At 42.0% G+C, this 144,179-nt stretch overlaps 1 protein-coding gene, 1 long non-coding RNA gene and 1 pseudogene across 4 annotated transcripts in view; 2 read left to right on the top strand and 1 right to left on the bottom strand.

Annotated features, from left to right (window-relative positions):
- The first annotated feature begins 54,116 nt into the window (after window positions 1-54,116).
- LOC113884688 lies at window positions 54,117-101,782 on the top strand. Its single transcript, XR_003508970.1, has 5 exons — window positions 54,117-54,306; window positions 54,922-55,106; window positions 82,477-82,591; window positions 92,483-92,771; window positions 101,468-101,782. It is a non-coding gene; the product is annotated as an uncharacterized LOC113884688 (long non-coding RNA).
- On the bottom strand, window positions 72,955-75,152 carry LOC113884685 (annotated as a pseudogene).
- A 34,397-nt stretch (window positions 101,783-136,179) lies between the features above and the next one.
- The window catches only part of LOC113884678 (T-lymphocyte surface antigen Ly-9-like), a 19,117-nt gene continuing 11,117 nt past the window's right edge, over window positions 136,180-144,179 (top strand). For 2 of the 3 annotated variants that reach the window (XR_003508969.1, XM_027529494.1), the window contains exons 1-3: window positions 136,180-136,391; window positions 138,750-138,862; window positions 142,634-143,011. Coding sequence is in view for 2 of the 3 variants with exons in the window: in XM_027529494.1 (XP_027385295.1) it covers window positions 138,790-138,862; window positions 142,634-143,011 (451 nt within the window). In the remaining variant the exon portion in view is untranslated. Of the gene's footprint in view, window positions 136,392-138,749; window positions 138,863-138,885; window positions 139,111-142,633; window positions 143,012-144,179 lie in introns of those variants that run through there. The other variant, XM_027529510.1, reaches the window with a different exon arrangement.

Below are 144,179 nucleotides of genomic sequence, written 5' to 3'. Positions count from 1 at the left end.
TGATACCACCCTTATGGCAGAAAGTGAAGAGGAACTAAAAAGCCTTTTTTTTTTTTTGTATTTTATTCATTTATTTAATTATCTGCTAGGCTCTGAGCTGGGGTTGGGGATACAAGGGTTTTCTAAGTTCATACAAAGTCAATTTAAAGGATATTTAAGAAATCCATTTTTCAGTATGGTAGCCACTATATACGTGTCGCTACTAATCAATTGAAATGTGGCTGGTCTGAATTGAGATGTGCTATAAGTATAAAAGTACATAACAGATTTTGAAGATTTAGTTAAGAAATGTCAAATATTTCATTACTAACTTTATATACTGATGACATGTCAAAATAATAATTTGGACACAATTTAACAAATTTTACCTGTTTACCTGTTTCTTTTTATTTTTTTTTACATAAATATAAATTTATTTATTTTAATTGGAGGTTAATTACTTTACAATATTGTATTGGTTTTGCCATACATCAACATGAATCTGCCACAGGTATACACGTGTTCCCCATCCTGAACCTCCCACCCTCCTCCCTCCCTGTACCATCCCTCTGGGTCATACCAATGCACCATCCCCAAGCATCCAGTATCATGCATCTAACCTGGACTGGCGATTCGTTTCATTTGATGAAAGTCAAAGAAGAGAGTGAAAAAGTTGGCTTAAAGCTCAACATTCAGAAAACTAAGATCATGGCATCTGGTCCCTTCACTTCATGGGAAATAGATGGGGAAACAGTGGAAACAGTGTCAGACTTTATTTTGGGGGGCTCCAAATCACTGCAGATGGTGATTGCAGCCATGAAATTAAAAGATGCTTACTCCTTGGAAGGAAAGTTATGACCAACCTAGATAGCATATTCAAAAGCAGAGACATTACTTTGCCAACAAAGGTCCGTCTAGTCAAGGCTATGGTTTTTCCACTAGTCATGTATGGATGTGAGAGTTGGACTGTGAAAAAAGCTGAGCCCCGAAGAATTGATGCTTTCGAACTGTGGTATTGGAGAAGACTCTTGAGGGTCCCTTGGACTGCAAGGAGATCCAACCAGTCCATCCTCAAGGAGATCAGTCCTGGGTGTTCATTGGAAGGAATGATGCTAAAGCTGAAACTCCAGTACTTTGGCCACCTCATGCAAAGAATTGACTCATTGGAAAAGATCTTGATGCTGGGAGGGATTGGGGGCAGAAGGAGAAGGGGAGGACAGAGGATGAGATGGCTGGATGGCATCACTGACTCGATGGACATGAGTTTGAGTGAACTCCAGGAGTTGGTGATGGACAGGGAGGCCTGGAGTGCTGTGATTCATGGGTTTGCAAAGAGTCGGACATGACTGAGTGACTGAACTGAACCGAAAGTAAGATTGATCTAAATTTGTCTCCCAATTTCCAAAATGTTATATGAGAAAAACACTGTGTGGGGAGTTCTCGATAGGCAGAATATCACCACTTCCCTCCCTTGAAACCCACACCACACCTGACTTGACAGCAACCTCCTTCCCTATCTTCTCACTGTGTCTTAGTTCAAGCTCCGTCCCTTTGGAGGTTCCGATGGAAGCTCAGGAATATCTTCCTAGAAAAATACACATACTTTCCCAATAACACAAGAAAAAATAATCTGAAAATGAAATTGTTCTCAGAAATGTGGATAAGAAAACAAAGCAAGAATTAAAAATTACTACAAGGTCTTACCTCAGGCAGACGATCAAGGTCAAAATCAACAATGATATCAGGTTGGTAATATATACCCCTGAGATGATGAAAATGGCACATTCCCTCTGTGGTCTTCCTTCAAAAAACTCTTAACTGCAGTCAAATCATGAAAGAACCATCAGACAAATTCATATGAGGGACATTCCACAAAATATCAATACTGTACTAGCAAGGGCACAAATTTTAGTTGCAAGATATTTGAAATATGCTATGAGAGAAAATTTAAAGTGTTCTCACAAAAAAACAAAAAAAAAATTTAAGGTGAGGGATATGTTAGTTAGATAAAACAAACCACCAAATTATGGTGAAGAAGAAATAGAGAAGAAATCATAAAGATCAGAGTAGAAATAAACAAAATAGAGACTAAAATAGTAGGTCAGTGAAACTAAGAGTGGGTACCCATGGGGGTCAATTCCCAGCATACCTCACCCCCCCAAAATTCTCTTTCCCCTTACTGTCAAATTCTATTCTTGTACAACTATAGTATATAGGTGAGAGATGAAGAGTCTCAACACCAGTTTTCAGAATCTCTTTGCAAACTCTGCATCTAGAAGAATTTGTCTCAAAAGGTTTGGTTATACTCTCCAAGTGTTCGAGGGTTTGTGAAGGATCTGATGATGTACATGAAGGATGATTGGTATGAATTAAGCTGTGTGATGGACTTCCTTAGTAGCTCAGCTGGTAAAATATTGGCCTGCAATGCAGGAGACCCCAGTTTGGTTCCTGGATAGGGAAGATCCCTTGCAGAAGGGATAGGCCACCCACTCCAGTATTCTTGGTCTTCCCTGGTGATAGTAAAGAATCTACCTGCAATGTGGGAGACCTGGGTTCGATCCCTGGGTTGGGAAGATCTCCTGGAGGAAGGCATTCTGGCCTGGAGAATCCCCACTGACAGAGGAGCCTGGTGGGCTACAACCCATGGCGTAGCAAAGAGTCGGACACGATGGAGTGACTAAGCTCAGGACAGCAAACGGTGTGGTGCAGGCAGGAACTATGGGGGATGGAATAAGCTGAGAGGCTCTGGATGCCTTTTATTCTCTGGGATTTTGTATCATTTTGGCAAACAATTTTACCTTACTTTTTTTGGTTGTGAAGTTCAGTTTTTTCTCACATGGTTTCTCTGAAACTACATGATAATGAATGAGTAACATGCTCTGCAAATATACTAATACCTTTGTTCCCTCCTATCCCAGATCCTGTGTCCCTTCCCCAGATATTGGCCAACTAACAACGATCCATGATATCAAAGTGGTACAATATTACCCTGGAGTTCAGGGCCACAGGGGCCACGGAAGACCTGAAGGTGATCTGGGTGAAGTGCCTCTGCAGGGAACTGGAGCAGAGACTGACACTGGGACCAGCCCCCAACACTTGATACCTGACTGTGAGCCTGCCCCTGAGACAGCCCAACTCCAGCATCACCTGTGTGGTCAGCAACTAGCTAGATAACAAAACTGTCACCTGAGATATTGGATTCTGGATCCCACCTGGATTCTGTTGGGATCAAGAGAGTGCTCAATGAACTGAATGTTCTTAGATCCTAGGATACTTTCTCCCTGGGAGATTGGGAGTGGGGTGTGTTGGTGCTCTCCACCTCAGGAAATGTGATTCCCATATTTGTTGCTGGAAGACTCAGAGACAATTGCAGTAGGCACGTCACCCGGGAAACTATGGAAAGGTAGATACATGATGCTCAGTTTGCTCAATGGGTCTGGGAATCTTTGTTTTTGCAAGCTCTATAGGTGATCTTCTAAGCACCCAGATTTGTGAACAGTTTAAAGGGATTGTCTATTTGGGGTTATCTGACCAAATTTTCACTTTGCCTGTATAGTCTAATCAGGTCCAGAGATGTTTAGGTTGATTCCATTAAAGGTAATGGAGGTTGAAATGAGTGAAGATATTTCAATAAAGATACTGGTATTGAACATAATAGAAAATAAAATGGGGAATCAGAGAAAAGAATACTGTAACTAGATTCCAAGATGATGAGTATCTTGTTAACATATACATATGTTCCTATCTATCTTTGAGACCTGACTAGTGTGTTTGTCTTTAAAGAACAGCCAAGGCTATATGCACTCTGTCTCATATCCTTGTGATGAGTACTATGGATACAGTAAAGCAAGGAGGAGGGTGACAGATGCCAGGAGGAGGGCACAGTATTAAATAAGATGGTAGGGAAGATGAAATATGTGCAAACACCCTAAGAAAGTGAGGTAATGACATATGCAGATACACAGAAGAAGAGAACTCCAGGTAGAAGAAAAGGGTTTGAGGGAGGATCATGCTTGTTTTGCTGAAGACACAACAAAAAGCCCAGTATCCCAGAGTGGATTAAGGAAAGGATGGAGTGTGGGAGATGAGATCAGATGGTGCAGGGCCTTGCAGGGAAGGTGGGGGTATGGAAGAGTACTGAATTAAAGAGTGATTTAATACAACTTTGAAAGCATCACTCTGGACACAGATTTGCAAATAGTCTGTAAGGTGCCAAAGACAGAAATCAAGAGACTGTGAGGGTATTTCAGTAGCCACACAAGAGATGATGGTCATATTGGATCAGGTAGGTGATGACAAGTAGTTAGTTATATTGTGTGTATGTATATGTGTGTATATCTATATCTATCTATCTATATATACATATAAAGACAGTGAAAGTGTTAGCTGTTCAGTAGTCTCTGTCTCTTTGCCACATCATGGACTGAAGACCACCAAGCTCCTCTGTCCATGGGGTTTCCCAGGCAAGAATATTGGAGTGGGTTGCCATTTCCTTCTCCAGGGGATTTTCCCAACCAAGGGATCAAACCTGGGTTTCCTGCATTTAAGTTATATTCTTTACTATCTGAGCCACCAGGGAAATCCATATGTGTGTGTGTGTGTGTGTGTGTGCATAATGTATACTAGACACTCTTCCTAATACACAGACATGTACACACACACATACAGCCTGACACATTATCCTTGGCTCTATACAAGGTGCAAAGGAAGCCTGAGGCTAGTTATTTTGTGCACTCTCATCCATTCATGCTACCTCTATGGACTCCCAGCTCAGAATCCAATACCTCTTCTAGCTCTTTTCTCCATGATGTGGTCAATACTTCTACACAAACCACCCCACCCCCTGACCCAACCTGGTCTCCTTTTCTCAGAGAGTTACAGTCCAGCCACAGAGCAGAGGCTGTGAGGATTAACATGTGCACAGTTAGTAGTGTCCTTCATGAAGTTTCAGGAGGAGAGGGGTTAGGAGCAGAGTCAGTGACAGGAAGAATTCTTGTCCTGCAGAGGTGAAGGTCCTGAGAGGGAGGCAGTTTGAAGAGGAAGTGATAAGACCATGAATGTCTACAGCGCTGTGCCCATGATGGTCAAGGTAGAGCAGACCAAAAACATCTGGAGCTGGAGCAGAGCTGGAAGAGGCAGGTGTCTAAATGATCAGGCTCACAGCAGAGGTGTACCAGGAATGCGAGTTCTGCTCACTCCAAATAAATTATCTTCATGGCAAGATTTGGGTCATGGACTTCACTGTGGACACTAGTAAGCAGCTCCTTTTCTTCTAGGTGTTGTTCACCAAAACCCTAGGGATGCGAGACAATATGGTCCTAGTTCAACTGAGGGATAGAGTAGCCCAGAGGGACCCACATGGAAGCAATGCTCATTGACATGCATTGCTTACTAATTCCCCATAGAAATCTAACACTACACTGTGCCAGTTATACCTTTTCTTAGCTAATACTACATTGTCTGAAAAGAGGTAAAGAGGCAATAAGACTAGATTCAGCAGTGACTGAGTTGGACATGCCAAGTCATGGGCACTGAGGGACCTGGGAGAGTGCAGTCTTGCCTCTGCTGTAGGCTGCCACCTTTCCCCTGCCCTCTCATGAGTCTTGCTGACCCTGCTCTAAACAGCAGATGCCACCAGCATGGTCCCTGTTGTCCTCCCACAATCCTGCTCCTGAGTGATACACAGAGTGGATCTTGAGTCCTCTTCCATTGCTATGACCTCTAAAGCCAGGACCATACCAACCACTCTCTGCAGAAGGATTCCCTGTGCAGCAAAATGCAAGAGAGAGGAACCCTGGGTCCAGTGGGAAAAGGCAGGTATCTGGAACCAGAGCAAGAAGTGCAACCTGCCTCCACATTCCAGTTTCTGAATTCTTTTTCTTACCACATGTCTTCCAAAGGTATAGTCCACCTCTAAGGATCAACAGCATGACCATGACAGCACCTAGGATGCCTCTCAGGGGCACAGCACTGGTCTCTCTATGTGAACCTGTTTCTCTCACAGAGAGAATGAAGAATGATAAGACAAGAGAGAACTTGAGATACCTGTTGTTGAGGGGAGATATAGAGCAGGTGGAGAGATCAAAGGACCTGGTTCATAAGCTGAGTGGGAGAACATGGCATTCACTCAAGCAGGTCCTGAGCTGCTGCTTGATGCCAGAGACACTGAGATGAACAAGATGTGGTCACCCACGGGGAAGACTGAGAAGATACCAGCCAAAGTCTGCCAGCCAGAGAAACTGCAGTGCAGCAGAGCTTTATACTTTGTACACAGGACTTTCTGGAGATCTTCTCAGACAAAGTAATGTGTAACAAGAGACTTGAGGGAGGAGTAGGAGTTTACCATCCTGGTAGGCCATTGCATTCCAGATAGGAGGAGTACCACATTCAGAAAATGTGTCGAAAGGTCAGACCCTCGGAGTTGCCAGCACCCCACAGAGGCAGGCAGGATGATAGAGCAGGGATGAGATGTGATCAAGGTGGGTTAGAGGGCTAGTGCTGGTCATGCGGGGTGTTGAAATTTATCTGATACTTCTGCCTTTATTTAGCAGTGACTCTAAGTAATAGACATTTTAAGTGAGGCTGACACATCAGAATTTCTTGAGACATTAGATCATGGAGGATGGTTTAAAGAGGATGAGGCTGCATGCAGGATTACCAGATCACTCATTAATTCAATAAAATGCTTATTACAAGCAAAATTTGGCCAGAAATTGTACTTAGCCCATGGATTCCAAGAAGGAAAAATGTGGCTCTTGTCATCAAGGTATTCCTGTCTATGGAGGAGATAAATCTACAACAGAACATTACCACTCATTATTGTGGGGGTGGCTAAGGACAGCTCCTTAAAGAAGGTGATGCTGGAGGGGAGGGTGAATACATCAGTGTAGGGCTCTGTGCAGAAATTAAAAATAGACTGCTTGTTGAAAATGTATTAAAGTTTCAAGACAACAGCACAGATTTTAAACCAATCATTGGACTCCTCTAAGGGCAAAGTCATGTATGTGTATGTACATTCACATGCCCCTGAACCTGGCAGTGACTGAGGAGCATTCTTCATAGAGAATAAGACAAGAAGTCAAGAACAGAGGTGAAGAAGGTCTAGTGATGGGGAAGCAGCATATACAGAGATGCGGTAGCTTATAATAGCAGGACACATTCTGGAACTACAAGCAGGGAATTTAGGATACATAAGTGAGACAAGAAACATGTGCAGAGGAGAATCTGAACACCAAATCATATAGGGAATCATGGAAGTCAGACTCAGAGAAAGAGCACAGAGAGATGACCCAATATGATTTAGTTTCCTAAAGATCATGCATGAGCAACAATGTGGGCAGGGAGAGTTATTAGAAGATTACTACCTGGACTTCAGGGACAAAGGATTTAGAGGTAAGCTTGTATTCAAAGACATTTAAAGGCAAAAATAAATTGGTTGTGTGTTCTAGATTCCTATGTAAAGTGACTAGATGGAAGGTAGTGCTAATAATATGGTGGGAAGTAAAGCTCTGATCTTCCAGACCTCAGTGGTAACTGAGCTCTGAAAGTGCTCCTCTCCTCAGGCAGGTTGCACTCACCATAGGCACAGATTTCCCCAAGATCTAAGGAGACAATTTTCTTGTCCATGTGGTTGCTGACCACACAGATGAGGTTATCATGGGGGCAGCTTAGGGGCAGGCTCACAGCCAAGATGCAAGAGTTGGAGACTGGTTCCAATGTCCTTCTCTGCTCCCACTCCTTGGGGAGGCCTTTGGTCTCCCAGATCACATTCACTTCTTCTGTGGCTCCAGAGCTCTGCACTCCAGGGTGACATTGCACCAGTCTGGTGTAATGAATAATGACTCCACCAGGATCTGGGGAAGGGGCACAGTCTCTGGGATCAGAAGCAACAAAAGAATTGAACATTACATATGTGGGAAACATTACATGTCACAGTTTAGTATCTATTACCTTATTGAAGCCCAGACTTATAAGGGAGCCTATAAGAGAAGTGGATGCATTTTATAAATAAACACAATTTTTCTAAAGATAAATATTCACCAAGAAATAATAAAGAAAGGAGTCACTGAGTTAAGCTGTAAATGATTTTATTTCTTGAACAAAAGTCATCCAGAAGAAAATAAAAACTGGACTCTATTTTCTTAGCATCTACTATTTCTAAAAAACTGGAGTTTATCCTAGAAGGGATAGAAGCCTGGGACAGAAGGTCTTTTCCTGGTCCATGGACTTGCTTTGTGTTTCCAGTTGAGATGATGTCTGAGGCAGTACAGCCCTCAGGGCAAGGGTATCTGGAGAGCTCTGTGAGGCCAGAGAAAGGTCCTATGCTTCCAAAAGTAGAGACATTTGTGAGAAATGCAATGGTAGTGACTAGGAATGACAACTCCAAGTGTGGTTAGAACATATCAGTGACTCTGTGGTATAAACTGTCAGAGAAGTGACAGATGTACAAGCTGGCCTTGGAAATCCTATGGGGACCAAAAAGCTAATTACCCATAGATGGGTATTTCTCAGTGTAGGGAGGAAATTTATGGGAGGAAAGAATACACTAAAGGGATTTCTTAATAAGTGTTGCAGTATAAATTTTCTCCTATACCAATACAGTTTTTAGTAGCTTGGTATTTGGTTTCTTTTCTGAGTAAGACTGGCAGTTGGTTAGTTCTGGGTGAGAGGACAGGGAACAAGAAGGGCTAACTACACTTGGATTTCCAAAGATGTCCATATTTTAATCTTGAAAGTGATAGACTTGTTAGGCTGCATGAAAAGAGGAATTATGATAGCAGAGAGAATTAAATTAGCTAATCATTTGACCTTAAAGTAGGGAAGATTTTTCTGAATATACATATGGGTGAGATATAGTCACAAGGGTCCTTAAAAATGAAAAAAAGCAATGATGCCAGCAAGATGACAAGACATGACATTTAAAAACTGTAACAGTCAATAATACCTTTACAAGAGTTCTAGAGCCCTGTTGGAGCATTCCAGCATAGCAATAGATGACAAAATCCTGTCAGCTTCAGTGAAAGCATAAGAATAGTTTCTTCTTACCTCAACACCTTAACTACATGTCAGCATGGTTCAGTGCTGCAAAAATACCTTGATCTATGACTTCTCCCACAGGTGAAAGAAAGAGTGAAGTGAGAAACCAGCTTCCCCTTACTTTTGGGAAACTTCTGCTCAGGAGGTTTGCTTCTATCTCACTGCCCAGAACAGTGAGTAAATCAACAAGGATGGATTGTTTGTGCGTAGGCATGAACAGAGATATGTGACAAGAGCTCACTGCAACTGATGCACATGCTTCTGCAAATCATGCCTTCCACATTGCCACGGATGTTAGTCAATTCTACCCTATAGTAAGCACCCTACATGCTCCTGAAGCCACTGTCCTAAATGCTCCTAAAGCTAGAGCCCTAGGAAGTCTTTTTGAACTTTCTGATCAATATCTTTGCTACCAAAGCCAGTTCTTAAAGAATGGAAGAGATTTTGCTTATTTACTTGCACAGAAATCAATGAAAATCTTCAAGGATCATGAAAAATCAGGGAGATGTGAGATTGATTTATCAAAGGAAAAAGAAATAAAGCTCAGATAACCAACTTCAAAGAAACAAAGATCTGCAAGTTGCCTAACAAAGAGCTCAATATAATTATCTTAAAGGAGCTCAGTGAGCTACAAGAGAACACAGACAAAGAAATGAAACCTGGAAAACAGTACATGAGCAAAATGAGATGTTCAATTCAAAGACAGAAAACATAAAGTTTAAAAACAAAATAAAATTTAAAATTAAAAAAAAAATAGAAAAAAAAAAACAAAGACAGAAAACATCAAAAAGAATCAAGCAGAAATTCTAGAGCTGAAGTATACAAAGACTGCACTGAACAATTCAACAGAGGACCTGAATAGTAGACTTTATCAAGCAGAAGAAAAAAGTCAGCCAACTCAAAGATGGTCATTTAAAATTATACAGTCAGAAAAACAAAAAGGAAAAAGAGTGAAGAAAGTCTATGGGACACTATAAGAAATCAATATACACATTATGAGAGTTCCAGAAAGAGAAGAGCAAGAGAAAGGAGCAGAAAGCTTATTTAAAGAAATAATGGCTGAAAATTACCCAAGTCTGTGGAAGTAAATGAGTATCCAAATTCATGAATCCCACAGGACCCGAAAAAGGTAGACTCTTAAATAAATCTAAACCAAGACAGATCATAATTATATATTTAAAACTCAAAAAGAAAGAGAATTTTGAAAACAGCAAAATGAAAACTACTCATCACATACAAGGAATCCTCCTAAGGCTATAATCAAATTATGCAGCAGAAATCTTGCAGGCCAGGAGAGAGTGGCACGATATACACAAAATATTAGGAAAAAAACCTTTGTAACATAGAATTATATACCTGGCAAGAATGTCCTTTAAAATGGAGAGGGAGGTAGGCGGGGGGGCTCAGGAGGGAGGGGACACATGTTTGCCTATGGCCAATTCATGTTGATGTATGGCAGAGGCCATCACAATATTGTAATTATCCTTTAATTAAAATAAATACATACATTTTAAAAAATTAAAAAATGACATTTCCAAAAAAGGATACTTTCCCTGACAAACAAAAGTTGAAGGAGTATGCCAACTCTAAGCTTATCTTCCAAGAAATACTAGAGGGAGTTCTTCAAGTTGAAATGAAAGGATACTAAACATGTGCAAAAATATATGAAATTATAAGCCTAACAAAAAGAGATAAATACAAAATGTAATACTGTAATGGTATTATTGTAATCATGGTGCATAAATTATTTTTAACTCTGGTATAAAAGACAAAAATATTAAGAATAGCTATAAGAAAAAATTGTTAATGGGTGTGAGATGGTAACAGGCAGGAAGGCCAGGGGTCTCCAAATGGAAGAAATAGGCTGCAAGTGTCAGACATTTTTATCTCTCTCTTTTTTTTTACATTATTTTAAAATTTAAATTTATTTATTTTAATTGGAGGCTAATTACTTTACAATATTATATTGGTTTTGCCATACATCAACATGAATCTGCCACGGGTGTACATGTGCTCCCCATCCTGAACCCCCCTCCCACCTCCCTCCCCGTAGTACCATCCCTCTGGGTCATCCCAGTGGCAGCAGGAAACAAACTAGTGGTATTTTTTTCCTTCTCTATAGAAATTTAAAAGGTTTCTCTTAAAATACTGTGTTGTCATAATGACACCTAGTCTCACCTGAAGTTAACTATTCTCAAACCTTGAGTTAACCAATGCATTTTTCTTATGGAAATGTTTGTCTTAAGCTATGTTAATGTGCTATGCATTTACCCCAGACTCTGTCTTCAAGTCGGTTCTGCCTAATGGCTCAGAAATTACTTGACAAACGATTATGTTATACTCAGATATTGTTCCTGTGCTGCTGCTAAGTCGCTTCAGTCATGTCTGACTCTGTGCGACCCCATAGATGGCAGCCCACCAGGCTCCCCCGTCCCTGGAATTCTCCAAGCAAGAACACTGGAGTGGATTGCCATTTCCTTCTCCAATGCATGAAAGTGAAAAGTGAAAGTGAAATCGTTCAGTCTTGTCCAACTCTTAGTGATCCCATGGACTGCAGCCCACCAGGCTCCTCCATCCAGGGGATGTTCCAGCAAGAGTACTGAAGTGGGTTGCCACTGCCTTCTCCTATTGTTCCCCTAATCTATGTAAATGAAACTATTTGTATGGTAATCTACCCTTCTACAAGATTCAAGTCAATCATTTTATGGCCCGGGGATGAATCCTTTCCTGCCGAGATTATCCCAAAATACATTTTATGGATGAGGGGCCTGGTGCCACTCTGAGTTTTAAGACATTCCTTTCTTTCATTGGGCTTCCCTGGTGGCTCAGAGGGTAAACCGTCTGCCTTCAATGCAGGAGACCTGGGTTTGATCCGTGGGTCAGGAAGATCCCCTGGAGAAGGAAATGGCAACCCACTCCAGTACTCTTGCCTGGAAGATCCCATGGACAGAGAAGCCTGGTAGATTACAGTCCATGGGATCGCAAAGAGTCGGACACGACTGAGCGACTTCACTTTCACTTTTCACTTTCATGTATTGGAGAAGGAAATGGCAACTCCAGTGTTCTTGCCTGGAGAATCCCAGGGATGGGGGAGCCTGGTGGGCTGCCATCTATGGGGTCGCACAGAGTCGGACACGACTTAAGCGACTTAGCAATAGTAGCAGCAACAGTGACTATATAACATCCAGCTGAAGACTAGCAGTGGGTACTCTTTCTGCCCCTTTCAATGCTTATGTCAGAAGCTTTCTCTATCTTCTTTATACTTTAATAAAACTTTATTACACAAAAGCTCTGAGCGATCAAGCCTCGTCTCTGGCCCCGGATTGAATTCTTCTCCTCTGGAAGCCAAGAATCCTGGTGTCTTTTCGTCGGTCAGCAACAACCTTTCAGGTGTACAATATAAAAGATGTAAATTGTGATATCAATAACATAAAGCTTGTGTGTGGGGGATAAATATAGAAGTGTAGAGTTTTTGTATGTAGTTGAAATTAAGTTCTTTGGTTAAAATGGGCTTTATAAGATGTTTCATGTGTGTCTTCGTAACCACAAAGTTTACACCTAAAAAAGACACACATGAGGAAAAGAGAAAGGAATTCAAGCATGTCAATATAAAAAAAATCACCAAATTACAATGAAAGACAGTAAGGGAAAAAGGAAGTAACAAAGAACTTCAACAAAATAGAAAACAATTAGCAATATGATAATTGTAAGCCTTTACCTATCAGTGATTACTTTAAATGTAAATGATTTAAATTCCTTAATCAAAATACAGAGTGGCTGAATGGATAAAAGAACAAGATTCAACTATATAGTGTCTAAAAGAGGCTTGCTTTAGATCTAAGGGTACACGTAGGCTGAAGGTGAGGGGATGAAAAAAGACATTTCATGAAAATGCGAGTGAAAAGTATCAGAGGTAGCTGTACTTATATCAGACAAAGTAGACGTTAAGGCAAAAACTGTCGCAAAAGACAAAAAAGATAATGACATAATAGTAAAATGGTTGATTCAACAGGATAATATAGCAATTATAAATATTTATGCATCCACTATTAAAGCACCTGAAAATATAAAGTGAACATTGAAAAAAGGAAGGAATAGCAATTCAATGATAGTATCCACCTGTTTTCAATACTGGATAGAACATGTAGACAGAAAATCAAGAAGGAAACAGCAGACTTGAACAACACTATAGACCAAATGAACCTAACAAACATATTTAGAATACATACTCAACAAAGCAGATTACATTGTCTTCTTAAGTGTACACAGAATATTTTTCAGGATACATCATATATTAGGTCACAAAACAAGTCTTAACAGTTAAGAAGATTGAAATTATATCAAGTGTCTTTTCCAAACATGGTGTTACAAAACTAGAAAAATGAATGAAATAAAATGTCAAAATTTACTGCTGCTGCTAAGTCACTTCAGTTGTGTCTGACTCTGTACAACCCCATAGATGGCAGCCCACCAGGCTCCCCCATCCCTGGGATTCTCCAGGCAAGAACACTGGAGTGGGTTGCCATTTTCTTCTCCAATGCATGAAAGTGAATAGTGAAAGTGAAGTCGCTCAGTCGTGTCCGACTCCTAGCGACCCCATGGACTGCCGCCTACCAGGCTCCTCCATCCATGGGATTTGCCAGGCAAAAGTACTGGAGTGGGTTGCCATTTGAACAATCATTGGATTGAAGAAGAAATAAAATAAGGAAATACCTTGAGTCAAAAGAAAAGGAAAAAAATCCATAAAACTTATGAAGGGTAGAAGAAACAGTAGTAAGAGGAAATATACGGTGATAAACATATCAAAAATTAGAAATATCTCTAATAAACTATATCTCAAGGAACTTAGGAAACAACAAATCAAAAGTTAGCAGAAAGAAGGAAGTAATGAGGACTATAGCTGACTTAACTAAAATAGAAACCAGAAAGATAATAGAAAAATTCAATGAAACAAAAGGGTTTCTTGTTTTTTTTTTTTTTAAGATAAAATTGAGAAGCCCTTAGCAAGACTAAGAGAAAAAGAAAGAAGACTCAAAGAAAATCAGAAAAGAAAGAGGAGATATTACAGCTGATGCTATAGAAATACAGAAGATCATAAAGTGTTATTATGAACAACTATATACAATTACTGGACAACTTGGAAAAAAAGATACATTCCTAGAAACATGCATTCCATGGCTAAATCAAAAAGAAATAGAAAGTTTTAGCAGATAATAGCAAATAAGGTGATTGAATCAGCAGTCAAAAACCTCCTAGCAAAAAAAGACCTAAAACCAGATAAAGTCAGAGGTGAATTCTAACAAACAGTTAAAGAAGAATTAATACTAATTTTTGTTGAACTCTCCTACAAAATAAGAGAGAGAATACTACCAAATTCATTTAATGATGTTGTCATATTTTAATACCAAAACCAGATAAAGTTAGTCCTGATGCCCTAACACACACACACACACACACACACACACACACACACACATGAGTTATAGGCCAATATGGCTGATGAACATGGATGTAAAAATCTTCAACAAAGTACTAGCAAACTGAATTCAGCAATACATTAAAAGTATCATAAACCATGACCAAATGGGATTTAACACAGGGATGAAATGATGGTTCAACATGTGCAAATCACATCAGCAAAAAAATACCCAATAATAATAGTAAATAAATGAAGTGGGAGAAAAATTTTGGAGGGGATATTATTATGGAATAGATTATGGTGATAGTTTCATGATTGTATATTAAATCCAGTTAAATTGTATACAGTAAATATGTATAGTTCTTTGTAAGCCAATCATACCTCAATAAAGTGTTTTTTTTAAAAATAGCTTATCATTTCCAGTATCTCAGCTGTTTGTTTCTGTCACCATTGCTTAATGGCATGAATGTTTGATGTCTTGTTTTTCTTTCTAGATCCCTTATTTTATCCCTATGAATTTTGGTGCTCCAAATAGTCAAGGGCTTTCTTAATTTGCTATTGCTGTTATTGTGCTGTTATTGTCATTGTTAACTACAACATTCAGTATGATTATTTATCACAGAACTATAGTAAAAGGCATACTCAAAAAAATTATCTTCTCATCTTAAAGTGGAAGACAGAGGCAGATGAGCAGGTCAGATGGATCCAAAGTGAGAAGGACTTGACATACTCTTGCTGATTTGAAGATGGAGGAAGGGGGATTGCAGTGAAAGAAATGGCAGCCACTTGCATGTAGAAAGGACAAGAAATAGAGTCTCCCCTGTAGCCACTAGAAAGGAACATAGCCCTGCCAACACCTTGATTTGGCCCTCTGAGGACTGTGCCCATCTTAAACATACAGAATGGTGAAAAATAAATTTGAGTGTTTTATGGCACTGTGTTTGTGCTAAATAGTTACAGTAGTGATTAAAAATCAATAATGTAATGTTATAATATTATTTATTAACAGCAATGCAATTTTTATTAATTAATTATTTTATTAATTATTTGTTAATTATTATTTACTTATTAATGATGTATTGGTGATGCAATTCTATCCTATTATTATTTATTAATAATAAAATAACCTTAGCTCTAGAAAGAATAATTAATACTATTATAAAAACTCAAATTTTGCCCAAATTTCCATTTTTCTCTCCCAAAATACTGCAGTGATTTCTCCCCATTGTAAATTTCAGCTCTGCTCTCCTTTTGCAGCTAACATACTTACCTTTTCCTCAGAGGAGAGAAGAGAGTCTGAAGGTTGGAGTATAAGTGGAATTCTGTAAAATGGGACCGATTGACACTCCCAGGACAAACCAAGGAGATGAGCGATGGAAAGGGGTAAAGGGGTGTCACTCACCATAGACAGTGAGGTAGAAAACCTGGTGAAGTTCCATCCCTCCAGTGAAGCTGGCTCGAGCCTGGCACTGCCCACCGTCCTCTGGGGTCAGGTTCTGAATCCTCAGGGATGTCATACTGGGTACATGGACCCTTTGCTGGTATGTGTTCTGGAGGCTGACCCAGGTTGGAGCCTTTGCCCCAGGATGGACCATTAGCAGAACTGTGTAGTTTGACTCAGGGCCAAATCCCCAGGAGACCCTCTCCAGCTCAGCTTCTTGCTTTTTGATCATACAAAACAACACAGAACCTCCATGAATCCCCTCCATAGAAACATGGGCTCCAAAATTCTGAACTTGAGAACTATGCATTCCAGAACTCCTGATACCAGTGCTGTAGCCACCTAGAAGACTGGACGCAGAGAAATGTGGCTTTGCATTGAGAATAAAGGAGAAAGACAGAACCATAGAATCTTTTTAAAAAGAAATTCACGCAACATGATCCTTTGATTCTAGTAAGATAGCCTAGTACAATGAATTTGAAACCATTTCTGGAATCAAGTTCTGGTTCTGGGATATGTGACCTTGAACAGATACTAAGCTTGCTAACCTGCAGTTTCCTTATCTGACTGATAATGATAGTGTGAATTAAAGGTAATCATGGATCAAAATCATATTTTCAGGCACAATCATGGGAGGAGCTTCCAAAGTGTCTCCTAAGTCCCTCCCTCCTTCTGTTCACACCCTTGTGTAACCCTCTCCCCCTGGACTGTTGGCTTCACCTAATGACTAGCTTCTAAGGAATAGAACACAGCAGATATGATGATGTCACTCAGTGATACTAGACTGACTGCCATCTTGCCCGCACTCTCTCTCCTTCACTCTCTGGCTTGCTTTGAAAAACCCAGATTCCTTGTTGTGAACTGACCAGTGGGGTGGCCAACATGACAAGGAACTGAGGGAGCCTCTGGCCAAAATCCAGGGAGGAGCTGAGGTCCTTAGTCCAGCAGCCATGGGAAATGCCTCCTGTCAGCAACCACAGGAGTGAGCTTGGATGCATATTCTACACAGAAGATCCTGAGGTGACACAGCCCCAGCCAAGACCTTGATCTAAGTCTGGGAGCCCCTGAGCCAGAGGACCCAGCTAAACCACTCCTGGGCCCTGAGCTAAAGAAACTGTGAGACCATGTCTAGTGGTGTTTAAGGCATTAAGTTTTGGGGTTGCAGGAAACACAGCAATAGATGCTATTCTGTGCTCAGTTGCTCAGTCATGTCTGACACTTTGGAACCCTATGGGCTTTAACCTAACAGGCTCCTCTATCGGATTTCCCAGGCAATAATACTGGAGTGGGTTGCCATTTCCTCTCCAGGGGATCTTCTGGACCCAAGGATCAAACCCACATCTCCTATGTCTTCTGCCTTGGTAGGTGAATCCTTTACCACTGCACCACTTGGAAAGCCCATAGATACCTAACACAAATATAAGGGCTGCTATCCTTCCTGCTCCTAGGCAGTGCAGTAGTCAGGACAACCTAGGCTGTGCTGTGTGACAAACAGTTACAATAGCTCAGGGTCCTAGAACAAGGGGAGTTTATATCCCCCACCCCAAATCCCATGAGAGAGTGAGGAGGGGTCCTATCATACAGGATGGAGGTGCCACCTCCTTGTAGCTGCACCCATGGAGCCCACAGCACCCTCACAGGCTCCCAGCCCCACAGCAGGGATAGGAGACAGGAGAATCACACAAGGAATTTCACTGCTTCTATACAGAAAGAACATTATCTCTGCTCATGCTTTTGGGCCAGCTCTTGTCACAAGGCCCTACCTAACTGCTAGGGAATAGAATATGTGGGAAGCAAGTGATCATTTAGTGAGCTCTGCTGTCTCTGCTACCAAGTCAGCACTTCCCTAGCCAGTCCCTGAGAGGTGAAATGGGCCTCAGTCACTACGCTGCAGAGCCATGATCAGTGGACAGAGCCCCATCAGGGCCACACACTCTAGAGTCCATGCTCCCCCATCAGGCCCAGCCCTCACGGAATTAATGGGTGTGTGTGTGTGTGTGTGTGTGTTAGCCACTCAGTCGTGTCTGACTCTTTGTGACTCCATGGACTGTCGTCCACCAGGCTCTTCTGTCCATGGTATTTCCCAGGCAAGAATACTGGAGTGGGTTGTCATTTCCTTCTCCAGGGGTCTTCCCAACCCATGGATGGAACCCCAGTCTCCTGTACTGCAGGCAGAAGCTTTACTGTCTGAGCTACTAGGGAAGCCCATCGTGGTATTAATACACTCATAATTTCTGGGAACCAGGGTAGCACAGAACAGGACCAGGGAAAGTGCCACAGAATGACCTTATCATGGAAGGAAGAATAATTTGCTTTAAGAGCCTGCTAGGGACCCAGTGTTCTCTCCAAATCAGTGAATTCTCATATCCAGCCTGCCTCCTTCCTGATGTACTTATACCCATTCCTGGTCTCACTAGAAGCAGAGAATAGCTCATGGTAGTATTCATATATACAAGTATTTCAGACATTTCTTTGTATTCCGTTCATTATTAACTCACTTAATCAGGCATATCCTCAGACTCAGGCTTTCACCCCAGTCCTTTCAGGTCCCCTCACAGGTCTACAGCCCTCAAATTGAGCTTAATGCCACCTTGGTTTCAAGGCCACAACCTTCATTCCCCACTGTATCAGTGGGGAATGTCCAGAAGGGTAACAGATATTCACTCATCCTCCTCTCTGGCTCCTAAGAGCTCTTCCTCTGTTCCTTCCTTCCACACCTCACTCCTCTCTGATTCCCTGGAAGAGGTCTGGTGCAGACATCATGCTGTCTTCCAGAGCACACACCATACAGACAGGATGGACTCCCCAACAGAACCCACAGAAGGTTGACTGAGAAGAGCTGGGTGAGGCTGTGCTGCCAGGTCTCTCTAAACAAGTCACAACACAAATTCCATAGCCAGTACGTCCATTGGAAAAGTGCTCAATTTTAAGGAGGGATCAGAGGGGTACTCTACTTCCTTCCAAGCTCCAAAATCCCACCTCCTTTTATGCACACAGGATCATGGACATTTGGGGATAGTAGTGTCTCAGTTCAGCCTGTCCTAGTGTGATGCACTGGGAGGAGGGGAGGGTGGCACCCACTGCTGAGTAGATGCTGCTCCTGGTGGGTCTTCTCCCCGGAACAGAAGGCACATGAATTCCCTTGATTCTCTAGTTGTGATGAGGAAGAGTACACAGCACTCTTTGGTAACTGCCACACACTGAGGCTGTCTCCTGCTCCCCAAATTCACCCTACATGAAGGGACCTCCCCAACAAAATGACCTGGGATCCCTAAATGAATGTCATGCAAGGGGCGTGGGACTTCCCCATGGTAGAGGTGATGGAACAGAGGTTAGTGTGAAGCAGCAACACTTAAGGCAGCCATTGTCACTGGGTGACATTGTCCCTGAGCTCTGAAATCCTGTTTATGGGGTAGAGGTGCCTTGGTTTCAGGGCACAGGCAGAGGAAGGCAATAAGGCATCACAGGTGAGCTGAGCTTACTCAGGACCTTCTTTAAGTTTCTCTTGTGGAGACCAAAAGAGAGACTCAAGGACCACACAATGGTCATGGTATCCCTGAAAGCTCAGTCCTGGATATGTTGCTGGAGGCTATGGAGAAAAAACCACCCATCCTCTAGGGTCTCATCCAAATGGCAGACTAAGCCCCAAATAGGCTGAAGCCTCAGTGACTGGGGACCTTCTTTAAGTCTTTCTTGTGGAGACCAAAAGAGAGACTTAAAGACCACACAAGGGTCATAGTATCCCTGAAAGGAGGGTCCTGGACATGTTGGTAAAGGCTATGGACAAAAAGCCATCCATCTTCTAGGGTCTCATACAAATAGTGGTCTCAGTTCCAAATAGGCTGAAGCCTCAGTGACTGTGGGTGAGATCCCCCTTTCAGGTCACACTTGGCCTCTTCAATGGGTACCTGCCTCATAGACCCAGATCCTTGGGTCACCTTGTCTTCCACAACAGTGAACCTTCCACATACACTCTGATACCTAACATGCCTCCCCCAGTACACACTCAACACTCTCCACAGAAAGGCACTTTCATTCAAAACCCTAAGATTCTGTTTCTACATCCTCCCCCCCGAATGAGACCTTCCCATATTACATTTTCATAGCCAAGGGACAGCCACTGGCAATGGAATTTGGCAGTTTTCTTTGGCGATTTCTTTCAAGGTGATTTTTGTGTTTCTTTATTTTAAGATATATCTGATAACATTTATTAATAAAGAGGAAAAAATACAAATTGTCTTCAGTAGGATTCCCTACCGTGCGTGTGAAGTGAGGTTGTAGAATAAATTACCAGTGTCCCCCAGTCAGGAGGGTGTATTCTTGAGAATGAGGTAAGGGAGAATTTTCCTGGGTCAAGTCATGTCCCCTCAAAAAGACATGTTGACACCCTAATCCTTAGTACCTAAGGATGTCATTTTATGTGGAAATAGAGTTTGTTCATATGTAGTTAACATGAGGTAATTAGGTTGGGCCCTAATGTGATATGATTGGTGTCCTTACAAAAAGAGGAAATCTTGACACAGACATAGACATACAAAGAGGGAAGATGATGTGAGTAGAGAGAGAGAGAGAGAGAATGCCATATGCAGATACTGAGATGATGAGCCTAAAGTCAAGGAACACCAAAGATTGCAGCAAACACTAGAAGCAAGACCAAGGGAAGGGTGATTCCTCTGTTATGGATTGAATGAGTGATCCCCCACCTTCATATGCTGAGGTCTTAACCTCCAGTGTAGCTGTGTTTGGAGATGGGGTCTCTTAGGAAGAAATTAAGGTTAAATGAGGTCTTAGGCCTGACCTGATAAGATTAGTGTCCTTATAAGATGAGATATCAGAGAGCCTTCTCTCTACCTTCTCCCTTTCTCTCCCCTCCCCCTCCACAGGCTCGTTCTGAGAAAGGCCATGTGAGAATACAGCTAGAAGGTGGCCTCTTACCAGAAACCGATTCAACGGGCACCTTGACCTGGAACTTCTCAGCCACCAGAAGAGTGAGAAAATAAATTTCTGTTAATTAACACCCACCACCCAGTCTATGCCATCTAGTTATGGTAGCCCAAGCTAATACACCGTTACAGGTTTCTGAGGGAGCCTGACTCTGAGAAACCCTTGATTTCTGACTCCTAGTTAATAGAATTATAAAATAGTAAAGTTCTGCTGTTTCTAGGTCACCCAAAGTCTGGTATTTTGGTATGACAACCCAAGCAAGTTATACAGGACCCTAAGAAATGTGGAACCCAGGGTCCACACAGAGAGGGTAATAGATATTAAGGCCAGAGGTCTCCAAGCGGCAAGAGGAAATAAACTGCAAGTGGCAGACTTTCTTTTTTTTTCTTTCTCTACACAAAATTAAAAGAGGCTTCTTTTAATCCTGCGTTGATGACACCTGGTTCTGCCTTGAACTAATGTGTTTTTCTGATGGAAATGTTTTTCTTAAACAATGTTAATGAAATTATGTATTTGCTTTTCAATCTGCCTTTCTTCAAAATGGTTCTGCCTAAGTCTAACTTTTTTTCTTTTCTCAAACATTGGGCTGAACAAACCGGTATTCATGTCAATTGTTTTATGGCCAGAGGGGTGATGTACTTTGTGCCATCCTATCTCAAAAAGGCATATTGTGGAAAAGGAGGCTGGTGAAACTGCTTCAGCCTTGAGGTTTCTCTCTTATCTGGTTAGCAGCTCTCTAACAGACATAAAATACCTTGCTAAAAATTAGCAAGCAGGCACTCTTTCTGTCCCCTTCGGATGTCTATGTCAGAAGCTTTCCCTATCTCTATTATACTTGAATAAAACTTTGCTATACAAAAGCTCCAAGTGGTCAAGCCTCGTCTCTGGCCCCAGATCGAATTCTTCTACTCTGGAGGTCACGAATCCCAGCATAGCACACAGCTCGCAGCACCAACCTGTCAACACTTTGAACCTTTGAAGCCTGCTAACCCCTGAGGTGTAGGCTCTGGACTGAAACATACCTGCACCGTGTCCTAAAACCACCCTTTCCTGCCGATGGAATATTTAGCAAGTTCCTACACTGTCTAATCCTTGAGTTCCTGCGTATGAACAACAGGACAATAATTGCAAACATTCATGGGGCTCCAGTGAGGATTCAGTATGAAGATACATAAAGGGACTCAGCAATGCATGTTCAGTTCCCATTACTGTATTACTGTTATTAGGACCTACTAACTGTGGAATTTCCACAGTCAGCTGGATTTCACCTGATGCTTGCACCACCAGGGGAAGAGGTAGCCCAGCCCCTGAACATGATTTTGGTCATTTCAGCAGCTCCATCAAACGCTGAATGTCTCATAATCCTCAGGACATCCCATCAAAGGTGGCAGTTTGACATTGTTATCCCCACTCAAGGAAGAGCAGATAATATTTTAATTATACTGTGTGGCTTTCTAATTTTAAAAATGTAGGTGGATTATGCTTTCATATGGTTAAATAAAAGGAAATAGAGACTGAAAATGGAATCTGCCTATCTCTGACTCCCACTGTCCGTTTCCCTTCCCAGGGGCAGGCACTATCACCAGTTTCCTATGCATCCATCCAGAGATAATGATGGTTTTACAAGCACATACTACAGATACTTGTATCTTCACATATGTGAGCATGTTTCCCATGGGCTGTTCTACTCTTACCTATTCTATTAACACACAAGGAGCCTACTCTAGGTCTGTACACAAAGAAGTGACTCATTTAATGTCTGTATACCATTCTACATGTGATTCTACTTCTGGACTACTTATTGTGGATTGTTAAGTTGCCATCTTTTTCATTTCTCTAGTCGGTTGTTCTTTAATTATAAAGGTATTATGTGTTTATGGGAAACGATGTGATTCACGGAGTCATTTCAAGAAAAATGTGTCGTTTCGAAATGTGTTGTCTCCAAAGGTAAGCACTGTTACTGATGTGTGCCCTTCCAGTCCTTCATCTGTGTAGCCACAAATACTATAAATGCACCTGAATTCAGGAGATTAGTATAAATCATTTCAGCACTCCTGATGGCCTATTTAGGTGACTTTTTTTTCCTCCTTTGAATTGGTGGTAATGTTACTGCTTGTTTTTTCATTAATTAATGGGGAAGATAAAAGCATTTCTTAATGTCTCAGTCAACATCACATTCAGATTTAATCTAACATTAAATATAGAATATTTTGGAAAACAAAGAACACCAAAGTGCTATATTAAATCTGGGGCTCAAAGCACAGGTTTTTATTTCAACAGGGGGAACTCTCCATCTGGATCTCTTGAAGGACTGTATTTCAGTCTTCAATGTAATACCTTCCTAAGGGACTTTCACTGGGCAACTGTGATCTAAAGAATTCTTTAGTTACTCCCCAAGTGCAGAGGCAAGTGGGGGTCATTCTGTGGGGGACAGGGAGAAGAAGCTGGTATTTTCTGCTAAAGAGACAGGAACTACAAACCTCTGGCTGAGGCTATCAGTTAGTGATTTCTAAAGCACAGCTGAGGGTGGTTTGCAGACCAAGTTTCCACACACTGTGAGGAGTGAGGTTATGTCCTTCACCAGGAGGCATGGGGACACTGGGGTCTTAGGACCTAAGGACCTAAGGTCCTAAGACCCCTCCCTGGAGCAGAGGCAGAGAAAACAGAGGGCCAGACTGGATTTCCAAAGAGAGGTTTGAAGAGGAGCATCCTTCCCTGCTTGTAGGGCGAAAAAGTGACCACAGCATGGCCAAGTGTTCTATTTGAAGGTGTCCTAAACAGGCTCACCAACTGTGAATCCCTAGCAGGACCCAGAATAGGATAGGACCAGGTGAGGAGACAGAGTACAGGCCATGAAGGACCACAAGAAAGGCCTGCCAGGGTGGGGCCACCAAATCCCACAATGTCACAGCTTGGAGGAGTCTTGGGGAATATTCTCTGGTCCGTCTTGTCACAGAGGAGGAAACTCCCCAGCAGGTGAACCTGTCCTGGGTCACACAGGGCAGAGCCACATCTGGCACCAGGGCTCCCCTCTCCCAGCCCAGGGCTTCTCCCCTGCAGGAGCTCCCATCAACTCCCCCATCTTGTCCCTGTCTTCCCCAGGGGCTCCCCTCCCAGCACTGCTGTCCCATCATCAGGATCTGAGTAGCTCCTGGAGTCTCATCCTCCAACTTCCCACTCCTGGGAAAAGGGGAAGCAAGTAATTAGAGGGGATTAGCAGAGCAGGAACTTCTGGCCAGCTGAGGGTTAAACAGCAGTCCAGCCAGACTCCCCGCTTTCTGTAAAGGTGGGAACCAGGGACAGAGGAAGCTCAGCTCTCAGGTTAAAGGGAGGATCCACCCCAAAGGGATGGTGAGCCCAGCTGTGAGGAAGATGGAAGAAGATGTAGAAAGAGAAGCATGGAAGCAAAGCTTTGTGATCTACCAAATATCTAATCTCGAAGAAAAATATGAGAAAAAAAAAATGAGAGAAGTTGGTAAGCAAGATAGAGCAAAAATTTATTTTAATAATATAAAATTAAGAACTCAATAATCAAGATAAAATTTTGTCCACATTTCTGATCGTTCCCCCATCATCACACTAGGAAACCTACAATAATTCCCTCTCAACTGCATTTTTGTGTTGTCTCTCTCTGTTTAGAGCCCACGAAGGCAGGGACTCTTTCTCCTCCTGGTCCTACCAGCAGATACAGTGATACATTGAGTAAATGCTATGATTGCTATGGTTAGGGTCCCCACAGGACAAGAACTGTCCTCACTAGCAGCTTTTGTTTCTCTGAGAAATTGCAGTGTGAATTGCTGGCTTCCTTTCCCTCTTCTCCTTGCAAGCTAATGTCCTGGAAAGTGTTGAAGATTTTAAGAATGATAAGGCAAATACTTCAGCACCATGACAGAATCATTTCTTCAAACACCCTCCTGCCCTGATATGTAGAGGAATTTAGGGTTGAAACTCCTTCTCCTGATGCCTCTTCTAGATCACCAAAATTCTACTGAAAAGTGTCCACTTCATTTGGTACCAAGGGGGCTAGGGTTAAGGGTGCAACCAATGCAACTCCTTCCCAGTTCCTGTGTGACCTTGAGAAAGCTGCTTTCCTTTTCTGGGTGAGATGGCCTTAGTCTCAATTGAAAATTTTTAACAAGTTTTTTTCCCTCTCTCTGTCTCATTGTGTAGCCCTTTTACCTCACGTTCTGACTCTTTCTCTTTTTATTTTTTAATTGTGAATTTCTAGTCCCAGGGCCTATAGAGGAAACTATAATATCAAACATATTTTTCCAGTTAAACAACACTGGAGAAGTGAAGACAGCCAACATATTACTATAAATAAAAGTGACAAGACAAAAACCGAGGAGCATACACTCGTGACAGACATTAAAGCCCCCTCAGTGTGTCAAAAGTAACCTAGCCAATGAAATATAGTCCTTACTACAATGCTCATTGCTAATTCCAGTTATCCTCTTTTACAAATGCTCTGCAATTTATTAAATTTCATTCATTGCAAGATAATTGAGTGTCTAGGATATTAACACAAAAATGTATAATAATAAAACTTCCAAGCTTTTGCCAGAATTCATAAATTTTCTTTTGTATTACTTTTTACTTAATTTATACATGCAATGATATAATCTTTCATAAATTTGTAGATACACACATCCTTCTTTATGTGATTCTTTTTTTCTTTTAGTTTCCGTTTTTGCTCATCTACTTATTCTGTCTGCTTTTTCTTAACCTCCCACCCAGTAAACTTTTCCCCCATGAAATACCCCAGTTAGCTAATTATTATGATTTCTCCTGCATTTTCTCCACACTCTTATAAACATGTGGAAATGCAGATATTTACAAATATCAACAGCTACTGTTTCTTTAAAAGATCAGAGTTTCAATATGTAGAGATTTTTGCATCTTGCTGATGGAAAGTCATGCATCTGACCTTATGGAAATTGGAAATTCTTCTGAGCCAACTGATATACATGCATTTTTAAAGGTTTTATAATATTCCATGGTACAGATACTTCCCATATTGTTCAATCATTCCTGAATGATAGACATGTCCCTTGTTTTCAGGGTTTTGCCCTAAGAGAGTGCTTTGAATCTATAGAGGGCATCCTCCTCGGGTACTCTTTTACCTGAAGGGAATCTTTTAAAACTTTTTCAGAAGAGGAATGCAAAATTCATAAGCTCTTTTGAGATAAATGGAAGACTTTAAGGGGCCCTCTCCTCTGTGATGATCTGCTTGGAGCTAAACCCCCATCTCCAGTCCCTCCTACCCAGGCAGCTCCCTATTACTAGCCTCCCTGTTACTGCAGCTGAAGCCAACTCACCTCCTTGGAAATGTTTCCTTTACTGCAGCCAAAGCTGTTCTAGCTAAGGGTCCCAGCCTCACTATAGCCCAAGGCCACTTTGCTTTTTCATTCACCCCAGGGCTCTAAAGCAAATGCACTCTCCTTGTTAAATTATAACAGAGCTGTTTTGATCTTCTGTTCACTAAAGATGTCAGACAAGGAAAGGATACCCTGCCTAACACTCCCTCCAATATCCCTCCCTCCCAGGAGCCAAGGTCACTTACTGAGGAGAAGGCTGGTGAATCCCAGGAGCCAGAAGGCCCAGCAGAGGTGGCGGTTGTCTGAGCAGAACCCAATTGCAGGCTGCTTGCCAGCCTGTTCAGGTGCAGAGGAAACTGATGGAGGTAGATGCAAGAGGAAATAGCCGTCTAGAAGAGGCTCCCCAATCCTCACGTCTCTCTGGCCTCTGACCAGTGGAGATGCTCCTCTTATATCCTCCACACTTTCTCATCACAGTCTATATTAGCATTCCTGTTTCCTCTTGGTATTGTATTTAACTTAGTGAAAAAGAAGATAGATTCTTCTCCCCAAGCAAATAATGGAGAAGTGTATTTATCACATGTTTAGGTAGGCAACGTACATGCTCTTTGTTTTCTGGTGGAGATTAAAGTAGTATCAGCTGTTTTACGTGGGTCTAAGAACAAATACTGAAAGTTGTCTTCTACTACAAAACAAACTCTTCCTTTCTCCCACACCAGTATTACCACCCCAATACAAATAAAGCAGCCTGGTATTTGCTCAATGTTTAAATGCAAAGAAGTCAAAGTGTGTCTCTTTAGTCTTTTCATTTCTTTAGTCCTTTCATTCTCTCTAGCCTGACTCTCTAGTTTGTGAGAATTATTACTAAGGCCAACCCCCACACACCCAGATTACAAGTTAAAAGGAGGATTCGAAGGACTTGAAAGGACTGTAATCTTCCTGAGGCCTGAAGAATAGAATTTTTCTCTGAATTGTGCAGGAAACATATGAAACTGAGTTCTTCCCCCTATAGATTTCTAGAAGCTGAGCTAGTGGACAGTGAAAAAGAAGGAACCATTTCACAGGAAATAAGATGCATTAACTATTTTGTTGTTGTTTAGTCGCTCAGTCGTGTCCGACTCTTTGCAAACCCATGGACTGTAGCCCGCCAGGCTCCTCTATCCAAAGGATTTCCCAGGCAAGAATACTGAAGTGGGCTGCCATTTCCTTCTCCAGGGGGTCTTCCCCACTCAGGAATCGAACCCTCATCTCCTGCATCTCCTGCATTAGCAGGCAGATTCTTTACTGCTGAGCCACTAGGGAAGGCCTAACTAAAGTACATGGTGATATTATTAAATACTCTGAAATGTTTGGAAGAAGTGCTATGACTTTAATTAAAAACATGATTCATATTTTTAATATGTTGATTGAAAGATAATAGAGATGGATCAGGGGGGACTGGAGGTGAGTACATGAGGCCAGGATAAACCCTCAAAACCTAATGAGCTCTGTTCCACCAGTGCCTGGCTGTACCCTCTTGTCAACTATGCAGAATTTGCTAGATGAATCTCCATCTCCGTAGACTTCTTCAAGAACCACAGACTCCCTCAACATTGCATTAAAACTTTTAAAATTTTTGTTCATGTCTCTCACTAGTATATAAAAGCATGTTTTTCCTCCATTGACCTTTCCTTTTGTAGTATTACTAACCTTACTAGTTCAAGAAAGTTTTATACATGGACAAGCATGCTGTCTACCAATAATGATTGGTTCCTCCTCCCCTTTCCAATCTTTGTAGCTTTTTTTTTTTTTTAACCTAGATAGATAGACAGAAAATCCAGCACAATGTAGAATAGAAGTGGCTTAATTGGAGATCTTTTTTGTTTCCAAACTAAGTAAAAACTTTCCATTTTCACAATGAAGTATGATTTTAAATTATATTTAAAAATATATATGGAAACCGCTGATAGCTCAGCAATAAAGAATCCGCCTGTAATGTAGGAGATGTGGGTTCAATCCCTGGGTTGGGAAGATTCCCCAGAGAAGGAAACGGCAACCCACTCCAGTGTTCTTGCTTGAGAAATCTCATGGACAGGGAAACCTGATGTGCTACAGTCCATGGGGTTGCAGCAGTCAGACATGACTTACCAACTAAATCAACACCACCACAAAACTGCACATACCTGTTTTTAGATTTATTAGTTTTATTGTTTTCTGATCTTGTATTTATTCTTTTCATTTTTCTGCTTGCTCTGTGTTTTTTTCTTTTGTTTTTATTTTTTGATGGTTTCTAAAGTTTAAAGTATTAATCATATGTATTTTTCTTTCCTAATATAAACCTTCAATTCTATAAATATCTAAGTACTGCTTTAAATTAAGCCCATGATTTTGGGCTGAATTTATATTTCAATTATACATTACATAATGTATATACAGAATATACATTATATTTCCATTTTCACTAAATGCAAATATTTTCTAATTTCATTTGAGACTTTCTCTTTGGTCCACTGATTATTTATAAGAGTCTTCTTTAACTTTCCTGATAGCTCAGTTAGTAAAGAATCCACCTGCAATGCAGGAGACAACTCCTGCCTGCATCGGGATTTGATGGAGACGGGATAGGCTACCCACTCCAGTACTCTTGGGCTTCCCTTGTGGCTCAGCTGGTAAAGAATCTGCCTGCAATGTTGGAGACCTGAGATCTCCCCAGGGTTGGGAAGATCCCCTGAAAAAGGGAAAGGCTCCCCAATCCAGTATTCTGGCCTAGAGAATTCCATAGACTGTATAGTCCATGACATCGCAAAGAGTCTCTCGCAAACAGTTGGACATGACTGAGAGACTTTCACTTTCTTTAATTTCTAAGATTTTGGCTATTTTGTTTTGTTTTCATTATTGTTTACAGTCAAATTCCTTTATGACAAGAGAATAAGCTTTATCATTTCAGTTGTTTTCCTTTGTCAAGGTTTGCTTATGATTCAATACATATCTTAGTGAACTCTCCACAGGCACTTAAGAAGTGTAGTCTGTTGTTGGGTGGGGTGTTCTATTAGTGCCAGTTAGATCAAAGTCATTGATGGTGGTGTTTACATCTTTTCCAGTTTTGCTTGTTTCCCATCTCCTAGTTCCATTACTGAGATAGGAGTGTTAAAGTGCCTGACTGTAACTGTGGATTGGTCTGTGTTCCATTCCATTTCTGTGAGCTTTCCCTTGCTGTACTGTGAAGCTCTTCTGTTAGATGTACATACATTTAGGATTGTTATTACTTGTTGGTGAGCTTACCACTTCATCATATGACATGCATCACTAATGTTGATAACTTCCCTGTTCTGAAGTCTACATTCCCTGATTTTTAACCATTCTAGATTTCTTTGAATTAGTGTTTGCATAGTGTATCTGTTTCTCTTCTCTTATTTTAGCCTCAGTTCAGTTCTGTCGCTCAGTCGTGTCCAACTCTTTGTGACCTCATGAATCGCAGCACACAAGGCCTCCCTCTCTATCACCAACTCCCAGAGTTCACCCAGACTCATGTCCATCAAGTCAGTGATGCCATCCAGCCATCTCATCCTCTGTCGTCCTCTTCTCCTCCTGCCCCCAATCCCTCCCAGCATCAGAGTCTTTTCCAATGAGTCAACACTTTGCATGAGGTGGCCAAAGTACTGGAGTTTCAGCTTTAGCATCATTCCTTCCAAAGAAATCCCAGGGTTGATCTCCTTCAGAATGGACTGGTTGGATCTCCTTGCAGTCCAAGGGACTCTCAAGAGTCTTCTCCAACACCACAGTTCAAAAGCATCAATTCTTCGGCGCTCAGCCTTCTTCACAGTCCAACTCTCACATCCATACATGACCACTGGAAAAACCATAGCCTTGACTAGACCAACCTTTGTTGGCAAAGTAATGTCTCTGCTTTTGAATATGCTATCTCGGTTGGTCATAACTTTCCTTCCAAGGAGTAAGCGTCTTTTCATTTCATGGCTGCAATCACCATCCGCAGTAATTTTGGAGCTCAAAAAAATAAAGTCTGACACTGTTTCCACTGTTTCCGCATCTATTTCCCATGAAGTGATGGGACCAGATGCCATGATCTTCGTTTTCTGAATGTTGAGCTTTAAGCCAACTTTTTCACTCTCCACTTTCACCTCCATCAAGAGGCTTTTTAGTTCCTCTTCACTTTCTGCCATAAGGGTGGTGTCATCTGCATATCTGAGGTTATTGATATTTCTCCTGGCAATCTTCATTCCAGTTTGTGTTTCTTCCAGTCCAGCGTTTCTCATGATGTACTCTGCATAGAAGTTAAATAAGCAGGGTGACAATATACAGCCTTGATGTACTCCTTTTCCTATTTGGAACCAGTCTGTTGTTCCATGTCCAGTTCTAACTGTTGCTTCCTGACCTGCATACAAATTTCTCAAGAGGCAGGTCAGGTGGTCTGGTATTCCCATCTCTTTCAGAATTTTCCACAGTTTATTGTGATCCACACAGTCAAAGGCTTTGGCATAGTCAATAAAGCAAAAATAGATGCTTTTCTGGAACTCTCTTGCTTTTTCCATGATCCAGCAGGTGTTGCCAATTTGATCTCTGGTTCCTCTGCTTTTTCTCAAACCAGCTTTAACATCAGGAAGTTCACAGTTCACATATTGCTGAAGCCTGGCTTGGAGAATTTTGAGCATTACTTTACGAGCGTGTGAGATGAGTGCAATTGTGTGGTAGTTTGAGCCTTCTTTGGCATGGCCTTTCTTTGGGATTGGAATGAAAACTGACCTTTTCCAGTCCTGTGGCCACTGCTGAGTTTTCCAAATTTGCTGGCGTATTGAGTGCAGCACTTTCACAGCATCATCTTTCAGGATTTGAAAGAGCTCAACTGGAATTCCATCACCTCCACTAGCTTTGTTCATAGTGATGCTTTCTAAGGCCCACTTGACTTCACATTCCAGGATGTCTGGCTCTAGGTCAGTGACCACACCATTGTGATTATGTGCATCGTGAAGATCTTTTTTGTACAGTTCTTTTGTGTATTCTTGACATCTCTTCTTAATATCTTCTGCTTCTGTTAGATCCATACCATTTCTGTCCTTTATCGAGCCCATCTTTGCATGAAATATTCCCTTTGTATCTCTAATTTTCTTGAAGAGATCTCTAGTCTTTCCCATTCTGTTGTTTTTCTCTATTTCTTTGCATTGATTGCTGAAGAAGGCTTTCTTATCTCTGCTATTCTTTGAAACTCTGCATTCAGATGCTTATATTTTAGCCTACCTATATAATTAATACTGAAACCATGCGGATGAAAAAATGTGGATGCTGGGTTAAAAGGGTCTTTTATCCCTGTATCTGGTTGCCTATCTGCTCCCCCAGCTGAGGTGCTCCCTCAGACAGCTGTTGTCTTCTTGCTTTTATCCCCATCCCAGGATGTATGTTGAAAAGTCCTATACAAATCTCACCACTATGTTATACATAAAAAGGCCTTTGGTTTTCCTGACTGCTAATTTTTCTGAGATCCTCTCTCTCAAACCTCATTTTTAGTTTTTCTTTTTCTCCTATACTATCTCTTCCCTGATAGTTCAGTTGGTAAAGAATCTGCCTTCAATGCAGGAGACCTTGGTTCAATTCCTGGGTGGGGAAGACCCCCTGGATAACAGATAGGCTACCCAGTTCAGTATTCTGGCCTGGAGAATTCCATGGACTGTATAGTCCATGGGGTCACAAAGAGTTGGACAGGGCTGTAGAGGCAAAGAGCAGGTGATGCAGGCCTCAGGACACCAGAAGAAAATCTCTTGTCATTTTAAAGACTCTTGTCATTTTAAGTATTCATTTTTGTATTTAGCTTTATGCTTCTAGACATGAAATATTTAATATGTTTATGCCCCACAGGCCTCTCTATATTCTTGCTTCTTACTCCCTCAGACACATTGTTTTATCAATTATTCCCATTAGTATCATGTTTTGAACTTCTCCCTCTCACCTGTCTTTTCTTTTGAAAACACGACTGAACCTCTTCCATGAAAGAGAGCAAAAACTTACTAATTTATGACTTTCCCCTAATACATCTCTTTCTTCCTCATCACAGGCAGACTTCTTGGAAGAAATACCTACACTCTTTTTGTTTCTACTTATTCAGTTCTCACTCACATTTACCCTTGGATCTCACTGTGCTCATGATCACTATAAGTTAGGACAGTTTCACCCAGGAAGGGTGCTGATGAGGGCTAAATATCTGTTGGGGTGGTTCTTTCACAGAACTAATTAAAATAAGGGATAAGTGAAACTTACAGTAATGTCAGCAAACAAGCCCATTCTTGACTCAACTCAATTTTTTTCATGGAAACCAGGAAAGAACTGAACCAACAGCACAGGTGTGAACGCAAGTGTGGAGGATTAATGAAGGATGGAGAAGAAGTAGGGGGAGTATGAGACAGTAAAGTGGGATAATTACAGAAGGTTTCGGGTAACTCGCATTCTGAAAAAACCAAGAGAGAGGTAAAAAAGTATAAAATAGATCTCTGAGGACAAAATTTGTAGTTGGAACTGGTTAATCCAAAACCCAAGGCATTCCTGAGCTTGTACACCTTTTTACACTGCAGTGATGAAAAGTTCAAATCACATTTTCCAAACATTATGGATACGGTTCCACCACTGTTTCTATGCTCACAGACTTTTATTTGAGACAGAGCTATATTTGGGTCTAGGCTGGATGCAGGGCATCTATTTTGATGGCACAGAATGCTGAGAGAGAGCATGATTACAGCAGGCATCTTGTGGGTTTCTGTTCACAGCAAAGGCAGCAGCTCTTTCAGCAACGCTATTCTGCGGTGTGACTCCAGATGTCATTTCTGGAATCTCGGGCTTGAATTTGTTTCCTCAGTTCAATTTGGTCACTCAGTCATGTCTGACTCTTTGTGGACTGCAGCATGCCAGGCTTCCCTGTCCATCACCAACTCCCAGAGTTTGCTCAAACTCATGTCCATAGAGTCGATAATGAAATCCAATCATCTCATCCTTTGTCGTCCCCTTCTGCCTTCAATCTTTCCCAGCAGCAGGGTCTTTTCAAATGAGTCAGTTCTTCGCATCAGGTGGCCAAAGTATTGGAGTTTCAGCTTCAGCATCAGTCCTTCCAATGAATATTCAGGACTAATTTCCTTTAGGATTGACTGGTTTAATCTTGTAGTCCAAGAGAAGGTCCAAGGAAAGTCCAAACTGTTTCTTCAGCTCTACCCAAAAAATCCTTGACCTAAAATACACAGTTTAGTGTATCTTTTTCCCCTAAATTCTGCTAAAGAGTATGAGTAGTCTGCAGCTAAAGAATTTAAGATAAAATAAATCACATCAAAGACAGTTGAAGGCAAGAGAATCTAAAGAAAGAATATGAAATCTCTGATTCAAGTAGATTTTAAAGCCATTAGGATCTGAACAGGCTGTTAGCTTATTTCCCATAGTAGGAAAAGACACATAAAACAGCTACATTGTTCTCTATGACAACTGGAAATATCTCCACTTTGTGAGGCTGAGTCTCAGAGAGACCATGAGTGATGACAGGTCCTGTGCTCAGGTTAAGGAAATGCTCTTCTGTGTCTATGATAATCGGAGAAGGCAATGGTACCCCACTCCAGTACTCTTGCCTGGAAAATCCCATGGATGGAGGAGCCTGGTGGGCTGTGGTCCATGGGGTCGCTAAGAGTCAGACACGACTGAGCGACTTCACTTTCACTTTTCACTTTCATGCATTGGAGAAGGAAATGGCAACCCATTCCAGTGTTCTTGCCTGGAGAGTCCCGGGGACAGTGGAGCCAGGTGGGCTGCCATCTATGGGGTCGCACAGAGTCGGACACGACTGAAGTGACTTAGCAGTAGCAGTCCATGACAATGAAATAGGAGCTCTGCTAGGGTTTAGTTCTAAAGGGTTAAGGAGGGGAGAAGTTTGATATGGATAAATGAGGACATTGCTTAATCTATTCCTGCTAAATCAACATAACAAGTGTTTCCTATGATCTATAGTCAGTCAGTGAAATCACCATCAATGCCTCCTACATATCTAAAGTATGAAATTCTTTCACCTGTGAGATACAGATGGGTAAAAATATGATTACCTTCCATTTTACAGATGGGGAAACTGAGGCTCCAAAGGTATTAATGGATAAGCCCAGGGTCTGGAAAGTCAGTACCTGACAAAATCAGGAATAGGACCAGGCCTCCGATGCCCTCCCCACCCCCGACCTGCTGCCAGTTTTCTTTTTGGATCCAGGTTCCTCTCAGTGCAGTGACTGTCCCACACTAAGATGGTTTCAGACCCTGAGAAGCCACAAGAAGGGAGGACCAGGCCTTTCCCAGGGCTGCCCCTCACCTCTCTCACATCAGCCCCTGCAAAGCAACACAGGTCTTGTAGCTGTATCTCTGCAGCATCTGAGTAGCCCTTGGTAAACCACAGTCACCTCCCTTGCTCTCAGTGAGTCATGAACAGGCCTGAATCTCCAGCTACAACCCAGACCTGCAAAGGCTGTTGGCCTGAGAAGCCTCAACTGGTCTCCGAGCAGGGCCCTGGGACTCTCACTGTCTGTGAGCTGGAGGATGTTGGACCTTGCCCTCATCCTCGGGTCAGTGAACTGTCCTCCTAGGGAATCTTCTAGTTTTCACAGGGTCTTTTAATCTTAGTCTTAACATCCATCCCATCAGTCATGCCAACTACATCGCCTCTTAAACCTGAGATGCTCCCCTGGTGGAGTGACTGCTCTCAGCCCTTGTTTGTGCTCACCTACTGTGAGAGCTCCTGCCCCGCCTCAGTTTATGGGTGAGCCCCTTGCACTGCAAGGAGACCCAACCAGTCCATCCTAAAGGAGATCGGTCCTGGGTGTTCATTGGAAGGACTGATGTTGAAGCTGAAACTCCAATACTTTGGCCACCTGATGAGAAGAGCTAACTCATTTGAACAGACCCTGATGATGGGAAAGATTGAGGGCAGGAGGAGAAGGGGACAGCAGAGGATGAGATGGTTGGATGGCATCACTGACTCGATGAACATGAGTTTGGGTAAACTCCGGGAGTTGGTGATGGACAGGGAGGCCTGGCATGCTGCGGTTCATGGCGTCACAAAGAGTTGGACATGACTGAGTGACTGAACTGAACTGAACCCTGACTTCAACAGGGTTCCCAGGTGGCTCAGTTGTAAAGAATCTGTCTGCCAATGCAGGAGATGCAAGAGATGTGAGTTCATTCCCTAGTTTGGGGAATTCCCCTGGAGGAAGGCATAGCAACTGACTCCAGTTTTCTTGCCTGGAAAATTCCATGGTCAGAGAAGACTGGCAGGTAACAGTTCATGGGGTTGCAACGAGCTGGACATGACTGAGCAACTAAGCACAGCACCTTCAGTGATTCAAGTCTGAAAACTCTCTTCTTACAATATTCAAAACTTTTAGACTCTTGATGCACATTGATGTTGAAAAAATTATGTCAACAATGATATACAATGTAGAGATATACAATGATATACAATGCAAGCTTTCATTAATAATAAAAGACTCCCTGTCTGGGGACAGGTGGCTAATCATGGACCTGAGCATCACCTTCTCATGAACAAAGTCCTTCCCTAAAAGCACGGGTGCTCACTCAGCATAAACTGTGTGATGGTCAGGAAGCAGCTATTTTCCCTGTATCTGGAAACTTCGTACCAGATTAGACACACTTCCCTGGAGGTCAGATTGCTGATAACCCTTATCCTGAGGACACATACTAACCTGCTTCTGTGCTGACCAATGCCTTTCATGTTATCAATATAAACCTTCCTTAGATGTGCTGGTACCATAGTTTCCTGTCCTGGAAGAGCCAAGTATTTAAGATTTGAGAGTTATGTCTGAGTTTCATCTTCTTTACTTATTATCTAAATAACACCAGAAATAGCTGCACTTATATATACCTGCAAGCTTTTTACAATGGGGGATATTTATCTATTTTAGGAGTCTCTAGATTTAAAAAGACTTGTTCATGCCACTAGTGAAATCCCCAATAGATATTTGACAAAAATACCTATTTTAATTTGAACTCCTTAAATATGAACTATTTCTTTCATTATGAATATGTTGGTTTTTCTAGCAGACCAGAATTCCAGGGACACTCCTGCATGACATTATATTTTCAATAAAAAGTAAAATGGTCCTGGGGATGGTAAATACTGAAGATAAGCACCTACTAAGTCCTCCACCCATCTCACTTTTATATTTTAAAATGTGAGCCACTGTTTCAGTGTTTACGATGAACGAAAAATGTGAATGTGTTTCCATAACATATTTGCCCACAAAAAGTAGTTGTTTCACCCACCAGAAAGAAATGTTGTAAATTTAAGAATATGGATAAACAGAGTAGATTATATAATTGAGACCAAAGGACAAGAAGGATTAGGTCACAAAACAAGAAATGCAATTACTTCAGATTTGCAGAGGAAAACATGGGGAACTGAACGAATGTTTCCCCAGGTTTACAGCCTCTGGGTGAAGTTTTGAGTGCATGGCATGCTCCTATGTGGCCTCTCTAACCAAAATAGGAATAAAATACAAGAAGAGATGGGGCTTCCCCAGTGGCTAAGCTGTAAAGAATTTGCCTGCAATGCAGGAGACTAAGGAGACACAGGTTCAATCCCTGGGTTGAGAAGATCCCCTGGAGGAGGAAATGGTAGCCCACTCCAGTGTTCTTGCCTGGAGAATCCCATGGGCAGAGGAGTCTGGCCAGCTACAGTCCGTGGGGTTGCAAGGATGATGTCTGACTTACCAACTAAACCACCACCGCTCAATATAAACACCATGGGTCATGAGATGGAACACCCCTGCATCCCAGGAGTCTCCAAGCATCCCTTACAAATCACAAGTCCCCCTTCCCCAGAGAAAAGTACTTCCTTGTTTTTCTCCATTATTTGACCACCTCTGTAGACATCTACAAGCATGGTTATTTACTTTGCCATTTGAAGGGATTCACACAAGAGAAGCCACATAGTTTCTGTTCTTACCTCTCTGGCTTCTTTCACTCAACATTACAGTAGCCTTTCTCTTGTGTGCCCTGGAGACAGGTGCATGCATTTCTGTAGACCAGGTAGTAAGGAGTAGAACTGCTGAGTTGCAGGGATTGTTTGGGAAAACATAAATAAGCTCCTAGCATAGTGCTCTGCACACGGTGGGCACTTAATACAGTGTCATTCTCTACTGCGCTGTATGACATGAGCCCTGCTCCATTTCTGAAACAGGATTCTCCCAACTCCCATCTCTAGTACTGATCTGCTTCCCTTTCTGCTACCACCCCTCTTACCAGCATCCTGAATCCAGATTCTCTCCCACTGGCCACCAAGGACAGAGCAGTCTCAGCGCCAGTGTTTTATTCTCTCTGTCTCACATAGAGAGAATGAGGGTTCCTTAGGATTTTCCTCCAGGAACAAGATGAAGTCAATCCAGGAGGAGCCCACCCCTCTGTCTGCCATCCCTCCTTCTTCAAAAAGACCCTTCTTTGACAAGATGGTGCTGCTTCACATTTCAGAAGGTGGATCTTTAAATAACAAATGGGGATGGTTCAATCTGTATTCCAGAGGAAGTGATTATTCAGGCTTGGGGACATTTTTTCAAAGAAGTTGAGGCAAGAGAAAAAAATCTGAAAAGTGGAACCAGATGAATATGTCAGGGTGGGAAGCAGGGGTGGTGGGGAAGCAGAGAAGCTGCCTGGCTGAGGAGGGGCAGTGGTGGGTGGGGTAGGGTCTGAAGAAATAGCCCTGGTGCCTTTGATTTTCTGGCTTTAAGAAAATCACTGTTGTGTCTCCACTACTCAGTTCTGTAATCTTATGCCATTTTTCAAAGAGGGTTTTTGTTTTTTTTTGTTTTTGTCATTGCCACTACTGTAAGTCAGGTCTCAGAGTTCCTGAAAATTCATATGATTATGGAATAGAGTTTATCAAAAAAACTTACCTAGAGAAGTTGTCAAAGGGAGGATACGAAGTGAACCCAGTTCTCTCATCATCCCATGAAAAGGAGTGGCTGGGCCTCAGTGACTTGCTGGATGCACAGATTGGAGCCATGCTCCAGAGCAAAGACCTTGCTTCCAGGTCATTCTCCCTTTTTACAGAGCAATGGGTGAGGGCAGCCTTGATGGCGAGGGGACAGGTATATCAGTGACCTCAAGAGTCCGAGTTAGGTACAAGCAAATTATAATAGTCTTCTGGGAGTGCAGGCAGCCCAGTGCCAGGAAGTTGAGATGTGGGACATTTGTAAGCCTCTGCCCTGGGATAGATGGAACTCATGAGGGTGGGTGCAGACTCTCCCAAGAGGAGAAGAAACCCACAATACCAGTTCGGATAATGTCCCAGAAAGCCAGAATGAGCTCCAGAGGGTTCAGTTCTGCTTCTGGCTTTCTAGGAGACCTGGGCAATGCTCAGCTGATGCTCAGTGAATCTGTGGATGAAGTCCTGTGTGCAGGTGTGAGAGGCACACCTGGCACTTCGCCAGCAGTTGCTGTCTCCTGTCCTGAGCCTGCACAGGTCCTTGATCTTGGCCTTGCTGGCACAGGCATGAAGTAGGTTTCATGGGGTTAGGTCAGGGGTGGTGGGAGGAGGCAGCCTTGGCAATAAGAACCTCTGGGAACTGGGTGGCTGTCAGGCTGTCAGACCTAAGTCCATCCTCTTAGGGCCTGTCCCTGTGACCCACCCTCCCCCCCATTCACACCAGCCCTCCACACACTGAGTTGTACAGTTGGAAGGGGCTGTGAAGAGAGTCAGTTCTCCACTCCTCAGTCCTCTTTGATGCTATTCTCTATCCTGAGACCCCCAACCTTACTTGAACACCTGGAGACATGTGAGGAGGGATCTGGAGAACACCTAGGCAGATAATGGGCTGACTTACTCCCCCTTCATCCTTCTCTCTCAGACTCTTGTATTCCTGGTAAATTTTGATGTCTAAGAAGCTGACTTTTTTTCTTCTTAAATTAACTCCAAGTTCATTGCTTTGGCCATTTCTCACATCCCTAGAGTACTCACATGCAGACTCAGAAAACTGAAGCTCACAGCATGTTGGACCAATTGCCTCCAGTTCACACCTGTCTTGGCCTCTGTCAGGAAGGGAGACACAGCCACAGACTTTGGAGCTATATCTCTTCTCATTCCTGCAGCCCCTTCTCCTCCTGGTGGCCAGGTCCACCTGATCTTTGCAGGTCCTCCTGCACTCCTCCTCTGAAAGGCTTTTCTGTATTCTTTCAGTCCTCAAATACTTTATTTTGTTCTTCTTGTTGAAAGAAAATGCTTAAGAGCCTCTACTATAGCACATACAATCGGCACTAAATTGGTTTGTGCTTCCAGCTCACCCACTAGACTTTGGACTCCTCTAGTACATTGACTTTGCCACCTGTCTTTGCATCCCAGTGGTGCTTCACACATCTGACACTCATTACATGTTTGTGGGCTACCTGATGTTGGAAGGCATCCTTTCAGGAACTATCTAGGACAGTTTGATCATCTTCCGCCAGGTGGTACTGACACCCAGGTGCTGCAGGTGGGCAGGGAGGCAGATGCTTTGGAGGTTTAGATGCTGCTTGCAGGTCACGCCAATGGGCCATGGAGATTTTGCTTTGTTTCTTCCAGACTGTCTTGGTTTTCTCAGAGTTTTATTACAAGGTACCATAGATTATATGACTTAAACAATACAAATTCGATTCCTTATAATTCTAGAACCTGTGAAGTTCAAGATCATGGTGCTGCTTGATGTCCTTGCTGGCAAAGGACTTCTTCCTGCCTTGCTGTCTCCTTAAGGACAGGTCTGATATCTCTCTCTCTCCTTATAAGGACACTAACTCCATCCTGGGAGTTCTACCCTCATGACCTCATTTTAAAGTAACTGTCTTTCCAAGACCCACTTCCTAGCACATTCCAACTGGGGTTAGGATTTCCACATATGAATTTTGGGGGGACACAATATTCATCCTTCATGGGAACCTCAGGGTGATATAGTAGTGATTAGAACTATGGAGAGGGGCACACTGATTTGTGGAGCATCAATTCAAATGTAAAAATGTGGCTGAGGATTCAGCAATTAGGGGTCAGGTCCCTGGATAATATGAACCCAGGTGAGAAGTCATAGTGGGATACCTACATAGGAGGGTTGATATTTATGATTATGGTGGTGAGAATTACTTGGAGTGGGATTTAGATCCTTGTGAGAGACAGTATAGTCCTGGGGCAGGGGTTCAGTTCAGTTTAGTTCAGTTCAGTGGTTCAATCGTGTCCAACTTTTTGCAACCCCATGGACTGCAGCACGCCAGGCCTCCTTGTCTATCACCAACTCAAACTCATGTCCATTGAGTCGGAGATGCCATCCAACCATCTCATCCTCTGTCATCCCCTTCTCCTGTCCTCAATCTCTCCCAACATCAGGGTTTTTGCCAATGAGTCAGTTCTTCGTATTAGGTGGCCAAAGTATTGGAGTTTCAGCTTCAACTTCAATCCTTCCAATGAATATTCAGGACTGATTTCCTTCAATATGGACTGGCTGGATCTCCTTGCAGTCCAAGGAACTCTCAAGAGTCTTCTCCAACACCACAGTTCAAAAACATCAATCCTTCAATGCTCAGCTTTAAAAAAAATTAATTTATTTTAATTGGAGGCTAATTACTTTATAATATTATAGTGGGTTTTGCCATACATTGGCATGAATGAGCCATGGGTGTACATGTGTTCCCCTTTTTGAACCCCCCCTCCCACCTCCCTCCCCATCCCTTCCCTCAGAGTCATCCCAGTGCACCAGCCCTGAGCACCCTGTCTCATGCATGGAACCTGGACTGGCGATCTATTTCACATATGGTAATATACATGTTTCAGTGTTATTCTCTCAAATCATCCCACCCTCACCTTCTCCCACAGAGTCCAAAAGTCTGTTCTTTACACCTATGTCTCTTGCTGTCTCACATATAGGGTCATCATTACCATCTTTCTAAATTCCATGATGCTGCTGCTGCTGCTAAGTCGCTTTAGTCATGTCTGACTCTGTGCGACCCCATAGACGGCAGCCCACCAGGCTTCCCCATTCCTGGGATTCTCCAGGCAAGAACACTGGAGTGGGTTGCCATTTCCTTCTCGAAGGCATGAAAGTGAAAAGTGAAAATGAAGTCGCTCAGTCGTGTCCAACTCTTAGCGACCCCATGGACTGCAGCCTACCAGGCTCCCCCATTCATGGGATTGTCCAGGCAAGAGTACTGGAGTGGGTTGCCATTGCTTCCTCTGCTACATTCCATATATGTGTGTTCATATACTGTATTGGTGTTTTTCTTTCTGATTTACTTGACTCTGTATAATAGGCTCCAGTTTCATCCACTTCATTAGAACTGATTCAAATGCATTCTTTTTAATAGCTGGTACTCAGCTTTCTTTATAGTCCAACTCTCACATCCATACATAACTACTGGAAAAACCATAGCCTTGACTAGATGGACCTTGTTGGCAAAGTAATGTCTCTGCTTTTTAATGCTGTTTAGGTAGATCAGGAGCCTGGTGGGCTGCCGTCTATGGGGTCCCACAGAGTTGGACACGACTGAAGCAACTTAGCAGCAGCAGGTTGGTATTGGAGAAGGAAATGGCAGCACAGTCCAGTATTCTTGCCTGGAGAATCCTATGGACAGAGGAGCCTGGTAGGCTACAGTCCACGGGGTCAAAAGGAGTCGGATACAACTCATAACTTTTCTTCCAAGGAGTAAGCATCTTTTAATTTCATGGCTGCAATCACCATCTGCAGTGATTTTGGAGCCCCCCAAAATAAAGTCTGTCACTGTTTCCACTGTTACTCCATCTATTTGCAATGAAATGATGGGACCAGATGCCATGATCTTACTTTTCTGAATATTGAGTTTTAAGCCAACATTTTCATTCTCCTGTTTCACTTTCATCAAGAAGCTCTTTAGTTCTTCTTTGCTTTCTGCCATAAGGGTGGTGTCATCTGCATATCTGAGGTTATTAATATTTTTGCTGGCAATCTTGATTCCAGCTTGGGCTTCATCCACGCATGGTTCCTCATAATATATTCTGCATGTAAGTTAAATAAGCAGGGTGACAATATACAGCCTTGATGTACTCCTTTCCCTATTTGGAACCACTCTGTTCTTCCATGTCCAGTTCTACTGCTGCTTCCTAACCTGCACACAGATTTCTCAAGAGGCAGGTGAAGTGGTGTGGGTATTGCCATCACTTTCAGAATTTTCCACCATTTGTTGTGATCCACACAGTCAAAGGCTTTGACATATTCAATAAAGCAGAAATAGATGTTTTCCTGGAACTCTCTTGCTTTTTCCATGATGCAGCGGGTGTTGGCAATTTGATCTCTGGTTCCTCTGCCTTTTCTAAAACAAGCTTGAACATCTGGAAGTTCATAGTTCACTTATTGCTGAAGACTGGCTTGGAGAATCTGAGCATTACTAGCTTGAGAGATGAGTGCAGTTGTGCGGTAGTTTGAGGACTCTTTGGCATTGCCTTTCTTTGGGATTGGACTGAAAACTGACCATTTCCAGTGCTGGGACAGGGGTGGTACTAGAGAAATTAAATGGCAGTAGTCTTATACAGGTTTCAGAGACAAGAAAGCAGAACAGGCCTTCTGACTTTGCTTCTGACTTGTCTGGACAGTGCCCTGATTACGTGCCTACTTGCGAGTACAAGCCGTGGCACAATAAATAAGTTCTTGGAATTCTTGGAATTCTTGAGCCTCTGGAGGTGGTTTGGCCAACCATGCCTGGGACTTAACAAAATCCTTTGACTTGAAAGATAAAACAAATAGAATTATAAAAAGATTAACTTGAAACTAGAGCAGGAATTTGTCACAAACCGATGATGCTGTCAGTTTGTGGCCTGGTTTTGTAAGCAGGAACTCTCAGAATGGCAATTTGAATTCTCACTCAGGGAGTGGATGCTCTGCCCAGGACTTTTGCCCAACTGGGACTCCAGATTGCTGTTACACGGGACTTCCCAGCAATGCTTGAGTCTGGAAGTGTCTACCCAGTTAGGTGATGTATGTGCTGTTACTCTCCTCTACTGTTTCTATTTCTCTATTCTTTTAGTGACTGTATTTTGGAAGTGAGTTAGATAATTCTCTATCAAATATCAAAATTGCTTATTTGTAAAAAGCATTTTACTTTGTTAATGAATCCTTTGAACTTGAAAAGAAAGTTAAAATATTTAGAAAAATAGCTGGGTACCAAGGGGTATGAGGGACCCTTGAGAATTCTGTGCCTCACATCTGAGCTCTTGATCCAGATAAGAGACTTATGAGGTGAGTCAGTCTCAGAGAGGAGGTGGAGGCTCTGATTCGCCTCTTGAGACAGATTCTGAGAAGTGAAGGCAGGTTGCCTGAGGCAGGGCAGATGAGGCCCAGGGGCCTTTCTGGGGCTGGGGCTCATTCAGGGGGAAATATCCAGCTCTAGAGAGACTATTTTGATCCTTGGAAGTGGATCTATTTTGAAGAATTGAGCAAAGACCCCAAGTCAACAGTGACAACAACTGGCTTTCCCCATTACATCTCTGTCTATCCCTGTCATCCTCACTTCATTACCACTAGGAGCAGGTTTTGCTTTGCTTTATTGGTTTTTTTCTGTAGAATGAGAGTCATCTCATTCCTGCCTCTCAGGTCAGTTTGGAGACAGCCTGAGGTGAAGGACGCACAGCACTTTGGAACTTGTAGGGCACCTCCTACCTTGTTCTTGCCCTCCACACTCACAGCTGGGCTCCTGTCTTCCCTGCTGTGTGACCCTGGCTTCTGGTCTCTCACGAGTCCAACGTGGATACGAACAGGACAGAGCTCATCAAGCTATGGTAAGGATCAAATGAAATACTGTATCACTCAGTGCCTAACACAAATATTCATCAAATAATACCTATTTGAAAACAATCTAACATTTATGGGTTTAATTTTCAATAAAACTGTGACACAAAGAGAACACTTTGTGTTATATTCTCTGTGGAAGACAGTCCTGATGACAAAGCTCATATAATATACCTATGTTGTTAAAAATCCAAACAAATGTTTAAAGAGAAAGTCAATACCCTTTCCACCTTTGTTTCCCGCAGCCACTCTCATCAAGGGTAACCTCTCTTGTTTTCTTACAATTAATAGTAATAGTAGCTACCGTATATTATTAAATCTACATCTGTTGGATGTTTGTAAACATGAACATTTTTATACTAGTAAGTATAAAATTGATTCAAAGATGTATCCCAATTTCAGAAGTGTTAAATGTAAAAATCGTATGTAGGGGATTCTTGACACACAAGACACCATCACTCTTCTCCCCTGAACCCCGCATATCAGCAGATTCGACTTCCTTCCCAGTCTTCTCTCTGGGTCTTAGTTCAAGCTCCTTCATCCCCCAAGAGCGGTCTTTCCCCATTCCTAAGTCAGCCTATTGAAATACTGGCCCTGGCTTGAGATCTAACTCAAGGCCTCACTTGTCTCTGAGGTTTTCGAGACTGTTCCTTTGACCACTCTGTGCTCCCAAAGTTAATGATGTTGAATCCCCTCAAGAGTACCTTGTTCCTCACAGATATAAAGAACAGATTTTTGGATTCTGTGGTAGAAGGTGAGAGTGGGATGATTTAAGAGAATACCATTGAAACATGTATATTATGATATGTGAAATAGATCACTAGTCCAAGTTTGATGCATGAAACAGGACACTCAAAGCTGGTGCACTGGGACAACCCAGAGGGATGGGATGGGGGACACGTGTACACCTGTGGCTGATTCATGTCACTATAGGGGAGAAAACCACCACAATATTGCGAAGTAACTAGCCTCCAATTAAAATATTTTTTTAAAAGGAAAAGGATAAAATATTTCATTGATAATTTTGCTGTGTTGATTACATGTTAAAATATTACTTTATATATACATGGCTATATAAAATATAATATTCAGTTCATTTCAGTCACTCAGTTGTGTCCAACTCTTGGCAACCCCATGAATCGCAGCACGCCAGGCCTCCCTGTCCATCACAAACTCCTGGAGTTCACTCAGACTCATGACCATCGAGTCAGTGATACCATCCAGCCATCTCACCCTCTGTCATCCCCTTCTCTTCCTGCCCCCAATCCCTCCCAGCATCAGAGTCTTTTCCAATGAGTCAACTCTTTGCAACAGGTGGCCAAAGTGCTGGAGTTTCAGCTTCAGCCTCATTCCCTCCAAAGAAATCCCAGGGCTGATCTCCTTCAGAATGGACTGGTTTGATGTCCTTGCAGTCCGACTCTCAAGAGTTTTCTCCAACAGCACAGTTCAAAAGCATCAGTTCTTCGGCGCTCAGGCTTCTTCACAGTCCAACTCTCACATCCATACATGACCACGGGAAAAACCATAGCCTTGACTAGACAGACCTTTTTTGGCAAAGTAATGTCTCTGCTTTTGAATATGCTATCTAGGTTTGTCATAACTTTCCTTCTGAGGAGTAAGCGTCTTTTAATTTCATGGCTGCCGTCATCATCTGCAGTGATTTTGGAGCTCAAAAAAATAAAATCTGACACTGTTTCCACTGTTTCCCCATTTATTTCCTATGAAGTGATGGGACCGGACGCCATACTCTTCGTTTTCTGAATGCTGAGCTTTAAGCCAACTTTTTCACTCTCCTCTTTGACTTTCATCAAGAGGCTTTTTAGTTCCTCTTCACTTTCTGCCATAAGGGTGGTGTCATCTGCATATCTAAGGTTATTGATATTTCTCCTGGCAATCTTGATTCCAGCTTGTGCTTCTTCCATTCCAGCATTTCTCATGATGTACTCTGCAGAGAAGTTAAATAAACAGGGTGACAATATACAGCCTTGACGTACTCCTTTTCCTATTTGGAACCAGTCTATTGTTCCATGTCCAGTTCTAACTGTTGCTTCCTGACCTGCACACAGATTTCTCAAGAGGCAGGTCAGGTGGTCTGGTATTCCCATCTCTTTCAGAATTTTCCACCGTTTGTTGTGATCCACACAGTCAAAGGCTTTGACATATTCAATAAAGCAGAAATAGATGTTTTCCTGGAACTCTCTTGCTTTTTCCATGATGCAGCGGGTGTTGGCAATTTGATCTCTGGTTCCTCTGCCTTTTCTAAAACAAGCTTGAACATCTGGAAGTTCATAGTTCACTTATTGCTGAAGACTGGCTTAGAGAATTTTGAGCATTACTAACTTGAGAGATGAGTGCAGTTGTGCGGTAGTTTGAGGACTCTTTGGCATTGCCTTTCTTTGGGATTGGACTGAAAACTGACCATTTCCAGTGCTGGGACAGGGGTGGTACTAGAGAAATTAAATGGCAGTAGTCTTATACAGGTTTCAGAGACAAGAAAGCAGAACAGGCCTTCTGACTTTGCTTCTGACTTGTCTGGACAGTGCCCTGATTACGTGCCTACTTGCGAGTACAAGCCGTGGCACAATAAATAAGTTCTTGGAATTCTTGGAATTCTTGAGCCTCTGGAGGTGGTTTGGCCAACCATGCCTGGGACTTAACAAAATCCTTTGACTTGAAAGATAAAACAAATAGAATTATAAAAAGATTAACTTGAAACTAGAGCAGGAATTTGTCACAAACCGATGATGCTGTCAGTTTGTGGCCTGGTTTTGTAAGCAGGAACTCTCAGAATGGCAATTTGAATTCTCACTCAGGGAGTGGATGCTCTGCCCAGGACTTTTGCCCAACTGGGACTCCAGATTGCTGTTACACGGGACTTCCCAGCAATGCTTGAGTCTGGAAGTGTCTACCCAGTTAGGTGATGTATGTGCTGTTACTCTCCTCTACTGTTTCTATTTCTCTATTCTTTTAGTGACTGTATTTTGGAAGTGAGTTAGATAATTCTCTATCAAATATCAAAATTGCTTATTTGTAATAAGCATTTTACTTTGTTAATGAATCCTTTGAACTTGAAAAGAAAGTTAAAATATTTAGAAAAATAGCTGGGTACCAAGGGGTATGAGGGACCCTTGAGAATTCTGTGCCTCACATCTGAGCTCTTGATCCAGATAAGAGACTTATGCGGTGAGTCAGTCTCAGAGAGGAGGTGGAGGCTCTGATTCGCCTCTTGAGACAGATTCTGAGAAGTGAAGGCAGGTTGCCTGAGGCAGGGCAGATGAGGCCCAGGGACCTTTCTGGGGCTGAGGCTCATTCAGGGGGAAATATCCAACTCTAGAGAGACTATTTTGATCCTTGGAAGTGGATCTATTTTGAAGAATTGAGCAAAGACCCCAAGTCAACAGTGACAACAACTGGCTTTCCCCATTACATCTCTGTCTATCCCTGTCATCCTCACTTCATTACCACTAGGAGCAGGTTTTGCTTTGCTTTATTGGTTTTTTTCTGTAGAATGAGAGTCATCTCATTCCTGCCTCTCAGGTCAGTTTGGAGACAGCCTGAGGTGAAGGACGCACAGCACTTTGGAACTTGTAGGGCACCTCCTACCTTGTTCTTGCCCTCCACACTCACAGCTGGGCTCCTGTCTTCCCTGCTGTGTGACCCTGGCTTCTGATCTCTCACGAGTCCAACGTGGATACGAACAGGACAGAGCTCATCAAGCTATGGTAAGGATCAAATGAAATACTGTATCACCAGTGCCTAACACAAATATTCATCAAATAATACCTATTTGAAAACAATCTAACATTTATTGGTTTAATTTTCAATAAAACTGTGACACAAAGAGAACACTTTGTGTTATATTCTCTGTGGAAGACAGTCCTGATGACAAAGCTCATATAATATACCTATGTTGTTAAAAATCCAAACAAATGTTTAAAGAGAAAGTCAATACCCTTTCCACCTTTGTTTCCCGCAGCCACTCTCATCAAGGGTAACCTCTCTTGTTTTCTTACAATTAATAGTAATAGTAGCTACCATATATTATTAAATCTACATCTGTTGGATGTTTGTAAACATGAACATTTTTATACTAGTAAGTATAAAATTGATTCAAAGATGTATCCCAATTTCAGAAGTGTTAAATGTGAAAATCGTATGTAGGTGATTCTTGACACACAAGACACCATCACTCTTCTCCCCTGAACCCCGCATAGCAGCAGATTTGACTTCCTTCCCAGTCTTCTCTCTGGGTCTTAGTTCAAGCTCCTTCATCCCCCAAGAGCGGTCTTTCCCCATTCCTAAGTCAGCCTATTGAAATACTGGCCCTGGCTTGAGATCTAACTCAAGGCCTCACTTGTCTCTGAGGTTTTCGAGACTGTTCCTTTGACCACTCTGTGCTCCCAAAGTTAATGATGTTGAATCCCCTCAAGAGTACCTTGTTCCTCACAGATATAAAGAACAGATATTTGGATTCTGTGGTAGAAGGTGAGAGTGGGATGATTTAAGAGAATACCATTGAAACATGTATATTATGATATGTGAAATAGATCACCAGTCCAAGTTTGATGCATGAAACAGGACACTCAAAGCTGGTGCGCTGGGACAACCCAGAGGGAAGGGATGGGGGACACGTGTACACCTGTGGCTGATTCACGTCAATATAGGGGAGAAAACCACCACAATATTGCCAAGTAACTAGCCTCCAATTAAAATATTTTTTTTAAAGGAAAAGGATAAAATATTTCATTGATAATCTTGCTGTGTTGATTACATGTTAAAATATTACTTTATATATACATGGCTATATAAAATATAATATTCAGTTCATTTCAGTCACTCAGTTGTGTCCAACTCTTGGCAACCCCATGAATCGCAGCACGCCAGGCCTCCCTGTCCATCACAAACTCCTGGAGTTCACCCAGACTCATGACCATTGAGTCAGTGATACCATCCAGCCATCTCACCCTCTGTCATCCCCTTCTCTTCCTGCCCCCAATCCCTCCCAGCATCAGAGTCTTTTCCAATGAGTCAACTCTTTGCAACAGGTGGCCAAAGTACTGGAGTTTCAGCTTCAGCCTCATTCCCTCCAAAGAAATCCCAGGGCTGATCTCCTTCAGAATGGACTGGTTTGATGTCCTTGCAGTCCGACTCTCAAGAGTTTTCTCCAACAGCACAGTTTAAAAGCATCAATTCTTTGGCGCTCAGCCTTCCTCACAGTCCAACTCTCACATCCATACATGACCATGGGAAAAACCATAGCCTTGACTAGACAGACCTTTCTTGGCAAAGTAATGTCTCTGCTTTTGAATATGCTATCTAGGTTGGTCATAACTTTCCTTCCAAGGAGTAAGCGTCTTTTAATTTCATGGCTGCAGTCATCATCTGCAGTGATTTTGGAGCTCAAAAAAATAAAGTCTGACACTGTTTCCACTGTTTCCCCATTTATTTCCCATGAAGTGATGGGATCGGACGCCATAATCTTCATTTTCTGAATGTTGAGCTTTAAGCCAACTTTTTCACTCTCCTCTTTGACTTTCATCAAGAGGCTTTTTAGTTCCTCTTCACTTTCTGCCATAAGGGTGGTGTCATCTGCATATCTAAGGTTATTGATATTTCTCCTGGCAATCTTGATTCCAGCTTGTGCTTCTTCCATTCCAGCATTTCTCATGATGTACTCTGCAGAGAAGTTAAATAAACAGGGTGACAATATACAGCCTTGACGTACTCCTTTTCCTATTTGGAACCAGTCTGTTGTTCCATGTCCAGTTCTAACTGTTGCTTCCTGACCTGCACACAGATTTCTCAAGAGGCAGGTCAGGTGGTCTGGTATTCCCATCTCTTTCAGAATTTTCCACCGTTTGTTGTGATCCACACAGTCAAAGGCTTTGACATATTCAATAAAGCAGAAATAGATGTTTTCCTGGAACTCTCTTGCTTTTTCCATGATCCAGCGCGTGTTGGCAATTTGGTCTCTGGTTCCTCTGCCTTTTCTAAAACAAGCTTGAACATCTGGGAGTTCGTAGTTCACTTATTGCTGAAGACTGGCTTGGAGAGTTTTGAGCATTACTAGCTTGAGAGATGAGTGCAGTTGTGCGGTAGTTTGAGCACTTTTTGGCATTGCCTTTCTTTGGGATTGGACTGAAAACTGACCATTTCCAGTGCTGGGACAGGGGTGGTACTAGAGAAATTAAATGGCAGTAGTCTTATACAGGTTTCAGAGACAAGAAAGCAGAACAGGCCTTCTGACTTTGCTTCTGACTTGCCTGGACAGTGCCCTGATTATGTGCCTACTTGTGAGTACAAGCCATGGCACAATAAATAAGTTCTTGGAATTCTTGGAATTCTTGAGCCTCTGGAGGTGGTTTGGCCAACCATGCCTGGGACTTAACAAAATCCTTTGACTTGAAAGATAAAACAAATAGAATTATAAAAAGATTAACTTGAAACTAGAGCAGGAATTTGTCACAAACCGATGATGCTGTCAGTTTGTGGCCTGGTTTTGTAAGCAGGAACTCTCAGAATGGCAATTTGAATTCTCACTCAGGGAGTGGATGCTCTGCCCAGGACTTTTCCCCAACTGGGATTCCAGATTGCTGTTACACGGGACTTCCCAGCAATGCTTGAGTCTGGAAGTGTCTACCCAGTTAGGTGATGTATGTGCTGTTACTCTCCTCTACTGTTTCTATTTCTCTATTCTTTTAGTGACTGCATTTTGGAAGTGAGTTAGATAATTCTCTATCAAATATCAAAATTGCTTATTTGTAATAAGCATTTTACTTTGTTAATGAATCCTTTGAACTTGAAAAGAAAGTTAAAATATTTAGAAAAATAGCTGGGTACCAAGGGGTATGAGGGACCCTTGAGAATTCTGTGCCTCACATCTGAGCTCTTGATCCAGATAAGAGACTTATGCGGTGAGTCAGTCTCAGAGAGGAGGTGGAGGCTCTGATTCGCCTCTTGAGACAGATTCTGAGAAGTGAAGGCAGGTTGCCTGAGGCAGGGCAGATGAGGCCCAGGGACCTTTCTGGGGCTGGGGCTCATTCAGGGGGAAATATCCAACTCTAGAGAGACTATTTTGATCCTTGGAAGTGGATCTATTTTGAAGAATTGAGCAAAGACCCCAAGTCAACAGTGACAACAACTGGCTTTCCCAGTTACATCTCTGTCTATCCCTGTCATCCTCACTTCATTACCACTAGGAGCAGGTTTTGCTTTGCTTTATTGGTTTTTTTCTGTAGAATGTGAGTCATCTCATTCCTGCCTCTCAGGTCAGTTTGGAGACAGCCTGAGGTGAAGGACGCACAGCACTTTGGAACTTGTAGGGCACCTCCTACCTTGTTCTTGCCCTCCACACTCACAGCTGGGCTCCTGTCTTCCCTGCTGTGTGACCCTGGCTTCTGATCTCTCACGAGTCCAACGTGGATACGAACAGGACAGAGCTCATCAAGCTATGGTAAGGATCAAATGAAATACTGTATCACCAGTGCCTAACACAAATATTCATCAAATAATACCTATTTGAAAACAATCTAACATTTATTGGTTTAATTTTCAATAAAACTGTGACACAAAGAGAACACTTTGTGTTATATTCTCTGTGGAAGACAGTCCTGATGACAAAGCTCATATAATATACCTATGTTGTTAAAAATCCAAACAAATGTTTAAAGAGAAAGTCAATACCCTTTCCACCTTTGTTTCCCGCAGCCACTCTCATCAAGGGTAACCTCTCTTGTTTTCTTACAATTAATAGTAATAGTAGCTACCGTATATTATTAAATCTACATCTGTTGGATGTTTGTAAACATGAACATTTTTATACTAGTAAGTATAAAATTGATTCAAAGATGTATGCCAATTTCAGAAGTGTTAAATGTGAAAATCGTATGTAGGTGATTCTTGACACACAAGACACCATCACTCTTCTCCCCTGAACCCCGCATAGCAGCAGATTCGACTTCCTTCCCAATCTTCTCTCTGGGTCTTAGTTCAAGCTCCTTCATCCCCCAGGAGTGGTCTTTCCCCATTCCTAAGTCAGCCTATTGAAATACTGGCCCTGGCTTGAGATCTAACTCAAGGCCTCACTTGTCTCTGAGGTTTTCGAGACTGTTCCTTTGACCACTCTGTGCTCCCATGGTTAATGATGTTGACTCCCCTCAAGAGTACCTTGTTCCTCACAGATATAAAGAACAGATTTTTGGATTCTGTGGTAGAAGGTGAGAGTGGGATGATTTGAGAGAATAGCCTTGAAACATGTATATTATGATATATGAAATAGATCACCAGTCCAAGGTTGATGCATGAAACAGGACACTCAAAGCTGGTGCGCTGGGACAACCCAAAGGGATGGGATGGGGGACACGTGTACACCTGTGGCTGATTCATGTCAATATAGGGGAGAAAACCACCACAATATTGCCAAGTAACTAGCCTCCAATTAAAATATTTTTTAAAAGGAAATGGATAAAATATTTCATTGATAATCTTGCTGTGTTGATTACATGTTAAAATATTACTTTATATATACATGGCTCTATAAAATATAATATTCAGTTCATTTCAGTCACTCAGTTGTGTCCAACTCTTGGCAACCCCATGAATCGCAGCACGCCAGGCCTCCCTGTCCATCACAAACTCCTGGAGTTCACCCAGACTCATGACCATTGAGTCAGTGATACCATCCAGCCATCTCACCCTCTGTCATCCCCTTCTCTTCCTGCCCCCAATCCCTCCCAGCATCAGAGTCTTTTCCAATGAGTCAACTCTTTGCAACAGGTGGCCAAAGTACTGGAGTTTCAGCTTCAGCCTCATTCCCTCCAAAGAAATCCCAGGGCTGATCTCCTTCAGAATGGACTGGTTTGATGTCCTTGCAGTCCGACTCTCAAGAGTTTTCTCCAACAGCACAGTTTAAAAGCATCAATTCTTTGGTGCTCAGCCTTCCTCACAGTCCAACTCTCACATCCATACATGACCATGGGAAAAACCATAGCCTTGACTAGACAGACCTTTCTTGGCAAAGTAATGTCTCTGCTTTTGAATATGCTATCTAGGTTGGTCATAACTTTCCTTCCAAGGAGTAAGCATCTTTTAATTTCATGGCTGCAGTCATCATCTGCAGTGATTTTGGAGCTCAAAAAAATAAAGTCTGACACTGTTTCCCCTGTTTCCCCATTTATTTCCCATGAAGTGATGGGATCGGACGCCATAATCTTCATTTTCTGAATGCTGAGCTTTAAGCCAACTTTTTCACTCTCCTCTTTGACTTTCATCAAGAGGCTTTTTAGTTCCTCTTCACTTTCTGCCATAAGGGTGGTGTCATCTGCATATCTAAGGTTATTGATATTTCTCCTGGCAATCTTGATTCCAGCTTGTGCTTCTTCCATTCCAGCATTTCTCATGATGTACTCTGCAGAGAAGTTAAATAAACAGGGTGACAATATACAGCCTTGACGTACTCCTTTTCCTATTTGGAACCAGTCTGTTGTTCCATGTCCAGTTCTAACTGTTGCTTCCTGACCTGCACACAGATTTCTCAAGAGGCAGGTCAGGTGGTCTGGTATTCCCATCTCTTTCAGAATTTTCCACCGTTTGTTGTGATCCACACAGTCAAAGGCTTTGACATATTCAATAAAGCAGAAATAGATGTTTTCCTGGAACTCTCTTGCTTTTTCCATGATCCAGCGCGTGTTGGCAATTTGATCTCTGGTTCCTCTGCCTTTTCTAAAACAAGCTTGAACATCTGGGAGTTCGTAGTTCACTTATTGCTGAAGACTGGCTTGGAGAGTTTTGAGCATTACTAGCTTGAGAGATGAGTGCAGTTGTGCGGTAGTTTGAGCACTTTTTGGCATTGCCTTTCTTTGGGATTGGACTGAAAACTGACCATTTCCAGTGCTGGGACAGGGGTGGTACTAGAGAAATTAAATGGCAGTAGTCTTATACAGGTTTCAGAGACAAGAAAGCAGAACAGGCCTTCTGACTTTGCTTCTGACTTGCCTGGACAGTGCCCTGATTATGTGCCTACTTGTGAGTACAAGCCATGGCACAATAAATAAGTTCTTGGAATTCTTGGAATTCTTGAGCCTCTGGAGGTGGTTTGGCCAACCCTGCCTGGGACTTAACAAAATCCTTTGACTTGAAAGATAAAACAAATAGAATTATAAAAAGATTAACTTGAAACTAGAGCAGGAATTTGTCACAAACCGATGATGCTGTCAGTTTGTGGCCTGGTTTTGTAAGCAGGAACTCTCAGAATGGCAATTTGAATTCTCACTCAGGGAGTGGATGCTCTGCCCAGGACTTTTCCCCAACTGGGATTCCAGATTGCTGTTACACGGGACTTCCCAGCAATGCTTGAGTCTGGAAGTGTCTACCCAGTTAGGTGATGTATGTGCTGTTACTCTCCTCTACTGTTTCTATTTCTCTATTCTTTTAGTGACTGCATTTTGGAAGTGAGTTAGATAATTCTCTATCAAATATCAAAATTGCTTATTTGTAATAAGCATTTTACTTTGTTAATGAATCCTTTGAACTTGAAAAGAAAGTTAAAATATTTAGAAAAATAGCTGGGTACCAAGGGGTATGAGGGACCCTTGAGAATTCTGTGCCTCACATCTGAGTTCTTGATCCAGATAAGAGACTTATGCGGTGAGTCAGTCTCAGAGAGGAGGTGGAGGCTCTGATTCGCCTCTTGAGACAGATTCTGAGAAGTGAAGGCAGGTTGCCTGAGGCAGGGCAGATGAGGCCCAGGGACCTTTCTGGGGCTGGGGCTCATTCAGGGGGAAATATCCAGCTCTAGAGAGACTATTTTGATCCTTGGAAGTGGATCTATTTTGAAGAATTGAGCAAAGACCCCAAGTCAACAGTGACAACAACTGGCTTTCCCAGTTACATCTCTGTCTATCCCTGTCATCCCCACTTCATTACCACTAGGAGCAGGTTTTGCTTTGCTTTATTGGTTTTTTTCTGTAGAATGTGAGTCATCTCATTCCTGCCTCTCAGGTCAGTTTGGAGACAGCCTGAGGTGAAGGACGCACAGCACTTTGGAACTTGTAGGGCACCTCCTACCTTGTTCTTGCCCTCCACACTCACAGCTGGGCTCCTGTCTTCCCTGCTGTGTGACCCTGGCTTCTGATCTCTCACGAGTCCAACGTGGATACGAACAGGACAGAGCTCATCAAGCTATGGTAAGGATCAAATGAAATACTGTATCACCAGTGCCTAACACAAATATTCATCAAATAATACCTATTTGAAAACAATCTAACATTTATTGGTTTAATTTTCAATAAAACTGTGACACAAAGAGAACACTTTGTGTTATATTCTCTGTGGAAGACAGTCCTGATGACAAAGCTCATATAATATACCTATGTTGTTAAAAATCCAAACAAATGTTTAAAGAGAAAGTCAATACCCTTTCCACCTTTGTTTCCCGCAGCCACTCTCATCAAGGGTAACCTCTCTTGTTTTCTTACAATTAATAGTAATAGTAGCTACCGTATATTATTAAATCTACATCTGTTGGATGTTTGTAAACATGAACATTTTTATACTAGTAAGTATAAAATTGATTCAAAGATGTATCCCAATTTCAGAAGTGTTAAATGTGAAAATCGTATGTAGGGAATTCTTGACACACAAGACACCATCACTCTTCTCCCCTGAACCCCGCATATCAGCAGATTCGACTTCCTTCCCAGTCTTCTCTCTGGGTCTTAGTTCAAGCTCCTTCATCCCCCAAGAGCGGTCTTTCCCCATTCCTAAGTCAGCCTATTGAAATACTGGCCCTGGCTTGAGATCTAACTCAAGGCCTCACTTGTCTCTGAGGTTTTCGAGACTGTTCCTTTGACCACTCTGTGCTCCCAAAGTTAATGATGTTGAATCCCCTCAAGAGTACCTTGTTCCTCACAGATATAAAGAACAGATTTTTGGATTCTGTGGTAGAAGGTGAGAGTGGGATGATTTGAGAGAATACCATTGAAACATGTATATTATGATATGTGAAATAGATCACCAGTCCAAGTTTGATGCATGAAACAGGACACTCAAAGCTGGTGCGCTGGGACAACCCAGAGGGATGGGATGGGGGACACGTGTACACCTGCGGCTGATTCATGTCACTATAGGGGAGAAAACCACCACAATATTGCCAAGTAACTAGCCTCCAATTAAAATATTTTTTTAAAAGGAAAAGGATAAAATATATCATTGATAATCTTGCTGTGTTGATTACATGTTAAAATATTACTTTATATATACATGGCTATATAAAATATAATATTCAGTTCATTTCAGTCGCTCAGTTGTGTCCAACTCTTGGCAACGCCATGAATCGCAGCACGCCAGGCCTCCCTGTCCATCACAAACTCCTGGAGTTCACTCAGACTCATGTCCATCGAGTCAGTGATGCCATTCAGCCATCTCATCCTCTGTCGTCCCCTTCTCCTCTTGTCCCCAATCCCTCCCAGCATCAGAGTCTTTTGCAATGAGTCAACTCTTTGCAACAGGTGGCCAAAGTGCTGGAGTTTCAGCTTCAGCCTCATTCCCTCCAAAGAAATCCCAGGGCTGATCTCCTTCAGAATGGACTGGTTTGATGTCCTTGCAGTCCGACTCTCAAGAGTTTTCTCCAACAGCACAGTTCAAAAGCATCAATTCTTTGGTGCTCAGCCTTCTTCACAGTCCAACTCTCACATCCATACATGACCACGGGAAAAACCATAGCCTTGACTAGACAGACCTTTCTTGGCAAAGTAATGTCTCTGCTTTTGAATATGCTATCCAGGTTGGTCATAACTTTCCTTCCAAGGAGTAAGCATCTTTTAATTTCATGGCTGCAGTCATCATCTGCAGTGATTTTGGAGCTCAAAAAAATAAAGTCTGACACTGTTTCCACTGTTTCCCCATTTATTTCCCATGAAGTGATGGGACTGGACGCCATAAAAAAATCTTTGTTTTCTGAATGCTGAGCTTTAAGCCAACTTTTTCACTCTCCTCTTTGACTTTCATCAAGAGGCTTTTTAGTTCCTCTTCACTTTCTGCCATAAGGGTAGTGTCATCTGCATATCTAAGGTTATTGATATTTCTCCTGGCAATCTTGATTCCAGCTTGTGTTTCTTCCAGTCCAGCATTTCTCATGATGTACTCTGCATAGAAGTTAAATAAACAGGGTGACAATATACAGCCTTGACGTACTCCTTTTCCTATTTGGAACCAGTCTGTTGTTCCAAGTCCAGTTCTAACTGTTGCTTCCTGACCTGCACACAGATTTCTCAAGAGGCAGGTCAGGTGGTCTGGTATTCCCATCTCTTTCAGAATTTTCCACTGTTCATTGTGAGCCACACAGTCAAAGGCTTAGGCATAGTCAACAAAGCAGAAATAGATGTTTTTCTGGAACTCTCTTGCTTTTTCCATGATCCAGTGGATGTTGGCAATTTGGTCTCTGGTTCCTTTGCCTTTTGTAAAACCAGCTTGAACATCAGGAAGTTCACAGTTCACATATTGCTGAAGACTGGCTTGGAGAAATTTGAGCATTACTTTACTAGCATGTGACATGAGTGCAATTGTGTGGTAGTTTGTGCCTTCTTTGGCATTGCCTTTCTTTGGGTTTCAAATTGAAACTGACCTTTTCCAGTCCTGTGGCCACTGCTGAGTTTTCCAAATTTGCTGGCATATTGAGTGCAGCACTTTCACAGCATCATCTTTCAGAGTTTGAAATAGCTCAACTGGAATTACATCATCTCCACTAGCTTTGTTCATAGTGATGCTTCCTAAGGCCCACTTGACTTCACATTCCAGGATGTCTGGCTCTAGGTCAGTGATCACACCATCATGATTATCTGGGTCCTGAAGATCTTTTTTGTACAGTTCTTCTGTGTATTCTTGCCACCTCTTCTTAATATCTTCTGCTTCTGTTAGGTCCATACCATTTCTGTCCTTTATCGAGCCCATCTTTGCATGAAATGTTCTCTTGGTATCTCTACTTTTCTTGAAGAGATCTCTAGTCTTTCCCATTTTGTTGTTTTCCTCTATTTCTTTGTATTGATCGCTGAGGAAGGCTTTCTTATCTCTCCTTGCTATTCTTTGGAACTCTGCATTCAGATGCTTATATCTTTCCTTTTCTCCTTTGCTTTTCACTTCTCTTCTTTTCACAGCTATTTGTAAGGCCTCCCCAGACAGCCATTTTGGTTTTTTGCACTTCTTTTCCATGGGGATGGTCTTGATACCTGTCTCCTGTACAATGTCACGATCCTCATTCCATGGTTCATCAGGCCCTCTATCTATCAGATCTAGGCCCTTAAATCTATTTCTAACTTCCACTTTATGAATGAATGAAAGAAAGAATGAAGGGATGGACTCAAAGCAAAAAGAATACCCAGCTGTGAGTGTGACTGGTGATAGAAGCAAGATCCAATGCTGTAAAGAGCAATATTGCATAGGAACCTGGAATGTCAGGTCCATGAATCAAGGCAAATTGGAAGTGGTCAAACAAGAGATGGCAAGAGTGAATGTCGACATTCTAGGATTCAGCGAACTGAAATGAACTGGAATCGGTGAATTTAACTCAGATGACCATTATATCTACTACTGCGGGCAGGAATCCCTCAGAGGAAATGGAGTAGACATCATGGTCAACAAAAGAGTCCGAAATGCATACTTGGATGCAATCTCAAAAACGACAGAATGATCTCTGTTCATTTCCAAGCAAACCATTCAATATCACAGTAATCCAAGTCTATGCCCCAACCAGTAATGCTGAAGAAGCTGAAGTTGAACGGTTCTATGAAGACCTACAAGACCTTTTAGAACTAATACCCAAAAAAGATGTGCTTTTCATTATAGGGGACTGGAATGCAAAAGTAGGAAGTCAAGAAATACCTGGAGTAACAGGCAAATTTGGCCTTGGAATATGGAATGAAGCAGGGCAAAGACTAATAGAGTTTTGCCAAGAAAAGGCACTGGTCATAGCAAACACCCTCTTCCAACAACACAAGAGAAGACTCTATACATGGACATCACTAGATGGTCAACACTGAAATCAGATTGATTATATTCTTTGCAGCCAAAGATGGAGAAGCTCTATACAGTCAACAAAAACAAGACCAGGGGCTGACTGTGGCTCAGATCATGAACTCCTTATTACCAAATTCAGACTTAAATTGAAGAAAGTAGGGAAAACCACTAAACCATTCAGGTATGACTTAAATCAAATCCCTTAAAATACAATATTAAAATTCCCCAAAATAAAAAGAGTACCTTGTCCCAATATTCCTTCTGCTGGAAGATTACAGCTTGAGGGCAGCACTTGTATCTCCATCACCTGTAACCCCCATGAGGCCTTATTCCAAGTTCAGTAAATAGTTCCCCCCCCTCCAAATTTTAATGCCACCATATTTATTTACATGTTGAAAGGCAATACAACTAAGGAAGGGATACCTTGAGAGTTAGGAATGCAGACAAAGGTATGGTCTAACAAACTGATGGGCTCACAATATTCCCAACAATTTCACAAGGTAGGTCTTGGGTGATTCAGTTACACATTGTTTTAATTTAATGAAATTATTTAAAAAGGCAAGGAGAAAAGATTTGATAGACTTGTCATTGTCCAGAATTTGATGGAGTAATCATTGAACCCAACTAATAGGATATAAGTGGAGCATTTGGTTCACATTTAATTAAGGGTGTAAGGGTGTGTGTGTGTGTGTGTGTGTGTGTGTGTGTGTGTGTGTGTGTATAAAAGCAAATACTTAAATAATTTAAGTTCCTTTTAGATAGTTTGTTATCCATGAGCCTCCTGCAGCCTACAACTTAAAGAGGGCATTGAAGAAACCCAGGAAGAGATATGTCTTAGGACTCACAATTAACCTATTAGGATTTAGAACATTAACTAGGTTGGAAAGCCTTTCCCAAAGTTTTGGCATACATTTTCTCCCTTATTTTTTGTACATTGAAGCCATATCATGCAGTTAACAGTTTACTTGTACATTAAGTTACAAATACTCTTAAACTTTAATTTTGAACTCTTAAATGCATCAATTGGTCTGTGCAAAAATCACTTTCTAGTGATTTGCTTTTCATCATTTGAGTTGCATAATACATCTAAATGAAGACCTCTCTCCAATGTCTCACAATCCCTCCCTGCATAATTATTTCTGGCAACACTGAACACATCCATCACAGAAGGAACAGCGCACTGCAGCCAGCATCTGCCCCTGGGTAAGTCAAAATTCTGACTGCTGATGAGCACTTTCAAACTCATCAGGTACAAAGGCAGGAAATGAATGCACACAAGTTGCAAACTGCTGTACCTTGTTTGCACAGCTCCTTTGTTCTGGAGAAACCTCAATTATTTGTCTCAGATTTTAAGAAAAGATTGCTTAATGCTACAAGAGAAAAGAGGAGAAAGGAGCACAGAGTTAAAGGTAAATTTTTCTTTTATCTTTATTGAAGTATAATTGAAGTATAATATTATGTTAGTTTTAGATGTACAACACAGTGATTTGATATTTTTACAGACTATACTCCAAAGCTATTAAAAATACTGACCATATTTACTGTGATATGCATCATATGCTTCCAAATTATTAAATAATATGCCCAGTAGTTTATGCTTTTTAATCTCCTTCCCCACCGTGTCCTTCCCCTTACCCTCTTCTCTCTCATAACCACTAGTCTGTTCTCTATATCTGTGAGTCTGCTTCTGTTCTGTTGAATTTGTTCATTTGTTTTTTTAAAGGGTGAATAGATAGTCACATCTTCCAGATCCTTCAATTTCCTTAAAAATACAATCCTTGTATGTTAATAGGTTCTGCTGGCAGGAAGACTGACTGAAATGGCCAAAACCCTAGAGTTAATATTCTTTTGGCCAGAAAATGGAATTATTATTTTTCTAGCTATAAATTGAAGCAAACAGAGCTGTCTGTCAGGCAAAGCCAATGCATACACCTAAATTACAGAAACTACAATCGAACCATTCAGGTGTGACCTAAATCAAATCCCTTATGATTATACAGTGGAAGTGAGAAATGGATTTAAGGGCCTAGATCTGATAGATAGAGTGCCTGATGAACTATGGAATGAGGTTCGTGACATTGTACAGGAGACAGGGATCAAGACCATCCCCATGGAAAAGAAATGCAAAAAACCAAAATGGCTGTCTGGGGAGGACTTACAAATAGCTGTGAAAAGAAGTGAAAAGCAAAGGAGAAAAGGAAAGATATAAGCATCTGAATGTAGAGTTCCAAAGAATAGCAAGGAGAGATAAGAAAGCCTTCCTCAGTGATCAATACAAAGAAATAGAGGAAAACAACAAAATGGGAAAGACTAGATATCTCTTCAAGAAAAGTAGACATACCAAGGGAACATTTCATGCAAAGATGGGCTCGATAAAGGACAGAAATGGTATGGACCTAACAGAAGCAGAAGATATTAAGAAGAGGTGGCAAGAATACACAGAAGAACTGTACAAAAAAGATCTTCAGGACCCAGATAATCATGATGGTGTGATCACTCACTTAGAGCTAGACATCCTGGAATGTGAAGTCAAGTGGGCCTTAGGAAACATCACTATGAACAAAGCTAGTGGAGGTGATGGAATTCCAGTTGAGCTATTTCAAATCCTGAAAGATGATGCTGTGAAAGTGCTGCACTCAATATGCCAGCAAATTTGGAAAACTCAGCAGTGGCCACAGGACTGGAAAAGGTCAGTTTTCATTCCAATCCCAAAGAAAGGCAATGCCAAAGAAGGCTCAAACTACCACACAATTGCACTCATGTCACATGCTAGTAAAGTAATGCTCAAAATTGTCCAAGCCAGGCTTCAGCAATATGTGAACCATGAACTTCCTGATGTTCAAGCTGATTTTAGAAAAGGCAGAGGAACCAGAGACCAAATTGCCAACATCCACTGGATCATGGAAAAAGCAAGAGAGTTCCAGAAAAACATCTATTTCTGCTTTGTTGATTATGCCTAAGCCTTTGACTGTGTGGCTCACAATAAACTGTGGAAAATTCTGAAAGAGATGGGAATACCAGACCACCTGACTTGCCTCTTGAGAAATCTGTGTGCAGGTCAGGAAGCAACAGTTAGAACTGGACATGGAACAACAGACTGGTTCCAAATAGGAAAAGGAGTACGTCAAGGCTGTATATTGTCACCCTGCTTATTTAACTTATGTGCAGAGTACATCATGAGAAACACTGGATTGGAAGAAGCACAAGCTGGAATGAAGATTGCCGGGAGAAATATCAATAACCTTAGATATGCAGATGACACCACCCTTATGGCAGAAAGTGAAGAGGAACTAAAAAGCCTCTTGATGAAAGTGAAAGTGGAGAGTGAAAGAGTTGGCTTAAAGCTCAACGTTCAGAAAATGAAGATCATGGCATCCGGTCCCATCACTTCATGGGAAATAGATGGGGAAACAGTGGAAACAGTGTCAGACTTTATTTTTTTGAGCTCCAAAATCACTGCAGATGGTGATTGCAGCCATGAAATTAAAAGACGCTTACTCCTTGGAAGGAAAGTTATGACCAACCTAGACAGCATATTCAAAAGCAGAGACATTACTTTGCCAACAAAGGTCCGTCTGGTAAAGGCTATGGTTTTTTCTGTGGTCATATATGGATGTGAGAGTTGGACTGTGAAGAAGGCTGAGTGCTGAAGAATTGATGCTTTTGAACTGTGGTGTTGTAGAAGACTCTTGAGAGTCCCTTGGACTGCAAGATCCAACCAGTCCATTCTGAAGGAGATCAGCCCTGGGATTTCTTTGGAAGGAATGATTCTAAAGCTGAAACTCCAGTACTTTGGCCACCTCATGCGAAGAGTTGACTCACTGGAAAAACTCTGATGCTGGGAGGGATTGGGGGCAAGAGGAGAAGGGGATGACAGAGGATGAGATGGCTGGATCGCATCACTGACTCGATGGCCGTGAGTCTGAGTGAACTCTGGGAGTTGGTGATGCACAGGGAGGCCTGGCATGCTGCGATTCATGGGGTCGCAGAGAATCAGACACGACTGAGTGACTGAACTGAACTGAACAGTTGCCCTGATAGGATTTGGATTATACTACTAACTAGGGTTGTAAAATGTGGCTTGAATTTGTATATAATGGAGGCTTTTGAATAACTTACTAATTAGCATTTACTGTCTAATTACTCATATTTCTTCTTCACTAGCTAATTAAACTTTAATTAATAGGATTAATTAAATTAAATTAATACCCAGATGCTGGGTATTAATAGGATATTCTGCACAAACCGGATGAATGTTGGTGTTGCAGAACAGCAAACAATGATGTTTCCTGCTCGATACAATATTACAGAGTGACACATCAGTTTTAGAATTGGATATTCTTAACACTAGGTTCCAAACAGATTAAGACAAAGATTAAACTCTATTAAAGGCTATTAGAATATGTCTCTATTTCATATGGACAGAGGTTTTTAACATAGTACAGGAGACAGTGACCAAAACCATCCCAAAGAAAAAGAAATACAAGAAGGCAAAGTAGTTGTCTGAGGAGGCTTTCTAAATAGTTGAGGAAAGAAGAGACGTGAAAGGCAAGGGAATAAAGGAAAGATATATCCTACTGAATGCAGAGATCCAGAGAATACCAAGGAGAGATGAGAAGGCCTTCTTAAATGAACAGTGCAAAGAAAGAGAGGAAAACAATGGAGTGGGAAAGACTAGTGATCTCTTCAAGAAAATAGGGATACATCAAGAGAACATTGCTTGCAAGAATGGGCATGATTAAGGACTGAAATCCTGCTTGGAGAGTCCATGCAGGAATACTGGAGTGAGTCTCCATGCCCTCCTTCAGGGGCTTTTTCTGACTCAGGGATCGAATCTGCTTCTCCTGTGGCTCCTGGATTACAGGCAGATTCTTTATTACTGAGCCACCAGCGAAGCCCTATATGCAGAGTTCATCATGCAAAATGTTTGGCTGAATGAATCACAAGCTGGAATCAAAATTGTCATATGAAATATCAACAGAATATCTAACAGAAGCAGAAGATATTAAGGAGAGGTGGCAAGAATACAAAGAAGAACTATACAAAAATTGTCGTAATGACTGAGATAACCATGGTGGTGTGGTCACTCACCTAGAGACAGACATCCTGGAGTGGGCCTTAGGAAGAATTTCTATGAACAAAATTAGTAAATGTGATTAAATTCCAGCTGAGCTATTTAAAATCCTAAAAGATGATACTGTTAAATTACTGCATTCAATATGTCAGCAAATTTAGAAAACTCAGCAGTCCCCACAGGACTATAAAAGTTCAGTTTGCATTCCAATCCCAAAGAAAGACAATACCAAAGAATGTTGAAACTACTGTACTATTGCTCTCATTTCACATGCTAGCAAACTTATGCTCAAAATCCTTCAAGCTAGGCTTCAGCAGTACATGCACTGAAGACTTTCAGATATACAAGCTGGGTTTTGAAGAGGCAGAGGAAACAGAGATCAAATTTCCAACCTTCGTTGGATCATAGAGAAAGGAAGAGAATTCCAGAAAAACAGCTATTTCTGCTTCACTGACTACACTAAATCCTATGACTGTGTGGCTCTCAACAAACTCTTAAAGAGATGGGAATATCAGATTACCTTGCCAGTTTCCTGAGAAACCTATATGCAGGTCAAGAACCAGTAGTTAGAATTGCAGATGGAACAACTGACTGATTCAAAATTGGGAAAGGAGTGCAAGGCTGTACATTGTCACTCTACATATTTAACTTATTTGTAGAGTGCACACATGCTAAGTCGCTTCAGTCATGTTTGACTCTTTTCAACCCTATGGTAGGCTCCTGTGTCCATGGGATTCTCCAGGCAGAAATACTGGAGTGGGTTTCCATGCCCTTCTCCAGGGGATCTTCCTGACTCAGGGATAGAATCTGCATCTCCTGTGGCTCCTGCATTACAGGAAGATTTTTTACCGCTGAGCCACCAATGGAGCCCTATATGCAGAGTACACCATGCAAAATGTTTGGCTGAATGAATCAAGCTGGAATAAAAATTGCCACAAGAAATATCAACAACCTCATATATACAGATGATTCCACTCCAATGACAGGAAATGAAGAGGAACTAAAGAGCTTCTTAATGAAGATGAAAGATGAGAGTGAAAAATATGGCTTGAAACTCAACATTCAAAAAGCGAAGATCATGACATCCAGTCCCATCACTTCCTGGCAAATACAAGGGGAAAAACTGAAAGCAGTGGCAAATTTTATTTTCATGGGCTCCAAAATCACTGAGGACAGTGACTGTAGCCATGAAATTAAACAACTCTTGCTCCTTGGAAGGAAAGCTGTGACAAACCTAGATAGCATATTAAAAAGCAAAGATATCCACCTGTTGGTGGGAATGCAAACTAGTACAGCCACTATGGAGAACAGTGTGGAGATTCCTTAAAAAACTGCAAATAGAACTGCCATATCACCCAGCAGTGGGATTTCACACCAAGGAAAACAGAATTGAAAGAGACACGTGTACCCCAATGTTCATCGCAGCAGCCTAGATGTCCATCAGCAGATGAATGGATAAGAAAGTTGTGGTAGATATACAGAATGAAATATTACTCAGCTATTAAAAAGAACACAATTGAGTCAATTCTAATGAGATGGATGAAACTGGAGCCTACTATACAGAGTGAAGTAAGTCAGAAAGAAAAACACCAATACAGTATATTAACACATATATATGGAATTTAGAAAGATGGTAATGATGACTCTATATGCGAGATAGCAAAAGAGACACAGATGTAAAGAACAGTTTTGGACTCTGTGGGAAAAGGAGAGAGTGGGATGATTTGAGAGAATAGCATTGAAACATGTATATTACCATATGTGAAACAGATCACCAGTCCAAGTTTGATGCAGGAAACAGGGCACTCAAAGCCAGTGAACTGGGACAACTCAGAGGAATGGGATAGGGAGGGAGGTGAGAGGGGGTTTCAGGTCCATGGGACACATGTACACCCATGGCTGACTCATGTCAATGTATGGCAAAAACTACCTCAGTATTGTAAATAATTAGCCTCCAATTAAAATAAAGTAACTAATTAAACAAACAAACAAATCAGAGCTATCACTTTGTTGATAAAGATCCATATAGTTAGCGCTGTGGTTTTTCAAGTAGTTATGTATGGATGTGAGAGTTGGACCATAAAGAAGGCTGAGTGCTGAAGAATTGATGCTTTCGAATTGTGGAGCTGGGGAAGACTCTTGAGAGTCCCTTGAAATGCTAGGAGATCAAACCAGTTAATCCTAAAGGAAATCAACCCTGACTATTCATTAGAAGGACTGATGCTGAAACTGAAGTGCTAATACTGTGGCTATCTGATGCAAAGAGCTGACTCATTGGAAAAGACCTTGATGCTGGGAAAGATTGAAGGCAAAATGAGAAGGTGGCGGCAGAAGATGAGATATTTGATAGCATTACCGACTCAGTTCAGTTCAGTTCACTCACTCAGTTGTGTCCGACTCTTTGCGATCCCATGAACCGCAGCACGCCAGGCCTGCCTGTCCATTACCAACTCCTGGAGTCCACCCAAACCCATGTCCATAGAGTCGGTGATGCCATCCAACCATCTCATCCTCTGTCGTCTCCTTCTCCTCCTGCCCTCAATCTTTCCCAGCTTCAGGGTCTTTTCCAGTGAGTCAGCTCTTTACATCAGATGGCCAAAGTATTGGAGTTTCAGCTTCAGCATCAGTCCTTCCAATGAACACCCAGGACTGATCTCCTTTAGAATGGACTGGGTGGATCTCCTTGCAGTCCAAGGGACTCTCAAGAGTCTTCTCCAACACCACAGTTCAAAAGCATCAATTCTTCAATGCTCAGCTTTTCTTTATAGTCCAACTCTCCAATCCACACATGACCACTGGAAACCCATAGCCTTGACTAGATGGAACTTTGCTGAGAAAATAATGTCTCTGCTTTTTAATATGCTGTCTAGGTTGGTCATAACTTTCCTTCCAAGGAGTAAGCATCTTTTAATTTCATGGCTGAAATCACCATCTGCAGAGATTTTGGAGCCCAGAAAAATAAAAGCCATTGTTTCCCCATCTATTTGCCATGAAGTGATAGGACCAGATGCCATGATCTTAGTTTTCTGAATGTTGAGCTTTAAGCCAGCTTTTCCACTCTCCTCTTTCACTTTCACCAAGAGGCTCTTTAGTTCCTCTTCACTTTCTGCCATAAGGATGGTGTCATCTGCATATCTGAGGTTATTGATATTTCTCCCGGCTATCTTCATTCCAGCTTGTGTTTCTTCAAGTCCAGTGTTTCTCATGATGTACTCTGCATAGAAGTTAAATAAGCAGGGTGACAATATACAGCCTTGATGTACTCCTTTTTCTATTTGGAACCAGTCTGTTGTTCCATGTCCAGTTCTAACTGTTGCTTCCTGACCTGCATACAGATTTCTCAAGAGGCAGGTCAGGTGGTCTGGTATTCCCATCTCTTTCAGAATTTTCCACAGTTTCTCGTGATCCACAAAGTCAAAGGCTTTGGCATAGTCAACAAAGCAGAAATAGATGTTTTTCTGGAACTCTCTTGCTTTTTCCATGATCCAGCAGATGTTGGCAATTTGATCTCTGGTTCCTCTGTCTTTTCTAAAACCAGCTTGAACATCTGGAAGTTCACGGTTCACATACTGCTGAAGCCTGGCTTGGAGAATTTTAAGCATTCCTTTACTAGCATGTGAGATGAGTGCAATTGTGTGGTAGTTTGAGCCTTTCTTTGGGATTGGAATGAAAACTGACTTTTTCCAGTCCTGTGGCCACTGATGAGTTTTCCAAATTTGCTATACTTCAATATAAAATAAAATGTTTAAAGATAAAAATAAAGAACAAGCTAAAGCTGCATCTTTATAAAACAATAATCTGCTTTGGAGAGAGACCTTTTCTCATTCAAATTTTTAACTCTCAAACATCCAGTACATGTCCAATAAATGTTGATTAAATTGAAAAAAGTTAATTGAAGTTTTAATTTTTAGTTTTTTAAAATCTATATTTTGTATTGAAGTATAGACAATTAACAATATTGCAATAATTTCAGGTGGACAGCAAAGGGAATCTGCCGTATATACATGTAACCATTCTCCCCCAAACTCTCCTCCTATCCATCTGCCATGTAACTTTGAGCAGAGTTCCCTGTGCTACAACAGGTCCTTATTGGTTATCCCTTTTTAGTGTTTACAGGTTAATTCCAAACTCTTTAACTATCCCTTCTTCCCTTTGCCCCTGGTAACCATATCATTCTCTAAGTCTATGAATCTGTTTCTATTTTATAAATAAACCCATTTGCATCATTTTTTAGATTCCACATATAAGCAATATCATATATTTGTCTTTCTCTGTCTGACTTACTTTAATCAGTATGACGATAGCTCCATCCATGTTGCTGCAAATACCATTATTTCATCCTTTATAATAGTTGCTGCTACTGCTGCTAAGTTGCTTCAGTTGTGTCCGACTCTGTGCAGCCTCATAGATGGCAGCCCACCAGGCTCCACCGTCCCTGGGATTCTCCAGGTAAGAACACTTGAGTGGGTTGCCATTTCTTTCTCCATTGCATGAAAGTGAAAAGTGAAAGTGAAATTGCTCAGTCATGTCCGACTCTTAGCGACCCCATGGACTGCAGCCTACCAGGGTCCTCTGCCCATGAGATTTTCCAGGCAAGAGTACTGGAGTGGGTTGCCATTGCCTTCTCCATTATAATAGCTGAGTGATACCCCAATGTTCATTGCAGCACTGTTCACAATAGCCAGGACATGAAAACTACCTAAATGTTCATCAACAGATAAATGGATAAAAAGGATGCAGTTCATACAATGAAATATTACTCATGCAATTTCATTACTTTGTATGTGTCTGGTGTTGGAGAAGACTCTTGAGAGTCCCTTGGACTGCAAGGAGATCCAACCAGTCCATTCTGAAGGAGATCAGCCCTGGGATTTCTTTGGAAGGAATGATGCTAAAGCTGAAACTCCAGTACTTTGGCCACCTCATGCGAAGAGTTGACTCATTGGAAAAGACTCTGATGCTGGGAGGGATTAGGGGCAGGAGGAGAAGGGGACGACAGAGGATGAGATGGCTGGATGGCATCACTGACTCGATGGATGTGAGTCTGAGTGAACTCCGGGAGTTGGTGATGGACAGGGAGGCCTGGCATGCTGCAATTCATGGGGTCTCAAAGAGTCGGACACGACTGAGCGACTGATCTGATCTGATTCAGTTTTCCCAACATCATTTACTGAAGAGACTGTTCTTTCCCCATTGACCCCTTTGTCATAAAATAGTTGACTATATATGTGTTGGTTTATTTCTGTGCTCTTTATTTTGTTCCATTGACTTATGTACTTGTTTCTACTATGATAGCATACTGTTTTGACCACTATAGCTTTGTAATATTATTTGAAATCAGAGGGCATGATGGTCCCAGCTTTTTTCTTCTTTCTCAAAGTTGCTTTAGTTATTTGAGGTCTTTTGTGATTCCATACAAATTTGAGGATTATTTTATTTCTGAAAAAAGCTATTAGAAGGTTGGTAAAGATTGCATTGAATCTGTAGGTTGCTTTGAATAGTATGAACATTTTAGCACTATTAATTCTTCCAATCAATAAAAGTGGAATACTTTTAAGTTTATTTGTATCTTCAGTTTATATCATCAGTATCTTACAGCTTTCAGTGTACAGGTGTTCCCATTCCTTAGCTGAATTTATTCGTAGGTATTTTATTCTTTTGATGCAATAGTAAATGGGATTTCTTTCTTAATTTCTCTTTCTGATATATACAGAAACACAACAGATTTTTGTACATCGATTTCCTATCTGATAACTTTAATAAGTTTGTTTATTAGTTCTAACTATATATTTTTTGGTGGAATCTTTAGGGTTTTCTATATGTAACATCATGTCATCTTCAAGTAATGACTGTTTTACTTCTTAGTTTCTGATCTGGTTGCCTTTTCTTTATGTTCATTGCCTAATTGCAAGTCTTTGGCTTTTCACTATTGAGTGTGATGTTAGCTGTGGGCTTGGTATCTATGGCTTTTATTAATAATACATTGAGGTACTTTTCCTCCATACCCATCCTGTTGAGATATTTTCATAAATAAATATTGAATTTTGCCACTTTTCCTGTATCTAGTGAAATGATCATACAATTTTTATCCTGCATTTTATTCATGTGCTATATCACACTGATTGATTTGTGGACACTGAAACATTCTTGCATTCCTGGGATAAATGCCGCCTGATCATGATATGTAATCCTTTTGTTGTATTGCTGAGTATAGCATGGTAGTATTTATTCTGTTAAGGAGTTTCACATCTATGTTTATCAGGGATATTGGTCCATAACTTTTTTCTTGTGGTGTCCATAACTAGTTTTTGTATCACAGTAATGTTGGCCTCATAAAATTAGTTTTAGAAGTGTTCCCTTCTCTTCTATTTTTTGGTAATGTAAGTGAATGAGGGTGTTAGTTCTTTAAATATTTGGTAGAAGTTACCAGTGAAACCATCTGGTCCTGGACTTTTGTTTTTGGAAGTAGCTTGGATATTGATCCAATTTCATAACTCATTATTGGTCTATTCAGAATTTTTATTTCTTCATGATTCAGTCTTGGTAGGGTATATATTTCATGGGTTGGGAGGGAAGGAGGAAGGTTTTCCAATAAAGGGAGTGTAGTAGAGCCAAGATGCAGAAGTTAGTGTGGGCATCGTGTACTTGGACTGATAAAGGCCATTTTCCAGAGCCTGGAACTGGATTGGGGACTTTGCTGCTGCTGGAGATTGAGTCAGGAAGGATGATGATAGAAGCAGTCTGGACCTCAATAAAGAACTAGAGGATTTGTTCCTCTGAAAATTGATGAGAACCGAAAATAACAAGAGACTGATGGAGAATCAGACACACGTGTCTACAACTTAACAAAGGTGCCTGAGGCTCAGCAATGGCTCCAAACAACCAACAAATGCTCTTCTGACAAGTGAAACATTTTAGCTGAAGCCATGATTGTGATGTAATGCCTCACACTACATGGAAGAAGGCAGTGAGGGGTGGTGGTAGGGATCTAGGAAAGTGAGGCATGAGCCTGTTGGACTAGCTGTGTGAGGGCAGTGGTAGTGAAGTCTATTGGTAGGTTCTTTTTTTTTAATTTTATTTTATTTTTAAACTTTACAATATTGTATTGGTTTTGCCAAATATCGAAATGAATCTGCCACAGGTATACATGTGTTCCCCATCCTGAGCCCTCCACCCTCCTCCCTCCCCATACCATCCCTCTGGGTTATCCCAGTGCACCAGCCCCAAGCATCCAGTATCATGCATCGAACCTGGTAGGTTCTGAGTGACCACCAAGCTATTGGCAATGACTCTCAATATTAGTAGCGAGGCACTAAGAGCACTGTGCTGACATTTCTCTAAAATGTGGTCAAGGCTGTGGTCAGAGACAGGTGCTGGGTAAATAAAACTACTTACAAACTCATCTTTGTAAATACAGAGGCATTGTCAAGGGCTAAGAAGGGTCAGTAATAGAAGACTTTATAAATGTACATATATGCTGGCAGTTTGCTTTTTTTTCATGGAACATTATTCTAGAAATCTTTTCAACTAGTGTCTATAGTGCTTCCTGATATTTATATAGAAGTACAGTATCCCACCATGGGAACATTCCATGGAACAATTAAGCTGACCCTACTCAGAAAACTCAGAGAAGGCAATGGCACCCCACTCTAGTACTCTTGCCTGGAAAATCCCATGGATGGAGGAGGCTGGTAGGCTGCAGTCCATGGGGTCACTAAGAGTCAGACACGACTGGATGACCTCACTTTCACTTTTCACTTTCCTGCATTGGAGAAGGAAATGGCAACCCACTCCAGTGTTCCTGCCTGGAGAATCCCAGGAATGGGGGAGCCTGGTGGGCTGCCATCTCTGGGGTTGCACAGAGTCAGACATGACTGAAGCGACTTAGCAGCAGCAGCAGCACTGAGAAAACCTTGGATTTCCCTGGTGAAGCAGCAGTAAAGAATCCACCTACAATGCAGGAGACACAGGTTCAATCCCTGGATCAGGAAGATCACCTGGAGAATGAAATGGCAACCCACTTCAGTATTCTTCTTGTCTGGGAAATCCCAGGGACAGAAGAGCCTGGAAAGCTATAGTCAATGGGGTCTCAAAAGAGTCAGACATCACTTAGCAACTAAACAAGAACAATAACAACTTACAAATCTTTAGATTAGTTTCTATCATTTGTTCTCAGAAATAATTCAGCAATCAATACGGGACAAAGTTTTATAGATAGGAAATGCAAAGCAGAGGAAGTAGGATTTTGACTCTGCTGTTGTTTTTGCTCAGTCACTAAGTCATGTCTGACTCTATGCAACCCAGTGGACTGTAGCAGGCCAGGCTTCCCTGACCTTCATTATCTGCTGGAGTTTACTCAAATTCATGTCCATTAGTTTGGTGATGCCATCCAACCGTCTTATTCTCTGCCACTCCATTCTTTTCTTGCCCTCAGTCTTCCCCAGCATCATGGTCTTTTCCAATGAGTTGGTGTTTGCATCAGGTGGCCAAAGAATTAGAGTTTCAGTTTCAGTGTTAGTCCTTCCAATGAATATTCAGGGTTGATTTCCTTTAATTGAGTGGTTTGATCTCTTTGCTGTCCAACAGACTCTGGAGTCTTCCCTAGTACCCCACTTTGAAAGCATTATTTCTTCAGTACTCAACCTTTTAATGGTCCAACAGTCACATCCATACATGGCTACTGGAAAAGCCATAGCTTTGACTATAAGGATGTTTGTCAGCAAAGTGATGTCTCTGCTTTTTAATACACTGCCTAGGTTTGTCGTAGCTTTTTTTCAAGGAGCAAACATCTTTTAATTACATGGCTGCAGTCACAGTCTGCACTGATTTTGGAGCTCAAGAAAATAAAACTTGCCAGTTTCCATTTTTTCCCCATCTGTATGCCATGAAGTGATGGGACTGCATGCCATGATCCTAGTTTATTGAGTGATGAATTTCTTTTTTTTCCCACTAATTAAATACTTTATTGAATAAATATAATACCAAACAAAATGCATTCAAATGCTAAAAAAAAAATCAATTTTAAAGGCCTTTCTATTCAGGCTAATGACAAACACAATAAAGGCAGATATGCTAGTTTAACATAATTGGCTGATTATATACAGCAGTTATATCTTTTAGCCCACAAGTATATTATTAAATGATAGAGAACGTCTAATACAACCATTTCTACAGAACTAGGAAATAAATTTCTAAGAAAGAAAGATTTTACAGACCCCATCTTTTATACCCACCCCAACAGTCTAACTCTAAAAAGGATAAAGCCAATGACTTTCCTCACAAGAGCTCATGACTAATGTTGCTTTGCTATCAAAATCTGTATTTCTGATCCATTATGAGCATTGAGACAAGATTCAAATATTCCCAACGAAAGAAGCACAATGCACATTGTGATCGCCTATTCAGCAACAGCGAGCACTGCCTTGAAAACTATCTTATCCCAGGAATTAAATAAGGTCGGCCACATTCATTGGCATTTCCTCCACTGTAGTATTGTAGAAACTCTCAATGTCATGAAAAATCTTGTCTTCTTCAGTAACAAAGTTTATAGCCACACCTTTCCTCCCAAATCGATCCCCTTTGCCAATTCTGTGAATATAATCTTCACGATTGGTAGGTCAGATCAGATCAGATCAGGTCAATCGCTCAGTCGCGTCCGACTCTTTGCGACCCCATGAATTGCGGCATGCCAGGCCTCCCTGTCCATCACCAACTCCCAGAGTTCCCTCAGACTCACATCCATTGAGTCAGTGATGCCATCCGGCCATCTCATCCTCTGTCGTCCCCTTCTCCTCCTGCCCCCAATCCCTCCCAGCATCAGAGTCTTTTCCAGTGAGTCAACTCTTCGCATGAGGTTTCCAAAGTACTGTAGTTTCAGCTTCAGCATCATCCCTTCCAAAGAAATCCCAGGGCTGATCTCCTTTAGAGTGGACTGGTTGGATCTCCTTGCAGTCCAAGGGACTCTCAAGAGTCTTCTCCAACACCACAGTTCAAAAGCATCAATTCTTCGGCGCTCAGCCTTCTTCACAGTCCAACTCTCACATCCATACCTGACCACAGATAAAACCATGGCCTTGACTAGATGAACCTTTGTTGTCAGGTAGATCATAGTTTATAACCAATGACACTTGTTGCACATCAATTCCACAAGCCAACAAGTCAGTAGTGATCAGAACATGGCTTGACCCTGGTCGAAATTCCCTCATGATAACATCTCTTTCTTTCTGGCCCATGTCACCACGCAGGGCAGAAACTGTGAAGTACCTGGCATGCATTTTCTCTGTGAGCCAGTCCACCTTGCACCTTGTATTGAGAAAAATAACAGCCTGTGTAATTGTCAGTGTCTCGTACAAGTCATAAAGTGTATCCAACTTCCATTCCCTTCTTTCAACATTAATATAAAACTGTTTGATTCCTTCAAAGGTCAATTCTTCTTTTTTCACCAAAATTCGAATTGGATCTTTCATGAATTTTTTGGTCACTTCCAACACATCCGTTGGCATTGTGGCAGAAAGCAACACCACCCAAATACTAGTATTTAATTTTCAGAAAATCTCATAGATTTGATCCTTAAACCCTCAGCTCAGCATTTCATCTGCTTCATGCAAAATGAACATTTTGATCTATTTTGGAGAGAGATATCTTCTGTTTAACATATCAAACACTCTCCCTGGTGTTCCAACAACAATATGTGGTGCTTCAGCCTGCAGTTTTTGCATTTCATTTTGGACATTTGTTCCACCAATGCAGGCATGACAAGTTGCTCTCATATAATCTCCAAGTGCCAGAATTACCTTTTGGATCTGTTGATCCAAAAGTGGAGGCCAATACTAGTGCTTGGGTCTCCTTGAACTCAATATCCAACTGTTGCAGGATGGAAATGGCAAATGTGGCTGTCTTGCCAGTACCTGACTGAGCTTGAGCAACCACATCATACCTTTAATACATGGAATAATAACTCTCTGCTGAATAGCTGATGGTTTCTCAAAACCATAAGCATAGATGCTCCAAAGAAGAGACTCCTTTAAGTTCATATCATCAAAGTTATCAACAGTCTCATTCCAGTTGCTCTCGAAACACCATTGGGGTCCATTCCCTCTGGGCCGCCATGTTCTCTGCTGTTAAAATCTGCGGAGCCACCATACATGATCCAAAGAACCACCCAGTGCCAGACTAAAAAGCTTGAGTGTTGAATTTCAAGCCAGCTTTTTCACTTTCCTCCTCCGTCTTCATCAAGGGGCTCTTTAGTTCCTCTTAAATTTCTGCCATTAGGGTGGCCTCATCTGCATATCTGAGTTTGTTGATATTTCTTATGGCAATCTTGATTCCAGCTTGTGATTCAAACAGCTCAGCATTTTGCATGATGTATCCTGAAAATATGTTAAATAAGGAGGGTGATAAAATACTGCCTTAATGTACTCCTGTCCCAATTTTGAACCAGTCAGTTGTTCTAACTCTTTCTTCTTAACCTGCATACAGGTTTCTCAGAAGGCAGGTAAGATGGTCTGGAATTCCCATCTCTTTAAGAATTTTCTACAGTTTGTTGTGATTCACACAAGCAAAGGCTTTAGCATGGTCAACGAAGCAGATCTTTTTTGGAATTCCCTTGTTTTCTCTATGATCTAATGGATGTTGACAATTTGATCTCTGGTTCCTCTGCCTTTTCTAAATGCAACTTGTACATCTGAAAGTTCTCAGTTCATGTATTGTTGAAGCCTAGCTTGAAGGATTTTGAACAGTACCTTGTTAGCATGTGAAATGAGAACAATTGTATGGTAGTTTGACCATTCTTTGGCATTGCCCTTCTTTGGGATTGGAAAGAAAGCTGATCTTTTCTAGTCCTGTGGCCACTGCTGAGTTTTCTTGCCCTCAATCTTCCCCAGCATCAAGGTCTTTTCCAGTGAGTCAGTGTTTGCATCAGGTGACCAAAGAATTGGAGTTTCAGCTTCAGCATCAATCCTTCCAATGAATATTCAGGGAATATTCAATACCAAATTTGCTGGTATTGAGTATAGCACTTTGACTCTTTGGGTGTTCCCAAATTTTGTCCCCATGGGTTCTACCACTTTGTGTCACTCCCAGCCAAGTTCCAGAATGACTGTTTTTCTACACTTAAAAATTTTATTTTATTTTATTTTTAATTTTTCAAAACCCTTTTTATTTTGTTGTGGTTGTGGTTGTGATTTTGAGCCAAATGGTCTGGCTCCAGAGTCCACACTTTTAATCACTAGGCTATCCCAACTCCAAAGAATAATTACAAGATGTTTACTATTTTTCTCAGTGCTAAGGATACAGAAGAGAATAAGATGGATAAATTCCCAGCTCTCAAGAACTCACACCATAAAGGGAATAATGGAAATCAACAAATGATGAAATAGATATGCAAGGTCAGGTGGTGACAAGTGTGTGAAGACAGAACAAGTAGAACTCTATAAGGAAGAACAAGAACTCTATAAGGAAGACCTCTTTGGGGAAGTGGTATTTTGACAGACCTGAGTGACTGTGAGAGACAGCCATTTTAATAGGTGGAAGGACATTCTAGGTCGAGAATATGCATGTGCCAGTGTCCTGAGCTGGGAGCCTGTGTGAAGCACTAGAGGTACAAACACATGGCGTGTGATGCTGGAGGGAAGTGATGGCTGGAACCTGGAGAGATGAGGTGGTAAAGGTGGCCAGGGGAAAAGATGGCGTGGGCCTGGAAGGATAAGATCAGGGCTTGAATTTCTTTCTAAGTGGGAAGGCTAACATCAGAGTGTTTTGAGAGGAATAAGACATGACAATAGTTTAAAGGTCCACTCTGGTTGTGTGTTCAGTGCAGCAAGTTTGGGGCCTGCGCATGTGTTGCAAGGCCCCAGGAATTCTAGAGAAAAGTGAAAATGGTGGATGTGATGAGAAGGGGGTGGATCCGTGAACATTTATGGAGAGGTATCAGGATTTACTGGTAGGTCAGACATGAGTCTGAGTGAAAGAGGAATAAGGATTTTGGCCTGAGCACCATGGAAACAGGGACCACCAGGGAAGAAGCAGGCTTGAGGATCAGGCATGAAATTTGAGTTTGAGATGCAATGGGAATGTCACGTGGGACTCTAAAGTAGGCAATTTTATACATGGGTCTGGAATTCAGAAAAAGGCTTGTGTAGACAGGCAAGTGGTCCAGGCAGCAAGGTCTGGGCTTCAGAAGGTCATAGTCAGGAAGAGGAGGCTGAGAAGGAGTGGCCAGTGAAAGTCAGGAGACTCTGGTGTCCAGCAAAAAACCAATACAATATTGTAAAGTTTTAAAATAAAATAAAATTTAAAAAAAATAAATAAAAAACTGAAAAAAAAAAAAAAAAAAGAAGGTTTCTTGGAAAAAGAAACTGCCAAAAGTCAGTAAGGTGAAGACAGGGATCAGCCCACTGGATTTGCTCACGTGGAGCTCATGGCCACCAGAATCTATAGGCCTCAGCTTAGTCACCCTTCCTCAGAGGGGCCTCCCTGCCCTTTTTAGTGTCCTCCTCCCCTCCCGGCACCCTGTATTTTCCTTTCTCTGTAACTGGCATGATATCTACATAAGGCATTTCCTGGTTTAGCACCTGTTGCCCGCTGTGGTGTGGCCTCTGTTCAGACAAGGAACAGAGAAGTTGTGTTTACTGTACATTATGAGCATCTAGCACATGACAGGCATCCAGGAGGGGCTCAGTAAACATTTACTTAATAAATGTTGTGTGAGCATCTGTGAGCCAGGCCTGGGGACAGAACCCAAATAGTTTTCAATTCTGCTTTTGTGTGGTCAGCAATGGGAACAGGTTTTATCTGGAAACAAGTGTTTCTGTGTATATAGGAGAAGAAAGTCACACATAGATCTCACTGGTCTTTGTGGAAAGGGTGATGGACATTCCTGAATATCTCTCATGAGCAGTTGTAACCAGAAGGGATATGAGCTCAAGACAAGTAGTACTTTAAAAAAAGAAAAAAAAGTTTTTAAAAACTATATTAGATTTACAGAAAAAATGGCAAGATGGTACAGAGAGTTGCCATATAATCCACATACAGTCTCCCCTATTATTGTTAAAGGAAACACTGGCTGAAACCCTGACCAGGCATCACAGTAACTATTTGCATGAGTTACTTTATGACAGGAGCTCCTGGTAAGGAACCTGGAACTAACAAGCCACTACCATCTGGAAGAATTCAAGAAAGGTCAAAAGAAGAGAGGAGACACCAATCCATATGTCCTACCAACCTCCCGGAATCCTCCTCATTGGAAATCCATCTTGACTGAGTGATGAGTGTGCCACCAGGAAGGACCCAGAGTCAGAATGAAGGGCCAGAAACCCACATCATCGTGAAACCCAAGACTACAAGCCATGTGGCAGAGCAGTTCTGGGTTCCCTTACCCTGCTGCTCTCTACCTAAGTGCACCTTCACAATAAAATCTCTTGCATTGTCAGCACATGTGTCTCCTCGAACAATTCATGCCTGAGTGTTAGACATGATCCCACTCTTGGGCCCTGGATGGGTCTCATTTCCTGCAACATTATCAACATCTTATACTCCTAATATTTGTTGCAATTAATAGAGTGATATCAATATGTTAGGACTTCCCAAGTGGCTTAGTGGTAAAGGATCTGGCTGCTAGTGTAGGAGACACAGAAGATGTCTGTTCAATGCCTAGGCTGAGAAGATCCTATGGAATAGGAAATGGCAACCCACTCTAGTATTCTTGCCTGGAAAAGTCCAAGGGCAGAGGAGCCTTGATGACATATCAGCGTTATAATATGGAAACGTTGGTAAGTATTGAAAGTTCTACTTTAATTCAGTTGTCCTTCAATTTTTACCCAGTGTCCTGGATCTCATCTTGCATTTAGTCATCCTGTGTCCTTGGTCTCCTCTGGGCTCTGACAGTTTGTTGGCTGTTCCTTTTTCTCATGACAGTTTTAAGGAGAGTCTGTAGGGTATTTCAGAGAAGGCAATGGCACTCCACTCCAGTACTCTTGCCTGGAAAATCCTATGGATGGAGAGGCCTGGTAGGCTGCAGTCCATGGGGTCACTAAAAGTCGGATACGACTGAGTGACTTCACTTTCACTTTTCACTTTCATGCGTTGGAAAGGAAATGGCAACTCACTCCAGTGTTCATGCCTGGAGAAGCCCAGGGATGGTTCAGCCTGGTGGGCTGCCGTCTATGGGGTCACACAGAGTTGGACACGACTGAAGTGACTTAGCAGCAGTAGCAGTAGGGTATTTGGCAACATTTTCCTGAATTAGGATTTGTCTAATGTTTCATAGCTGTGAAAAGAAGAGAAGCAAAAAGCAAAGGAGGAAAATATACCCATTTGAATGCAGAGTTCCAAAGAACAGCAAGGAGAGATAAGAAAGCCTTCCTCAGCGATCAGTGCAAAGAAATAGAGGAAAAATATTGAATGGGAAAGACGAGATCTCTTCAAGAAAATTAGAGATAGCAACGGAACATTTCATGCAAAGACAGGCTCGATAAGGGACAGAAGTGGTATGGACCTAACAGAAGGAGAAGATATTAAGAAGAGATGGCAAGAATACACAAAAGAACTGTACAAAAAAGATCCTCATGACCCAGATAATCACGATGGTGTGGTCACTCACACTCACCTAGAGCCAGACATCCTGAAATGTGAAGTCAAGTGGGCCTTAGGAAGCATCACTATGAACAAAGCTAGTGGAGGTGATGGAATTCCAGTTGAGCTATTTCAAATCCTAAAAGATGATGCTGTGAAAGTGCTGCACTCAATATGCCAGCAAGTTTGGAAAGTTCAGCAGTGGTCACAGGACTGGAAAAGGTCAGTTTTCATTCCAATCCTAAAGAAAGGCAATGCCAAAGAATGCTTAAACTACTGCACAATTGTACTCATCTCACATGCTAGTAAAGTAATGCTCAAAATTCTCTAAGCCAGGCTTCAGCAATACATGAACCGTGAACTTCCAGATGTTCAAGCTGAATTTAGAAAAGGCAGAAGAACCAGAGATCAAATTGCCAACGTTCTCTGGATCATCAAAAAAGCAAGAGAGTTCCAGAAAAACATCTATTTCTTCTTTATTGACTATGCCAAACCCTTTGACTATGTGGATCACAATAAACTGTGGAAAATTCTGAAAGAGATGGGAATACCAGACCACCTGACCAGCCTCTCGAGAAACCTGTATGCAGGTCAGGAAGCAACAGTTAGAACTGGATATGGAATGGTAGACTGGTTCTAAATAGGAAAAGGAGTATGTCAAGGCTGTATATTGTCACCCTGCTTATTTAATTTATATGCAGAGTACATCATGAGAAACACTGGGCTGGAGGAAGCACAAGCTAGAATCAAGATTGCCGGGAGAAATATCAGTAACCTCAGATATGCAGATGACACCACCCTTATGGCAGAAAGTGAAGAGGAACTCAAGAGCCTCTTGATGAAAGGGAAAGAGGAGAGTGAAAAAGTTGCCTTAAAGCTCAACACTCAGAAAACTAAGATCATGGCATTCGGTCCCGTCACTTCATGGAAAATAGATGGGGAAACAGTGTAAACAGTGGCTGACTTTATTTTTTTGGCTCCAAGATCACTGAAGATGGCGATTGCAGCCATGAAATTAAAAGACGCTTACTCCTTGGAAGGAAAGTTATGACCAACCTAGACAGCATATTAAAAATCAAGGACATTACTTTGTCAACAAAGGTCCATCTAATCAAGGCTATGATTTTTCCAGTAGTCATGTATGGATGTGAGAGTTGGACTGTAAAGAAAGCTGAGCACAGAAGAATTGATGTTTTTGAACTGTCGTGTTGGAGAAGACTCTTGAGAGTCTCTTAGAGTGCAAGGAGATCCAATCACACTAAAGGAGATCAGTCCTGGGTGTTCATTGGTGGGACTGATGTTGAAACTGAAACTCCAGTACTTTGGCCACCTGATGTGAAGAGCTGACTCATTTGAAAAGACCCTGATGCTGGGAAAGATTGAGGGCAGGAGGAGAAGGGGATGACAGAGAATGAGATGGCTGGATGGCATCACTGACTCGATGGACGTGAGTCTGGGTGAACTCTGGGAGTTGATGATGGACAGGGAGGCCTGGCGTGCTGCGGTTCATGGGGTGGCAATGAGTCGGACACGACTGAGCGACTTAACTGAACTGAACTGAATGTTTCTCTCATGATTAGACTAGAGTTTTGGATATTGGGTAGAGGACCACTGAAGCAAGTGCTATTTTCATTGTATCATATCAAGGATATATGCTACCACATGACATACCACGGAGGATGCTGACCTTCATCACCAGGCTGAAGGGAGTGTTCCCCAGGCTCATCCACTGTGAAGTTACTTCTTCCCTTTCTCTATACTTTTCATGAAAAGGTTTGGGGTCACAGCATCTTCCCATAAAAAAGTGTTTTAATTCGGTAGGAAGTTTCAAAATGAGGGAGAAAAGCCCCCTACTGTGACCATTGTGAGGTCTGTGCCCAGCAAGCCACCTTATTGTTGGGGAGAGACCCTGTTCACAGGAAGGGGATGTCTTGAGTCCCTGTTTGGCATCTGTCCTCAGACTTTTATTTCAAATGAATGACTTGGCATTCCCCTTTACAGACCAGGAGTTAGATAGGTGGGGCTGCTCCTGTAAGGTGTGGAACCTGACAGTTCTCTGGTAGGGGGTATTTAGTCTCAAGAGAAGAGACCAGAGCCTGAGCCTCAGTAGACAGCAGTGAGTCTGAGGCAGCTGAGTCTGTGCCTAGGAGGGGAGTGTAGACATCTCTCCCTGCCCCTTTGTGATAGCAGGTACAGGGTTGGCAGAGTCTTAAGGGAAGTGGTGGGTGGGATGCAGACAAGAGCCCATCAGATCCTGTGGGGTCTGGCTTTGCCCTGTGTGTAGGGAACATGCCTAGCACTAGTGAAAGCCATAAGGCAGGGAAAGCCATAAGGGTGCAAGCAATAGATAAATGCCAACATTTGCGTTGGTGATGCGGGAAATGACATTCAAAGAACTTTGTTCTTTTACTGATAATTTCTTACTTAGGCAAGTGAGAGTTGAAGCTTATGGAAAATCAAACTCACCAAATAGTGTGAAGACATAGGAGACAATACCAAAACCAGCAGACTTGTGGCCTACCCTGGCTGAAATAGCATGAGTTCTGTGCCTTGACCACAGGTTGCTTTGGATGAGCATGGCTATCTGGGCTGAGCTGTTCCCACGGGGAACAGGTAAGGGGATTCCAAGGAGTATTAGTATGGGGACTGTGGGATTAAAAGTCTGGTATGACCACAGGATGGGCACCTCCAACATAGTGAAGCAGTGCAGTATTATACTCTGAAATTGTTTATTGACATCCTACTGTAGGTGCTGGCAATAATAATAGGAAACCTCTGAGTGGCTAAATATGGGCTGGTGAACTGCAAACCAGAACTAACGTGCTAGCCCCACCCTAGGGGTGAGAATAGCATAAGTGCCCTTTGAGTGACACTCTCTCCTCTCTTTCTGCTCCTTCTAGATGCTTCCTCTGCAATTGCACAGGGTGTCAGGCAGACTGAAATGGGGCCCTGCCCAGAAGACCCCCACCTCTGCTGGGTCTCCAAGGTTCCTGGGATTCATCAGCCTCCTCCTCAGTGAGTGGCCCAGGCTTCTGGGAGGGAGGGCCTCTGGGTGGAGCAGGGGGGCAGGGTGCCTCTTCTGTGTCTAATGTCCTTGGTGAACAAAAAGAAATAACAGCTTTGTAATTATTTAGCAAATGCAGTGCATTTGGTTTAGAGTTCTGGGGTGAATAGAAGAGCAAAATGAGCTTCTGGTTGTGGTGAGTCTAGGACACCTGAGCTCAGGCAGCCTTCACTATTTTAAGGGAAACATTTGAGGGAGGTAAGGCTGTCTCTGCAACAGTAATGGGAAGTCCGGAGAGCCCAGAGCTTCCTGTGGAGAGGGAGAGAGACTAAGAAGCTGGCTCCTTGCCTTGGACGGGCTGGGGAACAACTCAGAGGGAACCTGACAGTCTCTGCAGCTGCCTTGTGGAGGAGGAGGTTGACTAGAACTCTGTCTGAGATGGAGGAAGCAACAGTAGTCTTGATTTCTTGGGAAAGATGCAGGATGTTAAATACAATGAAATGAAATTCTGCTTTTGTAAAAGGAACAACAGCTTCTTAAGTTTAAGGGTTTCTGTATATCTACCTGTTGTAAGAACATAGTGAAACTATGGAAGGAACAATAGACTGGTAATGTGGGCTCTTGAAGTGGGTGAACTAGGGCAAAAGAGAAGAGAAACTACGGGGAATTAAGTGAAAAGTGAACTGAAGACTGGACAAAACCCTAATCACATACATGACTTCCTGGAAGATTATATGATTATATATATGGAAATTAAATATAAACTAATGAGGAAATGCCAACTAAATTATGAAATCTGGAGAAAGTTGGAAAGCTTTTTGTGTCTTAATTTTTTGTTTTAGTATCCCAGCCACTAAATGAACTTGTAGGAGTTATATGAAAATTAATGAATTAGAGACCGTTTGTAAAGAGATGTCTTGAATTAAGAATGAGCTTTGCAAAACATTACCTCCTTTTTAACAAGAAAACTCTATGTCAACAGTAAAATGTAGACCTTCTCTACTCTAGTTTTTTTTAAGTGGAAAATCTGTTCTGTTATCTAGGGTTTTGTCCATCGTCTTTTGGGTTGGCAGATTACATAAGAGACAGGGAGAAACAGACACAGTTTTAAGTTGATTTGTTAATGTTAAATTTTACATTATTTAAATAAACTTTTACACTATATTGTTTTTAACTACACTTTTCCTGACTTTCTTTCTCCTTTAGGATTAGACCTTTGGTAGATCACAGCTCTTGCCCCCTTCCTTCCCTTTCAAAGTCTTCTTTCATCATCCTCACAGGTGGGCTCATTATTCCCTTCTGAGGGGATCCTCTCTGTAGCCTGAGGGCTGAGCTTCGTCTCTCCCTGGTTCCTGTTTTTTATTTTTATTTTTCCCCCAGCAAGTGGGGAGTCTGGCTGGGCTATTGTTTAACCCTTAGCTGGCAAGAAGTTCCTGCCGTGCTAAGACCTTCAAAGTTCTTGCTTCCTCATTTCAAGAGAGGGAAACTGGAGGATGAGCCTCCAGGAGCTGCTCAGATCCTGGTGATGAGACAACAGTGCTGGGATGGGAGCCCCTCAGGAGGATACGGAGAGGGTGAGGGAGCTGGTGGGAGCTTCTGCAGGGGAGAAGCGCTGGGCTGGGAGAGACGAGCCTTGGTGCCAGGTGTGGCTTTGCCCAGCACAAGTTCACCCCCTGAGAATCTTCCTCTTCTGTGACAAGAGGGGTCTGGACAGATGTCCCCTGAAGCCTGACCTGGAGGGGATGCCTGATTAAATGAATTAGTGATTAAATGAATACAAAGAAATATCTGAAACCATTGGGTATATGAACACTAGCATGTGCTATTCTTTGCTTCCAGCGAGAACCAGGAATGAGAATAAGTACAGTAGGAGGGAAAGGAGGAAAAGGCAATGGTAACCCACTCCAGAACTCTTGCCTGGAAAACCCCATGGATGGAGGAGCCTAATAGGCTGCAGTCCATGGGGTCACTAAGAGTTGGACACGACTGAGCAGCTTCACTTTCACTTTTCACTTTCATGCATTGTAGAAGGAAATGGCAACCCACTTCAGTGTTCTTACCTGGAGAATCCCAGGGACAGGGGAGCCTGGTGGGCTGCCTTCTATGGGGTTGCACAGAGTCGAACACGACTGAAGCGACTTAGCAGCAGCAGCAGCAGGAGGGAGACAGGTCTGAAATGATGAGCTTTTATTGAATTGGAAAGAAAACTGGGACCGTGGAAGGCTGAGACCAATCACGGCAGATGAATCCTGACTTGCTGGAAGAAGCAGATTGATCATCTTTTCAGAATAGGGCACTTTCCCTCATTCTGTTTTCTGTCGTACCTGGTCCCCAGAAAGGACAGAGGGTGTCAGATCCCTTGGGCCTATGTCTGAAGAGGGAGGGTGGGCTCAGGAGGTGGTAGCCCTGCAGCAAATGTGCCCACTGTTCACAACTCAGGGTCACAAGGACAGTTCAGTTCAGTTCAGTCTCTCAGTCATGTCCAACTCTTTGCAACCCCATGAACCACAGCACACCAGGCCTTCCTGTCCATCACCAACTCCTGGAGTCCACCCAAACCCATGTCCATTGAGTCGGTGATGCCATCCAACCATCTCATCCTCTGTTGTCCCCTTCTCCTCCTGCCCTCAATCTTTCCCAGCTTCAGGGTCTTTTCCAATGAGTCAGCTCTTCACATCAGGTGCCCAAAGTATTGGAGTTTCAGCTTCAGCATCAGTCCTTCAAATGAACACCCAGTACTGATCTCCTTTAGAATGGACTGGTTGGATCTGCTTGCAGTCCAAGGGACTCTCAAGAGTCTTCTCCAATACCACAGTTCAAAAGCATCAATTCTTTGGTGCTTAGCTTTCTTTATAGTCCAACTCTCACATCCATTCGTGGCCACTGGAAAAACCATAGCCTTGACTAGACGGACTTTTGTTGGCAAAGTAATATCTCTGCTTTTTTATATGCTGTCTAGGTTGGTCATAACTTTCCTTCCAAGGAGTAAGCATCTTTTAATTTCATGGCTGAAATCACCATCTGCAGTGATCTTGGAGCCCCAAAAAATAAAGTCAGCACTGTTCCCACTGTTTCCTCAGCTATTTCCCATGAAGTGATGGGACCAGATGCCATGATCTTAGTTTTCTGAATGTTGAGCTTTAAGCCAACTTTTTCACTTTCCTCTTTCACTTTCATCAAGAGGCTCTTTAGTTCTTCTTCACTTTCTGCCATAAGGGTGGTGTCATCTGCATATCTGAGGTTACTGATATTTCTCCTGGCAATCTTGATTCCAGGTTGTGCTTCCTCCAGCCCAGCGTTTCTCATGATGTACTCTGCATATAAGTTAAATAAGCGAGGACAATAGAGCTCATTAAGTGATCACTAGGTCTCCTGCCAGGAGCCGGCAAGAGGCATTCCACTCGTGACAAAGGTCATGAGGATGGAGGCTCGGCATACGCAAAGGCAGGATCAAGCCTCGGGAGTCCCCCCGGATATTCTCGAGCATCTACCCCCAAAAAACCAGAGTCTGCCTACTTTATTGCTTTGTGCTCTCACCTCTGACTTTACTGGGGGCTGTCCCCTACCACCATCTCGCTCTCTCTATCAAAGAGTTAACTTACAGCTCCAATTAATAAAGTTCCTGGGCAACTAGGAGTGTTTAAATCCAAACCCCTCAGATAGCTCTCTAACTCACCTGACAAGTTTACCCGGACTTCTACAGCTATGCATACGATTGTTTACAGTCTCCCAAAGGATTGTTTACAGTCTCCCAGCCTCGAGAGGCACGGGAAGCTTAAGATATTCAAATAGCTTAGAGCCTCTCAGAGAGTTAGAAACTGTCAGAATAAAACTAGTAAAAGATTTCATTGATAAGCCAATGTTTGTTGCCAAGTTTTCACATCCCCTGTATTGTATCCTTGAATATGTATTAATTAATAGTTGGTATGTAGAAAAAATAAGTAGTGGCCTTGGTGTTAGTAACTTTAGACCCTTAAGGTAATAAATTCTTTCCTTTGTTGTGAACCCATTACACATCCGCCCTATAGGAATGCAATTTTATCTTCAGAAGATGGCGCCAAACCTTAAAATAATTACTCTTAGAGAAAATAAGTCTTTGTCAAGAGTCATAAAATTTTAATAGGCCTTCTGGCCAGAAGATGATGTAAATCACCTAAACCATTTGTATACGATAAATTTGCAGGAAAGAAACCCTGGTTTTTGATAAGGATCAAAGACTGCTGACTTTGCATCCCCTATTATCCTCTATGTGTAACTTAGGGTATATAAGCCCCTGTTGAAAATAAAGCTAGGGGCCTTGCTCACCAAAGCTTGGTCTCCCCATGTCATTTTTCTCCTTAACTTCCAGCTGAGTCTCCATCTGGAGTGCGGATATCCTCTGCGACCATTTATTTGCCTGGGCTTCTAAGACCCACTCGAGAAGGTGTCTAAGGTTGGGCACCTTCCACTATTCGAGAGGGCGCCTGCAGCCTCCGTGGTCAGAGCTAACCTGGTGTCACAGGTTATATTGATTTTCTGCGTAAACCAAGCTACTCAGCTTCTTTTCTCCGCTGAATTTTCCTACTGAGCTATCCTTATTCTATTACTCTTTATATCTTTGATAAATAAATAAATAAATAGGTCGTCGAAGCCGTCTCTCCTTTGAATACCCTGGATCAGCTGGGGCTGGACCCCGGCAGTCTTCCCTTCATATTCTAGTCCTTGGCAGTTAGCCTTGTGATGAGTGCTGGCCAAAAAATATGAGCAGAGAGCACACTACTTTTGGACAGATGCAGTGAAACCCCTGTGTGATTCTCCTGTCTTCCATCCCTGCAGTGAGGCTGGGAGCCTATGTGGATGCTGTGAGCTCCATGGGTGCAGCTACAAGGTAGTAAATCCTCCAACATTTGAGTTAGGATCCTTCCCTCACTCTCTGAGGGGACCAGTGGTAGGAGATATAAACTCTGCTTGTTCTGAGATACTAAGGTTCTGTAACTGTTTGTTACCTAGCACAGTCTAGCTTGTTCTGACTACTACATTGCCCTGAAGATGCTGGGAAGGAGAGCAGTCTTCATGTTTGTATTAGGTATCTATTTCTGTGTAACACGTTATCCCAAAACTTGCTGCCTTAAACACCATCAGATATAATCTCACAGTTTCTGTGGTTCAGGGCTTAGAGTTGGATCACCTGAGTCCTCGGGCTCAGGGTCTTCAAGACTGAAATCAGAGTCTTGGCTGCATCAGCTTAGGGTCAAATGGGCAAGCTAGGATCCCAAGAGTTCTCGTGGATTGCTGATGGGAGGCAGTGCCTGTGGCTATTGGACTGAGGGTGCCATTTCCTCCCTGGATGTTGGCCAGAGGCAACCTCAGTTTCTTGTCATGTGGGACACTCCTTAGGGCAGCTGACAACAGGCAGCTGAGTTCCTCAGAGCAAACAAGAGTGAACGTGAAGAAGAGAGAGTGTGAGCAAGAGGGAAGTCACAGTCTTGTATAACCTAGGATCACTGAGTGACATCCATCACATCTACTCTAGTCTAGTCCTAAGCCACTCTCTAGATTCAGCCCCATTCCAGGGGAGGGCACTACATAAGGATGTGAGCATAAGGGGACAATTAAGAAGCTCCTCCTACAGTTATGCATTTGGTATGGATAGAAAGTGTGCTAGGTGCTTTTGATCCATGATCTCATTCAATTTATAATGTAGGTGAGGAAACTGCAGATTAGTTAAACTTACCTACTTGAGGTAACAGTTCACTAGAACTAGGATTTAATAGTAGAATTGCTTCAAAATCATGTTACTAGTTTGCCTCCTAAGAATCAAGGAAGTATATTGGATGAATTTCATTTAAAATATAGGCTATATAATTTTATCCTTTATTGTTACTGAAAAAAAATACGTTTCCTGTTTCCAATGTCCTAGGCATCTGCAGCACTGGAATCAAGAGTTATGGAGCACATGGTCCTAGAGTTGAGGATGCTGGATTTGTTCCCATGCAGGGGATCCAAGGAGGTTCTGTGTTATTTTAGGTGACCAAAAATCAAGAAGCTGACCCAGAGGAGGTCTCGTGGGGCTTTGGTCCTGAGTCAAACTACAGCATCCTGCTGTGAGTCCACCGTGGGGCAGACACCCCAACCTGAGTCAGCCTCCAGGACAAGTTACCAGCACAGGGTCCATGTGCCTAACATCCTGTCCCTGAGGATTGATAACCTGACCCCAGAGGACAGTGGGCAGTACCGGGCTCAAGCCAGCTTCACTGGAGGAATAGAATTTAAACAGGTTTTCTTCCTCACTGTCTATGGTGAGTGACACTCCTCACTCCATCCTATGGCTTCCCTTGTTCTTTTGTTCTAGGAATGTCACACAGGCCCCATTCTTCAGGATCCCTTCCAGGTACCAACCTTCAGACTCTTTTTTGCCTTTGAGTTAGGAAGTAAGTGGTTTACTGCAAATGGTGAGAGGAGCTGAGATTTATACCAGGGATAAAACCACTTTAGTAGTTTGGGAGAGGAGAATGGAAATTTGGGGAAATGATATTGCCATAACAATTATTGTTCTTTTTAGGTCCAGGTTTACTTAATGTGTGTATTAGTTGTCTGTTGCTGCTTTAATTTGGAGACTTAACACAAAGCAAATTTATTATCTTTCTGAGCTACAGGTCAGAAGTCACACACGGGTCTTACCAGGCCAAAGTCAAGGTATTGGCAGGGCTGTGTTGTTTCCTCGAGGTTCCAGAAGGAGATTCATTTATTTGTATTTTCCACCTTCTAGTGGTTGTTTATATTATTTGGCTCAGGATCACCTTCCTCCATCTTAAAAGCCTGCAATATTGGGAGCAATTCTTCTCATATCTTATCCCTTTGACCTCATCTTCTTCTTCCTTCCATGTTTAAGGACCCTTGTGATTACTGTTGGTCCCATCCAGGTAATCAGAATAATCTCCTCATTTTAAAGCAAGCTACGTAGCAGCCTTAATTCCATCTGTTACCTTAATTTCACCTTGCCACCTAACCTAACATAGCCACGGGTTCTGAGGATTGGATGTGGACTTATTTGGGGTCCATTATTCATCTATCACAATTCAGAAATTCATGGGTAGTCTGTACCTCCTTCTCCTTTTACTCAGAGCCAGCGCAAGACCAGCCTTACATGCAAAGATTCCACCAATCCAGCACTAGAAGCCTTCAGTAAATGTAGGAGAAAAATTACTCTGTAACATTTCCAGATACCCTCACTTAGTCAACACTTTTTTTCCCTAAAGTCCAACGGCCTAGGAAAATATCTGTTGTGAGAGACTGACTGTTGCTGCCTTAGGTTCCCATGTGATTTCTATGACCAATTGATCCATATATCACATCTCAAGTTCAGTGGCATGTTCTAACCAGACTCAGACTCATCATAGTAGTTGCTACTGCTGCATCTTCCACAAAGTTGTCCATCCCTGTGAGCACAGAACATTTCTCTGGGGTCCCAGTGCTGACCAGGTGTCTGTCTTCTCTAGAGGCTATACAATCTCAAGCATCATCTGTGCAAGAGAGAAGGGCAAGATCCTGATCCAGGACTAGGCCTTCTGTACCAGACTTCTACCGCTTCTAGGAGAAACCCAGTTTTCTTAGAAATAATGGGTTTTGGGAAAGTGGGATCAGGCTTTATTTTCTGGTTGGAGATGTTCAAGACTTTCTAAACATACACACAATTTAGTAAAATCACATACAACTTACCTCAGTGGCTCCCCTCTTTATTGTCACTTGCTGTGTGTTAAGTATTTGGCAAATTATGGGTTTAAAAAAATTAATTAATTTATTTTAATTGGAGGTTAATTACTTTACAATATTGTAGTGGTTTTTGCCATACATTGGCATGAATCAGCCATGGGTGTACATGTGTTCCCCATCCTGAACCCCCCTCCCACCTCCCTCCCCATCCCATCCCTCAGGGTCATTCCAGTGCACCAACCCTGAGCACCCTGTCTCATGCATCGAACCTGGACTGGCAATCTGTTTCACATATGATAATATATGTCTTAATGCTATTCTCTCAAATTATCCCACCCTTGCCTTCTCCCACAGAGTCCAAAAGGCTGTTCTTTACATTTGTGTCTCTTCTGGTGTCTCGCATATAGGGTCATCATTGCTGCTGCTTTTGCTAGATTGCTTCAGTCATGTCTGACTCTGTGCGACCCCATAGACGGCAGTCCACCAGACTCCCATGTCCCTGGGATTCTCCAGGCAAGAACACTGGAATGGGTTGCCATTTCTTTCTCCAGTGCACGAAAGTATAAAGTGAAAGTGAAGTTGCTCAGTCGTGTCCGATTCTTAGCGACCCCATGGATTGAAGCTACCAGGCTCCTCCATCCATGGGATTTTCCAGGCAAAAGAGTACTGGAGTGGGGTGCCATTGCCTTCTCCAGGTCATCATTACCATCTTTCTAAATTCCATATATATGCATTAGTATACTGCATTGGTGTTTTTCTTTCTGACTTACTTCACTCTGTATAGTAAGCTCCAGTTTCATTCACCTCATTAGAACTGATCCAAATGCACTCTTTTAAATGGCTGAGTAATATTCCATTGTGTATATGTGCCACAGCTTTCTTATCCATTCATCTGCTCATGGACATCTAGGTTGCTTCTATGTCCTGGCTATTGTAAACAGTGCTGCGATGAACATTGGGGTACACGTGTCTCTTTCAATTCTGTTTTCCCCAGCAGTGAGATTCCTGGGTGGTATGGCAGTTCTATTTCCAGTTTTTTAAGGCATCTCCACATTATTCTCCATTGTGGCTGTACTAGTTTGCATTCCCACCAACAGTGTAAGAGGGTTTTTACACTGTGTAAGAAAAGTTTTACACTTGTCTCTGCACCCTCTCCAACATTTATTGTTTGTAGACTTTTTGATAGCAACCATTCTGACTGGTGTGAGATGGAACCCCATTGTGGTTTTAATTTGCATTTCTCTGATAATGAGTGATGTTGAGCATCTTTTCATGTGTTTGTTAGCCATCTGTATGTCTTTGGAGAAAGAAGTTTAGTTCTTTAGTGAATGCTTTTGCTGTTGCAGCCCAATGTTTAGTTCTTTGGCCCATTTTTTGATTGGGTCATTTATTGTTCTGGCATTGAGCTGCAGGAGCTGCTTGTATATTTTTGAGATTAATTCTTTGTCAGTTGCTTCATTTGCTATTATTTTCTCCCATTCTGAGGGTTGTCTTTTCATCGTGCTTATAGTTTCCTTCGTTGTGCAAAAGCTTTTAAACTTAATTAGGTACCATTTGTTTATTTTTACTTTTATTTCCATTACTCTGGGAGGTGGGTCATAGAGGATCTTGCTGTGATTTATGTTGGAGAGTGTTTTGCCTATGTTTTCCTCTAGGAGTTTTATAGTTTCTGGTCTTATGTTTAGATCTTTAATCCATTTTGAGTTTATTTTTGTGTATGGTGTTAGAAAGTGTTCTAGTTTCATTCTTTTACAGGTGGTTGACCAGTTTTCCCAGCACCATTACTGAAGAGGCTGTCTTTGCCCCATTGTATATTCTTGCCTCCTTTGTTAAAAAATAAGGTACCCATAGGTGCCTAGGTTTATTTCTGAGCCTTCTATCTTGTTCCATTGGTCTATATTTCTGTTTAGGGACCAGTACCATATTGTCTTGAACTGTGGCTTTGTAGTATAACCTGAAGTCAGGAAGGTTGATTCCTCCAGTTCATTCTTCTTTCTCAAGATTGCTTTGGCTATTCGAGGCTTTTTGTATTTCCATACAAATTGTGAAATTATTTGTTCTAGTTCTGCAAATTGTGTTTTATCTGTAAAATGTGTTCACTATCATTAAGGGGAGAATGCCAGGGTTTCAGTGAGATAATAGATGAGAATGTGCAGACTGAAATGTTCTCCAATCATGTGAGCCCCATTCTTTTGTCTCTTCTCTCCCAGATCCTGCACCCCTTCCCCAGATTATGGTCAAATCAGCATCTGTCACACCAGGCTGGTGCAATGCCACCCTGGAGTGCACAGCCTCGGGGGACACAGGACCTGAAGGTGACCTGGGGGAGCACGGGCCTTCCCAGGGGGCAGAGAATAACGCTGGATCCATCCTCACACTCCTCGACCCTGACTCTGAGCCTGCCCCTGAGTCAACCAAGTGCCAGCTTGACCTGTGTGGTCAGCAATCAGGTGGATCAAAAAACTGCCATCTTAGACCTGGGAGAAGTCTGAGCCTCTGGTGAGTGCACCTGCTAGAGGGGAGGGGCACTGTCAGAGCTCAGGGGTGAGGGTCATGGGCTTTTCTCCCTACCATGTTATTAGCCCCACCTTTTAATGGGTCACCTGATAAAGGAGTCTGATAGGTACAGCCGTAGCATGTCTGCTTAACTGTCTCTCAAGACCTTGCCTGCCAGTCCAACTCCATTCCTACATTTCTCTCAAGAAACAGGGATTTCTTTAATGAAAATCTTGTCCACCCAGCTGAAGATGATCTATTCCCTGTCCTAGCTGGCCCTGGAGGCAGACCAGGGGTGGTGGGGGAGAGGCAAAGAGAACTAGAGCTGCAACATCAAAAGCATTCACTAGAGATATATTTCTCTGAGGGCTCACCCTTCTCCTGACCCATGCTCCCTGCTGCCTGCACCTGCCTGCCTGTTGCCCTCTGGGGAGCTCCTTCCCTCCCAGATGCTGCAGGGCAGTGTCAGGTCTGGTCCAGGGCAATAGTTTTCCAGCACTTCTCCTACCTCATTCATTATCCATAGTGTGTCATCCACTGTAGTCTTTTGAAAAGCAATTGGATTTTGTGATTGGTCTGTATCATCTGTAGGAGTCTGACCCAGGGACTCCCTGCAGGATTCAGGGCTGCAAAGCTCCTCTGCCCATGTTCCTTACCTCACACACTTCACACTGAATTGTTTGCTTGGCTTCCCTGAATGTGTCCTGCAATTGCAAGCTTCTGAGCCTCTGGAAATGCTGTTTCCTCTACCATCAAACTGCCCAAGTCAAGAGTTTCTCATGTCCATAGTTATTGCTATTGAAGGATTTTCCTCAGGTCACGGGCCTGTAACCAGTGTCCTGCACTTGGTTATAGTAGCATTATGAATCAAGTTAAACTAAGGGTGGCTCAAGCTCATGTTGCAGCTGCTGTAACTGTCCTACCTCAGGCATCATCCCCTTTAAGGAGCAGTCCATGGCCATCCCACATTGAGTAGCAATGCTATTGATGGGTTTGTCTTCTCCACAGCCTGGAACACCTTGAGGGCAGAGGACTTGTCCTGTTCTTCTTTTAATTTACACCAAACAAAACTTTTAGCACTGCTCAGTTAATATTTCACTGAATGAATGACCTGGTATCTTGTGTGCAGTCCAGCACCTCTAACTGTCTCCCATGAGCTGCTGGTGGGAGCTGATATGCCAGCATCACTTAAAATCTCATTATACCTTTCCCTTGGTCCCATTCTGGAGTCTCAGATAAAGTTCAACACTCAGCATGACCCATAAAACCCTCTGGAAAGAGCCTCTTCCTCCCTCTGATCCTCCTTGCCCAGCTCGCCCGTGCCCTATCCTCTCCTGCTTGCTGGTCTAGGGCGACTGCAACCCCTAGGGCTGGAGATTTGTCATGGAACAAACAAATGGAAGTGGAAACAGCCATTTCCACTCCTTCTTGGAAAGCTGTGCCCAGTCTGAATGTCTGGTAAACTCCTATTCCTCCCTCAAGGCTGAGTTTTTGCATCACCTCCTCTGGGAGGCCCTCCTTGAAGGCCAGTGTACAAGGTATAAACTTCTATGGCACTGCCATCTCTCTGGCTAGAAGACTTTGGTATTTTCAGTCTTCCCCCTGTATGACCCCAGCTTGCTCCTCTCAGCATCCCTGGCATCAAGCAGGAGCTCGGGACCTGGGTGAATGAATGATACTGCCTCACTCTTTCCTCTTTTGCTCAGACTTCACCATCTCCTCTCTCTATATCTCCCCTTGGCAAAAGGTATTACAAGCTGTATCTTTCCTTAACTTTCTTCATTCTCTCTGTGTGAGGAAAACAGATTCACATGGACAGGTCAGTGCTGACCCCCTGCCATGCATCATAAAGGCTGTTGTGGTTATGCTGTTGATCCCTGGAGTTGGACTGTTCCTTTGGAAGACACGAGGGAAGAAGAGGAAGATAGAGACTGGAAGAGGCAGGTTTCACTTTTCCTTCTGGCCCCACATCCCATCCTTCCCCCACTGAACCTTTGGCTGCCTTCCTCCTTTATTTTGCTGCTCAAAACAATTATCTCTGGGGAAGGGGAAGGTGGGTATAGGCTTGGCCTTGGGGTTCATTGCCACGGGGGAAAGTATATGTTTTCAAGGCCAAGATCAAGCTTCACTCTGTGTATGACTCAGGTATAGAATTTCAGGAGAATCTGAGGGACAGTGATGGTGGAGACCAGTATGCAGAGCTGAGCCAGCAGGCATCTGGAGAGGCCACATACAAAGTGAGAACTGGGAGCTGTGCCCAGCCTGGGCTCTTATGGGTCTTTCTCCTGGGTCTGTCAATCCAGTCATCTGCTGTTCCTGGCCCTGCTGTCTCTCAGCACGTGGTCAGTGGTATTTATGAAAAACATTTCAAACTTGGGGCCAATGTAGAGCTGGTCACTTTGGGGGAATTCACATGCAGTTCATATCAGCAGCATTGGTTCCATGTGGATCACTCTAGGGCCTCTCTCAGCTCTTTAGAAACCCTCTGTCTTCCATTCATAGGTAATTGGTGAACATAGTTAGAAGAAAAATAGCTTAGAGTGTGCAGTCAGGTCCACAAGCCAGAAAGTGAGCCCACGTAGATAATTTAATTGGAGGAAGCAGGAGACTCGGCACTCCTAGGACACCTCCACTCACAGCCTGATTCCAGCAGGCACCTGCCTCCCCCAGCTCTGGTCTGGCTCCAGCTGCCCCTGGTCTGTTACTCTGACTTTCCTGCTGCCAACTCTCTGGGTATACGTGTCCTTCTGACATCCTCTAACACATCCCCAAGCTGCCCTGCCACTCAGGATCCTCACCGTCCCGGATGAATCCTCTTCTTCCATCATCAACTCAGTGCCTAGCCCCTCTTCTCCTGAAGCTTTCCAAAGAGGACCTTCCTACATATAATAATCCCCACAGCCTCTCCTGTGTGGTGGTGTATATCTTTCTGAAGACATCAGCTCAGGCATGGGGACTGTGTGGAAGATATTTACCAGACCATGGAGAAAGAGGTTAGGACATTGGTGCTGGGTGCTGATTTGGAAGTCTATGGAAGCCACATGGGTTGGTGGGAGTCCATAAAGGACTGTCCTGAGTTTTGCTTTGCACCCTGTGTAGGGTAAAAGTTGAGTGTTGGGCATTGTGTTTGTGTGTCTGTATGTACATTGCGGGAGTAGCCAGTGTACATTATACCCTGTGCCACAACCCTTGTTCCTGATCACTAGTACTAACCTCAGCTTCAGTTCATGGACCTCAAATATACCTCCTGTGGAGTGGGAAGAGGAATTTGTACTGTTTCTAGCCCTTCCAAACCTTCTGTGTCTCAGAGAAGGACCCAGGCTGGATTTGTATTCTTAGGAAAGCAGCCTCAGGCCTTTCTTGTCTGGGGTGGGGGTCATTAGAATGGAAGTGCAGGGTGCTCCCCCCCACACACACACTGATGAAGCTGCTGTAAGCAGTGAAGTTTAAGGAAGACCCAAACCAGCCCTCTCCTGCCTCTTCTGATGCTCAGCTCCCACAACCTGCTGGCTTCATATCCTAGTCAGCCTCCTCTTTGCTCACTCACATCCTTCTGCCTGAAATGGTGATGCCTGCCCTGTCCCTTCCTCTCATCCCAGTTGTTTGAATGCTACCATCCAACCCAAAGCCCCTTCCAGGTCACCTGTTCTATATGTTCCTTAAAATTTGGAAATGGTCTCTTCCACATCTAACCTTTTCAGACGCATTGACAAAACCAAGTCCCTACCATAGTTTGCCTTGGGTTAGTCATCACTCTTCTCTGCTAACCTCACCTGTACCTCCCTCAGAAGTGTGCTGTGTCTTTAGGAGGTCAGTGCCAAGAGATAAGCACCCCTCTCTGTGAAGGGTGTAAGCAACCCTCCACCTAGCTCCCACAAGGACTCAGCAGACTGAGACCCAGAGCACAGTCTACAGAAGTTTTTTTGAAAATAAGTCCACAAGGAAACAAAATTAACGTGATGACCTTCAACCACACTGCCTGGCTTCCCTTTCCACTTCCAGCCTCCTGATGACCTGAGGCAGCCTGCACTGAATTGTGTCGGAGCTTCTCCTCTTCCTGAGGGTCCTCACCTCATCAAAGCCTTTGCTTCCTGTCTTGAGTTCCAGCTCTTGAGTCAGAGATAGATTCACTGTAGTTCTATGATTTGTGGTCCCTTGTCTGCTGATCTAGATGTCTGGGTCTCTTGATTCCACTTTCATCTCAGCAAGCTTAGCTGCTTCATTTCTGACCGTAGAGAGCAAGATTATGACTTAAAAGCTTGAGCATTAGGAACCAATGCTAGTATCCTGCTGGGTAGTACATGGATAATGAAGAAATAGAGTTTCTATAATAAGGCTGTTTTAGCCTGTTTAGCTCAGGCTGAACAGAAGGCTAAGAGAGAAGATGACCTCTCTCACTGGCATCCCAGGTGATCGGTCATGGCTTGTATCAGTGCCATCAGTCCAAAAGCAGTGTAAGGTGTGATGACCCATTGACCCCCTCCCAACCACCTCACTTCTCAAAGCATTAGACAAAAAAGAAAAAGAAAAAGAACTCAACATTCCAAGCCTGTATTGAACCAGGTTTTGTCCTGTGAATTTAATAAATATTATTTCTTCTTATAAGAACTCTTTAGATATTACTGTTCCTATTTTGCAGGACAATATATAGTTGGTATCAGAGCAAATTCTTAAATCTAATGTTAGATAATTCCAGCATTCATATCTTATCCTTTGCCACATGGTCACTGAAGACCTTGGAATCTTGGAGTATTCAGAGATAATCTTCCATTTGCTCCCCTTCCAAGGATCCTGCTTCTGATTCAGGTGCCTCAAAGTGGAATGAGTTCACCCTGATGATGGATGAAACAGTTGGTGGCTGAAAGTGGAATTGCTCCTCAGGGGAACAATGAGATGGTAGATGCGGGTGGGAGACGTGCAATGAGAGGTCCTGCCCTCTGGCTCAGAGGAGACACCTGAAGCAGAGATGCTGCTTCTTCTTGGTCTTGTGGGAGTTCCTTCCTCTCATACAATGTGTGTTGTGGATTTCAGTATCCCTATTCTCAAGTCAGCTTCCCTTTCCATTATTATTCATGAATATTCAAGAATTATGTGATGCTGAAATCCCCAATATACAAATGTAAAATTAAAGTCTATTGATGTTAAATACTCTCCCTAGTTGTAAGTGATGTAGGCATAATATCAGGGAGGGTATAATAATTTCACTCATTTTATTTATTTTTTCTTTTTTTTTTTTACTTTGTATGCTTTTTCTTCACTTAAATCGAAACATTCACATGTGACTAGAGGTCAGCATACTGGGCATTGCAGTCTTAAAACACACACCATTAGGGTGCATCACTCTCTGAGAGGAATGTCCCTTTGATGAAGTATCCTAACAAGGTCAAGAAATGGTGTGTGTTTTAATTTCACTCATTTTAATTCTTTCTCTCTATCATTCTAGACACCCAAACAGTTACTATCATCTGTTGTGTTACCCTTCCTAAATCTTCCTCTACTTGCTCTTCTTCTCTTATTCCCATCTTCCACCTGCAGCTGCAACACTTTTACATTTCCACCAGCAATATAAGAGAATTTCTTCACTTCATCTCAATCTCTCGTTATTTATTTATTTATTTTAGCCATCCTAGTGCTGATGAAGTGGAAACTGCTTGTGGTCCTGAATTGCTTTTCTTAAACTGTTCATGTTGAACTAATAATTTGTATGCCTTATTTGAAGAAATTTCTTTCTCTCAATTTCGTTCTCCCTTTTTCTATGCATTGGCCCTACCTCTCCATTGAGTCTGCTTTTGTGTCTGGTCACAATGCTGACTTTATATTGTTAAATCCAGTGGTCAGTTTTCAGTCCTTATTTCTCATAAGTTCTCAGCCACAGTGGACCTATACTTCTTGAAACACTATTTTCACTTTGCAGTCACCATTATTTTCTACCTACTGGATGGTTGCTCTGAAGTTTCCTTTATCAGTATCATTCCAACCTCTAAATTTTTGAATTGCCAACGTTCATAGCCATGACCTCGCTTCACTGTCTACACTCATTTCTTTTTGGTGCTCTGGCCATGCAGTAATCCTGTGACCTTCTGTGGCAAAAAGGACTAGAGATGCAATCCGTCCCTGGACTCCATAGTGTGAATATGCAACTGTTTACTTGACATCTCCATGTGCATGTATAATAGGTATCTCCATCTTGACATGTTTAAACTCAAATTCCCCAAACATTCTTCCTATAGAGTTTCTCATCCTTCCAAATGTCATCTCAATCTTTCCATTTTTTTTTTTTCTGGTGATAAAACCTTGGTTTATCCTTGACTTCATTCTTCTTTTTCATTTTCATTTCTTTTTCACTCTCTATTAGAAAATATATTTCAGCATTCTATATATATTTGAATACTTATTTTTGTGTATCTATATGAAAAAAAATATGTTTATAACAAAATGCCTCTCACCACCTCCTTGGTCCAGTTGGGTCATGGTTTCTCACTTAGATTATCACAGTTGCCTCAGAGTCTCTCACTTTTGTACTTAATCCTTTAATATCTATTTTCACAATATCACCCAGATGAATCTTTTCAAAACCTAAGTTGCATCACATTACTCGTGAGCTCGGAACTACCCCATTAGCTCCCTTTATCTGGAAGGTCCTATATCATTTGACCTCATCTTCCTTACTCCTCTCCTTCCTTAATGTACTCTAGGATATTGGGCTTCCTGCTATTCCTCCAATACTCTGTGCATGCTCCTTCCTCTCTAGAATTCTTTCCCTCCAGGTATCCACATGTCTCATTTCCTGACCTACTTCAGGCCTTTGTTCAGATGTTAACTTCTCAGTAAGACCCCTAACCACCCTGTATCAAACTGCAAACTCTTTCTGGTGGTCTCCTTCCTCCTTAATGCTCTATTTTTCTCCGTAGTACTTTCACAAGGCTGTGTGACAGGGTACAGTTATTCTGGGCTGTTGTTTAAAGACAGTTGGTATTGAGGCCTCAAAGAATAAACTGCAATCCTATCATGCAAATACCATTATTATTTCCAGAAAATGGCACATAGCTAATAGGTGGCAGAGCTGGAGTTGAAATCTAAGTGTTGGATTCTAAAGCTCTTGAACTCCATATAGTCAACAATCCTTGCCTCCCTCGCATAAATCTCTCTTGATTGTACTGTATGATTTTTTTTGTGTGTGCATTGTCAGATTCAGTTTGCTAGTATTTTGTTAAGGATTTTTGTGACTGTGTCTCTAACACTGACTTGTAATTTTTTTTGTGTGTGATATCTTTGTCTGGCCTTGTGTTCTTCTCTCTACAAGTTTTTGGAAGAGTTTGAGAAGGATATGTGTTAATTTTTCTCTAAATGTCTGAGAGAATTCATCTGTGAAGCCATCTGATTCAGGACTTTTGTTTGTTGAAAGATATTTAACTAAAATTTAATTTCATTACTTGTGATTGGTCTATTTATATTATTAATTCTTCTTGATTTTATCTTTGAAAACTGTACCTTTCCAAGAATTTACCCATTTCTTCCCAATAGTCCATTTTGTAGGTCCTCACTGGGTCAGACCCAACTCCTCCAGGGCAGCCTAAGGAGAAAACTCCTGTGGAGAATCCAAATGCAGAGGTGGACTTAAAACCACAGTTGAAATCCAGGGGCAGTGTGGATAAGGGAGAGAATAGAAAACCTTCTCACCAGCTGTACAAGTTACAGATTAAATCCACATGACCAACTAGGTAGACTCTGTGTCTATGGAATATATAAAAGGACAATGCGAGGCCCCACAAAAGAAAAAGCAGTAGCTCTGGCAGATATGCACTTTGGAGGCAAGAATACGTAACAATATGACCACATTACAGTCTGAGCTGTCCCCATAGCAGGTCCAGAGAGCAGCCCAGTATAGGAGGGCATCCTAGGGACACAGAGATGGACTGTGATCACAGCAAGGGAAAGGACACTGGCAGATGATATCTGAGAAAAACATCTATTATTATTCTTATATTTTGATTTGTTCTGCAGTTGGTTCTGGATTTTTCTTCTTCCTCTGTTGCTGTGGTTGTTGATTTGATTGTTACTATTAGCATATTTAAGCTTTTGAGAACTGTTTTTAAATAGCACTTTTTATTTCCTTCATATACTTCTACATCTATGTTGGCCTTTTGCAGTTCTTTGGGTTTTTTTTTTTTAATATATAATTTTATTTTAAAAATCTTTTTCCTAATTTAAAAATTTCCCCTTGGTTTTGTTTTTTCTTATTGTTCTTTTCCCGCTGTAGTTATTCATATATATATATATATATATCTTTTTTACATACTTCTATTTAACTTTGCTTTTCTATTTTCCTTCCTTGCTTTCTTTTTTCAACATGTTTGTTAGTTTGTTTAGTTTTCTTTGCTTTATTCCTCAGTTGGCACTTTGTTTTGGTTTTGCTTTCTAGTTTGTGTTTTAGTCAGTTTTGTTTTTAATTGGTTTATATCATTTTTGGTTTTCTTTGTTTGCCAGGTCACTATCTTGTACTTTCTTTTCTTTGGATTGTTTTGGTATTCTTTGGGTGTGTGTATGTGTGTGTATGTTCCATTGTTTTTGTTTTTAATGTCTGACTTTGTATGTACCATTTATCTGGGGTTTGTCTTTTGCTTCTCATTTTGTGTGTGTGTGTGTGTGTGTGTTTTAACCCCCTTTAATGCCATAATAAATGACTTGTGCAATTTCAGTTTTCTAGCCAGAGATCAGTCCTGAGTTTTTGGAGCAGGAGCGCTGAATCCAGGACCCTGACTACCACAGAACTCCAAACCCCAGAAAGTATTAAATAGTAAGAATTCCCATGAAGGCTTCCACCTGTATACAAGACCTAACATTGCCCAATTTCCAGCAGCACCCAGTACAGGAAGCCTCACTCAAACAACAAGCGAGACAGAAACATAAATCCAGTCATCAACAGAGAGGATTCCCATGGACAACCCCCCAAAAAACCACCTACACACAAAAAAATATGCCAAGGCTGTCTATTGTCATCCTGCTTATTTAATTTATATGCAAAGTGCATCATGAGAAATGCCAGTCTAGATGAAGCACAAGCTGGAACCAAGACTGCCAGGAGAAATATCAATAACTTCAGATATGAAGATAACACCACCCTTACGGCAGAAAGTGAAAAACTAAAGAGCCTCTTGAAAGAGCCTCAGTGAAAGAGGAGAGTGAAAACTCTGGCTTAAAACTCAACATTCAAAAAACAAAGATCATGGCATCTGTTTTGGGGCATCACTTCATGGCAAATAGTTGGGGAAACAATGCCAGACTTTATTTTCTTGGGCTCCAAAATCACTGCAGATGGTGACTGCAGCCATGAAATTAAAAGATGCTTGATCCTTGGAAGAAACTCTTTGATTAACCTAGACAACATATTAAAAATCAGAGACATTACTTTGCTGACAAAGGTCCATCTAGTCAAAGCTATGGTTTTTCTAGTAGTTATGTATGGATGTGAGACTTGGACCATAAATAAAACTGAGCACTGAAGAATTGATGCTTTTGAACTTTGGTGTTGGAGAAGACTCTTGAGAGTTTCTTGGACTGAAAGAAGATCCAATCAGTTAATCTTAAAGGAAATCAGTCCTGAATATTCATTGGAAGGACTGATGCTGAAGCTAAGGCTCCAGTACTTTGACCACCTGATGCAAAGAACTGACTCACTGGAAAAGACCCCGATGCTGGGAAAGATAGAAGGCAGGAGGAGAATGGGGAGACAGAGGATAAGATAGTTGAATGGCATCACTGACTTGATAGACATGAGTTTGAGCAAGCTCCAGGAGCTTGTGATGGACAGGGAAGCCTGGTGTGCTGCTGTCTGTGGGGTTGCAAAGAGTCAGACACAACTGAGAGACTGAATTGAACCAATAGAGCTATAGACTCAAGGGTTGGGTTTCCTCATGGCAGGAGTGCGACCCCACCCATCAGCAGATAATTGAATTAAAGTTTTACTCAGCAAGGTGCTGCCCACCAGACCAGTTCCTCCCATCAGGAACCTTACACAAGCCTCTTAACCTCATCCATCAGAGGGCAGGCAGAAAAAGCAAGAAGAGCCACAATCCCATAGTGACTAAAACAATCATTACAGAAAATTAATCAGTATGAAAAAGCAGAAAGTTATGTCCCAAATGAAGGGACAAGATAAATTCCCAGAAAAACAACTAAATGAAGCAGAGATAGGCAGCTTCCCAGAAAAATAATTCAGGATAATGATAGTGAATATAATTCAAGATCTTGGAAAAAGAATGGAGGCAAAGATTGAGAAGATACAAGAAATGTTTAGCAAATACCCAGAAGAACTAAAAAATAAGTAAACAGAGATGAATAATATGCTAGAAGGAATCCATAGCAGAATAATGAGGCAGAAGTACAATGGTATAAATGACCTGGACAGGATGGTGGAGATCACTGCCATAGAACAGAATACAGAAAAAAAGAAATGAAGAGACTCTGCGAGGCCTAAGGGACAGCATTAAATGCATGAGCATTTGTGTTAGAGGGGTGCCAGAAGGAGAAGAGTGAGAGAAAGGATCTAAGAAAATATTTGAAGAGATAATAGCTGAAAACTTCCCTAACATGAAAAGGAAATAGTCAACCAAGTCTAGGAAGCATAGAGAGTCCCAGGCAGGGTAAGACCAAGGAGGAACACACTGAGACACATAGTAATCAAAATGACAAAAATTAAAGACAGAGATAAAATATTAAGAGCAACTTGGGAAAAGCAGCAAATAACATACAAAGGAACTTCCATCAGGCTATCAGCTGATGTCTCAATAGAAACTAGAAGCCAAAAGGGAATGGCATGACACATTTAAGGGTGAAAGGAAAGAACCTACAATCATGAATACTCTGCTCAGCATGACTCTTCTTCATATTTGTTGGTGAAATCAAAAGCTTTCCAGAGAAGCAACAGTTAAGAGAATTTAGCACCACCAAACAAGCTTTACAACAATGCTAAAGGAATTTCTCTAGGCAAGAAGAAAGAAGGAAGAGACATACCTACAGAAAATAAACCCAAAGCAATCAAGAAAATGGTAATAGGATCATACATCTCAATTATTACCTTAAATGTAAATTGATTAAATGCACCAAACAAAAGACATAGACTGGCAGAGAGGATGAAGACATGTAAATGTATGCTCTTACCACATCACTCTGTTTGATCCCCCAAATTGTACATAATTATTTTATATTGTTAGGTTAATTGTTTCCATTATGGCTTGCAACTGTAATTGTCTGTTAATTTTTATCTAGCTATTGATTGTGAAAACTGATAAACATCTTTTACTATTGTGATTATGTAACTATTAGTTAATACCATCGTATCATGATTGGTCAACAGAAAAATAATAGAATTCTCTATCATCAAAGGGCTTCCCTGATAGCTCAGCTAGTAAAGAATCCGTTTGCAATTCAGGAGACCCTAATTTGATTCCTGGAACTGGAAGTTCCCCTGGGGAAGGGATAGGCTACCCACTCCAGTATTCTAGGGCTTCCCTGGTGGCTCAGACAATAAAGAATCCACCTGCAATGTGGGACACATGGGTTCAATCCCTGGGTTGAGAAGATCGCTTGGAGGAGAGCAAAGCAACCCACTTCAGTATTCTTGCCTGAAGAATCCCTATGGACAGAGGAACCAGGTGGGTTACATTCCATGGGTTCACAGAGTCAGATGCAACTGAGTGACTAAATACAGCACAGCACATATCATCAAAACTACCAATTAACAGAAAAACCCGTTATCACTTTTTTGAACCCAGATGCATATCAGAGTATCTTGGAATTTTTTTGAAAAATACAAATGCCTGGTATTCTTTTTTTTTTTTTTTTTTTGCCACAGCTTCAGATATGTTTCCAATGAACAGATATGTTTAAAAACAACTGGGCTATATGAGAATCTTTTACTTTTATCTAGTTTGTTTCATTTTTCCTAGTTCATATTCAGTACTCCCTTTTCATTTGGTTTATGTTTTCCAGTTTTTCCATCTCTTTTTTAAAAAAAATGTTCTGTCTCAAGCCTTCATCCAGCATAGTAGAAAAGCTTTGTATGTACATATATAAATAATATGTATTCTATATATTTAGAAAACATGAATTTTTGCATAACTAAAAAATTTATGACATTTTGATTCCATATGTTTGATTCAGTGTAAATAGAACATTAAATTTCTAAATTAAAAATAATATATGAAACAAGCAACAGATGTTTACTCTATAGCACAGAATTATAGTCAATATCTTATAATAATCTATAATGGAAAATAATTTCCAAAATAATATATGTGTATATGTATAACTGAATCACACACACAAAAAAAGAATTCTACTTTTTGAAATTTAGTAATGTTTATCTTGTTGCCAGGTTTTCTAAATGCCCTATGGACATTTAATAGCAATGTATGAAATACAAAATTTTAAATATATTTGCATAGGATATAAGATTAATAAAATCAATTAAATGTACATCTATTATATTAAAAAGAAAACTGCTTGTATGGTGTTAACTAAACTTATTGTTGTAATCATTTCATAATATATATGAGTATCAAATCATACTAAACACCTTAAACTTTCAATATGTTTCATGTCAACTGTATCTCAATAAAGCTGAAATTTTAATATAAAAAAGCAATAAGTAATATACAAGGGAAACCCCATACAATTAACAGCTGATCTTTGAGCAGAAACTCTGCAGACAAGTAGGGAATGGTAGGATATATTTAAAGTACTGAAAAGGAAAAAATGTACAACCAAGATTACTCTACCTGGCAAGAATCTCATTCAAAATTAACGGAGAAATCAAAACTATTCAGTAGGAAAAAGTTAAGAGTATTTAGCACCAAACTAGTTTTCTCAGGGCTTCTCTGATAACTCAGTTGTTAAAAACAAAAATCCGGAGGCAATCCAGGAGACATTGGTCAATTCCTGGGTCAGGAAGATCGCCTGGGGAAGGGAATGGCTACCCATTCCAGTATTATGGCCCGGGGAATTCCGTGGACTGAGAGAAGTCCATGGAGTGGCAAAGAATTGGACACGACTGAACGACTTTCACATTAAACTAGCTTTACAACAAATACTAAAGGGGCCTTTTATAGACAGGAAGCACAAGAGAAGCAAAAGACCTATCAAAACAAACAAAACAAGAAAATTCCAGTAGAAACATGTATATCAATAATTACTTTAAATGTAAATGGACTTAACACTCCAACCAAAAGACACAGACTGGCTGAATGGATTCAAAAACAAGACCCATGTATATGCTGTCTACAAGAGACCCTCTTCAGACTGAGAGACGCATACAGGCTGAAAGTGAGAAGATGGAGAAAGATGTTCCATTCAAATGGAAATCAAAACAAAGCTAGAGTAGAAATTCTCATATCAGACAAAATATACCTTAAAATATGAACATTAGAAGAGATAAGGAAGGACATTACACAATGATCAAAGTATCAATCCAAGAAGAAGCTATAACAATTGTAAATATTTATGCACCCATCATAGGAGTATCTCAATACAAATGCAAACACTAACAAACATAAAAGAAGAAACTGACAGTAACACAGTATTAGTAAACAACTTTCACTCCCCACTTACACCAATGGACAGGTCATCAAAATAGAAAATTAATAAGGAAATACAAGCCTTTAGTGACATATTAGACCAGATGATCTGCCTCTTGAGAAAACTGTACGCAAGTCAGGAAGCAACAGACCTGGACATGGAACAACAGACTGGTTCCAAATAGGAAAAGGAGTACGTCAAGGCTGTATACTGTCATCCTGCTTATTTAACTTATATGCAGAGTACATCATGAGAAACACTGAGCTGGAAGAAGCACAAGCTGGAATCAAGATTGCCAGGAGAAATATCAATAACCTCAGATATGCAGATGACACCACCCTTATGGCAGAAAGTGAAGAAGAACTACAGAGCCTCTTGATGAAAGTGAAAGAGGAGAGTGAAAAAGTTGGCTTAAAGCTCAACATTCAGAAAACTAAGATCATGGCATCTAGTCCCATCACTTCATGGCAAATAGATGGGGAAACACTGGAAATAGTGGCTGACTTTATTTTGGGGGGCTCCAAAATCACTGCAGATGGTGACTGCAGCCATGAAATTAAAAGATGCTTACTCCTTGGAAGGAAAGTTATGACCAACATAGACAGCATATTAAAAAGAAGAGACATTACTTTGTCAACAAAGGTTCATCTAGTCAAGGCTATGGTTTTTCCAGTAGTCATATATGGATGTGAGAGTTGGACTATAAAGAAAACTGAGCACAGAAGAATTGATGCTTTTGAACTGTGGTGTTGGGAAAGACTCTTGAGAGTCCCTTGACTGCAAGGAGATCCAACCAGTCCATCCTAAAGCAGATCAGTCCTGGATGTTCAGTGGAAGGACTGATGTTGAAGCTGAAACTCCAATACTTTGGCCACCTCATGCAAAGAGCTGACTCATTTGAAAAGACCCTGATGCTGGGAAAGATTGAAGGCAGGAGGAGAAGGGGATGACAGAAGATGAGATGGTTGGATGACATCAATGGACTCAACGGACATGAATTTGGGTACACTCCTGCAATTGGTGATGGACAGGGAGGCTTGGCATTCTGCAGTTCATGGGGTTGCAAAGAGTCGGACATGACTGAGTGACTGAACTGACTGACTGGCTGACCTAATTGTTATCTTCAGGACATTCCATCCAAATGCAGAAGAATACACTTTCTTCTCATGTGCACATGGAACATTCTCCAGGATAGACCACACTTGGAAAACAAATCAAGCCTCAGTAAATTTAAGGAAACTGAAATTATATCAAGCATCTTTTCTGACCACAATGCTATGAGACTAGGTATCAATTACAGGAAAAAAAAAATGTAAAAAACACAAGCACATGGAAATTAAATCAATTGTTTCTAAATAATGGACAGGTTACTGAAGAAATAAAAGGGGAAAAAAAATCTCTAGAAACAAATGTCAATGAAAACACAATGTTCCAAAATCTATGGGATGCAGCAAAAGCAGTTTTAAGAGGGAAGTTTGTAGCAATAAAATCCTACCTCAAGAAACAAGAAAAATGTAGAAAAGACAACCTAACTTTACATCTAAAACAACTGGAAGAAGAACCAAAACCCCCCAAAATTTTTAAAAGGAAAGAAATCACAAGGACCAGAGCAGATACAAATGAAAAAGAAATGAAGGAAATGATAGTAAAGATCAATGAAACTAAAATCTGTTTCTTTGAGAAGATAAGCAAAATTGACAAATCACTAGCCAGACTCATCAAGAAAAAAAAGAGAGAAAAATCAAATCAAAAAAATTAAGAATGAAAAAGGAGAGGTTATATTAGACAATGCATAAATACAAAGAGACTATTATGAGCAAAATATGGCAATAAAATGGACAACCTGGAAGAAATGTACAGATTCTTAGAAAAGTTCAACCTCCCAAGATTGAACCCGGAAGAAATAGAAATTATGAACACTATAATTATAAGCACTGGAATAGAAACAGTGATCAAAAATCTCCCCAAAAACAAAAGACCAGGGCCAGATGGCTTCACAAATGAATTCTATCAAACATTTAGAGAAAGCATAATGCCTGTCCTTCTGAAACTCTTTCAAAAAATTGCAGAGAAAGGAACAATTCCAAACTCATTTTATGAGGCAACAATCATCCTGATACCAAAACCAGACAGAGACATCAGAAAAAAAATAAAATTACAGGCCAATATCACCGATGAACATAGTTTAAAAATCCTCAATAAAATTCTAGCAAACAGAATTCAACAACATATTAAAAAGATCATACACCATGATCAAGTTGGGTTCATCCCAGGGATGCAAGAAGTCTTCAGTATATGCAAATCGATCAGTGTGATACACCATATTAACAAATAAAAAGATGAAAGCTATATGATAATCTCAATAGAGGCAGAAAAAGCTTTTGACAAAAGTCAGCTCCCACTTATGATAATATATCTTCAAAAAGTGGTCATGAAAGGAACCTACCTTAACATAATAAAGGCCACATATGATAATCCCACAGAAAACAATAGTCTCAATGGTGAAAAACTGAAAGCTTTTTTTCTAAGATTAGGAACAAGACAAGGGTGCCCGCTGTTGCAACTGTTATTCAACATAGTTTTGGAAGTCCTAGCTACACCAATCAGAAAAGAAAAAGAAATAAAAGGAATCCAGATTGGAAAAGAAGAAGCAAAACTCTCACTGTCTGCAAATGACATGATACTATACATAGAAAACCCTAAAGATACTATCAGAAAATTACTAAAGCTAATCAATGAATTTAGTAAAGTCACAAGATAAAAAATTAATGCACAGAAATCACTTGCATCCCTGAACACTAACAATGAAAAAGAAATTAAGGAATCAATCCCATTTACCACTGTAACAAAAAGAATAAAATATCTAGGAATAAACCTACCTAAGCCGACAAAAGGGCTGTATACAGAAAACTGTAAGACACTGATGAAAGAAATCAAAGATGACATAAACAGATGAAGATGTGTTCCATGCTTCTGGGTTGCAAGAGTCTATATTGTGAAAATGACTATACTACCAAATGCAATCTACAGATTCAATGCAATCCCTATCAAATTACCAACGACATTTTCCACAGAACTAGAACAAAAAAATCCACAATTTGTATGGAAACACAAAAGACTCTGAATAGCCAAAGCAATCTTGGGATATAAGATTGGAGCTGGATGAATCAACCTTCTTGACTTCAGATTATACTATAAAGCTCCGTCATCGAGACAGTATGGTACTGGCACAAAAGCAGAGATATAGACCAATGGAACAAGATAGAAAGACCAGAGATAGACCCATGCACCTATGGGGATCTTGTCTTTGAAAAGGGAGGCAAGAATATACAATGTGGAAAAGGCAATCTCTTCAAAAAGTGGTGCTGGGAAAACTGGACAACTATGTGTAAAGAATAAAATTAGAGCACTTCCTAACACCACACACAAAAGTAAACTCAAAATGGATTAAAGACCTAAATGTAAGATCAGAAACTATAAACTCTTATGGGAAAACATAGGCAGAACCCTCTATGACATAAATCACAGCAAAGGGATCCTCTATGACCCATCTCCTAGAGTAATGGAAATAAAAATGAGAATAAACAAGTGGATTATAATTAAACTTAAAAGTTTTTGCACAGCAAAGGAAACTATAAACAAGGTGAAAAGAAAACCCTCAGCATGGGAGAATATGATAGCCAATGAAACAAGAGGCAAAGGACCAATTTCCAAAATGTGCAAGCATCTCATGCAGTTCAATACCATAAAAAAGAAAAACCCAGTCAAAAAGTGGGCAAAAGACCTAAACAGACATATCTCCAAAAAAGAAGTATAGATGGCTAATAAACACGTGAAAAGATGCTCAACATTGCTCTTTATTCAGTTCAGTCGCTCAGTTGTGTCTGACTCTGTTAATTTTCGCTTATTATTAGAGAAATGCAAATCAAAACTACAATGAAATACCACCTCACACCAGTCAGAAAGGCTGTCATCAAAAAACCTACATTAAAAGCTGGAGAAGATGCAATGAAAAGGGAACCCTCTTGCACTGTTGGTGGGAATGTAAATTCAAACAGACACTATGGAAGACAATATAGAGATTCCTTTAAAAACTGGAATAAAACTACCATATGACCCAATAATCCCACTACTGGTTATATACCCTGAGAAAACCATAATCGAAAAAACACATGTACCCCAATATTCATTGCAGCAGTATTTACAATAGCTAGGCCATGGAGGCAACCTAGACGTCCATTGACAGGTGAATGGATAAAGAAGCTGTAGTATATATACACAATGGAATGTTACTCAACCATATAAATGAACACATTTGAGTCAGTACCAATGAGGTGGATGAACCCAGAGCCTACTATATAGAGTGAAGTAAGTCAGAAAGAGAAAAGCAAATATCGTATATTAACACATATATATGGCATCTAGAAAGATGGTACTGATGAACCTATTTGGAGGGCAGCAATTGAGACACAGACATAGAGAACAGACTTATGGACTTGGGGGTGGGGTGGGGAGAAGAAGACGGTGGGACAAATGGAGAGAGTAGCATGGAAATATATACACTGCCATATGTAAAATATACTACCAGTGGGAATTTGCTGTATGACTCAGGGAACTCACCCTGGGGCTCTGTGAACCTAGAGGGATGGGATGGGGTGGGAGGTAGGAAGGAGGTTCAAGAGGGAGGAGACATACGTATACCAAAGGCTGATTCATGTTGATGTATGGCAGAAACCAACACAATATTATAAAGCAGTTATCCTTTATAGAAAAATAAATATATTTTAAAAAATGAGAACAATCAGTAAGTGCTAAACTAACAAAAGAGCTTCCAAGGTGGCGCTAGTGGTGAGGAACCCACTTGTCAATGCAAGTAGACATAGAGATGTGGGATGGATCCCTGGGTTGGAAGGTGCCCTAGGAGGAGGGCATGGCAACTCACTCCAGTATTCTTGTCAGGAGAATCTCATTGACAGAGAAGCGAGGCAGGCTGCAGTCTATAGGATTGCACAGAGCTGGACATAACTGAAGCAACTTAGCATGCAGGTACACTAACAGAACAAACTTCGCGTGCAGGCAAACTAACAAAACAAAACAAAAAGAGGAAAATAAAAAGATAAGGGAAAAATGGAAGAAAACAAACTCACAAAAACAATAAAAAAGAAACAAAAAAGTTAAAAGCAAGCAAAAAACACAAATAAAATATAAGATAAAAATAAAACATTTAAAAATATATATATTAAAAACCAGTAATGCTGAAGACGCTGAAGTTGAACGGTTCTATGAATACCTACAAGACCCTTTGGAATAACACCCCAAAAAGATGTCCTTTTCACTATAGGGGACTGAAATGCAAAAGTAGGAAGTCAAGAAACACCTGGAGTAACAGGCAAATTTGGCCTTGGAATACGGAATGAAGCAGGGCAAAGACTAATAGAGTTTTGTCAAGAAAATGCACTGGCCATAACAAACACCCTCTTCAAACAACACAAGAGAAGACTCTACACATGGACATCACCAGATAGTCAACACCAAAATCGGATTGATTATATTCTTTGTAGCCAAAGATGGAGAAGCTCTATACAGTCAGCAAAAACAAGACCAGGAGCTGACTGTGGCTCAAACCATGAACTCCTTATTGCCAAATTCAGACTTAAATTGAAGAAAGTAGGGGAAACCACTAGAGCATTCAGGTATGACCTAAATCAAATTCCTTATGATTATACAGTGGAAGTGAGAAATAGATTTAAGGGACTAGATCTGATAGATAGAGTGCCTGATGAACTATGGAATGAGGTTCGTGACATTGTACAGGAGACAGTGATCAAGACCATCCCCATGGAAAAAAACGCAAAAAAGCAAAATGGCTGTCTGGGGAGGCCTTACAAATAGCTGTGAAAAGAAGAGAAGCGAAAAGCAAAGGAGAAAAGGAAAGATATAAACATCTGAATGCAGAGTTCCAAAGAATAGCAAGAAGAGATAAGAAAGCCTTCTTCAGCGATCAATGCAAAGAAATAGAGGAAAACAACAGAATGGGAAAGACTAGAGAGCTCTTCAAGAAAATTAGAGATACCAAAGGAACATTTCATGCAAAGATGGGCTCGATAAAGGACAGAAATGGTATGGACCTAATAGAAGCAGAAGATATTAAGAAGAGATGGCAAGGATACACAGAAGAACTGTACAAAACAGATCTTCATGACCCAGATAATCACGATGGTGTGATCACTGACCTAGAGCCAGACATCCTGGAATGTGAAGTCAAGAGGGCCTTAGAAAGCATCACTATGAACAAAGCTGGTGGAGGTGATGGAATTCCAGTTGAGCTATTCCAAATCCTGAAAGATGATGCTGTGAAAGTGCTGCACTCAATATGCCAGCAAATTTGGAAAACTCAGCAGTGGCCACAGGACTGGAAAAGGTCAGTTTTCATTCCAATCCCAAAGAAAGGCAATGCCAAAGAAGGCTCAAACTACCACACAATTGCACTCATGTCACATGCTAGTAAAGTAATGCTCAAAATTGTCCAAGCCAGGCTTCAGCAATATGTGAACCACGAACTTCCTGATGTTCAAGCTGGTTTTAGAAAAGGCAGAGGAACCAGAGATCAAAATGCCAACATCTACCGGATCATGGAAAAAGCAAGAGAGCTCCAGAAAAACATGTATTTCTGCTTTGTTGACTATGCCAAAGCCTTTGACTGTGTGGATCACAATATACTGTGGAAAATTCTGAAAGAGATGGGAATACCAGACCACCTGATCTGCCTCTTGAGAAACCTGTATGCAGGTCAGAAAGCAACAGTTAGAACTGGACTTGGAACAACAGACTGGTTCCAAATAGGAAAAGGAGTACGTCAAGGCTGTATATTGTCACCCTGCTTATTTAACTTCTATGCAGAGGACATCATGAGAAACGCTGGCCTGGAAGAAACACAAGCTGGAATCAAGATTGCTGGGAGAAATATCAATAACCTCAGATATGCAGATGACACCACCCTTATGGCAGAAAGTGAAGAGGAACTCAAAAGCCTCTTGATGAAAGTGAAAGTGGAGAGTGAAAAAGTTGGCTTCAAGCTCAACATTCAGGAAACGAAGATCATGGCATCCGGTCCCATCACTTCATGGCAAATAGATGGGGAAACAGTGGGAACAGTGTCAGACTTTATTTTTTTGAGCTCCAAAATCACTACAGATGGTAACTGCAGCCATGAAATTAAAAGATGCTTACTCCTTGGAAGGAAAGTTATGACCAACCTAGATAGCATATTCAAAAGCAGAGACATTACTTTGCCAACAAAGTTTCGTCTAGTCAAGGCTATGGTTTTACCTATGGTCATGTATGGATGTGAGAGTTGGACTGTGAAGAAGGTTGAGCACTGAAGAATTGATGCTTTTGAACTGTGGTGTTGGAGAAAACTCTTGAGAGTCCCTTGGACTGCAAGGAGATCCAACCAGTCCTTTCTGAAGGAGATCAGCCCTGGGGGTTCTTTGGCCACCTCATGGGAAGAGTTGACTCATTGGAAAAGACTCTGATGCTGGGAGGGATTGGGGGCAAGAGGAGAAGGGGACGACAGAGGATGAAATGGCTGGATGGCATCACTGACTCGATGTATGTGAGTCTCAGTGAACTCTGGGAGTTGGTGATGGACAGGGAGGCCTGGCGTGCTGCAGTTCATGGGGTCGCAAAGAGCGACTGAGCAACTGATCTGATCTGATTTAACAAAATAAGAAAACAGAAACAACACCAGCGAATGAAAAAAAAAATAAAATAAAGGAAAGAATAATACTAATAAGAATATTTTCCTGGGGCTTCCTCAGTCAGTTTCTCAGTGACACAGAGCCAATTCTTGCTTCCCCAGAAGGCCCTCCAATATCTCTAGATAAGTCTGTGCACCTGCTGTAGGCACTTTGGGACCAGCTTACACTCTGATCTGGCCCAGCTCCCACATGTACTTGCCCTCAAAGTTCCCTGCTCTTAAGTATAAATAGCTTTGAATTGTGGGAATACTCTTTGTCTGTTCAGGTATTCCACATATGCAAGATTTGCCAAGCTGACCTGTGGGATTTACTCCATGACTTGTGCAGCTGCATGGAAAGATTTCCTTTCTTCTTTCTTAGTTGCACCACCCCCAAGGCTCAGCTTTGGTTTTGACCAAACCTTTTAATGTATGCACCCTCAAGTATCTTTTTCCTGCTCTGGTGGAAGGGAGTCAAAGCAGGGACTGCATGAGGCACACTTACAGGCAGGCAGTTGGCTAGCACAAGGTGGCCACAACTAGCTTGCAGTGGAGGCGAGTTGTGGTGGGGACTGGTAGAAAGTTGAAACAGACTGCAGTTGCTCACTTTGGGTGGAGTCCCTCCCAGTGCCTTGGAGGCTGGGGCTGGAGAGTGGGGAGCAGTGTTCCCCCCACCCCCATGCACCATTCAACAGTGGTGCCTCATTTCCTAAGCAGACCAAGGTTCCTCCAGGACCATTCCCAGCCATGGAGCCCCTCACTCCCATCCCCTCTGTTGTGTCTATGTAGCAAACAACAGTCCTCTCCCAGGATTCTGTCTCTTAACCCAACACTTTAGCGCTCAGTCCCTGCATGCACTGACGGATTTCCATCTCAGGCAGAGGCACTCAGGGCAGATTCACAAGGAGGCTTTGGGATGGATGGTGCTCAGGACCCCAGAGCCTACACTGTTGGAGTAGGCCTTGGCTTGAGGAGCAGGCCAGCCAGCTCAGATGGGTGCCCTCTAGGTGCCTGGGAGGCCGAAGAAGCTGGGAGGTGGAGAAATGGGTTGTAATGGTGGACCTGCCACTTGCATACCACTCAACAATGATGCCTAACTTCTATGGGGTCCCAGGCTTTTTTCACATTCTTTTTTGGTTGTGAAGCTACTTACTCCTGTCCTTTCAAGCTATGTTTCCATAGCCAGCAGCTGTCCGCTCCCTGAGTCCACACTTCAAATTCTACTTTTCAGCACCTAGACCACCTCTACAGCAAGCAATTCACAACTCAGACTGGGATGCACAGAGCTGTGGTTATAAACCCTGTGTGTAGTTCTTACTTGTCCTGCCTCCTAATCTTCCATCTTGACTTCTCCCCCTGTTTTTAAATTAACTCTAAATCCTCTGCTTCGGCTATTTCTCATATCCCTAGAGCACTTACATGCAGACCCAGGAGCCTGATTTCCACATGTTGGACCAGTGTCCTCCAGTTTGTACCTGCTATGGTCTCTGTCAGGAACAGACACCCTGTTCACACGCCCCCCTCCCCCAAATTGCATCACTTGTGATTTCTGTAACCCCTTCCCCTCTTTGTGGCTGTGTGTGTTCTGCTGGTCTTCTGAAGGTCATCCCGCATGCCTTCTCCAAGAAGCCTTCTTGTTTTTTTTTTCCTTCAGTTTTCACATGTTCTGTTTTGTTATCTTTGGTGAAAGAAAATGTTTCTTAAGAGCCTCTGTACTGTGGCACTTACAATCAGCAGTGAAGTGATTTCTGCTTCCATCTTCCCCCACTGAAGTTTGGACTCCCCTAATACAATGACTTTTCCTCCCGTTTCTGTATCCCAAAGACAAACAGTTGCACACAGTTGACACATGTTATACATCTGTTGAATGTTGACCTAATATTAGAAGACACACTCAGGAAATCTCTAGGACAGTTTGATCTTCAGCTGCCGGATGGCACCAATGCTCAAGTGCTGTGGGAGAGTTGGGAAAAGTGAAAGCAAAAGTGATAGTCGCTCAGTGGTGTCAGACTCTTTGTGACCCCGTGGACTATAGCCTGCCACGCTCCTCTGTCCATGGAATTCTCTAGGCAAGAATACTGGAGTGGGTAGCCATTCCCTTCTTTTGGGTATTTTCCTGACCCAGGGAGAGAAACTGTGTTTCCTTCATGGCAGGCAGATTCTTTACCCTCTGAACCACCAGGGAAGCTAGACAGTTGGGAAGGAAGATGCTTTGAGGGATGCTTGAATGTTGGTTGCAACTGGTTCTGGTGGGTCGTGAAGTCATTCCCTTTTCTCTCCAAGACTTACTGCTTGGTCTTCTGAGAAGACTATTTCAAAATCCCATAGACTGGATGGCATAAACTACAGAAATTACTTTTCTTATAGACCTGGAGGCTATGAATTCCAAAATCAAGCTGCTGTTTGATGTATTTTTTGGCGAGGGCCCTCTTCCAGGATTGCTGTCTTCTCGCTGTATCTTTACATGAGGGACCGGGAAAACTCTGCTCTCCCCTCCTCTTCTAATGAGGGAACTAATCTCATCCTTGGGGCTATACCCTCATGACTTGATCATAAAGCAACCACCTTCCAAAGGGCCACCTCCTAAAACCACCACATTGTGGGTTATGGCTTCAACATATAAATTGTGTGGGGATACAAATATTCAGCCTTTAACACTGCCTTCAGGGGCTTATGGAACCCCATTCCAGTACTCTTGCCTGGAAAATCCCATGGACAGAGGAGCCTGGTAGGCTGCAGTCCATGGGGTCGCTAAGAGTTGGACACGACTGAGCGACTTCACTTTGACTTTTCACTTTCATGCACTGGAGAAGGAAATGGCAACCCACTCCGGTATTCTTGCCTAGAGAATCCCAGGGATGGGGGAGCCTTGTGGGTTGCCGACTATGTGGTGGCACAAAGTAGGACACGACTGAAGCAACTTAGCAGCAGCAGCAGCAGTCAGGGGCTTATAGGTGTGGTTAGAACTAGATGTGTGGGGGGTGGGGAGGTGGATTGAAGGTGAAGCCTTAATTCAGATGTAAAGACGCAGCCTGGATTCAGGCATTAGGGGTGAGGTCCCTGGGCAATATGAGCCTAGGTGAGAAGTCATAGTGGGATAACCTACATGGAGGGTTCACATTCATGATTATGGTGGTGAGAATTGTTAATACTTTGTGGTGGGATTTAGATTCATGTGGGAGATAGTACAGCTTGGGAATATGGTGGGTATCACTGGGTATGGGGGACCCTTGAGAATCCCATGTCTCAGATCTGAGCTCTTGATCCAGATAAGAGAGCTCTGAGGTGGAGCTGCCACAGAGAGGAGGGTGGGGAGACTGGCTTTCCCAACTATATCTCTGTCTCCCTGTAAATCCTCACTTCATTTCTTCTGTGAGCAGTTTTGTTTTTGTTTTACTTGCCCTGTTTTTCTATAGAATGTGGACAGGCTCACTCCTGCCTCTCAGGTCAGTTTGGAGACAGCCTGGGCTAATGGATGCACAGCACTCTGGAACTTGTAGGGTGCTTCCTGTCTCATTCTCACCCTGAGTGCTCACAATTGGGTTCCTGCCTTCCCTGCTGTGTGACCCCAAACTTCTGATTTCTCATGAGCCCAATGAGGATCTTAACAGGACAGGGGTCATTAATTATTGTAATGATTAAATAAAATAAGATATGACTCAGTGGTAAATTTAATATTCATCAAATAGTACCCATTTGAAAGCAATCCAACATTTATTGGTTCAATTTTTTAATATAAATGTATTTATTTTAATTGGAGGCTAATTACTTTACAATATTGTATTGGTTTTGCCATATATCAACATGAATCCACCACGGGTGTACACATGTTCCCCATCTTGAACCCCCTCTCACTCCCTCCCCGTACCATCTCTCTGGGTCATCTCAGTGCACCAGCCCCAAGCTTCCTGTATCATGCATCAAACTTGGACTGGCGATTCATTTCATGTATGATATTATACCTGTTTCAATGCCATTCTCCCAAATCATCCCCCCTCTCCCTCTCCCACAGAGTTCAAAAGACTGTTCTGTACATCTGTGTCTCTTTTGCTGTCTCGCATACAGGGTTATCGTTACCATCTTTCTAAATTCCATATATATGCGTTAGTACACTGTATTGGTGTTTTTCTTTCTGGCTTACTTCACTCTGTACAATAGGCTCCAGTTTCATCCACCTCATTAGAACTGATTCAAATGTATTCTTTTTAATGGCTGAGTAATACTCCATTGTGTATATTTACCACTGCTTTCTTATCCATTTATCAGCTGATGGACATCTAGGTTGCTTCCATGTCCTGGCTATTATAAACAGTGCTGAAATGCACATTGGGGTACACGTGTTTCTTTCAATTCTGGTTTCCTCGATGTGTATGCCCAGCAGTGGGATTGCTGGGTCATAAGGCAGTTCTATTTCCAGTTTTTTAAGGAATCTTCACACTGTTCTCCATAGTGGCTGTACTAGTTTGCATTCCCACCAACAGTGTAAGAGGGTTCCCTTTTCTCCACACCCTCTCCAGTTTTTATTGCTTGTAGACTTTTGGATAGCAGCCATTCTGACGGGCGTGAAATGGTACCTCATTGTGGTTTTGATTCTAATTTCTCTGATAATGAGTGATGTTGAGCATCTTTTCACGTATTTGTTAGCCATCTGTATGTCTTCTTTGGAGAAATGTCTATTTAGGTCTTTGGCCCATTTTTTGATTGGGTCATTTATTTTTCTGGAATTGAGTTGCAGGTGTTGCTTATATATTTTTGAGATTAGTTGTTTGTCAGTTGCTTCATTTGCTATTATTTTCTCCCATTCTGAAGGCTGTCTTTTCACCTTGCTTATAGTTTCCTTTGTTGTGCAGAAGCTTTTAAGTTTAATTAGGTCCCATTTGTTTATTTTTGCTTTTATTTCCAATATTCTGGGAGGTGGGTCATAGAGGATCCTGCTGTGATGTATGTCGGAGAGTGTTTTGCCTATGTTCTCCTCTAGGAGTTTTATAGTTTCTGGTCTTATGTTTAGATCTTTAATCCATTTTGAGTTTATTTTTGTGTATGGTGTTAGAAAGTGTTCTGGTTTCATTCTTTTACAAGTGGTTGACCAGTTTTCCCAGCACCACTTGTTAGAGAGATTGTCTTTTCTCCATTGTATATTCTTGCCTCCTTTGTCAAAGATAAGGTGTCCATAGGTGCGTGGATTTATCTCTGGGCTTTCTATTTTGTTCCATTGATCTATATTTCTGTCTTTGTGCCAGTACCATACTGTCTGATGACTGTGGCTTTGTAGTAGAGCCTAAAGTCAGGCAGGTTGATTCTTCCAATTCCATTCTTCTTTCTCAAGATTGCTTTGGCTATTCGAGGTTTCTTGTATTTCCATACAAATTGTGAAATTATTTGTTCTAGCTCTGTGAAAAATACCGTTGATAGCTTGATAGGGATTGCATTGAATCTATAGATTGCTTTGGGTAGTATACTCATTTTCACTATATTGATTCTTCTGATCCATGAACATGGTGTATTTCTTCATCTATTAGTGTCCTCTTTGACTTCTTTAACCAGTGTTTTATAGTTTTATATATATAGGTCTTTAGTTTCTTTAGGTAGATATATGCCTAAGTATTTTATTCTTTTCATTGCAATGGTGAGTGGAATTGTTTACTTAATTTCTCTTTCTATTTTCTCATTATTAGTGTATAGGAATGCAAGGGATTTCTGTGTGTTGATTTTATATCCTGCAACTTTACTATAATCATTGTTTAGCTCTAGTATTTTTCTGGTGGAGTTTTTAGGATTTTGTATGTAGAGGATCATGTCATCTTCAAACAGTGAGAGTTTTACTTCTTCTTTTCCAATTTGGATTCCTTTTATTTCTTTTTCGGCTCTGATTGCTGTGGCCAAAACTTCCAAAACTATGTTGAATAGTAGTGGTGAAAGTGGGCACCCTTGTCTTGTTCCTGACTTTAGGGGAAATGCTTTCAATGTTTCATCATTCAGGATAATGTTTGCTGCGGGTTTGTCATATATAGCTTTTATTATGTTGAGGTATGTTCCTTCTATTCCTGCTTTCTGGAGGGTTTTTTTTTTTTTTTTTTAATCATAAATGGATGTTGAATTTTGTCAAAGGCTTTCTCTGCATCTATTGAGATGATCATATGGCTTTTATTTTTCAATTTATTAATGTGGTGTATTACATTGATTGATTTGCAGATATTGAAGAATCCTTGCATCCCTGGGATAAAGCCCACTTGGTCATGGTATATGATCTTTTTAATGTGTTGTTGGATTCTGATTGCTAGAATTTTGTTGAGGATTTTTGCATCTATGTTCATCAGTGATATTGGCCTGTAGTTTTATTTTTCTGTGGCATCTTTGTCAGATTTTGGTATTAGGGTGATTGTGGCCTCATAGAATGAATTTGGAAGTTTACCTCCCTCTGCAATTTTCTGGAAGAGTTTGAGTAGGATAGGTGTTAGCTCTTCTTAAATTTTTGGTAGAATTCAGCTGTGAAGCTGTCTGGACCTGGGCTTTTGTTTGCCGGAAGATTTGTGATTACAGTTTCAATTCTGTGCTTGTGATGGGTCTGTTAAGATTTTCTATTTCTTGCTGGTTCAGTTTTGGAAAGTTGTACTTTTCTAAGAATTTGTCCATTTCTTCCAAGTTGTCCATTTTATTGGCATATAATTGCTGATAGCAGTCTCTTATGCTCCTTTGTATTTCTGTGTTGTCTGTTGTGATCTCTCCAATTTAATTTCTAATTTTATTAATTTGATTTTTCTCCCTTTGTTTCTTGATGAGTCTGGCTAATGGTTTGTCAATTTTATTTATCCTTTCAAAGAACCAGCTTTTGGCTTTGTTGATTTTTGCTATGGTCTCTTTTGTTTCTTTTGCATTTATATCTGCCCTAATTTTTAAGATTTCTTTCCTTCTACTTACCTTGGGGTTCTTCATTTCTTCCTTTCGTAGTTGCTTTAGATGTAGAGTTAGGTTATTTATTTGACTTTTTTCTTGTTTCTTGAGGTATGCCTGTATTGCTATGAACCTTTCCCTTAGTACTGCTTTTACAGTGTCCTACAGGTTTTGGGTTGTTGTGTTTTGATTTTCATTAGTTTCTATACATTTTTTTATTTCTATTTTGATTTCTTTTGTGATTTGTTGGTTATTCAGCAGCGTGTTGTTCAGCCTCCATATGTTGGGATTTTTAATAGGTTTTCTCCTGTAATTGAGATCTAATCTTACTGCATTGTGGCCAGAAAAGATGCTTGGAATGATTTCAGTTTTTTTGAATTTACCAAGGCTGTATTTATGGCCCAGGATATGATCTATCCTGGAGAAGGTTCCATGTGCACTTGAGAAAAAGGTGAAATTACCAATTAGGTCTAACTGGTCTATTGTATCATTTAAAGTTTGTGTTTCCTTGTTAATTTTCTGTTTAGTTGATCTATCCATAGGTGTGAGTGGGGTATTAAAGTCTCCCAATATTATTGTGTCATTGTTAATTTCCCCCTTCATACTTGTTAGTATTTATCTTACATATTGTGGTGCTCCTATGTTGGGTGCATATATATTTATAATTGTTATATCTTCTTCTTGGATTGATCCTTTGATCATTATGTAGTGACCGTCTTTGTCTCTTTTCACAGCCTTTGTTTTAAAGTCTATTTTATCTGATACGAGTATTGCTACTCCTGCTTTCTTTTGGTCTCTATTTCCATGGAATATCTTTTTCTAGCCCTTCACGTTCTCTGTATGTGTCCCCTGTTTTGAGGTGGGTCTCTTGTAGACAACATATATAGGGGTCTTGTTTTTGTATCCATTAAGCCAGTCTTTGTCTTTTGGTTGGGGCATTCAACTCATTTATGTTTCAAGTAATGATTGATAAGTATGATCCTGTTGCAATTTACTTTATTGTATGGCGTTCAAGCTTATACACCCTTTTTGTGTTTCCTGTCTAGAGAAAATCCTTTAGCATTTGTTGGAGAGCTGGTTTGGTGGTGCTGTATTCTCTCAGCTTTTGCTTGTCTGTAAAGCTTTTCATTTTTCCTTCATATTTGAATGAGATCCTTGCTGGGTACACTAATCTGGACTGTAGGTTATTTTCTTTCATCACTTTAAGTATTTCATGCCATTCCTTCCTGGCCTGAAGAATTTCTATTGAAAGATCAGCTGTTATCCTTATGGAAATCCCCTTGTGGGTTATTTGTTGTTTTTCCCTTGCTGCTTTTAATATTTGTTCTTTGCGTTTGACCTTTGTTAATTTGATTAATATGTGTCTTGGAGTGTTTCGCCTTGGGTTTATCCTGTTTGGGACTCTCTGGATTTCCTGGACTTGGATGATTATTTCTTTCCCCATTTTAGGGAAGTTTTCAACTATAATGTCCTCAAGTATTTTCTCATGGTCTTTCTTTTTGTCTTCTTCTGGAGCTCCTATGATTCGAATGTTGGGTGTTTAATATTGTCCTGGAGGTCTCTGAGATTGTCTCATTTCTTTTAATTCATTTTTCTTTTTTCCTCTCTGATTCATTTATTTCTACCATTCTATCTTCTACTTCATGAATCCTATCTTCTGCCTCCATTATTCTACTATTTGTTGCCTCCAGAGTGTTTTTGATCTCATTTATTGCATTATTCATTATATATTGACTCTTTTTTATTTCTTCTAGGTCCTTGTTAAACCTTTCTTGCATGTCCTCAATCCTTGTCTCCAGGTTATTTATCTGTGATTCCGTTTTGATTTCAAGATTTTGGATCATTTTCACTATCATTATACAGAATTATTTATCAGGTAGATTCCCTATCTCTTCCTCTTTTGTTTGGTTTGGTGGGCATTTATCCTGTTCCTTTACCTGCTTGGTATTTCTCTGTCTCTTCTTCTTGTTTATATTGCTGTGTTTGGGTGGCCTTTCTGTATTCTGGCAGTTTGTGGGGTTCTCTTTGTTGTGGAGTTTCCTCGCTGTGGGTGGGGATGTATGGGTGGTGTGTCAAGGTTTCCTGGTTAGGGAAGCTTGTGTCGGTGTTCTGGTGGGTGGGAGCTGTATTTGTTCTCTCTGGAGTGCAATGAAGTATCCAGTAATGAGTTATGAGATGTCAGTGGGTTTGGAGTGACTTTGGGAAGCCTGTATATTGGAGCTCAGGGCTGTGTTCCTATGTTGCTGGAGAATTTGTGTGGTATGTCTTGTTCTGGAACTTGTTGGCCTTTGGGTGGTGCTTTGTTTCAGTGTAGGTATGGAGGCATTTGATGAGCTCTTGTCGATTATTGTTCCCTGGATTCAGGAGTTCTCTGGTGTTCTCAGGATTTGGACTTAAGCCTCCTGCTTCTGGTTTTCAGTCTTATTTTCACAGTAGCCTCAAGACTTCTCCATCTATACAGCACCATTGATAAAACATCTAGGTTAAAGATGAAAAGTTTCTCCACAGTGAGAGACACCCAAAGAGGTTCACAGAGTTACATGGAGAAGAGAAGAGGGAAGAGGGAGTTAGAGGTGACCCGAATGAGATGAGGTGGAATCAATAGAGGAGAGAGCAAGCTAGCCAGTAACCATTTCCTTATATGTGCTCCACAGTCTGGACCGCTCTGAGATGTTCACGGAGTTATACAGAGAAAAGAAGAGGGAGGAAGGAGACAGAGGTGGCCAGGAGGATAAAGAGGGGAATCAAAAGGAGAGAGACAGATCCAACCAGTAATCAGTTCTCTAAGTGCTCTCCACCGTCTGGAACACACAAAGAGATTCACAGAGTTGGGTGGAGAAGAGAAGGGGGAGGGAGGAGATAGAGGTGACCTGGTGGAGAAAAAAGAGAGTCTAAAGGGGGAGACAGCAGTCAAGCCAGTAATCTCACTCCTAAATAAAAATGGGTACAGAAGATTGGGTTCTTAAATGTACAAAATTAATAACAAATACCAAAAAGCAAAGATTAGAAATCTAGAGTAGAGGTTGGATTTTCAAAAATACAATATTAAAGAAAAGCAAGAAAAAAAAAAAACAAAGTCACAAAAATTATTTAAAAAACACACATATATATATATGAAGTTTGCTTTAAAAAATTGGGTCTCTTTTTTTTGCAAAATAATAATAGGTTATAAAAATGAAAATTATAGGAGTAATAGAGTACTTAAAATTTTAAAAAATTAAAAAAAGAATGATAATAAAAATATATCTAGAACTTTCTCTGGTGTTGTTGTGGGCAGTGTGGGTCAGTTCATTTTCGGATAGTTTCTTGGTCTGGCTTATATTTCTCAAGATCTATAGGCCCCTTCCTATGTAGTAGGTACTAACTACAGGGTTTTAGTCTATTGCACCTGTCACTTCCAAGGCGGTTCTCTCTGTTTTAGTTTCTTCTGTTTGCTGGTCTCTTCAGTGTCTGATTTTTGCTTTGACACAAAGGGGTGGTGGTGGACACTTTTTTTTGGCTCACTTGTTCAATTGCGCTGTGAGGAGGGAGGGACGCTGCAAACAAATAACACTGGCATGTGCTTGCAGTGTCTCAGCCACACTGGGCCTGCCCCTGCTCACAGCGCGTGTGCCTTCCCTGCCCACACTACTCAGGTTCTAGGCTGCTCCACCGGGAACCGTCCAAGGCTGGCCCTGGGCCGTATGCACCTCCCAGGTCTAAGCCACTCAAGTTCAGGCATTCAGGCAGTCCTCAGAGGTGCAGACTCTGTTGGACCTGCATTTTGTGGCCTTCCCAGGTCCGAGCAGCTCAGGTGACCAGATGTTTGGCGAGTGTGGTCCCTGTGACTTATCGCCTCCCCCGTCCCTGCCGCTTGGTTTTCTGGGTGTACAACTGGTGCACCTTCTCAGGCAGATGTTGACCGTCCAGAACCCCAAGAAGTCTTAGTTAGCAAAGAAGCCTGCTTGCAGTTTGGTAGATAATGCCTCTCTGGGGCTGCGATTGTCCCCTTCCAGTTCTGGCTGCCTGTCACTGGAGGGGGATGGTCTGCAGCTGGCTAGCTCTGTTCAGTCCTTTGTTCTGTGAGTGGGCCTGGCGGTGTCTTAGGTTAGAGCTTTTCGTGTGGTAGCTATCACACAGTCTTGTTTGCTATCTCAAGTTAGTTCCCTCAGATTGTCCTCAGGGCATTCAGGCCCAGTCCTTACTCTAAGCAATGCAGCCCAGGCCTCCCTGCCCAGCCCCCAGTTGCTAGTGGCGGGTGTAGGCGTCTGCGCTGCTTCTCCGCTGGTGGAGTTACCATTGGGCACATGATCTGTGGGTTTTAATTATTTATTTATTTTTCTTCCCAGTTATGTTGCCCTTTGTGGTTCCAAAGCTTGCCACAGACTCAGCAGTGAGAGTGTTTCCTGGTGTTTGGAAACTTCTCTCTTTTTAAGACTCCCTTCCTGAGATGGATCTCTGTCCCTACCTCTTTTGTCTCTCTTTTTGTCTTTTATATTTTTTCCTACCTCCTTTTGAAGACACTGGGCTGCTTTTCTGGGTGCCTGATGTCCTCTGCTGGCATTCAGAAGTTGTTTTGTGGAATTTACTCAGCGTTTAAATGTTCTTTTGATGAATTTGTTGGGGAGAAAGTGGTCTCCCCATCCTATTCCTCGCCATCTTAGGACCGCCTCTCATCTGTCTTCTTAGTGGTGGTTTTGTAGGACAGGAAGAAAGAGGACTGTATCTTCCAGTTCCGAGAGCTCCTTATCCTAGACACTTTTGCAGAGCTTTTCGAGTAGGGCCCCAACAAGGGTCTTTGGAGCTAATAGAAAGAGAATGTGTTCACTTCAAAAGCAAAGGAAGGTTTTCTTCTTTGATTAAACAAGACCTAGGAGCACCCACTCCAGAGCGCACTGCTCCCAACATGCTGCTTTATGGAGATCTCGTCAGTGGGGAGGGAGCGGGCAGAGTTTTCTCAGGGCTCTGGTTTACTTTTTAAAACAATAGGGACACAAAGAGAACAATTTATTATGTTCTCTGTGGAAGAGACCCTTGATGGCAAAGATCTCATACATATTTAAAAATTCAAGTAAATATTTAAAGAAAAAGACAATATCCTTTCCAACTTTGTTTCCCACAGCCACTTTCTCCAAGGGTAACTTCTCTTGTTTTCTTACAATTAATAGTAATAGTTTCAAGTCTAAATTTGTTGGATGTTTAGAAACATCAATATTTTTTGAGCCACTAAGTAATATTGACTCAAAAGATGTGTGTCAGGTTCAACAGTGTTACATGTGAAAAACATGGGTGCAAGGATTTGACACACAAAATACCATCACTCCTCTCCCCAGGACCCCGCACAGCAGCAGACTTGATTACAGCCTCCTTTGTAGTCTTCTCTCTGCATCTTAGTTCAAGCTGTTTCCTCCACCTGGAGTGGCCTTTCCTCCCACTCCTAAGTCAGCTGAGTGAAATCCTGGCCCTGGGTTGAGGTGTAGCTCAAGGCATTATTTTTCCTTGAGGTTTTCCAGACTATTCCCTTGACCACCAGTGCTTTTGTGTTTAATAGTGTTGGCCCCCACTGAAGTGTGTTCTGTCCCCATGTTCTCCCTGCTGGAAGATAACATTCCTACAGGAAGGCTTACATGTCCCTCACCTGTTACCACCATGAGGCCTCAGTCAGTGTTCAGTAAATATATATATATATATTTTATTTTAATGCCACCATATTTAATTACATATTTTGAAATGGAATAAAACTGAGGAAGGGATATCTTGAGTGTTAAGAATGCAGACATAGCTATGCTCTAATAAACCCATGAGCTCACACTATTCCCAACAATTTCACAAGGTGTATTTTTAATGATACAGTTGCGCATTTTCCTAATTTAATGGAATTACCTAAAAAGGAAAGGAGAATCATTTTTTATAGACTTATCACAGATTTGATAGACTTACCATTGAGTCAAAGTTGTAGGACACAAGCAGAGCATTTGGTCCACATGTAATTAAGGGTGTGTGTGTGTGTGTGTGTGTGTGTGTGTGAGTGTGTGAGCATAAAAGCAAATACTTAACTTCAAGTGCATTTTATGTCATATGTCACCCATGAGCATCCTGCACCCTAAAACTGAAAGAAGGCATTGAAGAAACCTTGGAAGAGTTACATCTTGGGACTCACAATTAACCTGAGGACTTAGAACCTTAACTGGGTTGGAAAGCGTTTCCCAAAGTTTTGGCATAGATTTTCTCCCTTGTTCTGTAGGCATTTAAAAACATACCATACAATTAAGAGATTATTGTCATGTTAAGACACACCTATTCTAAAACTTTAATTTTGAACTCTAAATACATAAATTGACCTATGCAAAATTACTTTCTAGTGATTTAACTTTCATCATTCTGGATGCATAAGGTCTCCAAAGGGAGACCTCTGTCATGTATCTTATAGTTCTTACCTGCATATTTGACTATTTCTGACAACACTGAAGACTTCTGAGAGAGAACAGCATACTGAAGCCAGCATCTGCCCCTGGGTAAGTCAAAATTCTGACTGTCAATGAGCATGTTCAAACTCATGATGTACAAAAGCAGGGAATGACTGTACAGAAGTAGCAAGCTGCTATGCATTCTGTGCACACCCCTTTGTTCTGGAGAAACCTAAATTATTTGCCTCAGATTTCAAGAGAAAAGCGACATAATGCTACAGGAGAGAAACCAGGGCATAAAATAAAGGAGAAACTAGAACAGAGTTAAAGACAATTTTTTCCTCTTCATTGAAGTTTTGTTGAATTACAACATTATATGAGTTTAAAAAGTACAGCATGATGATTTGATAGTTTTATAGATTACACTCCATGGTTATTATAGATACTGACCATATTTGCTGTGCTGTACATCTCATTCTTGTAGCTTATAAAATAATATGCCTAGTAGTTTGTGCCTTTAATCCTCTTCCCCATTTTGTTCTTATCTTACCTGCTTCCGTCTCATAATCACTAATCTGTTCTCTATATCTGTGAGTCAGCTTCCATTTTGTCATATTTGATTTAAGACTGAGCAGATGGCATTGCAGATAGCCACACTGTTCCAGATGTATCAATTTCCTTAAAAATCTAATCAATATATGTTCATATGCTGTGCTGGTAGGAAGAAACACTGAAATGGCTGAAACCCAAAAGCTAATATTCTTTTGGCCAGAATAATGGAATTATTATTGTCCTAGCTATCAAAGAAGCAAACAGAGCCATCTGTCAGGCAAAGCAAACACACGCGTAAATTACATAAAGTTCAGTTGTCATGAGAGAATTTGGATTGAACTACTAACTAGGACTGTGAAATATGGTGTGATCTTGTATATAATGGATGCTTCTGAGGCATTCCCTAATTAGCATTAATCTTCTTAAACTATATACTCACATTTCTTCTTCAGTAGCTCAGTAAGCTACATTCTGCACAAACCAGATGAATGTGGGCACTGGGGAAGAACAGTGTTTTCTCCAGTTTGATACAGTATTGACACGGTGACACATCAGTTTCAAAAATGGATATTCTTGATATTAGGTCCCAAACATCTCAAAACTAAGCTTAAACTCTATTAAGGGCTATTATAAAATCAGAAATTTAGACAAGATACAAGAATACTAGTATTGAGGTGACAATAGCCTAGTTTCTATCATTTGATTTGCTAAAGTGCACATGAAATAGAATTACTCTATATACTACAGATAAAAGCTTTCATGTTCTTCTAAGAGGAGTTAGTGGAAGCTTATTCAGATTCTCTAGAGTAAACAGTCATATTGGTCAATGTTTCTTCTCTTCCTGCAACCTTCCCAAATGCAAAATATCTATTATTTACCAACTCTTTTCTTCATTTAACTATTAACCAGCAAATTCGCTAACAGGCAAAAGATTCAAACTGCTGTGGATAAACCTTTCAGTTCAGTTCAGTCACTCAGTTGTGTCTGACACTTTGTGACTCCATGGACTATAGTATGCCAGGCTTCCCTGTCCATCACCAACTCCCAGAGCTTGCTCAAACTCATGTCCATCGAGTTGGTGATGCCTTTCAATCATCTCATCCTCTGTCATCCCCTTCTCCTTCTGCCTTCAATTTTTCCCAACATCAGGGTCTTTTCCAATGAGTCAGTTCTTCGCATCAGGAGGCCAAAGTGTTGGAGTTTCAGCTTCAGCATCAGTCCTTCCAATGAATATTCAGGACTGATTTCCTTTAGGATGGACTGGTTGGATTTCCTTGCTGTCCAAGGGACTCTCAAGCGTCTTCCCCAACACCACAGTTCAAAAGCATCAATTCTTCGGCTTTTGAAGACTTCAGCTTTCCTGAAGTCTTTCTGAAGTCAAACCTCAGCTTTCTTTATAGTCGAACTCTCACATGCATTTATGACTACTGAAAAAAACCATAGCTTTGACTAGACGGACCTTTGTTGGCAAAGTAATGTCTCTGCTTTTAATAAGCTGTCTAGATTGGGCATAGCTTTTCTTCTAAGGAGCAAGCATCTTTTAATTTCATGGCTGCAGTCACCATTTACAGTGATTTTGGAGCCCCCCAAAATAAACTCTCTTACTGTTTCCATTGTTTCCCCATCTGTTTGCCATGAAGTGATGGGACTGGATGCCATGATCTTAGTTTTTTGAATGTTGAGTTTTAAGCCAGCTGTTTCACTCTCCTCTTTCACTTTCATCAAGAGGCTCTTTAGTTCTTCTTTGCTTTCTGCCATAAGGGTGGTGTCATCTGCATATCTGAGGCTATTGATATTTCTCCGAGCAAACTTGATTCCAGCTTGTGGTTCATCCAGCCCAGAATTTCACATGATATACTCTGCATATAAGTTAAATAAGCAGGGTGATAATATACAGTCTTGACATACTCCTTTTCCTATTTGGAACCAGTCTGTTGTTCCATGTCCAGTTATAACTGTTGCTTCTTAACCTGCACACAGATTTCTCAGGAGGCAGGTCAGGTGGTCTGGTATTCCCATCTCTTTGAGAATTTTGTACTGTTTGTTCTGATCCATACAGTCAAAAGCTTTGGCGTAGTCAATATAGCAAAAGTAGATGTTTTTCTGGAACTCTCTTGCCTTTTTGATGGCCTAACGGATATTGGCAGCCTCTGGTTCCTCTGCCTTTTCTAAACCCAGCTTGAACATCTAGAAGTTTACGGTTCACGTGCTGTTGAAGCCTGGCTTGGAGAATTTTGAGCATTACTTTGCTAGTGTGTGAGATGTGTGCAATTGTGTGGCAATTTGAACATTCTTTGGCATTGCTTTTCTTTGGGATTGGAATAAAAACTGACCTTTTCCAATCCTGTGGCCACTGCTGAGTTTTTCAAATTTACTGGCATATTGAGTGCAGCATTTTCACAGCAACATCTTTTATGATTTGAAATAGCTCAACTGGTGTTGCCTGGAGAATCCCAGGGACAGGGGAACCTTGTGGGCTGCCGTCTATGGGGTCGCACAGAGTCAGACATGACTGAAGCGACTTAGCAGCAGCAGCAGCAACTGGAATTCCATCACCTCTACTAGTTTTGTTTGTAACGATGGTTCCTAAGGCCCACTTGACTTCATATTCCAGGATGTCTGGCTCTAGGTGGATGCTCACACCATCATGGTTATCTGGGTTATGAAGATATTTTTTGTATAGTTCTTCTGTGTATCCTTGCCACCTCTTCGTAATATCTTCTGCTTCTGTTAGGTACATATCATTTCTGTCCTTTATTGTGCCCATCTTTGCATGAAATGTACCCTTAGTATCTCTAATTTTGTTGAAGAGATCTCTAGTTTTTCTCATTCTGTTGTTTCCTTCTATTTCCTTGCGTTCATTGCTGAGGAAGTCTTTCTTTTCTCTCCTTGCTATTCTTTGGAACTCTGCATTCAAAAGGGTATATCTTTCCTTTTCTCCTTTGCCTTTTGTTTCTCTGCTTTTCTCAGCTATTTGTAAGGCCTCCTCAGACAACCATTTTGCCTTTTTGCATTTCTTTTTCTTGGGGATTGTCTTGATCACTGCTTCCTGTACAATGTCACCAACCTCCATCCATAGTTCTTCAGGCACTCTGCCTATCAGATCCAATGAGCCTGTTAAGTTAACTGTGTGAAAGTGGTGGTAGAGAAGCCTACTGGTAGGTTCTATGTGACCATCAGTCTAGTGGAAGTGGCCCTCAATAGCAGTAGAGAGGCACAGAGGGCATCTTGCTGATATTTCTCTGAAATGATGGTGTTACTTCAAAGCTAAGGTTGGAGACAAGTTCTGGGTAAGTCACAGGTTAACCATACCTTTGTAAATAGGGTGGCATTGTCAGGGATTAAGAAGGGTTGGTGGTAAAATATATTATATATTATATACATATTTTATATATTTTTATATGTATACATATAACATATTTTATACATTTATATGTATGCTTACATATTTTATATGTATGCATAAATGTATATATATGTATAAAATGCATATATTTTACATATGCATATATAGAGAGAGATGTCAACACTTTTCTGTTTTCACTTAATGTTATAGTCTACAAATCTTTTCAGTCAGTATCTGTAGTGCTTTCTGATATCTTCCTGATATTCTTACAGGTGTGCAGTATCCAACCATGGGAACATTTCATAGTACAGTTAAAGTGTCCCTACTGATAAAACTTTTTTTTTTTTTAATGGAGAAGGCAATGGCACCCCACTCCAGTACTCTTGCCTGGAAAATCCCATGGACAGAGGAGCCTGGTAGGCTGCAGTCCATGGGGTCGCTGAGGGTCGGACACAACTGAGTGACTTCACTTTCACTTTCACTGATAAATCTTTAGATCATGTTCTATCATATGATTTCAGAAACAATTCAACAAAATAAACTTGCATGAATGCCAACCATGGAAAATCATTTTAGAGATAGGATTGAAGAGCAGATGCAGCCAGAGTTTTTACTCTTTGCTGCTGCTGCTAAGTTGTTTCAGTCGTGTCCGACTCTGTGAGACCCCATAGATGGCAGCCCACCAGGCTATGCCATCCCTGGGATTCTCCAGGCAAGAACACTGGAGTGGGTTGCCATTTCCTTCTCCAATGCATGAAAGTGAAAAGTGAAAGTGAAGTCTCTCAGTCATGTCCGACTCTTAGCGACCCCATGGACTGAAGCCTACCAGGCTCCTCCGTCCATGGGATTTTCCAGGAAAGAGGCCATTGCCTTCTCCATTTGACTCTTTGGTTGTGGCCAAAATTGTGTCCCATATGGGTTCTACCATTTTGCATCACTACCAGCAAGGTACAAGTGCCTGTCTTTCTACACCTTTTTTTTTTTTTTTTTAATTTTTGGAAATTTGAACTTTTGGCATTTCAAGTCAAATGGTCTGAGTCCAGAAGCCACACTTTTAACCATTAGGCTATTCCACCTCTGAAGAATATTTATGACATGCCTACTATTTTTCTCAGTGCTAGGGATACAGAAGAGAGTAAGATGAATAAATTCCTGGCTTGCAAAAATTCACGTCCTAAGGCAGATAGTGGTAATCAACAAATGACAAAATAGATATGCAGGGTCAGGTGGTGGCAAGTGTGTGAGGACAGAACAAGCAGAGGAAGGCAGGAGGGTTTCTATTTTTAGATGAAACTCCAAGGGAAGACCTCTTTGGGAAAGTGGCATTTTGACAGAGCACTGAGTGAGTGTGAATGAGAGCCATTTTAGTAGGTGGAAGGACATTCTGGGCAGAGAATATGACATGTGACAATGCCCTGAGCTGGGAGCCTACCAAAAGCACTTGAGGAAAGTTCACAAGGCTTATGATTCTGGAGAAGAATGATTGACAGACCCTGAAGTACTGAGGTGGGAAAGGTGGCCTGGGGAACAATGGCATGGAGCCTGAAAGGACAAGACCAGGGCTTGAATTTCTTTCTAAGTAGAATGAGTAACAACAGCGTGTTTGGAGCAGTAGAAGGACAGGATGTGACACTGGTTTGAAGGTTCACTTTGGCTGTGCATGCAGTACAGCAAGGGTAGGGTCTGGGCATGAGTTGGGAGGCACCAGCAAGAGTCCAGCTTACAGCGGAAGTGGAGGAAGTGGTGAGAAGGGAGTTCAGTTCAGTTCAGTCTCTCAGTCATGTCCAACTTTTTGTAGCCCCATGAACTGCAGCACGCCAGACCTCCCTGTCCATCACCAACTCCCGGAGTCCACCCAAACTCATGTCCATCGAGTCAGTGATGCGATCCAACCATCTCATCCTCTGTCATCCCCTTCTCCTCCTGCCCCCAATCCCTCCCAGCATCAGGGTCTTTTCCAGTGAGTCAGCTCTTCACATCAGGTGGCCAAAGTATTGGAGTTTCAGCTTCAACATCAGTCCTTCCACTGAACACCCAGCACTGATCTCCTTTAGGATGGAGAAGGGGGTGGATCCATGAAATATTATGGAGAGGTAGCAGGATTTTCTGACAGGTCAGACATGGAGTCTGAGTGAAAACCAGGAATTTGGCATGAGCACTATGGTGATTGACAGTGCCATTTCCTGAGATAAGGACCACCAGGGAAGAAGCAGTCTGGGGACTCAGGCATGCAATTGGAGTTTGTGATGTACAGGACCTTCACATTGGGTTTTCAAGTTGGCAATTGTACACATGGGTCTGGAGTTCAGGTGAAGGATTTGTGCAGACAGGGAAGTGGTCCAGGAAACAAGTTTTGGACCTCAGAAGGTCATAGTCAGAGAGGGGAGGCTGAGAAGGAGTGGCCAGGGAGGCAGGGTGAAAATCAGGAGACTCTGGTGTCCAGGAAGCCACGTAAAGAAGGTTTCTTGAAAAAAGCAGTGATGAACTGTGCCAAAAGTCAGTAAGGTGAAGACAGGGATCAGCCCACTGGGATTGCCCACGTGGAGCTCACGGCCACCAGAATCTATAGGACTCGGCTTAGTCACCCTTCCTCAGAGGGGCCTCCCTGCCCCTTAAGTGCCCTCCTCCCCTCCCAGCACCTTGTACTTTCTCTTCTCTGTAACTGCCATGATAGCTGCGTAAGGCATTTCCTTGTTCAACATCTGTTCCCCACTGTGGTGTGGCCTCTGTTCAGACAAGGAATAGGGATGTTGTGTTCACTGTACATTATGAGCATCTGGCACATGACAGATATCTAGGCAGGGCTCAGTAAACATCTACTGAATAAATGTTGTATAAGCATCTGTGAGCCAGGCCTGACAGAAACCGAATGGGGCTTTCAATTCTGCTTTCATGGGGTCAGCAGTGGGAACAGGGTATATTTGAAAACAAGTATTCCTGTATAAATAGAGGAAGAGAGTCACGCATAGATCTTGCTGGCCTTTGTGGAAATGGTGAGGAACATACCTTTCTTGAGCAGTTGTAACTAGAAGGGATATGAGCTCAGGAAGGTAGCAGTTTTTGTTTTAGTAAAATTTATTTTTTTTAGAAATCTGTTAGATTAACAGAAAAATTCGGGAAATTGTACTGAGAGTTCCCACATACCCTATATACAGTTTTCCTTATTATTGTTAGATGAAACTCTGAAACTGCCAGCCCTGACTAGGTACCACAGTAACCATTTGCATGAGTTACTTTATGACAGGAGATAAGTAACAGGGAACTAACAAGCCACCACCAACTTGAAGAAGTTGGGAAAGGTCAAAAGGAGAGAGGATACATTAGCTCGTTTGTCCTAACAACCTCCCAGAGTCCTCCTCATTGGAATCCATCTTGACTGAGTTATGTAGGTGCCCCGAGGATGCACCCAGAGTCAGAATGATTAGCCAGAAACAACCTAGAAACTAATCTCGTCACCATAAAACTGCCAGCAACATGGCAGAGAAGTTCTCTGGGTTCTCCTACCCTGCTGCTCTCCGCTCAGGTGCCCCTTCCCAAATAAAGTCTCTTGTTTTGTCGGCATATGTGTCTCCTTGGACAATTCTTTCCTGAGTGTTAGACTAGAGCCACCCTCAGACTCTGGGGTCCCCCTTCCTACAACATTATCAGCACCTTATACTCCTAACATTTGTTTCTTTTAATAAACTAAAATTGATATGTTTTAAAGAAAAGTTCATACTTTACTCAGATGTTCTCCATTTTATCCAATGATCTCTTTTGTTTCAGGATCTCATTCAGGACATCATCTTGTATTTAATCACCATGTCTCCTTGGGCTCCTCTGGGCTGTGACTGTTTCTCGGCTGTTCTTTTTTCTCATGACAGTTTTGAGGAGCCCTGGTTGGGCGTTCGATGGAGTATCCCTCAATTAGGAAGTTTCCAGTATTTCTCTCATAATTAGACTAGGGGGTTTGGGATTTGGGGAGGATGACCACAGAAGAAAGTGCTATTTTCATTGCATCATATCAAGGGTACATACAATCACCATGATACACCACAGCGTGTACTGACCTTCATCACCTGGCTGAATTCAGGGAGTGTTCTTCAGGCTTATCCACTGTGAAATTACTCTTTCCCTTTTCCCATACTGTTCTCATTAAAAGAATTGGGGTCACAGAAATCTGCCCACAGAAAAGTGTTTTTAGCTGGATCAGGAAGTTTCAAAATGATGGAGAAAGAAGCCCCTACCATGAACATTGTGGGGTCTGTGTCCAGCAAACCTCCTTATTGCTGGGGAGAGAGCCTGTTTATGGGAAGGGAACCTAGCCCCAGATTTTTATTACAATAACTTGGCATTCCACTTTATAGGTCACCATTGTTTTAATTTTGTCAACATGAGTGTGTCTCCAAGAGTTTGGTGGTTCTTGAATACTGTAAGAATTTAGTTTTCAGACTTGAATTTCTGAGGATAGCACTGTGGAATTACAGATTATCCTCATGAGGGGTGGATGTTCTTGGGATGCATTTTCAGCACCACTAGAACAGGTCTGTGAAAACATGGCCAAGGAGGAGCTTGCCTTCATTTTTCTCACAGAACACAGCACCCAGAGTCCTCGGGGGCCAAGTGTCTGTCAGAAGGAAGATGCTGGGTGAGGTCATGCTGCCTGTAAAGCTGTCTCAGGTTCCAGGGACTTCAGCAGATGGTGACGTGGACAGAAAGAAGACTGTGGCAGTGCTGAGAGACACAGGTGTGCTTAGTAAATATTTGCTTACTGGAAACCTGTCACAGGTGCCATGGGCTGCTTAGCTGAAAGCTGCCTGTCTTGTTCAAGAGCACATATGACCCCCAGGTCCTCACAGGAGGGCTGGGATCAGGGTGAGTCAATAAATAGGGCACCCACTCTCAGCTGCTGATTCATCATTGGCACCAGACTGAGGGTGGGATCTCCTTGCCACCTCTGTTCACAGGAACTGCATTCTGTATCTCAAGGAAAGAGCAAGAACAAGTGTTGCCTGGTTATATCACAAGTACCAATGTCCTGCTGAACTGCTGTGGGAGCCCAGTGGCAAGAAGACCTAATTTCATCTTGGGCAGGATGGGGAGACTCCCAGGACACCATCCAAGCTGCATCCGGAATGATCAGGAGGCATTTGACAGTAAGTGGGAGGGAAGGGTCTTACTCCATGGAGTGGGCAGGTGTGCAGGCGGGAGGCTGATGGAGTTCTTAGGCCAGTAAAGGATGAGGTTTGACCCCTAAAATGGGAATGTTTTTCCCAGTTATCTGCATATACTGGGACTCTCCTTCCCTCTGTGGGTTTCAAAATCCTGTGGGCATGTTCTCAGGGGCACATAAATCTGAGGAGCCCACCTCTTCCCTGTGAGGTAGATTAATGTGGTCCAAATGCCTGTTGTGGGAAGATGGTTGTTCTGGGTACCGTGGTCTGTCCTCTCCTCCTGGACAGAAGAGAGATGCTGGCAACCAGTCCAGCCAAGAATCACTAGGGAATCTTAGAGGTAAAGGAAGCCCAGCAAAAAGAAGCTGAATGTTGTGGCTGGGGTGAGAGTCATGGACAAACAGGTTGGATGGCAGCCCTCCCAGGAGCTGGGCGCAAGCGCAGGGTGAGAGCAACCTCTCCACCGGGGGGTGGGTGGGGCTTCTTCAGGTTTAAAAGGTTAATGTACTTGGTGTGACTGATAGAAAGGATGTTGAGACTGTTTCTCTGTATCTCACTGTTCGCTGAACCCAGGGTAGGCAAAGCATGAGTGGGGAAGCTGCAAGAAAACTCAAAGAGTCATAGGAACTGTAGACACATTTATTCTCTCTTGACTGGCATAGCAGCCATAGCAGCAGACACACTATAGTCTTTCCTCTCATGGTTGATCCAGTGGACATAGCATAAGCTTACGGAACAAAAGTGGGCTGTGGCCAAGCAGGTACATTGTGATGTGCATGCACAGCACTATAAGTGATCTCAACTGTTACATAATCATGTATTTACAAAATATGGGGCAAAAGGCTGTGTGGCAAGACAGCCTGATAACTTCCATCTTGGCTAGTTTGGTCTTTCCCTACAGAGATGAAAAGACCTTGTGAAATCTGGACCATGAGGCACCCTAGGAGGACAGCGTTCACTGCCCAGGGAAGAAGGGCAGGGTCCACTAGCCTGCAGGTCACAGACAATGAGGGCCAGACCTGGGAGACTGACCAACTGCGGTTTCTCAGACCAGCCTTTGCAGGTTTGGGTTGGGCTGTTTGTGACGCACTGAGTGCAAGCGGAGGTAACAGTGATTGGTCAAGGGCTGCCTTGATCTCAGAGGCTGCTGAGATGCAGCCATGCGTCTTAGTTTTCCTGCCTGGAATGATGTAAGGAAGGTGAGGTTCTGCCCTGGGCCAGGCTAGTTCTCCCTCCCCCATCATGTGACTTCTCAAGGGCTGAAACCATCTTGTGTATGAGATTCATTGCACTGAGACGGACTTGGGTCTCTAAAGGCCAGTGGACTGAAAGTGCAGGGACCTGGTCCCAGGCCGCGCTATACTACGTGTTGACTTTCCAACCTTCGGTTTATTCACTAAATTCATTGGATCCTGTTTCCACATGTGCCAAACAGGAGGATAATTGTAATGATATCTGTCTTTCATAAATCTATAAATTTGAAATTTGTAGTAAGACCTAGACAAGTTGGGGGTGTTGATAAAGATTCAGCTTTCCAGCTACACAGGCTAGCTGGCTGACATGTTGAATTGACCTTAGATATCTGGATTTTGAAAAAGTCCCTGGTGTTCTGCCAGCATGGAATGTTGGAATATTTGTTGTCTGGCTCTCTCCCAGTGACCCTGGCCTGTAATTGCATTGCTGTTTCTCTAGGCTCCTCCTCCCTCCCCAGCCCTGGAGCAGATCCACACAGTCCTCACAGTACTTCCAAGAGTAGAGGAAAAATATGAGGCTTGCTCTCCTCATCACCCCTACAGTGACCAGAGGGCGAGTTGCCTGGATTTTAACTCCTTACAGAAGTTTCTGACCAAAGGATTCATTCCCCCCTAACTAGATGGGGTTGGAGGAAATAGAGCAGTATTGGATATTCTCTTGTCTGAGATGCAGCAGAGCAGTTTCCGAAAGCACAGAGTGGACTCAGGTGACTTGCTTGAGGCCGCATAGTGGAATGGGACAGTGGCTGATATGTTGGGAAATTTTTTTCCAGAGTTTATCAGAGTGATATGATCACAGGGTTGGGGTATCTGCAATACAGTGGAGTTGTTTATACATTTACTCTGCAACTGTTTGCTGAGGTCTTAATGTAGGTGCTGGTGAAATTAATAGGAAACCTCCAAGTGGTTTAGTACAGGCTGGTGGGCTATCCATTTAGAACATGTTCAGTTCAGTTCAGTTCATTCGCTCAGTCATGTCCGACTCTTTGCAATCCCATGAACTAAAACATGTTAGCCCCGCCCTAAGGGTGGAGAAAACAGGAGTGTCCTTTGAATGACACTCCTCCTCTCTTTCTTCTCTTCCTAGATGCTTCTCTGCGGCCTCACAGGCTGGCAGGCAGCCTGTGATGGGGCCCTGCTCAGAAGACCCCCGCCTCTGCGGGGCCTCCAGGCTCCTAGGATTCACCAGCTTCCTCCTCAGTGAGTGATCCGGGCTCCTGGGAGGGAGGGCCTCTGGGGGGAGCAGGGAGGCAGGGTGCTCTTTCCATGTCCTATGTCCTTGGTGAACAAAAAGACAAAACATCTCTGCCATTATTTAGCAAATGCAGAGCCTTTGGTTTAGAGACCTGGGGTGAAAAGAAGAACAAAATAATCTTCTTGTTGTGGTGAGTCTGAGACACCTGAGCTCAGGCAGCCTTCACTACATTAAGGAAAACATTTCTAGGAAGGTAAGTCTGTCTCTGCAGCAGAAATGTGAAGCTGGGTGAACCAGGAGCTGCCTGCAGAGAGGGGAAGAGGCTAAGAAGCTGGCTCTTTGCCTTGGACGGGCTGGGGAACAACTCAGAGGGAACCTGACAGTCTGTGCAGCTGCCCTGTGGAGGAGGAGGTTGACTAGAACCCTGTGTCTGAGATGGAGAAAGCAACTGTAGTCTTGATTTCTTAGGCAAGATGCAGGATGTTAAATACAATGAAATGAAATTCTGCTTTTGTAAAAGGAACAGCAGCCTCTCAAATTTAAGGGTTTCTGTATACCACCTGTTGTAAGAATATGACGAAACTAAGGGAAGAGTAGACTGGTAATGTGGGCTCTTAAGTGAGTGAACTAGAGGAGGAAAGAAGGGAAAGAGACATAGAAAACTATGCAGAGTTAAGTGAAAAGTGAGCTACAGACTGGACAAAACCCAAATTATATACGTGACTTCCTGGGGACTATCTGATTATGTGTGAGAAAATTAAAAATTAATGAGTAAACACTAATGCCCAAGGAATTATGAATTCTGGAGAAAGTTGGAAAGCTTTAATTGTTTAAGCTTTTATTTTTAATTAAAGTTTAAAAAAAATTATTTTTCAGTATTCCAGCCACTAAATGAACTTTCAGGAACTGTATGAAATTTAATGAATTATAGACTTTATAAACAGATGTCTTGAATTAAGAATGAGCTTTGTAAAACCTTACCTCCTTTTCAGTAATGTAACTTTATAAGGTAACAGTAAAATATAGAGCTTCTATTCTCTTCCCTTCAATTTTATTTAACTTGAAAATAAGTTATGTTATTTAGAGTTTTCTCCATAGGCTCTGTGGTTGGAAGATTACATAAAAGAAAGAGAGGGAAAATGGACAAAATTGTAAATTGATTCACAACTATTAAATTTTATATTATTTAAATAAACTCTATCTTGTTTGTAACCACACTCTAACTGGCTTTATTTTCTTCTTCAGGATTAGATCTTTTGGAGATCACATCTCTCACTCCCTTCCTTCTCTTTCCAAGTCTTCTTCTGCCTTCCTCATAGCTCAGCTCACCATCTGCCCCGGGTAGATTCTCCCTGCCTCTCAGGGCTGAGCTTCCTCTCTCTCTGGTTCCTGTTTTTCCAGCAAGTATGGAGTTTGGACAGGCTGCTGGTTAACCCTCAGCTGGCCAGAAGTCCCTGCCCTGCTAAACCCCTCTAAGTACTTGCCTCCCCTTTCTCAGGACAGGAAAGTTGGAGGATGAGCCTTCAGGAGCTTCTCAGACCCTGGTGATCAGACAGTAGTGCTGGAAGGGGAGCTCCTGGGGAGGTCAGGGACAGGTGGAGAGCTGGTGGGAGCTCCTGCAGGGGAGAAGCCCTGGGCTGGGAGTGGGCAGCCCCGGTGCCAGGTGTGGCTCTGCCCTGTGTGACCCAGGACAGGTTCACCCCCTGGGGAGTCTCCTGCTCTGTGCCGGGGTGGGGGAGCCCTGGATAGATGTCCCCTAAGTCCTGACCTGGAGAAGATGACTGAGTAAATGAATACAAAGAAATATCTGAAATCCTTAGGCATATGAACACTGTCATGAGTTATTCTCTGCTTCCAGTGAGAGCCAGAAATGAGAATAAGTATAGCCAGAGGGAGACAGGTCTGAAATGGTGAGAATTTATTGAATTGGAAAGAGGACTGGAACTGTGGAAGGCTGACAAGAAACTGAGGGAGCCTCTGGCCAACATCTAGAGAGGAACTTAGACCAGCAGGTGCATCCTGACCTGCTGGAAGAAGCAGATTGATCATCTTTTCAGGGTAAGGGACTTTCCCTCATCCTGTTCTGTCCTACTTCATCCCCAGAAAGGGTAGAGGATATCAGGTCCCTTGGGCCTATGTCTGAAGAGGGAAGGTGGGCTCAGGAGGTGGTGGCCCTGCAGCAAATGTGCCCACTGGTCACAGCTCTCCAGGAAAGTGCCTGAGGAAGGCCCACTGTGGCCTGGCAGGGACTGATTGGGAAGTGTTGTCTTGGTGGCAGGGACAGTAGAGCTCTTTAAATGATCACTTGCTCTCCCCCTCATATTCTAGTCCTTTGCAGGTAGCCAGGGACTTGTCACGAGTGCTGGTTGAAAAACATGAGCAGAGAGCACGCTACTTGTGGACAGTTTCAGTGAAACCCCTGTGTGATTCTCCTCTCTCCCCTCCTGCTGTGGGGCTGGGAGCCTATGAAGATGCTGTGAGTTCCATGGGTGCAGCTACAAGAAGCTGGAGTTTCCTCCATGAATGACAGGGCCTCTCCCTCACTTTCTCATGGGACCTGTGGTGGGGACTATAGACTCCCCCTATTTGAAGACCCTGAGGTATTGTAACTGTTACACAGCACAGCCTGTAGTTTCCTGACTACTGCACTGCCTGGAAAGAGCAGGAAGGATAGCAGTCTTCATATTTGTGTTAGGTATCTATTGCTGTGTAACAAATCGCCACAAAACGTAGTACCTTAAACACCACTGGGTATAATCTCAGTCTCACAGTTTCTGTGGGTCAGGGCTTAGGGTTGGATCAGCTAGGTCCTCTGACTCAAGGTCTCCCAGACTGAAGTTAGAGTCTTAGCTGGGGCTGGGGCTGCATCAGCCCATGGTCCACTGGGCAAGCTATGATTCCAAGATCTCTCAAGAGATTGCTGCTGGGAAGCAGTTCCTGTGGCTGTTGGGCTGAGGGTCCCAGTTCCTCTCTAGATATTGGCCAGAGGCTCCCTCAGTTTCTTGTCATGTGGGCCCCTCTTTAGGCAGCTGACAACATGGCAGCTGGATTCCTCAGAGTGAGCAAGAGAGAGAGAGTGTGAAAGAGAGGATGTGTGTGTAAGCAAGAGGGAAGTCACAGTCTTGTATAACCTAGTATCACTGAGTGACATCCATCATGTCTGCTCTAGTCTATTCCTTGGAAGCCAATCACTAGATGTATCCCACTCACCAGGGGAGGGCATTACAAAAGGATGTGAACACAAGGGGACAACAATTAAGAAGCTAATCCTACAGTTATGCATTTGGTATTGACAGAAAATCTGCTAGGTTTTTTTGATACATGAAGGTGAAAGTGGAAATCACTCAGTTGTGTCTGACTCTTTGTGACCCCATGGACTATACAGTCTATGGAATTCTCCAGACCAGAATACTGGAATGGGGAGCCTTTCCCTTCTCCAGGGGATCTTCCCAACCCAGGGATCGAACCCAGGTCTCCTGCGTTGCAGGCAGATTCTTTACCAACTGAGCTATCAGGGAAGCTCCATGATCCCATTCAATTTATGAGGTAGGTGGGGAAACTCCAAATTAGAAAATTTAAGTTACCTCCTCAAGGTAACAATTCCCTAGAACCAGGATTTAATTCTAAAATTGCTTAAATCCACTTTACTAGGCTGCCTCCTAAGAATCAAGGGAGTATATTGGATGAATTTCATTTAAAATGTAGGTTATGTAGTTTTCTCATTTATTGTTACTGAAAAAAAAAATTGTGGTTCCTGTGTCCTACCTGTGCCTTAGGTGTCTGCTGCACTGGGGTCGAGAATTCTGCAGCACCTGGTCCTGGAGTTCAGGATTCTGGACCTGTTACCCTGCAGAGGATCCGAGGAGGTTCTGTGTTGTTTCATGTGACCAAGAATCAAAAAGCTGACCCAGAGGAGGTCTCATGGGGCTTTGGCCCTGAGTTAAACTACAGCGTCATGCTGCGAGTCCACCGTGGGGCAGACACCCCAACCTGGGTCAGCCTCCAGGACAAGTACCAGCACAGGGTCCATGTGCCTAACATCCTGTTCCTGAGGATTGATAACCTGACCCTAGAGGACAGTGGGCAGTACCGGGCTCGAGCCAGCTTCACTAGAGGAATAGAATTAAACCAGGTTTTCCTCCTCACTGTCTATGGTAAGCGACACCTCCTCACCATGGCTTCCCTCCTTCTTTTGAGCTAGGAGTGTCAGCTAGGCCCCATTTTTCAGGATCCCTTCCAGACATCAGCGTTCAGACTATTTTCTCCCTTGAATTAGGGTAAGTGGGTTTACTGCAAATGGTGAGAGGAGTTGAGATTCACTCCAGGGATAAAACCACTTTAGAATTTAGGGAGAGGAGAATGGAAATTTGGGGAAATTATATTGCCATAGGAATTGTTGTTCTTTATATGTCTAGGTTTATTTAATGTGTGTATTGCTTATCTGTTGCTGCTATAATGCTGCTTTCATTTGGAGCCTGAGCACAGCACAAATCTTCTATCTTACTAGGCTCTAGGTCAGAAGTCAGACATAGGTCTCACTGGGCCGAAGTTGAGTTGTTGGCAGGACTGTGTTCCTCTATAGAGGTCCCAGAAGAAAACTCATTTACTTGTATTTCCCACTTCTAGTGGTTGCTTGCGTCACTTGGCTATGACCACCTTCCTCTACCTTCAAAGCTGGCAATAGTGGGACCAATTCTTCTTACATTCTAACACCTTTGACCCCCTTACTCTTCTTTCTTCCATTTCTAAGGACCCCTGTGATTGCATTGGTCCCAACCAGGTAATCAGAACAATCTCCTTATTTTGAAGCCAGCTGATTAGCACCTTAATTCTTTTACCTTAATTCCATTTTGCCCTGTAACCTATCATAGTCATAGGTTCTGAGGATTGGACATGGAAGTATTGGGGCCCATTATTCACCTACCAGCAGAGATATTACTTTGCCAACAAAGGTCCATCTAGTCAAGGCTATGGTTTTTCCAGTGGTCATGTATGGATGTGAGAGTTGGACTGTGAAGAAGGCTGAGCACCGAAGAATTGATGCTTTTGAACTGTGGTGTTGGAGAAGACTCTTGAGAGTCCCTTGGACTGCAAGGAGATCCAACCAGTCCATTCTAAAGGAGATCAGCCCTGGGTGTTCTTTGGAAGGACTGATGCTGAAGCTGAAACTCCAATACTTTGGCCACCTCATGCAAAGAGTTGACTCATTGGAAAAGACTCATGCTGGGAGAGATTGGGGTCAGGAGGAGAAGGGGACGACAAAGGATGAGATGACTAGATGGCATCACTGACTCAATGGACATGAGTCTGAGTGAACTCCAG

The sequence above is a fragment of the Bos indicus x Bos taurus genome, chromosome 3, assembly GCF_003369695.1.
Source record: "Bos indicus x Bos taurus breed Angus x Brahman F1 hybrid chromosome 3, Bos_hybrid_MaternalHap_v2.0, whole genome shotgun sequence".
Taxonomy (NCBI): Eukaryota; Metazoa; Chordata; class Mammalia; order Artiodactyla; family Bovidae; genus Bos; species Bos indicus x Bos taurus.
Note: the sequence above shows the minus strand (reverse complement) of the source record. Positions and strands in the feature narration are given on the sequence as shown.